General features: G+C 44.1%; 2 protein-coding genes and 2 long non-coding RNA genes across 7 annotated transcripts in view; 2 read left to right on the top strand and 2 right to left on the bottom strand.

Moving 5' to 3' along the window:
* The window catches only part of LOC127682917 (myomegalin-like), a 177305-nt gene extending 162365 nt beyond the window's left edge, over window positions 1-14940 (bottom strand). Inside the window, exon 1 of the mRNA XM_052179661.1 lies at window positions 14570-14940. Within this exon, the coding sequence (XP_052035621.1) occupies window positions 14570-14589 (20 nt within the window). The 5' untranslated portion in view covers window positions 14590-14940. The remainder of the gene's footprint in view (window positions 1-14569) is intronic.
* Window positions 14941-50567: 35627 nt separating this feature from the next.
* Window positions 50568-73446, top strand: Sec22b (SEC22 homolog B, vesicle trafficking protein). The gene is made up of 5 exons (XM_052179658.1): window positions 50568-50788; window positions 56746-56855; window positions 62518-62678; window positions 64476-64622; window positions 71448-73446. The coding sequence occupies exons 1-5, from the start codon at window positions 50714-50716 to the stop codon at window positions 71600-71602; spliced, it is 648 nt and encodes a 215-aa protein (XP_052035618.1). The 5' UTR covers window positions 50568-50713; the 3' UTR covers window positions 71603-73446.
* On the bottom strand, window positions 68390-112464 carry LOC127682916 (uncharacterized). Of its 2 annotated transcripts, none has more exons than XR_007977454.1 (3): window positions 112164-112464; window positions 104170-104265; window positions 68390-68490 (listed from the first exon to the last, which is right to left on the bottom strand). It is a non-coding gene; the product is annotated as an uncharacterized LOC127682916 (long non-coding RNA). The 2 variants fall into 2 exon arrangements; XR_007977455.1 differs by lacking the exon at window positions 68390-68490 and adding an exon at window positions 90035-90356.
* A 14873-nt stretch (window positions 112465-127337) lies between these two features.
* LOC127682913 (uncharacterized) lies at window positions 127338-143285 on the top strand. 3 transcript variants are annotated; one of them, XR_007977452.1, is made up of 4 exons: window positions 127338-127566; window positions 128038-128149; window positions 134491-134583; window positions 135019-135121. It is a non-coding gene; the product is annotated as an uncharacterized LOC127682913 (long non-coding RNA). The 3 variants fall into 3 exon arrangements; XR_007977453.1 differs by lacking the exons at window positions 134491-134583; window positions 135019-135121 and adding an exon at window positions 138755-143285; XR_007977451.1 differs by having other exon boundaries at window positions 134491-135124.
* The last annotated feature ends 894 nt before the right edge of the window (window positions 143286-144179 follow it).

Here is a 144179-nt window from a genome sequence, read left to right as displayed (position 1 = left end):
TATCTGCTACTCTCTGACACCCTGATGCTGTCAGACTGAGTGATGGCTCTTTGAGTCATTTTGGGAATGGTAGTTTCATTTATTTGAAGGAATGTCCAAAGATACTCAGTATGCTTTGCTTAAACACAGCTCTTGTGAAGATCCAATACCACAAGGCCCACTAGTCTAGTTTCTCATGATACTGGGGAGCAAAGTGGGGGCCCAGGATCCTTCCTCCATAGCAAGGAGCACCACTGTGATGGGACCCGCTGTGCTGTATTTCCTACGGAGCAGATGGACCCTCCTTTGCCAACTCCTGGTACCATCATCTAATCCCATCGATTGGATTTTTAGAGTGAAAGGAGTCACCATTCTATTATCCATCAGCTTCAACAACTAGTTTCTTAATACATGAGATAATTATGTCTTAGAACCAACCAAGAATGTGTCCAAACCCACTTGGAAAGTGTTGATGCTAGTCTAGGTTCCACTATCCTCTTCTCTTCAGCCTAACCTATCAGACTAATTACCCTAGGGTTGACTTTTCTTCTCAAGAATGGAAAACCACCCCAAATATGGCTAGCTGTCCTCAAACTCCTTCCCACAGGCCATAGGATTGGAGGCAGTCCTGAGTATCTTCCTGGACCTCTCTCCATCATTCACCACCACCAGTGCTCAGCATCTCCAACACAAAAGACGAAGACTAGCTTTTCTGTCTTTCTGGTTCATTTTTATAAACACATTTTGGAAGCAGAAAAGCAATATGTTTGAACAGTATGCACAGCAGAAACTTGGGACTTGATTGCTATTTCTTAAAGGAATTTTGTATGTATGTTGGTATATATGTTCAGGTAAGAATGGCTTGTGCACATGTATGCTTGTGTGTGTGTGTGTGTGTGTGTGCATTTGGAGGGCAGTGGAGTTCAACATCAGCACAGAGGGATGCGCTACACCACAACTAGAAACAGGGTTTTCTTTTTTTTCCAGTAAATTACACAGTCTTGATATTTACACTGTGATCAAATATCCTGCAACAAGGAAACACGGCTTAAGGGAAAGGCAAGAGGCTTAGGGAGGTTTAAAATAAATACACATGCAGGTGTCTTAGTCAGTGTTCTATTGCTGTGGAGCGGCACCATGACCACAGCAACTCTTATAGTAACAAAACAAAATAAAAAACAACATCATTTAATCGGGGCTGGCTTACAGTGTCATTGTAGCAAACATGGCAGCACGTAGGCAGACATGGTGCTGGAAAGTAGCTGAGAGGTCTACATCAAGATCCACAGGCAGCAGGAAGAGGGGGAGACTGGGCCTGGCTAGAGCCTCTGAAACCTCAAAGCCCACCCTACACACCTCCTTCAACAAAGCCACAGCTCCCAGTAGTGCCACTCCCTGATAACCTCTGGGCCTATGGAAACTATTCTTATTCAAACCGCCACAGCAAGGGGGCATTCTCTCTCATTTTATCAAAAGATTCTTTTTATTAGAAAGGAAGGAAGGAAGAAACAAAGAAAGAAACAAAGAAATAAAGATGTGGGATAGTTGTTGTTGTGATGTGGTTAGGATTTTGGGGGGATGGGGTCTGTTTGCTTTGAGATGAGATCAGTCTATATAGTTCTAGCTGTCCTGGAGCTCACTAGGTAGATTAGGTTGGCCTCAAAAAAGCAGAGATCCTCCTGCCTCTCCCTCCTGAGACCCGAGGTAAAGGCTTCTGCCACCACATTTGGCTTGGACAATGGTGTTTTAGCTTTCACTGCTCTTACTAATTCATGACTTACATTAAAGATAAACTAGTTCAGTGGTAGACGCAATGTAGGTTTTTAAGCAGACAAAGAAAGGCTTGTGGTATGAGGGGAAATTTCCTGACATTTGCTGGTTATCGGGCTCTCCACAGCATTAGGCAACTAATATACAGTCTACCCTCATTTCCATGTTGTTAAGAAAGCTTACACCTCTTTTGCAGGGGAAGAGAGATGGCCCAGTGCTTAAAAGTAGTTGTTGCTCTTCTAGAGGACCCAGGTTCAGTTCCCAGAACCCATGTAGTGTCTCATAACTATCTGTAGCTCCATTTCCAGGGGATTTGAAGCTCCCTTCTGACCCCATGGGCACGAGTCATAGAAGCAAAATGTTTATAAATGTAATATAAAATAAATAAATCTAAAAAAAAGACTGACTCCTTTGATATATCTTGCAAGATTCTGTAAGGTTCAACTGAAGGAAATTTCCTAAAGGTCAATTTTTCATATTTTTATTTATAAATACATTCAATCCTGCCAAATACAACATGGTTAGAAGGAAATAATATCTGTGGATTTGTTTTTTAACATACAATAGGTTCTGGCTCTAAAAACTTATAAATAATAGGATTTCACAAATAGTGTTAACTTGATAATAAAGACATCTACAGGTAATAAATTGTCTTTGAATTGCCTGTGCATAACTCTGAAGCAACACATTTTCTTACACTGAAATACTGCTTACTTAATGACCATGATAATTACAATGGAGAATGGTCACACCCATCACTAAGGCTGCTGCCACAGGTTAAGGGGTGTCTTGTACTTTCAGGCACTATTCAGCCACGCCCCATAAAACAGGCCTCACTCGATTCTACAGGTGAGAGAAAGGTCTGGAAAGTAAGATGTGTTCAGCAGCACGACACCGGAGCACAAACTTAAAACTGAACTGGTATGACTCCAGATCTTGAAAAAGTATCTAAAATAAGCATAGATTTATTTTATTTTCAATTATGTGCATACCTGTGTATCTGTGTGTGGGTTTGTGTATGTGAGTGTAGTTGCCCATGGAGGCCAGAAGAGGGCATTCGATTCCCTGGATCTCAATTTTAACTATTCCAAACAGGTAGTATGATCTGAACTTGGGTCCTCTGCAAGAGGACCATTCAACCTCTCCAGCCCCTCCAGACCTTTGTCCTGTCCATATACTCCATTTATAACCGTGGATGAGTGCTTCCTTTGTGCCTGCCTTCAGTGCAGGGATATGAATCCTGAGCAACTAAGAGAAAGGCAAGTTGAGCTACCTGCTGTGCTAAGGAGATGCTCCAATGGAGATGCAAAACAACTTTGTTCCTCAGGATAACAACTTCCCTATGAAAGACAGCCTACACTCATACCTGTTCTAACAAATGATATGTGACAAATAAATTAAAATCCTGAAACACAAGTGTTGAGCATGACTTATAAATGTCTTATCCTGAAAAGGGTCTCTAATCAGATTTCTCTAGAGTATTTACACCATCCCCGAGCCCCTGGATGATAACACTGGGTCTCATTCCCTACAGTCAACCAGAAGGAACTAAAAGCATGAAAGATGATGGAGACTGACATGATCAAAATGGAAAGCCGTTTGTGAGCATCATCTGAGACCACATCTCAGGCCCCTTTTGACTCACCAAGACAGACAGCAAATGTATCCTCTTGGCTTCAAATGTCGCAAATACTCCTACCCCACAATTTGGCGCAGGAATCACAAAAAGACACATTCAAATGCAAATAGGGTAGAAGTCACAGATGCAGAGGGAGGGACTATTGTAAAATAAACACACTGTGTTTTTTCTCATCTCAAGACCCATCATTATAATCTCTGCAAGTGAGGATGCTGAGTTAGCAAAGCCCCTCACAGCACACAGCTCATTACTGCAAGTGCCCCAACACGTTAAACATGGACGGACTTGCAGAAGCATCCACTTTTCCCCAGCACACGCTGCAGTTACAGCCTTCACTTTATACAGTCTCTCTATGACAGTGCCCATGACCAAATGCATCTCCAGGAGGCAGTCTCCAGAGTGTCCATCCTCAACTGCTACAGGGCACTACAAGCATCACATACAGCCAGCATGACTGCATGTCTGCACACAGCCTCCAGGATTTAGGATCTCTGTCTGTCTGTCTGTCTGTCTGTCTGCCTGTCTGTCTGTCTGTCTGTCTTTGCTTGCCTGTCTGTCTCTGTCTGTCCTTATCTGTCTCTGTCTGTGCCTCTCTGCCTCTCTGCCTGCTCCCCCTTTCTCTCCCTCCCTCTCTCTCCCTCCCTTCCTAAAGGACAGTATTTTTGCATGCTGTCACCTGTTGCAGTTCAGAGAAATGATTTAATATTGTAGAAGGTAAGGGCAGTTCAGGTGATCATTTTCCTCACTTTGCCTTATAAGGCCATCAGACATTCAGCTATCTAACAGGTTCCCTCTGCCTCCTTGTACCAGCAAGGAGACAGGTGAGACATCTGTACATCATTCAAGTGATGCATTAAAATCACCTGCTTTGGCTTCGTCCAGCTCACCAGGATGGTCTCTCTGCACACTTCCAGAACCTACCTTTTGATGTCTCCCTTGGGTCCTGCCAGTGCATTCTGTGGTCCTCAGTTTTCACGAATGGCTAATATTCCCAGGCCTGGGCTATGGCGAGGGAATTGGCTCAGTCTACTACAATACAATACGGGCTATTTTTATTCCCTTTCTATTTACTTTTGATTCATGCAATCTTTCCATGTTTAATTTCATTGTCTATCTTTAACGGTTTTTAAAGAGCTACATGATCCTTATGGAAATCTCAAAAAAGAAAAAAAAAACAGAAAAGTCATTTCTTAAATGTCACTATGCACAGACCCACATTTAAAAAGATTTTTATGTTTTTACTTTTAATTGTTCTTCGGTTTTGCTTCTGTAAAGCTATAAATGAAAAATCACAAGGAGCAGATGATCCCCAAATAATTATTACTTTTACATTTGTGTGTGTGCACGTATATATGCGTATGTGTGTGCATGTATGTGTATGTATGTGTGCATGTTCATGTGTGTGTGTGTGTGTGTACATACTATGGCACACTTGTGGAGATCAGCGCACAACCTACAGGAGTTGGCTTCCTCCTGCCACCATGAGTTCCAAAATTAGAGCCCAGGTCACAGGCTGAACGGTGCGTGCCCTCCCCCCTCCCCCCCCCCCCCCCCGCCCTCTGAGCCAATCCCCAGCCTTTGCTTTTATTCTCATACGATTAAAATAAAAGGTTGTAAGGATTGCAGTTCCAGGGGATCCAACACTCCTTTCTGGCCCCTACAAACATGCAGGCAAAACACCCACGTACCAAAAACAAAAGGTTTGGTTTGGTTTGGTTTGGTTTGGTTTGGTTTGGTTTGGTTTTAAAGAATGTTGTAAGGGATGTTCTTTCTCAGGAAGAGTCCAGGAAAGTAGAGGAAAGAGAGGGAACAAGGAGGAAGAGGAAGGGGATGTTAAAGGAAAATTATAGATTGTTCAGAAATTACAAAACATAAAGCTAGAGTCTGTTATCTCCATAGGCTTGATAAAGTACTAAGACAAAGCTTATAGAGTTCTAAGGGGAATTACAACATTCACCAAGGCTTATGGACTGTTATGGTACTAGAAGTTCTAAAATAGTACTGAGAAAATTACTTCCACAGTTCATTCTGAATACAGGCTCCACAGAGAAATTAAGGAGCAGATAGTAATGTGGGGTAATGTGGGGGAACTAAGGAGCTGAGGTAAGCAATGAGGTAAACTCAGTGTCCAGAGACAGGGAAAGGGGTCAGGGGTGGGGGTCGGGGTCGGGGTCGGGGTTGGGGGTGTCAGGAGGGTGGAGAGTCAGGGGTTGGGGTGGGGGTAATCGGTATCAGGGAATACATCATCAGGGTTGGGATTCTTTTTTAAAAACTTTTATTTTATGTACATTGGTGTTTTGCTCACATGCATGTCTGTGTGAGGATGTTGGAGCCTCTGGAACTGGAGTTACAGACAGCTGTGAGCTGCCGTGTGCGTACTGGGAATTGAACGCATGTCCTCTGGAAGAGCAGCCAGTGCTCTTAACCAATGAGCCATCCCCCCAGCCCCCAGGGTTGAGATTCTTAAGGAGAAAGAATATGGGATAAGGATGCCCACAAAGGATGTCCGTTTCCACACAGTAAGTCAAGCAAACTCAAGTTACGGAACTGTGATGAGAGGACCTTGAAGCGAGGTGTGCCTGGGGACCATGCAGAGTGTCAGCATCATTCACCGTCAGGTACCCAGCTCTAAAGAAGTGTGTGTCGTAGCACAACCTGCCCACAATTCTCAAACAACGGCATCCGACTTGAATGCACAATGGTGCCAGGCTTTGCTCTCCTGTGCCCATTTATAATAAGGCAGCACTTAAGAGATACATCAGGCTTTGGGGAACATTATCGGAGAATTCTTAATTGAGGATTTACTGATGGCCTAGGAACGGATAATGAGTCCATTGTCCAATCAAATAAGATCATGGGCAATACCAAATAAATCAAGTGGGTTCAAAGTTATATAGAACAGGCAGAACTGACTATAGAAAACACCAAGAACTTGCTTCCAAAAATACTTCCCAAAGGAGGCAATGACGAAGCTAACCGCAGAAGGATAAACAGTTACCCTAGCAAAGGCACGGCTAGGTGTGTGGGTGGGAACAACCGGCCTAGAAAGGCCCACACATAATAATTTTAGATCAGGGTGTGTAAAGTGGCAATCACTGTATGACCAGCTCCCTAGGGCTGCTGGCGGTGTTACTCCCATGAGGCCAAACCTGGAAAAGCTCATAAGGCACAGAAGACGCTTTTGAAACAAACTCAGTTTAAACGTTACATGTTGTCACTTGGCACACACAAATGCACACTTCTTTCTGTTATAAAGCATACACAGACTTAGCTCAAAAGAAGTATGTAAGAAGTATGTAAGCTCAAAAGACACATACGTCCATAAGCAAGTGTAACATTTTTTTCTTGTCCTTGCAATAGGCATCCTAATACATACTATGCATAATTTTGCTGTAACCCAAATCTACTTCTTAATTACTCATGTCCCTATGTTATATTTATTACCATCTTAGTGCACAATACTGCTAGAGATTGACAACCACAATAAAACATTTTCCCCCAAGGAGGGGTAAAGTAGGAATATGGTACTGACTTACCTAGAGATAAGCCACAGTATGTCCTGCACACCAGGGATATTCTTTCTCCCTCTCTCCCTCTCCCTCTCCCTCTCCCTCTCCCTCTCCCTCTCCCTCTCCCTCTCCCTCTCCCTCTCCCTCTCCCTCTCCCTTTTCTTTTCCCTCTCCCTCTCCCTCTCTCTCTCCCTCTCCTCTCCCTTTCCCCGCCCCTCTCTCTACCCCACCCCCATCTCACTGTCATATGAGGATTCAGGTCTTGAAAAGACACTTAAACTGTAATATATCCTTCTGATAAGTACAAACACAACTCAAGAATATTCAGCGTATTTTCAAAAACTGGAGGTGTTTAATCCTGCTGTTCTACTTCTGAACATAAATCGTTTTGGTTTTTTATAAAAAAAAAAAATGGAAGAAGATGCTTTCGGCATCCAGATATCTGCTGGGTATTTATAATAGTTGAAGGTGGAAAATTGCAAGGCTACAATGCAGCCAATTCTCACTTCCAGAGCAAAAGCAGATTTCCTGGGCTTCGGTAGACAGCCTTAGTAGAAGTGGGCCCAGTTCTCGGCATTTAGAAGAGGAAGTGATGAAGCAATGTGTTATAATCCCACACACAGCACGTTATAGCACACGATGAATACAACACAGAGAACAGCAAGCAGGAGAGCAGTGGGTGGCGAGATGGATTGACTGAAAGGAGTCACGGACTATTATAGAACTACGAAGATGCAGGTTGAGGTTATCATGCAGACATTCATTATAAATAGTCTATGAATAATAATGATTTGGCTATGAGGGCTCAGAAAAAAAAAATCACATCATTTTTGTCCTGCTGACCAGAGAACGCAGAAGACGCTGTGAGGCAGAGGGAACAGGGCCCCATGTGTCTGAATGTTTTAAAATAGGATCGGATGGAGCCACCTGGGGTCATCATGACATCTATTTTTTATTTTGGACTTTTATTCTAACTTTAAATGTCATTTGAATTTTTGCCCGAGACAACACGTGAAACGTCCGGAGCCAAGTTGAGAATCTTATTTATAAGATGGATGGATTTTCGTGTGGGTGGTGTCTTAAGACTTCCATTGAGTGATCCACACAGCCACAGTGGAGTGAGCTTCTAGGATGAGGCGGATGCTGGGATGAAATGCAGTCAAGTCCTGCTTCTAGAGCAGAAGCGACCTCCCCAGTCTTCCTCTACCAGCCTTAGTGGCTGAAAGGAGCGGGGACCAGCAGTCTACCCTGATCTAGTTTGTGGGAATAAGGCATGAAAGCAGCGACTGAGACAAAGTCCCCAAGTGCAGCCAAGTGCAGAGCATGGTTGCCAAGGCAGAGATTTTCCTTCTCAAAATACAGAAAATTAATTGCTAGCACTGATGAATATTCAACAGGAATTCACTGTCTAAAGACGTCTCAGTAATAGAATTAGGAAAGCAAGTGTTTTTTCCTACTACAAAATGCTATGTGCAAAATACCAGTCAAGCAAGGCAGAGTGGCATCGCCTAATTGCTATGCAAACTAATTTGAACAGTAGAAAATCACATAACCTCCCTGGCCTCAGCCGCCACATCTGTAAAATGGGGCAAAGTGCCATCCCTGGCTCTCCTGTCCATTTGACAGCAGGACTCTCTAGTAGCTCCCATGAATTCAACCAGGCTGAGTTAGCAAAGCGTAGAGCAAATACAAAAAGCCACCAACGGGATCTCGTAGGAACCACACACCGACGACTGATGCACAGCTCATCTGGCTTGAAGTTTCACTTTTGACTACATGGCAAAGAAGTAAAACCAAATCCTGAACCTGGACCATTCATTTTCTTGATTCATTGATTTTCTTGCCATCTCCAGATTATCATGGCCTTGGAAAGCAGATACAAGTAATGTTTACATCTTATTAAATCTAATTACAGGGTAAATGAAACAACAGAGTAACACACTTTTCTTTCCTGCCTCCAGTCTTAAAGGCTGCTCTGGAATAAGGAAGTTTCTTTCTTTCTTTCTTTGTTCAGACAACTTGTATAAAAGTCACATATGACTTGCTCCACTTACTCAGAGTCCCCATATGCCACTGCAAGAATATTTCCACCCAAAAAGGGAAGAGAATTAGTAATGACTTTTCCAGTATTCATCAGAGGGCACACTCAACAGTGTCATTCCAAGGAGGTCCACATTCCTAATCACCAGAGCATGTAAACATGCCACTTCACGCTGCAAAGCTGACCACTAAGATATGATTATAAGAAGATGTGATCTTAGATTATTTGTTTTGTCCCAAAGTGGTCACTAGGGTCCCTATAAGGAGGACATGGGGGGGGGGGGCGCGTTTGAATGACAGAAGAGATTTGGTGTTGGAAACAGCAGCCAGAGCACTGCCGTTGCTGGATCTGTGCTCTGGGCCAGGAATGCTGAAGCTCTCCAAACTCTGGAAAAAGCAAGGAACGGGCGCTCTTCAAAACTCCAGAGGGAACACGGGCCTGATGATACCCTGATGATACCCTAAGTTTAGTTTCAAACGCTGACTTTTAGACTTCTGACCTCCAGCATCCACATACTTTCTGCATCCTAAACCACCATTTAGGTAACAGGAAACTAATCCAAAGTGGCGCCGGATCAGATACCCACAATTCCTAAAGCAGAAGTACATTGCATCTCCAGTCCAGAACACTAAATGTTCAGACCAACAGCCTCTCTGCCGTTAGATTCACCACACGAGGAAACTTCACCTCACCATCAAATTCTCCACAATCTCCATGAACCAGTCCCTCAGCAGCTCTTAACTATTCAGGGTCATCCATCTGACAAGAGGGAAAACCAGCGTTTTAGATGTCCAGTATGTTCATGGGAAATTTTCTAGTGCAGAAGCAACCATGTTCTCCATTCGCGGCTCAACAGAGACCAACAGCAGTCAGGTAAGAAGAGAAGGAGAGAAGGCACACATGGGGTTGCAGAGAGGCAGGTAATGTGCTGCTATAAGGGCGTTTCCAACTGAGAACTCAGTGCCCAACATCCTGGTCCTTTGTGGGTGGATTTAACAAGGTAAAGAGCCTGCGGAAGCCGGGCTTTCGGGGCACATGCCCGTAGTCCTAGCATTTGGGAGGTGAAGGGAGGCAAAAGGCTAAGAAACTCAAGGCCAGCCTATAGGTTTCAGGAAACCACGGCAAACCACAAAACAAAAGAGTGTGGGGTTTGTGTGAAGCATCTTTTTAGGCAGGGCACTTTCCAGGACCTTCTGGTATGAAACCTGGGGTTAAAACCCCAGACTTCAGCATATCTGTAAGTTTCAAGGAAGCCAACATAAGAATGCCTTTTTAAAACCAACTCAGAAACCAAGTCACCTGTCCTGTAGTTGTGGCTCACCAGTTAAAAGCACTGACCAGGGCTCCAAAGGGGCCAAGTTAAAGCAATAAAAACCTCAGGTTTAGGAATTAGATCATCAGAGTTTCCATTTCTTCCTTAGCTGTATGGGTCACAATGGACAAGTGAGTCGTTCTCCCAAAGTTTAATTTTCTTGTCTTGAAAACTGTGCATAGCATAAGTTATGAGTGTTAGGAGAAGTCACAGATGCAGAGAATCAGCAGCCACCGAAAACTTAACAAATGTTAGCAATTATGGCCAATGTTCCTTCCCAGCATCCTTCAGGCTGTGCCTTTCCAAAGTACTCCCTCAGTAGCTGTCCTAGACTGCTTCTGTCTCTGTGATAAACACCATGACTAAAGGCAACTTGGGGAGAATGGGGCTTATTTTACTTTACAGGTTATAGCCTATCATTGACAGAAGCCAGGACAGGAACTCAAGGCAGGATCTTCCAGCAAAATACACCGGAGAAGCACTGCTTATTGGTGTGCTCCCTTGGCTTTGCTCAGTTGGCTTTCTTATGCAGGCCAGACCTATCTGCCTAGGGATGGCACTGCCCATAGTGGGCTGGGCCTTCCTACAAAAAAATTAACAATAAAAAAAAAATGTCTCCCAGATATGGTCACAGACCAGTCTGATCAGGATCATTTTTTGTTGCAGCTCCTTCTTTCCAGGTGACTTTAGGTTCCTGTCAAGCTGACAGCTAACGCTAACTAGGACAGTAGCCAATGTATATCTTTGCCTTCACTTCACTTTATTAAAATTTTAAATGGTGGTGGAGGAAATAGGACAGAGGTTATCAGGGCCAACCTGGATTATATAGTGAGATTCTGTAATAAACAGAAAAAATTATTGGTGATTCTAATATGAAACCCTCAGAGGCAGGACCAGGGTCACCCACATGCTTAGCCCAGTGTGTGGCTATTTGGGCTTCTTCTCTTCAATGGATGTTTATAAACAGCTCTGCCTCATGAGCAAGATCTGAGCCAGCCATCATGTTGGTCAACTGTGACCCTTTTAGTGGATAAAATAAATTGAGTCACAATCAGCATTGACTTTTCTAAAGAAATAGCATAGAAAACATCTGATTATAAAACCCATGGTAAGGTTAAGTATTTTTATGTGGAACTTTGTAAGTGTATTTGTAAACATTGCAAACACATTTCATATTGTGGTTTGGGCTGGTTAATAGTGGGATTATCCATTTTATCAGCCATCAGTGTATTCTAATGACTTAATGTCAGCCATTCTGATACGATGTAGTAGCCGCCTGGACCTCGGTTCTGCCGTTCCCTAATGACAAATGATGTGAAGAACTTTTCGCCATGTCCCCTTTGGATGCCTTGTTTAGAAACTTCGTTTATAACCACTTATTAAAAAAATTGGTACACCCATCACATGGGCAAGCATCGATCCCAGACACTACTAATGATACTCTGTTATGCTTGCAGACAGGAGCCTACTAGCACTGCTGTTCTCTGAGAGGCTCCACACAGCAGCTGACACAGCCAACATTGGATGGAGCTTGGGGACTCTTATGGAAGAGTTGGGGGAAGGATTGGGGGCCCGGAAGGGGATCGGAACTCCACAGGAAAATCCACAGAGTCAACTAACTGGACCCTTAGGGGCTCTCAGAGAAGGAGCCTCCAACTAAAGAGGGCTGGATCTCACCCCCCACCCCCACCCACACAAACATGTAGCACATGAAAGCCTGGTTTCCATGTGAGTCCCAAATAAGTGGGGGGGGGGGGCTATCCCTAAAGATGCTGCCTGTCTGTGGAGTCCATCCCCCTAACTTAGCTGTCTTGTCTGGCCTCAGTGGGAGAAAAAGCGCCTAGCCCTGCAGAGACTTGATGTGCCAGGATGAGGGGATAGCTACCTAGAGCGGGCATTCTCTCAGCGGAGAAAGGAAGGGGGTGTTGGGGAAGGAAGGGCTGAGATAGGGGACAGCGATTGGGGTGTCAAGTGAATACATTTAAAAAAGAAAAGAAAAGAAAAAGAAAAAAAGATTGGTAGTATTCCTAAAGTTGAACATGCATTTCCTGTTTCCTAATGATCCTATTTCTATTTGTTTACCCAGTAGAAATGCGCGCCCACATTCACAAATGGCTTGTATGAAACGTTTATAGCAACACCCTTTTACTAGCTGTAAACCTGATACTGCCCAAATCAACTGACATATTAACCCTCAATAGAATCTTAGTTAGAAGAAAGAATAAATCAACGACAGCAGTACACACGTGTGGGAGAATCCCCGAAGCATAGGAGTAAGCAAAAGAAGCGGGCTGCAAGCTCATCATGTCTAACTCCAGTTACACGAAGTTCAAAACTAGGTCAAATTAGTCTACGGCGCTAAAGTCAGGGTAATGGTGTCATAAGGAGGACCAAGTTAACAAGTCAGGGATGCTTCTTGATCTGATTACCCTTCACATTTATACTTGTGAGACCTTGACACAATCACTGTGTGTGTCTCTGTGTGTGTGCATATATTTGTATGTGTGTGAATGCACACTTTTGTGTATGTCAGAAGACAATCTCAGGGGTCATTCCTCAGATGTTGCACACACACACACACACACACACACACACACACGCACACACACTGAGACAGGGACTTTTACTGGTCTGTAACTTATACCACAGCATCTGGTTGGTTTTTGTTTGTTTGTTATGTAGGTTCTGAGGAAGGAACTTGGGTCCTCATCCTTGTCAGACAGGTACTTTATTGCCTGAGTTTTCTCCCCAGCTCCACAACTGCCATTGTTATTTAAGGTGAGAGAAATGCTGAAAGACAGCAGTGGTCCCTGATACCCTCATCTAGCCTTTGCTTGAATACAGCCAGGGGCTGTAATCTCCGCACCAGGTAGGCCAGTGCTCAGAGGGCGCTTCCTGCCAAGGAGCCACACCTTGCCTCTCTGAGACTTGCTGCGTCCGTCAGTTGTTCTGTCCTATTAGGAGATTCTAAACTCATCTAATCCCCTTACCACCAACTGCTCTTCAGATCTTTGAATAGTGCTGGCATGCCCTCCCCCTCTCCAGACTTAAGAGCCCCAGGTCCCTTGGCCAACCCTCAAAGCATGGCTTTGAGCCCCACCCTGTCTCTTGACTGCACTTTTAAAAAAAATCATGTGAAATCCCAAACAGAACCCAGTTCTCTAGGAGAAAAGACAAAAACGGAGGATTGATCCTTCATGTGGACAAAGTCCGCTTCCTCCAGCAATGTGCCCTGTGTGTGTGTGTGTGTGTGTGTGTGTGTGCAAAGTGTCCTTTCTTCAAATCCACAGTGAACTGCTCGCTCTGTTGAGCTTATCAATCAATATGAACCCCTATTTTTTGCATAATTATTGTAGAACCCCAGTTTACTTTCTGTGATGGTAGTATTCATTGCCTCGGGAGTCAGAACAGTCACTTGTCCACACTTCCGTTCCCCAAAGCTAAATTCTGAGGATGAAGAAGAACATCTATCTGGGATACAGTCTTCTCACACCCAGAGACTCCCATCCCCGGAGGGGGGGGGGGGCGAGAGAGAGGCGAGAGAGCGAGAGAGAGAGAGAGAGAGAGAGAGAGAGAGAGGAGAGAGAGAGAGAGAGAGAGAAGAGAGAGAGAGAGATCTTTGTCTCAACACAGGGTTTCTAATTCTTGCCAGTCCGTGAAGGAGCTCCCTTTTTAAAGAATATTTAGGGAATGGTGGGGTGCAGGGCAAAGGAAACAGAATTCCGCCATCACCTCCACAACCCGACCTATCCCAGACTCGCCGTGGCCTCAGCCTGGGCAGTGGAGGGTTGGTGCTCAAAGCCCCTTCCTTCCCTTTCCACAGTGAGCTCAGACCCCAGGCTCAAAGAGGTGAGCGTTATTGGACTCTGTGGGTTGCTGGCGTGTGGCTAGGGCAGGGTGAGGTTGAGGTGGAAAACGTGGCAGGGTGAAGGAACAAGACGTGCTAAAAGTATCAGAAACCAGAAACTAAAGATAGCCCCTGGGGGGAATCCACCAGAGTCTCTCTCCAGCCTCTTGGAAAAGAAGCTCACAAATCAGGAAAAGACAGGCGGACGCATGGCTACAGGAAAAACTTCCAGGCAACCCCGGGGCGGTTTTGACGTCAGGAGTAGGTGAAGAGGAGCGTCACCGAGCTGGGAACACGCTGAAGAGCAGAGCGCCTGTGGGAGGCTGGGAGAGGTGGGCTGGGAACCAGGAAGGCGACAGGACAGAAAGAGAAGAGCTCAGAGGCCTCTAGTGGTAAGGGGCGACCGGGGGAGGGAATAGAGCAGAGCGGGGACCCCAAGTCCACAGGCGGCAAGGGAGGAGCCGCTCCCTACCTGGCCCAGGTCTGCTCCATGATTCAAGCGCTCTCCTCGCTCTCGGGTTGCCGGTCACCCCGGGGTGGCCGCAGCCCGGGAAGATGCCAAGCCTTGCCCAGGAGTCTCCAGCGCAAAAAGCCCGAGTCTCTTCCTCCTCCCCAGCTCCTCTTGGCGCTGGTGCCGGGTAAAAGAACAAGGTCGCTCTCTGCTTTTAGAAGAGAACGAGCCGATCGGCCTCAGCCGCGCCCTCAGCTAACGGTGTTCTGGGCACAAGGCAGGGACTGTTCTCGGGAGGTGGCTGGACGCCGCTGCCGCCGAGCCCAGGCCGCGGGCGCACACGCTCCCAGGCTGAGACGCGACTGGCTGGCACGAGCTGATCCGCACCAGCTGAGCTGTCAACCGCGAGTGAGCAGAGGCGGGGCTCCGAGCAGCCCGGGACCCGCCCAGGTGACACGCCACGGCACACACCCTCCAGCTTCCAAGGCCTCCCTAGAAGGCCAGGAGGACTGATGCCCTGGAGGTGGCCGTCGATGATTCTTGTCAGACTCTCAGTCCCTCGCTGATCCCAATGAGGAAATGTGGATAAAAGTAACCAACAGCAGGGCAGCACCTTGGAGAGGTGGTCCTCCCCTACTCCTGCATCACCCACCCACAGGTAACCTCGGAGTCAGAGAGGGAATCTAAGAACGATGCAAACCTGAATGTAGGCTGTGCTTCCTAGGGCATCATAGAGCACAAGATGATTCTCTGAGAGATGAGACCTGTTAGTTTCACCATTAATCCACGCACAAAAACTTCCTCAGGAAGTAGCCTTATTAGCTGTCCCCATCTCAACTTAGCTTCTTTCCCTTGGAGTTCCCATGGAAACTGGGCTCTATTAGAAGCTTCAAGGAGGCAGAGAGTCCTTGAACATCTCAGAATGCTCCAAACACCTTAAGAGACCTAAGAGTAGCTCCCAGGACATGGACTCTCCAATGGTGGCTGTTCTGAGAACACACAGAAAGCCTTTCCTTCCAAAAAGGGGGCTGCCCAGACCCTGCACATATACTTATGTACAGTGTTTAAACAAGACAGACATGCTGTAATTAGAGGGCTCGACTCCCGGAGCTCCCTTTTAGTTCTGAAATAAACCTTTTTATTCAATCACATGATCACTGTTATCATTAGTTTTATTGCTGGCCTTTTAATTTTTTTTAAAGCTATATATTACAAGTGCCTATATTTGGTGGCGACAATTTAGTTAGATTTGTTTGTATGAAGACAGCATATTTGAGAAGAAGGCTGGATTAAGCCTGGGCTCTGACAAGGCCAGTGACATGGCCCAGAGCTGTGTTTTCCAAATTTCCAAAGACAGGCCAACAAGACTTCTTCAGAAGGAATCCATTCTCTCCCACAGCCTCGTGAAGACGCCTGGCTTGCGTAAGTGCTGGAACCACAAAGGGTCTGTACTGTGGCAGGAACTTGTCAACTACCTCAGTGTCTTGGATTAGTTCTGATTTTCAACGGGAAACCTGGGAGGGGAGGACAACATAACAAACACTGAGGTTTAGAGGAGTTGTTTGAAAAAGGCCTAGTCTAGAATCCCCCAAACCCAGCGCTCAGTTTCTACTAAAACCACTCTTGAGATGAAATTATGCTCCCTTCCCAACTCACGCCCTTAATGTTCATTTAAAATATTTTCAGTAAAGGATAGAACTAAGGTCCAGTTTGATACTGGGCAAGACCCACAAGCCACCTGTCTTGAAAAGAATCCACTGTTGCTTTGGGGGAGGGACAGGGAGCTCAGGTTTCCATCCCTCATACCAAAGTTGATGCTATATTTAGTTGTGTCTGAAATCAAATTATGGGCTGTTGAGTGGTGGAGAGAGATTCTGTCTACAGTCAGACATTCTTCAGAAGAGATATGAGCTAACTAGGTGACCTGTGGCCTCCCAGAAGCACGGCTGAAAAACAGACTTTTTAAAAACAATAACTCTTTTGTTCAAAAGTTTATATTTATTGAAGACCATTTAGAAACTATAGGAAACTATGTAGAAAATAAAATAATTCTTAAAAATCCAGCAATAATCAGTGTTTAAAGCTTATGAAATCTCTTCTCTGTCTTCTAAAAGCTGGATTTGTTTATTTGTTTATTTATTTTTGGTTGGTTTTTCAAGACAGGATTTCTCTGTGAAATAAAGAGCTCTACGGTCCTAAAAAAGGAACTTTTTAGTGAGAACACAGGCTCACTTATAAACAAGGGTGTATTTGTGAGGGGAGAAGTTTATTTGATGTCTAAAACATTTATATGTATGGTTAAAAACAATTTCTTAAATTTCAAAGGAAAACTACTTCTCTAAATAGTGCAAATCCATCCCAAATGCTTATGTGTCACCAGGTTCCTGTTAGTCACGGTCGGAACATGTTCATAAAGCTATGATCACAGCTTAGATCTGCACACGCCTTCTCCCGATCCCACCTGCAGTGCATTTGTTCACGCTCTCAGGCGGTGTTCACAGTTACACTTCAACCATTATGCAGTGTTTTAATATATGTGTCAATAGAACAGTAGCCTACTTAATAATATTTTGTTGCATAGTTATGACATTTTTAATATTACTGTCAAATGATATTTTTGTGAGCATTTTTCTGCCTCCTTTCTCTCTCTCTCTCTCTCTCTCTCTCTCTCTCTCTCTAATTATACTCTAGTTTGAATGTATGAATCCTTCTAAATGCATATATTGGAACCCAAACAATGGGCATAAGGAATAATGAAGCCGTGAGTATTATACTCTTCGAGAACAGGATTGGTGTTCTTATAAAAAGAGGTTGAAGGGGCTGGTGAGATGGCTCAGTGGTTAAGAGCACCAACTGCTCTTCCGAAGGTTCTGAGTTCAAATCCCAGCAACCACATGGTGGCTCACAACCATCCATAATGAGATTCGATGCCCTCTTCTGGAATGTCTGAAAACAACTACAGTGTACTTACATATGTACTTATTATAATACTTATTATAATAAATAAGTAATTATTATAATAAATAAATAAATGAATAAATAAAGGTCCTATTCATTTAAAAAATATAGGTTGAAGGAAGCACCCTAGTCTCTTGTTGCCTGTCTGCCTTTCGCACCATGTCAGGATATAGCCTTTGTTCCATAGGGGGAATTAAGGGACCGTAGTGATTGGATCCTCTCTGTTGACCTAAATTGAAATAAGGTAAAAATACATTACAAAAACTATGTTCCTGAGGGGCTGGAGTTGTCTCTGGGGCTAAGAGCACTTGTTCCTCTTGCAGAGGACCTGAGTTCGATTCCCAGCACCCACAGGGCAATTCACAACAATCAGCAACTCTAGTCCCGGGGCATCTAAACACCCTCTTTTGACCTCCAGGTGTGCATTTGCTGCACAGACATACATGAAGGCCAAACACACATACATATAAAGTAATAAAATAAGTAAATCTAAAGCGTTTTCAATAAATTTTTTAAAAATAATTTTTAATTAATTTTATAATTTAATTTAAAAAATATATATATAAGTTATTGAAGTTTGGTGACTTGATTTGCAGCATGGACTGGCCTGTTCTGATACTTTATGGCATTCCCATTTTGAGACTGAGATCATTTTATTATTATTATACATGGTCCTAATTATAAATCTGCTCCAAGTTTTCTGATTTAGAACAGGGGTAAACTGAGTCACCAGTGTTGATCCATCCAAACAGGTATGCTGTTCTTCCCTTAGTATGAAGCTTAGCTCTTAATTGGTCAGCTGAGTGAACTGACTGTAAGTCTGTCCAATCATTTCCAAGCATCCAGTGATTCCTTCTATTCAGTTTTTTATTTTCAATCCTGCCTTTTTTCCCTTTTTGTGAACAGTACATTTTGAAATGGTTGTCTGTGTGGCTTAAGTGTAATAATAAAATATATATGTCTAACATATTAGATCAGATTTTCCTCTAAACTAGTTTCTCTTATGAATACAACAACTTTATAGGTGGGCTCTCGTTATCTTTTATTTTATAAATATTAATGTGGAGTATGGGGAGATAGAGCATATTGCCTTATCACAAAGTTCATAGTTGAGCTTTGAGGCCAATTAGTTTAGTTCCATAGTGTCACACCTGCCCATCATGTGTGACACTTCCTGATTTTGACACCTAAAGTTCTCTGCACATTTAGATAGCAGGACAATATACCTAAGTACCACTGATCACTGTGCTTCATGGTATTCAGCCAACAGGTATCTTCCTGGTCCCTCACAGTGCCAAACCCATGCCCTAACCTTAAGTTGAAATAAATATCCTTTCTGGACAGAGGAAATCAACTACAGTTTCTTGTCTACTTTTCCCATTCAGAGGTAGACTACAATATTTCATTCTTTATATTAGTTTCAGGAACTTACTCGACTAGTAGAAACCTGTTAAGATATATAACCAACAAACTTAGACCAATAAGAGCCTCTAAGGAAAGAAGGCACACCAGGGTGCTAGATAAACAACACAGCAAGGCCCCTCTGTGAGAGGCTTAGTGGAGCAGAACAGCAGCCCCCATTGCAATGCTATCAGATGAACAAAACCCAAACAATCAAAACCCAAACAATCTTCTTCTTCTTCTTCTTCTTCTTCTTCTTCTTCTTCTTCTTCTTCTTCTTCTTCTTCTTCTTCTTCTTCTTCTTCTTCTTCTTTTTGGTTTTTTGAGACAGGGTTTCTCTGTGTAGTCCTGGCTGTCCTGGAACTCACTCTGTAGACCAGGCTAGCCTCGAACTCAGAAATCCTCCTGCCTCTGCCTCCCAAGTGCTGGGATTATAGGTGTGCACCACCACTCCCAGCCCAAACAATCTTCTATGTGGCTAGGATGGGGGTACACCTATCCTGCTGGACCTCCCCAGAATTGTTGACCCCCTAAACCACAACATAAGAAAACACTTTGTGTTAAGCCTATACATTAGAGGATAGTTTGCTAAACAACAATAAACAGCTGGAACTATCTATACTTGACACCTGGAAGTGAGGTGTTGTACCTGGGCAGCGACTGTAGTATAGAGATGTGGCAGGCACCATACAGATGTGGCAGGTGTCAGCAGGCCTCTGGGGAGGGGCCTGGGGGAGCCTGAGGGAGAGCCGGAAGGACACTGAAGAAGCTACTCCATGGAACTGGGGAAAAACCTATATTACTTTGGCTGACTCCTGCCTTCAAAGAGAACACCAGGGCAGAGACTGTAACAGCAGAAAGAGCACACAAACCACCACCTCTGGTAATGTAGAAAACAGAACATGTAATGTAGATGTTTAGACAAAGTCAAAAATGCTAATGGGCTTCTTCTCCAACCTCCCACTAACAGGCTTTTAAAAGCCATATTATAATAAAAATATGGATAAAAATAGCATTTTTAAAAGAGCCATTCAAGTTTTTTGTTTCTTGTCTTGGTTTTGGCGACTGGTCTGCCTTAATGGCTTCGACTTCCTATGTGTGCCGCTATGCCTGGCTTGAGCCATTCCATTTTCCAACAGAGTGTAGAAGCAGTGAGAAGAGCCAGACTTGTTAGATTTAACAAACCAAACTGTTTCTCATCTTTTCAGACAGTGAAAGCTTTACAAATAAGAAGTAGCTGTAAGAAAAAAAATCAAACCTAAGATGTAATTGTTAGAGTCATGGAAAAGGCCTCCAAAAATATTCAGGAGAGAGTTTCATATGGCCTTCTGTTTAAACAAGCAGCCCGTGGGAATCTTTAGGGTGGGCCTCTCCACTGTACAAAGTGGTTTTGGTTTTTTGAGACAGGGTTTCTCTGCGTAGCCCTGGCTGTCTCAGAACTCACTCTGTAGACCAGGCTGGCCTCAAACTCAGAAATCCTCCTGCCTCTGCCTCCCAAGAGCTGGGATTAAAGGCATGCACCACCACTGCCTGACAAGAAATTTCTAAAAACTTGATGGGTCCATTTTCCCCTCATCAGATGTAGAGACAGACCCATGAAGTAAAAAAGAACAGTTCTGAAAAAAAAGGGTGTGTGTGTGTGTGTGTGTGTGTGTGTGTCTTCTGTGCTGTGGGAATAGTTACGAGTTAATTTACCGGACTCCCTTTCCTTCCTTTAAGGAATGGTATCTGCATGGACTGGAAAGATTAAGACAGAACAAGAACGAAAGGATTCTTTCCCTGTTAACCCCCAAACAACATGGTATACCAACTATTTGCATAACTATTTGTTATAGTTTGGATCTAAAATGTCTCCCAAGGAGGCTGGAGAGGTGGCTGCTCTTACAGAACCAGGTCTGAGTCCCAGCAACCACGTGGCAGCCCACGGCGCTCTGTAACTCCGTACAGGCATATCCGCCAGACTCCGTGACCCTGGGCACTCAAGACACAGACATACACAGGTAAGACACCCATACTCGTAAAAATAAATGAACTACAACTGTAGGAAAGAAATAACGACAAGATAAGTCTGTTGTGTATTCCACAGGGAATTTCAGCCCTAACCATTCTGGTGAAGATAGTTGAATCTGTGCCTGTGAAGGCGGCAGATACAGAGGGCCCAGTCTACGCAAACTTTCACATGGTAAAAAGTCTCTTCCAGTGGCGCTCAACAGCTCAAGGCTACTATACGTTTTATCAGCCTCAGGGAGGATCTCCTGGGGAGAACTGTTGCCTGGATGGGTGTACCTGGATGGAGAGAAATGATTGGCTCCACAGGGATGGAAAGGCTGAACTTCCGGAGATGAAGAGGGGCCTGGGGCGGAGGGTGCGTGCTCCAAAGACTGCACAGCAGGTGAAGGGACAGCTGTGTCCCTGAACAGAGCTCCAGGCTAGGAGCAGTTAAGAAAATGAAAGCCAACTTTGGGGAGGGGCCTTTGAAAGGGACGTTTGTCTTAATTGAAGAAGAGGCAGTTCAGAAGTAGCTAATGCTAATGGGACTGAGTTATTCCTACAAACTAACAGGATTCAAGAAAGTTACCTACGTTTATTCAGTTCAACCAAAGCAGAGTTTGTGCTACACACTGGGTGTGTGATTGAAAGCTGGTGTGCACACATACACTCCTTACGTCATACAATACAACAGTCCTGGCTGTATGAAGAGCTAAAATACAATACACAAGGAACAGGAGAACCCTTAATCAAATTTGACTTTAAAAACTTTTATTAAAAAAAAAATTGGCCTTGTGCAGGCACCAAGGATAAGTATAATTTAAGAAACGTTATCAGAAATTGAAAACTGAAAATTCAAACTTTTATTTGAAAATTGCCAGCTTGTTTTAATTGCTCCACAATGTCTACATATATCAGAACGGTACATTTTATCCCAGAAATTGTCACAGTCATCAACTAAAAAAACATTTGTAATTTTAAAAAAAGTATGGTTAAACAAAGTTTGTTTTCACTCTTAGAAGGAAAAGTGTCCCCATCCTCTCCTGGGTGACAACAGAGGGTGCCACTCTCTGGGAAGGGCAGGGCAGCACAGCCAGTGTCACACAGCTAGGACTGGTGGCTCTATAGTCCAGGCCTGCAGCTTCTTGGTTAAGCTACTTAAAAAGTCTTTATATTTTCAAAAATAAGGTTAATGACAAAAAATAGTTGACAGGCCACTGCAAGAACAAAACAAGATCATCCACGATTAATGTTTAATTCATTGCCTGCTGTGGTTTAAAAATCTAATAAATCATGGTCATTTTTTTTTAAAAAAAATTAATGTTTGTATACCACACAGGATTCCTTGACTATAAAGAAGCAGTTCTGAATTAATTTCAGTTCTGCTACAAACGGCTCCCTAGGCCTAGGTCAGTGACCCTGAATTTCCATTTATCAGCTTCCTGCCTTATCATAAGACCCAAGTTCTGAAATTGAGAGGAAGGTTCCCTAACTTCCTTCTCCCTGTGTTTAGGAGTATGTGGTGTGTGTGTGTGTGTGTGTGTGTGTGTGTGTGTGTGTGACTGCCCTCGAGGACGCATGTATTTGTGTGTATTCAGAACCACCCCCTTCACGGGCCAGCCTTATCTGTCAGCTGTAACAAAAACCTCAAACGAGGAAATTATGAGCAAGGCTCGACAGCTGGCGGTAATTTACTCTCACAAGTCCCGCCCCAGCCTTTCAACACCACTGTTCTTATGCATCCGATGTTTGAGGGAAGGGAAACCGTGCAATAAATGGGGTATGTCAGCTTCTCAGAGGGGCTCTGGAGCAGTAAGGAAAGACCCGTGTGTTTTCCGTGCCCTTCTCCTTACACTGAGCACACATAATAAGCCTTAACAATTGTGCAGACTGATATCATGGTCAATAAATCCATCCGGGAAACAGAAACAACACTGGCATAAATTCCTAAGCAGCTTCCAAGCATTCTTGACAAGTCACCATCACTAAACCCAGTCACTTTCCAGGATGTGACAAGCTGCCCGGGACCAGCTCGTCAACCAATCCAGGATGGCTTCTGTGCGAGCTGTGTGGCATGGCAAAACCTGACTTACATCTGAGACTGGAGTTTTGAATTAGAAAAAAAATTTCTAAGAACAATATACCCATGTCTGTCCATCCATGCTCCTTACCTTTGAATGTAGCCGTCTACTACCTTATCCTCTGGGGAAAGGTAGGTAGATGACAGAAGGAAAGGAGGAAAGGAAGGAAGGGAGGGAGGGAAGGAGGGAGGGAGGGAGGGAGGGAGGGAAGGAGGGAGGGAGGGAGGAAAGACATACACACACATAACTATATGTTTTTTAAATGTATTTCCACCCATAATTGTTTCTTTTCTTTTGAGAAGAGCTGTAAAACAGCACAATAAAGTTTTACAAATCTTCAACTTGATTAGTCCTTCATTAACTGTTTTTCCACAATTTTTCCTCTCCACACATATATACAATTATCGCTGCCATCCAAGTGAATCACTGAACATATAATGTGGAATTTTCACTACTAAAGATTTTAGTATTTTCTAAGGCTCATTAAAATTATTAAATATCTGTGATCACACCCCTTTCTGTCAGGCCAGCTTTTGTCCCTGTTAAACAGAAAACTTTGCTCATCTGAAGTCCCTGAAGCCAAGTTCTTGTTCTAGTACCCCTAACTGGTACTTGGCTCACATCTGAGATCAAGAGGGCTCATCAAGAAGTCACTCCTAAGACAAAGACAAAGCCCCAACAAAGACAAATGCCCTCTGGAAGTCAGCTTCTTGGCAGTTTAAAACAGTGGGGTTCCCCCTTCTTTCAGCTGGCTTGGGTTCAAAAACATCAGCCCTAGGAAGCTCTACACAACCAAGTAAGTTCTAATGAGAGCTCACTTCCTGCATGCAATTTCCCCTGTTTTCACGTTAGCCCCAATACGATGTATTGTGTTCCGTAACAAGCCTCTGTCAAGTCTAGCCAAAAGAGGCACAAACCTCTAACACTCATTTATCCTGGATGAGTTAATTCCATTCTCATATTAGGTCCATACAGCAAAATCCAATAAGTCATATTTTAATGCAATACTTTAGAAAACAAAACAACTGTTAAAATTTTCATGCTGACTGGGAGAATGGTTCAGGTGGTACAGGGCCTGCTGTGCCTGCGTTCAAGCCCCAATGCACACTGGGAGATTCTCTCTCAAAAACAGAGTGAGGGACTTCTGAGGAATGACAAGCAAGGCTGACTCCCAGCCAGCATATCGTGTGGACTCACGATGCTGCATGCACGCACATCTGTGATGACCCCAATCCTGGGAGGAGTGCCACGCGTCCGTCCTCCTAGCCGTGGCTCTAGTTCCTGGATGCCGGCTAAACTGCATCAGTAAATGTCAAAACCCTACATCCCTCTGCTACTCTCCTGTGCCAAGATCCTCAGACCTGGTTAGCTACTGCTCAGACCTGTGTATTGTTCAACACCAGACAGCAAGTGGCCCCTTTAGGGCTCATAAGGTACAAACAACTACATGGAAGGCAGGTAGACCAGTGCCCAACAGCACTTGCTTGAAAGTCTAGCAATGTGAATTTGATCCCCAGAACCTACATAAAGATAGAGAACTGACTCTTTGTGTGCCCACTTTTCTGAGTCTCGACCCTAACCCTAACCCTAACCCTAAACCGCTAACCCTAACTCTAAACCTAACCCCTAGCCCTAACCCCCTAACTGTAACCCCTAACCCCTAAACCTAAACCTAACCCCCTAACCCCTAATCCTAACCCCTAACCCCTAACCCTAACCTTAACCTCTAACCCTAACCCTAATCCTGGTTTTGTTAAAACCGAACCATCTTACTAGGCCTCCTGAATGAACCACGCAGAGACGGAATCATTGCAAAACGCATGAGGGATTTTTATTGTAGCTAGCATGCTGGGGCTGCTCTGCACAGGAAGAGAGAACGACAGTCTTGTGTCGCGTGGGATTTTATACTCTCCTCAGGGCCTCTGCCATTACGCACAATGTGATTGGCAGAACAGTGTTACATTTAAACTAATTGGTCGTTAGATGATGAGGTAGGTGGTCAATGGTCAGTCCTTCGGAATGCATCCCCACCCTTAGGTCGGCCTCCCCTTCCCCTTTGTGGTCTGAGAAATGCAACCCAGCCTCTGACCTTTCTTTTTAAGGTTCCTGAGTTAACTCTTTCAGTTTGTTTGTTTTTGAGTCACACCAACTCAGAAAGGCGTGACGATTTCTTTTTTCCTGTCTTTTTCTTTCAGATGCTAGCCTGAGCCTAAGGCTGCTTTTGAACTCCCCACCTGGCACCGAGGGCTTCCTTCCTCCCTTTCCTGCTTCTCCTCACCTTGTGGCTGCCTGCCTGCCGCCCGGCGGCTGACCTGGGCACTGACTTACACCAGGCAGCACGATTCTTCCTTTTCGTCCTTGTTCTCCTCCTCCCTTCCAGGCAGCGGCAAGACTTCTTGTCTGTCCTAAGGTTTTCCTTTTAAACACTAACCAATCACCCTCAATCTTCTGTTTGAGTCCATTCTTAAATTCTTTTATTAAGGACCCTGAGGACGCTGAAGAGCCTGGAGCGTCCCAGGCATCGCATGGTGGCCTGCAATACCCGGGATGCCCCAAGCTTTCTGGTGATACTGCATCATAGCCCCTGACTTCCCACCCACACACTGTGGTCCCTCCCACGATGATTGTAAAAGCAACTGTGAGGCAAGGCCAGCTAGTCTGACTATTTCTCATCTCAAATCTCAACCGGAAGTTGCTATGATCACTAAGGTGCGGGGAGATGGTAGGAAGGGCGTAGAGGTGACGGGAGAGGAAAGATCAAGTTACTTCAAAGGCGGCCTTTTTGTTTTGTTATTTCTGTTTTGGAATCGTTTTGTTGTTTTCTGAGACAGCATCTTGTAGAACTCAAACTCCTGACCTTTCTGCCTCCATTTTCCCAAGTACTACGATGACAGGCGCACACGTGCGCACGTGCGTACACACACACACACACACACACACACACACCATTGAATTTCAAGCATTTGTCTGTTCAACTCAAAACCAAATCTTGTTGAACCTTGACTCTTCTGTCACAGGACTGGAATCAGCCGCGCTTCCTTTATGCTTTATGCGGGCTGTAGTGACTTCTAGCTGCTTTAGGACACTTGCAACCTGGAGCCGTTCTAGCCACTGGTAACAGCTGCTCATTAAAACTTGGTATCAGGGACTGGTGAGATGGCTCAGAGCACAAAGCACAGGCTGCTGTTCCAGAATGCTGGGAATGAGTTCAATTCCCAGCAACCACATGGTGGCTTGCAACCATCTATAGGGGGATATGATGCCCTCTTCAGGCAGGTGGATGTATGTGCAACAGAATACTCACATTAAATAAAGTTTAAAAAAAAACTTAGTATTAAACTTGACTGCTCTAACAATAAAAGCCACCCTCACGCGCCCCCTGCTGGTAGAATATATCGTGCGGCTGCAGCCTCGTGGGTGTATTTTTTTTTGGCTCTAAATGCTCCCTGTAGTTGATTTAACTATTTTCTGTTTTCTTTTTTTCTTTCTTTCTTTTTTTTGGCTATTTTATGTTTTCATATTCATCTGTTGTATTCGTTTTTGCTACCTACTACACCTCTATAGGCATTTTGCTTATTTCCTAGTGCTAGAGCTTCACGAGCCTGCTTTCTTACATCCTTAATGTCTGGTTCATAGGGTCATCATTTCTCTGGTCTTGTGCTTGATTCTGTTACCTTTGTGGAGTTGTTTGATTGGTTGATTGGTTGATTTGGGACAGGATCTTATTTTGTAGTCCTGGATGCCTTGGAATGTAGCCTTGAACTTGTGGCAATCCTCCTGCCCCACTCCTAAGTTCTAGAATTGGAGGCATGCACCACCATGTCTTTCCCTGTACCATTTCCTGTCTATCCTCTGGGTGGAGCACTGTACTCATGGTCCCAAAGCTCATTGGAGTGAGGCAGACCCCTGGCCACGTGATTCTTTTTGCTGAAGTGTGTATATATAGCTCAGAGCTCATTCGATTGATGCCAAGGTCAAGATCTTCAGCTCAGACTGATTTTCAAGGATCTCATGTGATCACTCTGACAGTGGGTCCTGTTTGTGAGGATGGGTGGAAGGGACGAGATGTGCTGAGACCAGCTGAGACAGGAAGGAAGTGAGACACACAAAAGCCCCTGAACCTTCTGGAGATGTCTGGGGCCAGAACTGAACAAGGGCAACCACAGGCTACTATGATTCTGTTTTGCTGTGAGGGTTTTTCTTGTTTGCTTATTTGGTTGAAGTTTTGTATTTGCTTTGGTTTGAGACAGGCTCTTGAACCTGACAGGGCTGGACCTTGCTAAGTAGACCTGGCCGGCTTCAAACTCACAGAGATCCTCCCGTTTCAGCCTCTTTGGTGTTGGGATTAACATTGTCTGCCTGGCCTAACTACTCTCAGGATAAATGTCTTTACGGAGATGCACACAGTACAGTGCAGTCTCCGGTTCCAGCCCTGGTTCTCCTCCCCACTGTGTTTTGAGCTAGCGTCATCCTAGCTTCACTCCAAAGAAAGGAAGGAATCCTGGTGCTCTCCTGGTTTTCAGGAGCTTAGGCAATGGGCATAGACTGGGGTAGGCAGCCTCTAAAATTGTCCTGGATGATCAAATCTGTTTGATGTCTGAGATGGATGGATGGCTTACTTCCAAAGAGCAGAGTAAAGTAAAAGTGAGGCCCCTTCAAGATCATTTTATTGTTATTATTCTGATCTGAGGCTCCCATCTCGAACATGTTGACTTTCTTTCTCTTCAATTTTTCTGTTAGGGGAGACAAGCTACCACAATGCAGGCATACACGTATGGTGAGCACAAAAACTCAGTCTGTCAGACCTGGAAGGTCTGAAGTCTGTAACCATCTCGAGAGCTTTTGTTTGCACATCCAGGTGGCAATCTGTCAATCCCTATCAAGTTCTGAGATGACTGAAGCTCCAGGCAACTGTATGACGAGCCACAAACTGAGGCTCTCCCCTGCCCTCAGCCAAGCTGCTCCGACTCCTTGTTCTTAGAGCAGTGGGTCTCACCCTTCCTAATGCTGCAATCCTATAGCACAGTTTCTCATGTTGTGCTGACCCCCAACCATTAAATTATTTTGGTTGCTACTTCATATCTGTAATTTTGCTAGATATGAATAATAACATAATTATCTGATATGCAGGCTATCTGATATGCGACCCCTGTGAAAGGGTCTTTGACTCCCAAATGTGTTGAAACCCACAGGTTGAGAGCCACTGCCTTAGAGACTATGAGACATGAAATGTTTATAGTTTTTAACTATCAAGCATTGGGCTGGTTTGCTATGTAGCAATAGCAAAGTAATATAACTAATAAGCATCACCCTTTCTGTCAGTCCAGAGGTCATGCTGTGGATGCAGAGGCTACTCCCATCCCTAAAGAAGCTGTTATTCTCTTTCAGTAAAGAAAAAGAAGTCAGAGAGGTTATTAAAGGATTCACAGTACCACCTAGATATATGGGTGTAGTCTTTACTTTTCTATTGCTACACTAAAACATCATGACCAAGGCAACTTAAAGTAGAGTTTATTTGGACATATGGTTTTGGGAAAAAGGCGTTGGAAACAGGAGGCCACAAGGCAATGCAGAGGCACAGGCAGAGGCACAGTGGCCGGAGCAGGAAGCTCGGACCTTACATTTTGAATTTCAAACAGGATACAGAGAAAGCTAAACCTTGCTTCAGCGGCATACTTCCTCCAACAAGACCACATCTCCCTGACTTCCCCAGACAGCACCACTAATTGGGAACCAAGCAGTCACATGACAGAGCTCGTGGGGAACAATCTCCTTCATGCTGCCATAGTGGTGAGGAAAAATGGGTAGAAGAGTGACTGTGGACAATCATTCTGTAGTCTGTACCTCTTACACATGCTCTCCCTGGAACAGGGTTTTAATCATTTACCAAGAACGTTTTCAGTTAGAAAACACATGAAGTTCATGAAGATTGGTTCTTGTTGAAACTCCAATAAAGCTATGTGTTTTAGTTGCAGAATATCACTGTAGGTGAATACAGCCAAAGGTGTTACAGAGTGAACACTACTGGAGACAACACTATGACTAGAGACACCGCTGTGAGGTTTGAATGCTAATACCTACCCTAGGCTCATATGTTTGATGCCTGGTCCCCAGGTGGGGGAGCTGTTGGGAAGAGATTAGGAGATGTGGCTTTGGTGGGGGAGGTGTGTCACTGGAGGTGGGTTTTGAGTTTCAAAAGAGTCCCAGTGGACTCTGCCTCCTGCTTGGGGATCAAGATGTGACCATTCAGCTGCTGCCTGAGCAATCTGATGTCATGCCTTTGGTCCAACATCATAAAGTCTAAACCCCTGGAAACGTAAGTCCTATTAAACTTCCTTTCTAAGCTGCCCTGGTCCCAGGGTCTTGTCTCGAAAAGTAACTCACATAGATGCTGAGTTAGGATGCTGTCTCTGCTTATTCCTGGGGTACCATCTCCATGCCAACATTCCTCCGCACTTTCTGCCAGCTAGTGTTGGGAAGTGGGTGTGGGTGGACGAGGACACACAGTGGGCACGCTTCTAGATGCATGCGTCTGTTATTCTGAGGAGTGGGCACCACTCACTTTATGTCTTTATGTCTTTGGACAGTGTCCCCAATTCCCCTTTTAGATTTGCACTTCACTCTTTTATTATTATTATTATTATTATTATTAACCTAAATACAGAGTAGCCTGATGCTTTTTGATATGGTCTCTCAGTCAATCATTTCTCTGTGATGACCTTCATGGGTTTTACCATATGGATTAGAAAATACGTCCTCACAAGGTCAGAGTCTGTAATGCAGTTTATTATTTCAAAGCAAGTGGGCTATTTAAATGTGTGCTGGGTCTAATTCTAGCAAAGGATTTTATGGTTGATTTTCATTGACTCAGAGTTCTGTTTAGAGTTATTTTTTAAAAGGAAATATAGCCTTCCTGGCATCACATAGGAAGAGCTTTTAATCATAGACAAATAAAAATAATTACTCTACCATGCATGACATAGATATTTAGCACCTGCTTGTTAGGCATGCAGTCTGCTACTTTACAGCTGTGTGACCTTGTCAAACTGCTTAACTTTTTAAATGCAGCTGGGGATAATAATTAATATCATTCTTGCAAAGTCATGAGGATTGAATACTTGTTTAAAAACGCATAGAGCCTGGCACATAGCATGTGCTCACAAACACTGTTTATAGCGATGGAAGAGATGGTTCCGTGGTGAAGAGGACTTGATGTGCTTCCAGGGGAACCCAGGCTCAGCTCTCGGCACCCACATCATGCCTCACAGCCTCCAGAACTCTAGCTCCAGGGCTCCTATGTCATCTTGTAACCTTCTTGGACTTGGGGTGTGTGTGTGTGTGTGTGTGTGTGTGTGTGTGTGTGTGTGTGTGTGTAAAACATCACTCATATACATAAAATAAAATAACTTTTTTTTTGAGACAGGGTTTCTCTGTGTAACCCTGGCTGGCCTGGAACTCACTCTGTAGACCAGGCTGGCCTCGAACTCAGAAATCTGCCTGCCTCTGCCTCTCAAGTGATGGGATTAAAGGTGTGCACCACCACTGCCCAACATAAAATAACTCTTTACAAACCTAAAGCATTATTGATAACATAAATTATAAATGACCTAACAATGATGGCTGACTGTGCTACTTGCCACAGATAACAACTATACAATCATTACAGGAGTCTCTTTATGTCTAACACAGATTAACTTATGAAACTGCTCTGGCAGATAAGACCCAGAGAACCAATGATGTGAGGGGATTGGAGTGTCACCTGGACACACCGTCCCTGAATGTTTCTTCCCTCCCACCATAAGCATCATCACCATTTGGTCCCTATGTGCAGCCTTCTAGGAAGGTATTCTGATATTAAAAATGGTCCTGATCATTTGTGCTGGCTAGTTTTATGTCAACTTCACACAAGCTAGCATCATCTGAAAGGAGGGAACTCTACTGAGACAATGCCTGTATAAGATTGGGTTGTAAGTAGGCCCGCAGGACGCTTTCTTAATCAGTGACTGAAGTGGAAGGGCTTGGCTCCGTTGTGGGTGGTTGCACCCTGGACTGGTGGGTTGGAGTGCTGTAAGAAAGCAGGCTGAGCAAGCCTTGAGGAGCAAGCCAGTAAGCAGCACTCCTCATGACCTCTACATCAGTTCCTGCCTTCAGGTTCCCACCCTGATTGCCATTAATGATGAACTGTGATATAGAATTGTGAGCATGTCCACCCAGCAGCTGACTCAGACAGATGCAGATACTCACAGCTAAGCAGTAGATGGCGTTTGGGGACTCTTACAGAAGAATAGGAGGAAGGATTGTGGGCCCTAAAGGGGATAGGAACTCCACAGGAAGATCCACAGAATCAATTTTAACCTGGACCCTTGGGGTTCTCAGAGACTGAACCATCAACCAAAGAGCATACATGGGCCTGGCATGGGCCTCCCCACACATATGTAACAGATGTGCAGCTTGGTCTTCATGTGGGTCCAGAATAACTGGAGTGGGGACTATCCCAAAAGCAAGATTCAGATCTAAAATAATTTCTCATGATGTTAATAGAGGACTTTAAGTAGGACATAAATAGCTCTCTTAAAGAAATACAGGAGAACACAGGTAAACAGCTAGAAGCCTGTTTACCTTAAAGAGGAAACACAAAAATCCCTTAAAGAATTACAGGAAAACACAATCAAACAGACAAAGGAAATGGTTATTCAGGATCTAAAAATGGAAATAGAAACAATAAAGAAATTGCAAAGTGAGACAACCCTGGAGCTAGAAAACATAGGAAAGAGATCAGGAGTCACAGATGCAAGCATCACCAACAGAATACAAGAGATGGAAGAGAGAATCTCAGGTGCAGAAGACACCATAGAAAACATTTACACAACAGTCAGAGAAAACACAAAAAGCAAAAAGTTCCTAACCCAAAACATCCAGGAAATCCAGAACACTATGAGAAGACCAAACCTAAGGATTATAGGTAGAGAAGAGAGCAAAGATTCCCAACTTAAAGAGCCAGTAAATATCTTCAACAAAATTATAGAAGAAAACTTCCCTAACTTAAAGAAAGAGATGCCTATAAATGTACAAGAAGCCTACAGAACTCCAAACAGATTGGACCAGAAATGAAATTCCTCCCGTCACATACTAATCAAAACACCAAATGCCTAAATAAAGAAAGAATATTAAAAGCAGTAAGAGAAAAAGGGCAAGTAACATATAAAGGCTGACCTATCAGAATTAAACCACACTTCTTGCCAGAGACTATGAAAGCTAGAAGATCCTGGGAAGATGTCATACAGACTCTAAGAGAACACAAATGCCAACCCAGGCTATTATACCCAGCAAAACTCTCAATTACCATAAACAAAGAAAATAAGATATTCTACGACAAAACCAAATTTACACATCTTCCCACAAGTCCAGCCCTACAAAGGATAATAGATGGAAAACACCAACACAAGGAGGGAAACTACACCCTAGAAAAAGCAAGAAAGCAATCTTTCAACCAACGCACACAAACATAATTCCACTTCTAACAACAAAAATAATAGGAAGTAACAATCACTTTTCCTTAATATCTCTTAATATGAAAATTAATATTACTAACATATCCTAATCGATTGAAATTCAAAAGTATGAGGAATTTGAAATGTGTTGGCTCCCACCCAGTGGTCTCTCTAAGTTGGTAATTGGAGAAATATGTCCAATATTGTACAATCCATATACACTTTCTGCTTGTTTGTACGTGACAGTGTCTTGCTGTGTACCACATAATGGTCTTGAAATCATGCTTCTCCTATCTCAGCCTCTCTATAAGTAGGATTGTTTATTTGATGTTTTTACACTATACTATGGTTTTCAGAACAGCTTACATATTTCAAAATTATTTATACAGCCAAAAGAAACGCTGACAATTAATTTGTGAGGTGGCTTGTAAGAGAACAACAAAGAGTGAGACTGAATGTTTTGCTTGATATTTATAATTATTGTATCAATTTTGAAGATGACCTTATAAGTCACTCTTTTTCCAAGATGAATGCTTTTCAAAATCATCACAGCCAATGAACCAGAATCTTACCCTCACCTAATGTCTGTGCCACCCTCCAAGCAAAATCATTGTTCATTGAAACAGTTGATGAATGACTTCATGGTTAGACCATCTTCATACACACACCATTTCTTGTATGAATGCAATGTGTTCCTTGTGGGCTGAGAATGATGACAATCATTCATATCAAATAGCTTTGACCATAGCAGGAAATCTGTATCCAAATAATGGTGCCTACAATTCAGTCCTTGGTGCAACAGAACTGTCAACTCCCAGCTTAGCTACTATGGAGGTAAAATCCCTTGGTGGTGTGAGGGACATTGAAGTACAGCCTTATCACAATGAACTCCAATGTCTAAAAATTGTTCTTATTTTGGGTTTGTACCACAGTAAGAGCCAAAATTTTAAGCTCTACTAAAAACAAAACAAACAAGCAAACAAACAAAAAGACTTTATCTCTTTATGTTCATTTAATAACAAGTCCATCATTTTTATGATTGGTATTATATATATATATATATATATATAGTGTTGAATAGAATAAAAAATAAAAATTATAACCCCCAAAATAAAATAAATTAATAATTTTCTATCAAAGATTCGGGTGGTAGTAATGTGGACTCATCAGCCTAAGAAACAGTTAGGTTGAAGGCATGATTCTGACACATTTTCTAAGTAATTCAACACTTCTGCCTCACAGAGCACAGCCAGTCAACCAGCTTTAATTTTCTTTCTCCATCTGTCTGGTTTAGCATTTGCTCCAATGTTATGTCCATAGTTTAGGACTGAGGCTCTGGAGGCATTTACATCAAGTTAAATTCTAGCCATCACTGTCACTGCTCAACAAACAGCACAAGTTAAACACGGGTAGTAGCCACTGACACTGACAAGCTGAGACTCAGGAAATTCTGACTTCCCAGCCCGCCTTTGACACAGTAACATCCATTAGACCTCCATTCTTACAGCTGCTGTGGGAAGTCTGCTACCAGCTCCTAGAACGTTTATATTTTATTTTAGCTTTGTTTTTTGTTTTTGTTTTTGTTTTCAGAAACAGTCTCTCTGTGTAACAGCGCTGGCTGTCTTAGAGCTTGCTCTGTAGACCAGGCTTGCCTCAAACTCACAGAGACCTGCCTGCCTCTGCCTCCTGGGAGCCAGGGTTAAAGGCCTGCACCACCACTGCGCAGCTTTGATTTGGCTTTTTATTAATTATTTGAAATTACAGTCATTTGCTTTTTAGTTAGTTAACATCAACAATGATGAGGTAATCAGAATTTATTTATTTATTTATTAATTATGGGATTTGGAATTTTTTGTTTGTTTGTTTTTGAGACATAATTTTGCCATATGTCCCAGGCTGCCTTTAAGCTCATTACAAATATATGAATAGCAGGCTGCAAGCCTTCAATATCAGTTGAGGCAACTGAGGGGCTGAGGCAGGAAGACCATGAATTTGAAGCTAGCCTGGGCTGAGTAAGAAGACCACACTGCAGCACCTTACTGCCGTAATTTAGCAAACCACGTTAGCCCTACAAAATGTCTGTTGTCAATGATAGTGAGAGAGATCATCCTTTATGACGAGTGTTTCTTTCCTTCCAGATAAAAAGTTCAGCTATTATATAGAGAGCAGGCAAGAAGCTTTTTTTGGTTTTGTTTTATTTTTCGAGACAGGGTTTCTCTGTGTAACCTTGGCTGTCCTGGAAATCACTCTGTAGACCAGGCTGGCCTCAAACTCAGAAATCCACCTGCCTCTGCCTCCCAAGTGCTGGGATTAAAGCTTAAAACATAATTACATTTAGGCTAAAGTTTCACTATATATGTATGTGAATGTCCCTTACATCATCCTTTAATTTCCAATAATTTATTATGCATTTCTTAATAAAGACATGATCCCTTTAGCTACTATATAACTGAATCTTTGACTACATTTTCTTGCATAAACAAGGGTAGTACAATGAATGAATAGACAGACTCCGTTTTCTAGTTCACAGATTCGGGAGATTCTGGAACGTGTGATACAAACCCAGCAACTCTTCCACTCTGAGGTCAAAACTCTTTTAATTCCAATCCCAATCCCATTCGTAGTTACCTGTGGCCTAGAAAGGTCCCAATTAGTTAAAAGCAAAGCAAAGACTTGAACCCACCTTTGCCCTTTGGTTTGAGTGATAAGTACTGGCTTCCCACGGGGGCGGGGCATAGAGGGAGGAGCTAAAAATTCTATGACGAAACCATGCTTACTTTAAAAATGGCAGCCACGCAATCTGTCTCTTCTTTTGGAAACATTAATATGACAGATTTTCATCTTGCTGTTGCTACATGAAGAACACGGGGACTAATCTGCCTGGTGTTTTCTAGGCCAGAGTGGAGGAAGGGTCTGGTTCAGATGGAGCTAAATGGCCCATAGCATCCAGCCGACAGGCCCAGGCTGGGCCCGTGCTGCAGAGGAAGAAAAGCATCACCCACCTCCCCCGCTGTCTCCTGCTAAGGCGAATAAATAAATATCCAAGAAGGAAGAGACTAAGAAAAGGCAAAGATGAGCTCTCTGCAAATCCCTCTACTGGCCGGGCTCCTGAGTCACCTTTCCTCCGGCTCAGCCCAGCAGGTGTTGCCTCCAGCCTGACCCAGATCAAGCAAAGACCCTAAGATAGAAACCTGGATTCCCACCCTTTCTCGTGTACACCAGCGCCGCACCTTCCTCCTCGACTCAGCCCTGTCCTCTCGTTCCTATTCGTTCTTGGGGGCCCCATCTCTTGCGTGCCGGCCAAACCTTCCCCAGTAATCCTCACCGGGTGACAACCTTCCGTGACAGCATAGATCTCTTCCACGACCCCAGCCCTAGCCAGCGAACAGTGCACCAGCACCCCTGTACCACAGCACGCTAGCACCCGCGCGCCGCAGCATCCCCCGCTCCAGCGGCAGAAGCTGGCCATGTCTTACCTCATCCAGGGTGCTGCCGAAGCTGCCTCCTCCTCCTCTGCCGCCACCGCCCAGCTCCCAGCCCGCTCTGGGGGTCGTCGTTCCCGGCTGGAGGGCTGCCATGGAGCTTGGCGAGGTGCGTGGTGAGCCCAGCACGGCGGCGGCGCGTGGTGGCAGATGGACCCGCTGTCCGTGCGCTTCATGGGTCCGAGGCCTGGGCACTGCGCCTCAACTATGATCTCTGCTTGGTTTCCCTTGGTTTCACCGTCTGTCCAGGCGCATCCTCCCCGAGTGGAAGCATCCAGCCCAGATGCTGCGGCTGTGGCGGAGACGCAGCCAGGTTCGGCCTCCCGGGAGGCTGGCTGCCAATTGCTCCGCCCAGGCGCTTTTGGTCCTTCTGCTACTCACGTAGCTGCCCTGCATCCACTAGCATCTCCGCTTCGCTCTCCATCTGTGACCTCAGCCTGGCAGTCTTGTCATTTCCAGACTTCTCTACTGCCTTTTCGTTCTGTGCATTCCAATGTCACCTTCCCCAGTTTCTAAGCTTAAAGAAGTCCCTGACTGGCAGGACGACCAGCGGGTAAAGTCATTTGCTGCTAAACCCTATGACCTGAGTGTTCAATCCTGGGAACCACATGATAGAATTTGACAGCCTCAAGTTGTCCTCTGACCTTTACAGGCATGCTGTGGTGCGCACACACACGCACACGCACATGCACACACACACGCGCACGCGCATGCACACACACACAGAGAAAGATAATTAATAAAAATATGTAAATAAGTAAATAAATAAATAAGTGTGGTGATTTTTTTCAAGTTCCTCCTGTTCTCACACCTCTAGATACTTTCTGGGCTGTCTCTCTCTGTCCCTAAACTGGCCATCCTTTAATAATTTAAACCATTCCTTATTGCTGACTCCTGAGAATACTAGCTTCTTGGTTAGCCTCTTCTTCATCTTCTAGAATCTTGGTTTTTTTGTTTTTTCTTTTTCTAGCTTTTTCTTTGGTTATTGGAGGTGGGGAGCACTGGGCTGAACAGCTGCTGCTATGTTCCACGTTGAGCTTTTCTGATGGTCATTTTCTAACAAACAGTATCCACCATCAGCCCAAGTGAGTGCTGTCATCTAAAAACAAACAAAACAACACACACACAAACACACACACAGTCGTGTGGTGGAGCAGACCTTTAATCCCCACCCCTGAAGGCAGAGGCAGCCTAGGTTATAAAGCAAGTTCCAGGACAGCTAGGGCTGCATGAGACCCAGTCTCAAAATGAAACAGGTTTCCAAGGCAAACTGCCTGTGATCTTGACTATTAGGGAGGCTGAGGCAGGAGGATCGGAAGTTCAAGGCTAGCCTGTCTCAATAAAAAATGAACTAGGACCAGGATATAACTCATTAGTAAGCACTTATACACTGTGTGCAAGGTCGGGGTTCTGTCCCCAGCACCTACAAATGCACAAAGGCACAGTTAGTGATGGCTAACTAATCCATCACTGATGGCCATTCTGTCAGCCTGCTTCTTACACCCCACATCTCTCCCCAAAGCACAGAGACAAGACAATCTCCAACAACACTGGAAGCTTTTCCCACACTCTCCTATACAGCACCAGGCCACTAGGCAAGTTTGTCTTTGTGGCTGCGCACTGTGGATGGAAAAGTTCTCAGGCAGTGGCCATGATGGACTCAACACAAACAAAGCCCAACTTTTCCTCACTGATCCTTCCCCCAAGGCCCCTGTGGTTCAGTGCTCCTCTTTTTGTTTTTGTTTTTTAATCTCAGCTCTATCAGTCACCCAGACTGCCACCAGAGACGCGACGTGATTGTCGCTGGGGACAGACCCCTCACACAGCCACACAGCCTCTGATTCTGCATCACCCATCTTTATCTCTAAAGCTCCTCCCAGAATGGCGGCAGCTGCCTCCAGAAAACGGAGTTATCGATCGGGTTCCTCATCGGTCTTTTGTTCCGGGGTCTTACTCTACATCTTCTAGGCCTTTCCAATCTATCTTATCTGGGCTGTTTACCTTACCAGAGGATTTGAAGTGAAATCTTCCAGTCTGCATCTCCTTTTTCTCGATGGGCACTGACTCCATCTGTGACCATTCCGCATGTTATCTCCATCCCCAAACGCCCTTCTGTCCCTGAACCTTTCTCTGGCTTTTTCATGCAGTTGGCTTTATGTGGAACCATTTGATGACTATGGTCCTATCTGCAGCCATGTTTGACCTCCTGGGTTTCTGCAACGGGTTCCTATTTCATTCTCTGAGTTATGTATTAAACAAACCTTTTACACAACACTAGCCAGCACAACCGAAAAGAAAACCACATAAGTTCGTTAACTTTAGAAAACTAACATATAAAATAAGAAACTAAGCCGGGCCGTGGTGGCGCACGCCTGTAATCCCAGCACTTGGGAGGCAGAGACAGGCAGATTTCTGAGTTCGAGGCCAGCCTGGTCTACAGATTGAGTTCCAGGACAGCCAAGGCTATACTGAGAAACCCTGTCTCGGAAAACAACAACAACAAAAAAAAAAAAAATAGAAAGAAAGAAACTAGATGTTTTCACAACTGTCATTTAAAGTGGATTCAAAACTTAGAAGAAAAATAATCCTGTCAGAGTGGGATATGGCTCCAGGAAAGAGCGCCTGCCTAATGTGCATGCGATCCTGGGTTTGACTCCTAGCGAAGGAAGACAAAACTTTGTCAGCTTAAGGAAGGTAGTCATTTGTAAATGTCAGCTTAAAAAAATTAAAAATCTCAGCATTACTAGATAAAATGAGAACATGTGGTATCAACATTTTTGTACATTTTGTCAGCTCCATTCAGAATTTAATACAGGATTCTAAGGTAAATTTGAGAAAGGGCTGATGGGATCGACAGCTACAGGTTATTCTCTCTCCAGAGCTTCGTGATGCAAGTATCCAAATGTCAACTGGATCTCTGTTGACTCTTTTTTTTTTTTTTTCACAAAATACAAGCTACCGGAAGCTTAGGAGATGGCTCCACCCATAAGGATGACAACCTAGGCTCAGATCCCTAACACCCGAGTAAACCCAGCATGGCGGGAGGCAAGGGCCGTGCTGAGCCAAGCCCTTCCGGGAGCTCTGTCTGCCGCTCCTGCAGCCAGACTCCCAGTCTTCTTGACCAAACTACGGTTGCTCTGCCGAAGACCACACCAGATACGTTGCCCACGTCTTTTTTTTTTTTTTTTTTTTTTAGAAAATTCCCCCTCAAGGAATTTAGTTCCAAGGCCAAACGTTGGCACTGACATCGGATTTCTCAGGTACCACTCCAGTATTCTGCGCAACTACCATTTCCTGGAGCCTTCGGGGCTAACCAAAACAGTGGTGAGGCGGCGGGGCTCATCTGCACACGGGCTGATGAACCATCCCCATTACACGGCTCTAGATTTATAAATAACCTATTTTGATCACGGCTCTGGATTCTGAATGCTCAGAATTCAGTTCTGCTTGGTGACAGGTTTTGCCTAATACAAAAATTTGAAAGAACAAAATTTCATAATCTAAAAAGACAATTCCATTTTTTTTCTCATATCTGAAGCAGATAAGCAGTTCAGTGAAACTGTTGACCACTCCTAAGCTAGGAAGTATTAGGACTTCTGACTTCTGCAAAGACAGGGTAAGTATATCAAATTAACCCTCTTCCCGGGAGGAAAGGATTTGGACAATATACGGGAAGTAACAATTGTACGTGAGAATTGCACACAGTGTAAGGCAGGATCTTTATTTGAAGGCATCAAAGTGCGTCCCGAACAGGCAGGGCGTGAACCTGTGGTAGCTAAGCCGCGCTGTGTGGGCGCTGTGGTGATACTGGGCGTTCTTCCCATCTTCAGTGGGTTTTCAACACTAGGTACAAGACCACAGAGTCCAGGTAAGAGACAACAGCACCCCCAGGCTGAGCAAAAGTCCAGATCTCAGGGCAGCCAAAGTGGACAGACTGCGGAACGGTCCCCGAGAGGGGGAACATTCGGGGGAAAGAGTCCGAGATTGTAGATTAAAATCCTCACAAGCTGGTGGCTTACCTCACAACCAGACTTGGCCTGCATAAGACAAGACACCGAGGAACCTACCAGAAAAGAGGCGTTCAGAGTCTAGGGAGCCAATCTCCCAGCAAAGGCGGGACTTCACGCCTTAAAATACAGAGACACCGCTCTTGCAGCTGAGGCCACAAAAGGGAAGACCACACTCGTGGGATCAGGACGCAAGCTCCTGAAAGAGAGCGGGTATGGCGGAGCTTGGAACAAGGCCCTCGGGGCTCTGCTCCGTGTTCTTTCTACCTTCCTGGGGGTGGGGGTGGGGATGTGTAACTCGTTAAAGGCAGAGAATATTAGCCAAAGCCTCTCTGTTTTTATATTAGTGTCCAAACCCAATATAAAATTGTGAGCTGTGTTAAAAGTCAAATTGAAATGATAAAACACTAAGAGAAGATTTTCATCAAATAAGTGCCAGCTAGTAGTGTTGACGGGAAGCTTAAATACCTGCGCTTACTGAGCTTACAGAACTAGACAAGAAGATGAGCAAAAATCCAAAGATGGGTCAATTTGGTTCGATATACAACTGATGAGGATGATGATGATGGTGCTGGTGCTGCTGCTGCTGATGGTGATGATGGTGATAGTGATGATGGTGATGTTTATGATGGTGATGGTGATGATGGTGCTGGTGATGATGGTGATGTTGGTGATGGTGATGATGGTGCTGGTGATGATGGTGATGCTGGTGATGGTGATGATGGTGTTGGTGATGATAGTGATGGTGATGATGGTGATGATGGTGATGTTGGTGATGATGCCAGACTCTCTAGAACTGTAAGTAACTGGAAACTGGAATCTGTTGTGGTTTGAGTGAGATGTCCCAATTGTCTCAGGCATTTGGATACTTCCAGTTCGTGGCACTGTTTGGGTAGGTTGAGGAGATGTGGCCTCACTGGATGTCACTGGGACAAGCTTTGAGAGTGTAAAGACTCTGTGGCCTTTCTAATCAGCTCTCTCTGCTTCGTGATTTCTGTTAACCGTGGGAAAGTCTCAGTTTCTGCTCCGGGTCCGTACCTTCCAGCTGCTGCTCTCCTTCTCTGCCGCAATGGCTTCCCCCAAACAAACCCTTATTTCTATAAGTTGCCTCGGCTGTGGTATTTTATCACAGCAGAAGAAGAGCAGTGACTATAGACCCCTTTGCTGTATTCCAGCAGAAGTCAGGACCAGTGGTCTGGGGGATAGCCCCATCTAAGCTGAAGGGGAGAGGCCAAGAAGGGAGTGGGGGACCAGCTCAGCACAGTTAAAAAAATCCAACATATGTGTAATTTCAGTACCTGTAAGCGAGGAGAGAAAATGGTGTAGAGGCAGTATTTGGGGACATCAAGACTGGCGACTTCTACATGTGACAAAGGAACATGGACCTCTCAGACGCTGGAATTTCAGGAAACTTCTAGCCAGACAAAAGAAGAGTGTCTATCACAAGTAGTAGAGACAGTTTCCAATCATAAGTATGTTAAAGACAGCTCTCCAGTTGAAACAGACCATTTGACCATGCAGCTGGCTTCGTACGCCAGAGAGAGTCACAGCCCGGGCGTTGTGTGTGAGTTCCTGGGCAGGGGTGGGAGGAGGCATGCTTTAGGGGAGGGGCTAGAAGTGTTGAGGGAGCATGTGGAAACTGTACGGCTAACACCACTAACCAGAGCCGTCCGTGTGATCTGCTCAGTGCCAGCAATAAGGAGGGCCTCGGCGAAGTGTGAAGTAGCAGGTTTGATTAGGATCGCAGGAAATCAACACCAAAGTCTTTTAAGCCATATAGTTAGTAAGAGTTTCAGTCACAGTATCAGATGCTAAAATGCTGAAAGACCCCACTTCCAAAAATAAGATTCTAGAAAAGATAATTTTAAAATTATTTACATGACATTTTTTTGCAGGCCATGGGTGTGTCTTAGTAGAAGAGCAGGTTATTCAGCATGAACAAGCATTAATTATAATAAAACAATATATTTATATTTATTATCATGCAGAGAGACATTATATTTTCAAAAGAAGATTTATTGAAGAAACAAAAAATGATAAGGCACATCATAGTACAGTTAGTAAAATAGGCAACAACAAGTTTGCAAGCATGAACACTTGGGCAAACTAATGCTAACTAAGCATACGCATCTGAGAGCTGTGAGCCATCACACTCAAAAACAGGGGAAGGTTGACAAGATGGCTCAGTGGTGAGGGCCTGGCTGCCAAGCCTGATGACCTAAGTTCAATCCCTGGGACCCACGTGATAAAAGGAGAGAAATGATCCCCTCAATGCTCCTCTGACCTCTGCATGTATGCCATAGCACCAATGTGTGTGCTAGTGCTTGCTCAAGCGTGTGCACACATGCACACCCATTATTATAAACAAACGTGTGAAAAGTGAGACGCACACATATGTGTACATCATGCTTTTTCTTTAAAAGGTGTTTATTTCGATAGGTTTGTTGACTCGCGTGTTAACTGTGCACCGCATGCATGCAGTGCTCAAGGCGGCCAGAAGAGGGCACTGTGTCCCAAGAATTGGAGTTACAGACTTGGCTCCCATGTCTGGGATTGAACACAGATTCTCTGGAAGAGAAGTCTTAATTACTGAGCCATCTCTCCAGCCCAGAATCTTGCGTTTTAATTACACTGTGAGGAAATACTGTGAGGAAAAAAAAACACCCTAAACATTTGATGAAATTCATCGAAAATCCTAACAAATCACTATGTATGTGGAGACTCAAAAGCTGAGCATTCAAAATTTTACTTTTTACAGATTAAAAAGAAAAGACATCCTTGTATCTTTTAAAATTAATTTTGCTTTTTACTTACTCACTTTATATCTCACTCACTGCCCCCTTCCATTCACCCCCTCCCATAATCCTTCCCTCCTTCTTTTCTCCTCTGGGAAGCCTTCCGCCCTGGCACTTCAAGTCTCGGCCAGGCGTCCTCTCCCACTGAGGCCAGAAAAGGCAGCCCAGCTAGAAGAACATATCCCACATACGGGCAACAGCTTTTGGGATCGCCCTCACTCCAGTTGTTCAGGACCCACATGAAGGCCAAGCTACACATCTGCTACAGATGAGCAGGGAGCCTAGGTCCAGCCCCTTTAAGTTCTTTGGTTGGTCATTCAGACTCTGAGAGCCCCAAGGGTCCACATTAGCTGACTCCGTTGGTCTTCCTGTAGAGTTCCTATCCCTGCTGAGACTGCAATCCTTCCTGCAATCCTTCCTGCAATCCTTCTATCTCAGCCTTCTGGGTGTGGGCTTACAGCTGTGAACAGCATGCCCAGTTCATGATCTAGTCCCGGTGTTTAAACTAACTAACTAACCAACTAACCTACTAACTAACAAAAGTCTGTATCTAGCCAGATCCTGACATCCCAAGCCTAAATTTCCAGAAAATTCTATTTGAGAAAAATATTAACATTTACAAAGTTAGAATAGACTAAGACAAAGTACTTGTGCTACAACTTTTGGGGAATTTTTTTTTTAATTTTCTCCTCCGAAAAGTGTGGTTTAAATGACTTATGATGGTTTAAATGTTAAGTGGTTTATCAGTGCTCTCAGCATCTGTCATCCTAGCACCTACTTCTGTTTTGAAACATGTTAGTGGTGGTTAGCGCTTCAACCCCACCAGTATCTTGAGGTTTTCTCAACAGTGCTTCATAGGATACATTGAACAATTTCAAGGAGCAACATGAGTGTTGTTTAAGAATCCAAGGCAGAAGCTGGGGAGATGACTCAGTGGGTGAGAGCCCTTACCATGTAAACAGGAACATCTGAGTTCAAATCCCCAGTACTCATTCGAAAGCCAGCTGGTGGTGTTTATCTGTACCCCCTGCCCTGGGATGCAGAGATGGGAGCCCCTGCTGCTTGCTGGATACCCTCAGCTTAGGCGAGCCTGGGAGCTTTGGGTCTAGATTCGGTGAAGTGATCCTGTCTCCGAGGGTGAGGTGGAGAGGCCGGAGAGGCAGCTCAGCTATCAAGAGCCCGGGCTGCTCTTTCAGAGGACGTTAGAATAAGTTCCCTGTGCCCACATAACATCTCACAACAGCTGTAACTCCAGTCCCCGGGGATCCAACACCCACTCCCAGCTTCCACAGGCACACGCGTGGTATACATGTGGGCAAAACACACACCCACATAAAAATTTAAAAAGTAAAGGTTAGGTGCAAAACAGTAGACGAAGGACACCAGACATCATCTGCTTCCACTAACACACTAGATGTGTGCAAACGTGAACAACACACACACACACACACACACACACACACCAAAGAACTTGTCTATAATCCCAATACCTAAGAGATGGGAGTTAGTGAACAGGAGTTCACCATGATACTCAGCTAGATTGTGACTTACTTTAAAGCCAGCTTATGCTAGATCTTGTTCCTAAAAAACAGAAAACAGCCGGGCAGTTGTGGCGGACGCCTTTAATCCCAGCACTTGGGAGACAGAGGCAGGTGGATTTCTGAGTTCGAGGCCAGCCTGGTCTACAGAGTGAGTTCCAGGACATCCAGGGCAACACAGAGAAACCCTGTCTCGGGAAAAAAAAAAAGGAAATAACAGAAAACAAAAAACTCTAAATTTAGAGTCCCAAACACAATTCAGAAATTCTAGACAAGATTTAAGCATTTACAGCAACAAAAGTAGATGCCAACAAAAAATACATAGCATATTCTCAAGGAGCACACAAAGAATAAACTTCTTTAAAATAATACACACACAGAATGAGGAGTCCAGTAAAGTAGGCGCTGGCGGGCTGCCGGTGAGGACGCTTGCCCAGGAGCCTCGGAACAGTAGTTCTGTTCCCAGGACCCAGAGTGAGCCGAGAGAGCTCTCGCTGTCCCCTGACTTCCACAAGCGCACTGGGATACTCGAGAGCACACACACAAACACAATGAATGACTATATATTTTAAATTCCTTCTTTTATTTTTTGAGCTTATAATGATATCATTTCACCTTCCCTTTCCTTCCTCCAAACCCTCTCACACACCCCATCTTGCTCTCTTTCAAAGTCACACCTTCTTTTGTCATTGTTGTTTTACACACACACACACATACACACACACACACACACACACACACTCCTAAATACATAAATATATCCTGTTTAATCTGTATCAGGCTACTTATACGCGTGTGTGTGTGTGTGTGTGTGTGTGTGTGTGTATGGATATGCATATATATATATGACTTTTATCATATATATATGATTTTTAAAATTTAAAAAGATAGACATTAGATCATATAAAATCCACCACCACCACCACCACCCTCTCCAAAAAACGAGTACAGTGATAAAACTTCTTCCCAGCAAAAGGGAGGCAAAGAAGGAACAGCTGGCCCAGATCTCAGCTGCTGAGATTGTCATGACAACACAGTAGGCCAAGGTTGGCAAAGAGATCAAGATGGCCTCCTGGAAGGGCTTAGGTTCTCCTGTGGGGTCTGTTGTATCTGCTCGTGGAGAATCCACTGAGATGCTTACTACTTCTGCGTAGTAAGCAGCCTCTTGTCCCATCTGGGGAAAGGCTGTTGTTTTGTTTGTTTGTTTGTTTGTTTGTTTGTTTTGTTTTCAGACAAAGGGATAAACCTGCCTCTTTGGGGGGATGAGATATTAGCAATACCTTTGGGTTAACACAGATCTAAATCCATTTCCCCTGCTTAGTTTGACATATAATGAAAGTTGTATTGATCCGTGCACACACACCTGTTACACCAGCACTCAGGAGGCTGAGGCATGATATTCTTGATGTCAAGACTAGCTTGGGCTACACAATGAGATGCCTTGTATAAATCAAGCAAGCAAGCAGTCAGTCGATTGATCAATCAATCAATCAATTCATTTTTTTTATAAAGTGGTATCAATACTTCTCAGATTAAGTCTTTTGTTTATTTTTCAATTAAAAAAGAAAGCATCATCATGCCTTAATCACCTAAAATTCAAATTCAATTTTAATATAATTTAATATATCTTATATATTATATATTATATAATGATTTGATATAATTTTAATATCCATAAGAACTGATACACGAATAGATCTTTTAACATGCTTTTAAACATGTGCATGGGTATTTTGCCTGTACGTTCATGGTGCCGCCTTTAGAGGCTGGGTCCTCTTTGCAAGAGCAGCTGATGTCCTTAACCTCTGAGCTATCTCTCTGGGAGCTGTTTCTAAAACTGGGATTTGGGTTATGGCTGCCCAAGGGCTTTGAAGAAGGCCTCCAGAGAGAAACAGTGCATAGAACTTTGTGTCTGACTGGGACCACACTCCCTGATGACCACGAGATCAAAAAGAGAGTAGGCGTCACTAAAAGACACAACCTCAAGATTTCAAAAAGAAATCGCTCAGAAGTAATTCAGTAATTTCAGCCACAGTGAACCACTAGATGAGTAAAGACAGTAGACTAAAAGAAACAGGAGATGGAAGACTGGGAGATAGGAAGGCAGGCGTCTGAGGAAGCTACTGAGTCAATAGTAGTTGAAATGGGAGCTTGGGGCTTCGGGAAGCCATTGGTCCACCGAGACTAGGAAAGCAGAGACTCAGGCCTAAGGCAAGAAGCATGGGTACGTGGGGAAATCTACCACCTAACTCTGTTATTCATTCAGACCAAGGCATGGGAAGCAATGGGGCTGGTTGGTTGGCTGGGGGTGAGTCTGTGGTCATAGGGGAGAGACAGGGCCAGCTAGAAGGTGACCCCGGTTAGCAAAGCATCACTGTCTTGCTTGTTCTCTCCTCTACATCACCCAGTGTCTGTTACTGCTTACAGTAATTGAGCAGCCAATAGTTACCTGTCACGAGTTGGCAGCATGGAAGAAATAGATGAAGAATATGTCCTTGTTTAGTATGAATTTGGGTGTATAGAGCCAGTGAGGATTTTCTTCAGCCTTTGAGACATACCAATCATTATAAACATGGAAACAGTGGTAGACTCCAGGTGATGTGCCCTAAGGGCTGACACTTTCTTTATCCTGTTTAGAGGCTAGTAGTGAAAAAGGTATGTTTTTGTTTGTTTGTTTTTAAGTTGAAGTTTAACCTTTTTTTAGGTTCTGCCAAAACCTATCCATCTTTTTCTCCGCAAGGGATGAGTGGTCTGGCCCTGCTTTCTACCTTGTTTGCCTGACAAAGCAAAGAAACCAGATAAATACCGCAGCTGTCTTCTGGACAGCAAAGGGCACCTTTGCCATGCTCCAGTGTCTGAACCACGCCATTGAACATGGCAGTTATTCTAAACATGGGCTCCCGCCTGACTTACAGCACATGCCTCGTTTCTTCCTTCGCTATTCAGCTCTGAATTTCCACTTCAGTGCCTGGGGCGATGGTGTAAGTGAGATGGTAAGGAGCTTTAGGCAGACAAGACAATTCAAAGTAGCCTGCACTTAATGACCAGTATAGATTGGTGTGACTGCAACCCCAACCCCAAGCCGAGAGACACCCCCACAAGCTCCCCACATACACCACACACCCACACACACTCCGTACATATCCAGAGTCTGGAGGCATGTCCCAAGGGTGAGCGAGCACAGGCCAAAAATAATATGATATGATATGATATGATATGATATGATATGATATGATATGATGTAACCGAGTTGACTGACATGGAAAAGGACCAATCAGTACAAAAGCTGACTTATGTAGGCCAGAATTAAATGTTCTTCTGAGGTTACGTTTAGAAGTGGAGACTGAAGAGGGAGATATTCAGCCTGGGAGCCATGTACTAATCTGTGAGAAAGTGTTCCTTTAAAAAAATCATGAAGAGGCACTAGTGTATACAACTGTCCTGTTCTCTTTGATGGCACCTGTAAATATCTGTGCAAATGTCACTGCTCTAATCAACCCTTTCACCATAGCAACTTAATATATACTAATTTAATTTGGATATGTGTATTGTTCAACTGCTTGGTATGTTCCAAGAATTTTCTAGCATGGCTAGCTATGAGTCATTCCCCTGCCTCCCCTCACTCCCACTGCCAAGGTTCTGGAATTTGACTACTGTGTGTTGTCAGGTTTTAGACGCAGGTGAAGGATAAACGTGAACTTTAACAATTTGAATATTCTCTCTCTTTTTTTCAATGTAAAATAGTCAAGGAGTGCCTTCCCTGGATCTAGCACAGAGTTGGTCATCATTGCGTGGTTGTGTGTTGCTCAAAGGGTCTAAGGTCAAGAGCTTGAAATCACTATCAGATGTGAACAGTACAATGCACATCGAGTTGGAAGCAAAAGTCACTCAGATTCCAGAGTTCCTAAGGTCTGAGTATCTGATCAGATATGATAATAGTTGTTCCCAGTTGCCCATTGAGCAACCTAAGAAGACCACACCCTCCCTTGAAATAACAATTCCAATGTCCGAGGGCACAAGAATCATGCCGTATGCTTAAAAGGAAATCAGGGGTGCAAGTATGAATGTTGTTTCAAGAAATGGTTGGCAGAGGGCTAGAGATGTAGCTCAGGGGATGAGTGTTTGCCTGGCTTGTGTAAGGCCTAGGTTGGTGTGGGGTGGGGTGGGGGTGGGGCAGGACTCGACCCAACAAAGAAGTTTTGTAACTAAAATTAACTCCAAGAAGCCTAAGCAAGAGGAGTGGACTTTATCATTAAAAAACAATGGTAAGTGGCAGGTGTTCATGGACAGACCATAATTAAACCTACTGTTTTTTCTGTGCTAACATAAAAATTAAAAAATAATTAAAAAGGCATTTAAAACAAGCGATGGCATCTGAGAAGCACTGAGGCGCTGTGCACATAGGCCCTGGGAAAGCTGAGAGCACACACTGAAACAAAGCTGAGGCTCCCGCTTCGAGCCAGTTTCTCTGAACATGCCTCCTGCTGTAGCCACAGGCTTTCCCACCCGCACCCAAGTTCCCTGAAATGACGACTCTGAGACGGAATTATCTATGAATAGTTATTCATAAATATTGCCTAGGCCAAAAGCTTTGGCTAATTTCTGTTAGCTCAGGAATCAATCAACTCATTTATTCTATTCTAAGTCCTGCCAGTGGTTAGTTATCTCCCCATCTCTTCCCTCACCTCACCTTACCCTAGAACTCTCTCTCTCTCTCTCTCTCTCTCTCTCTCTCTCTCTCTCTCTCACACACACACACACACACACACACACACACACACACATGCACAGCTGGAACTCCTATTTCCTGCCTCAGCTGCTAGGCCACCAGCAGCTTATTGGCAGGTGATGCGGCATCCACAAGAGATTCTCTCTGCATTCTGTGTTTTGCTCTCTCGGATCTCCTGACCCACGTGGCTGTAGCCTTGTTGCCAATATTTGTGTCATTATTCCCTATTACTAGAATCATGCAATCAGGATCAATGACAGTCTTTTGAGATTGTGGTAAAAGACATATTTTTGTTGAGTAGAAAAAAGAAGTTAGAGATAGAGGTATCTGTAGACTATTCTAAATGTATTATGATTCTACCAAATAAAGCATTATACGCTCCAAGGTTGATTTCCACTCCACATTGGCTTGGGTTACCATTTGCTAGGTGTGGGCTGTGCAGGCAAGGGAGGATGTGATTGTAAACCTAAGGCCAGCCTAGGGGAGGGCCTTCAACTAACAAATTTCACTGAGCCGTTTAGTTAAATGTACAGAAAAGACACTAACTATAAGCATTTAGCAAAGAATAGTTATTACTAATGTAATAAGTATATTTGTATAATTTTTCCTCTTTCTTTCTTTTCTAAGTTTACAAAACCCCTGTACCTTCTCCATGTCCTTCTCATTTAATATTTTCAAAAACCCCATTGAGACCAGAATGTTCCTATCTCATTGATGAGGACTCCAAAGAACAGAGAAATGAGTACCCTTCCTAACAGGTGATTCTCTAGAGGTTGCTTCAAAAGCAAGTGAAAACCAAGTTACTGGAAAGCCTGGTAAGAGTACCCTTTCTATACCATGACAGAGACAAGGAGGAACCTAGATTTGGAGAGGCTGATGATCTATGTGATCCCTGAGCCCTGTACTTATTCATTTATTCATATAGATAATATATATTATTGATCTCTTTTTAAAATTTTCATGTGTGGTGGTGATTTACTTCCACTTCTGTCTGTGCACCACGTGCATGAAGAGGCTGTGACGAGGGCAGAAGAAGGGATCAGATTCCCCTGGAACTGAGTTACTCATGGTTGTGAACCACCATGCTGGTGCTGAAGAACTCCCGTCCTCTGAAAGAACAGCCAGAGTTCGTGATCCCTGTGCGGTCTCTCCAGTCCCTGTGTGCAGATCTCTTACCACAAACTGTTTAAGAACTTTGTGACAGCATAAACACCCAGGCAAGAAAACCCTCAAGAAAAAAATCTCTGCCGAGACATACACAGATTATAAAATATCATACATAAAATTTTCTGTAAAAAAAAAATTAAATCTGAAAATATTTACAAGCTTTACAGTTGCTTCATACTCCATTCGTCTGAGTTCGCTCTCAGTCCCCTGTTCAGCTTGAGATCCACTCCTCTTCCACAGACACCACTTAGTGAAAACAAAAACGAAAACAAAAATCACAAATGTGGGCGGGACTTGCTCAGAGGAATGACTGCGGAACTAAAGTTCCGGTGGTTGTGGTTCTCGGTGGGACACCAATTGGAAGGACCGGTAGTGGAAAGCTCTGAAGCCGTTTCCGGCCACCTCAGCGGGAAGCGGAGACGCCAGCACCTAGCTGTTGGGGACCTCAGCCGGAGGTGTAACTGGCCACCGCGGGAGAAGAAGAAGGGGCAGTGACCGAGGCGGCCGGGTCTCCGTAGCCAGGGAAGATGGTGCTGCTGACCATGATCGCCCGCGTGGCGGACGGGCTTCCGCTGGCCGCCTCGATGCAGGAGGACGAGCAGGTAGGCTGCTGCCGGAGCCCGAGCTCGCCCTGCTCCGAGCTATGGATCCCTTCCTGGGACCAGAGAGACCCTCGGGACCTCACAGACCCGCCGTCCCCCTCTCTCGAAAGCTCTTTTACGGTTTGCTAGGGGAGATGTGAGGGGAAAAAATCTTTGTCGAAGGAGTTTGGTGTTAACTGTTCTCTTTACACAGAAGCTTATCTGTGTCTAATTTGATCGCCCTGTTTGTGATGACTTTTTAGGGACCTTCTTAAAATGTAGGACTTTTCTTTTCGGCCGCTGTTAAGGCTGCTGACTAATACATCTGGGGAAGATCAACCCCTCGTTTCTTCACCTCGTTTTCCTGTAGCACTTGATCCTTGACCGAGCTTGATGACATATTTTGATAGTGGATGAGGTAATATTACTACTTATAAAGTTGTCACGGTTCAGTAAAGTGCCTACGTTCACAGTTATGCCTGACGTTCACCTGCTCCAATGAAGTATATAATTCACAGGAGCCCAAGGGTGTGATCTGAACAAAGGAGACTGGGGGGCGGGAGTCTTAGAGAATGCTTACTTTGAAAAATATTTTTCCCATGAATGGAGAAGAGAGGGGCACAGTCTGGCCGCTTGTATTGGATTGTAATGGAGGAGAGGGGCCAAAGCAGATTTGGAGTGCTACTTAATACTAGTGGGCCCCTTCTCTCTGCTTTGAAATTTTTCTGAAAAATTCATGGATTCTCTCATAATTTTAAACTTGGTATTTATTTGATATTGGTCTGCCAAAATGGGTTTGTTTCATTGATGAGAAATTCTCCACAGAAGTGGCTTTTTTTTTTCTGATTGCAAGTCTATCATTTCTCTTTATTGATTTTGATTTTAAATAATAAGCCTTTCTGAACCTTTAATGTCTGCAGAAGCATCCATCTTAGACTCATTTTTACCATCATCACAGTAGACAAACGTTCTAGGCTGCCTCACACACAGAGCACTGAGCTGAGTCTGCTAAGGACAGGATTTCTTTGGTCCTCCTCACACCACCCATGTGTGTGCTCGTATTACCCTTCCCAGAGGCTGTTAGGCTTTCAGAGAACAGGCCACTTGCTTAAAGTCACACAGCTACCAGTAGGGTAATGCAGTGTGTCCTGGGTTTTTGTTGGTGGTGTTGCTGGTGCTGGTGGTTTGCTTTGGGGGTTGGTCTGTCCTTAGGAGGGACTGTTCCCATTTGGAGCTGGATGACACTTTGTTGGGAGAGACTGTACTTGTAGGATGTCTATCCTTGGCCTCTACTTCCAGATGGCAGTAGCACAATTCCTGTCCCACTAGACGTTTCCAAAAGTTCCTTTAGGGACAAAATCAGTCCTGATTGAGAATTGCCAGTTTCAGTAGTCAGTATTGTATTAAGCTATTGTTTTTAAAATCAGTATCAGTTTGGCTCTAGACCAGAATCTTAGCTCCTAATCATTATTCTGTTCTGTCTTGTTTAAGACTTTTCAACCATGTATTCACGTCTTACTAACGTAGAAATAACTTTAAAAAAAAAATTGGGACAATTTCCAGTTACCTAGAGCTTGCATTGAACTGATCCCTCTGCCTTAGCCTTTTGAATGCTAGAGTTATAGGTGCACACCGCCACACCAAACTCAGGCATAGCTTTTAAGACAGATTATCTTGACCAAATAGTCTTATATTAAGTACTCTAATTGTCTAAGCCAAAGTAATTCATATACTTTTAATTATTTGTACTGGTACAACTTGAGTTATTTTTAGATGTTTACTAGGTGCCAGTCCCTGTATAAGCTCTTAACTAGCTTATTACTGAAGATGACTGGTATTCAGATAAGACAGTAAGGAGAATAACATTCACATATAATACAGAATGTTTTCTACAGTGTTGACTGCTTACCTAGTAATTTAGGCTTAGGACAGGTAGAGAAACAACCTTTTCTTCACAACCCCAGACTCGCTGACTGATAATCCTGCCCCTTTCCTCCTCCTTTCTTTTCTTTCTGTTTTTTTTTTTTTTTCTTTTCTCTACAATGACATTTTCCTTTGCAGCTTCTTTTATCTACCTTTCTATCTCAAAAGTATTGTATTTGCCTTAATTCTGCACCAGGTCTGGAAGGACGGTTCAGATTTGGAAAAGGTGTTGGAGCTCCCAGGTAGAGCACAGGAGCTCCAGAACAACAAGTGGCCTACCTGCTGTGTACTTGAGCTGCCTCACACCCTTGTCCTGTCAGGGCAGTTACTGTAATTGCCTGTAGAGGAAAATGGCTGCTTCTTGGCTCTTGGTCCAACTGGCCTTTGACTGACTGAGTTCATCAAGGATTTATCAGTGATAAGACCTAGCTAAACATTCTTGGAAAATGCTAGTGATCTTTGGCAATACTGATGTAGGAAGTGGGAGATAATGGAAAGGGGACTCCGATGCACCTTCATGAGGTCATCATCCATGATGTTCATGATGGGGTAGAACTTGGTTGTCGTGCTCCTGTAATTAACCTCTCACCTGTGCCCGTTAAGTAAACCTGGCATACTCATTGGTTTGTAAAACAATTGAAACTGAAACATTCTTAGAAAGGTAAAGGGTGATATTTGGTATCACTAGTTGTCCACTAGGCCTAGGAGAGATGGGGAAAGTCCTGAAGTTCAGAGGAAATCACTGTCTTGTACCTTTTGTAGTACAGAGACAATCTTCATGCTAGTGGATAATCTTGTTTGCCTCATGGCAAATTCAGCTGTTCTCACTCTCTTTGTTATGGGATCACTAACATATGTCATAGAGTGGACCGAGGCTTGCTCTCTACATGAAGTAGAAAGCACAGACAGGGCATCTACGTATTTTTAGCTGGCTAAGTGACTGTGAGCCCTTTGTGACTTTGACATTGAAAGCAAGCTAAGTCTGTCTGTAAAGCACTGGATAAGTTGTTTTTGTTGGATCTTCATTAGTTCCCATACAGCTCCATGAGCTTTTCTTGTGAAGTACGTGAGTGACAAGACTTTGTCTAGAAGGTGAGTCTACTGTTGAAACGATTGTAATCATGGAAGTGGAGTGTCATAGTGCTTGAAGAGGGTCTATATGTGTGGTCAGATTATCTAGGCCAAATCCTAGCTCTTGCCTTTCTAGCCCCATAGTGTCCTTGGCCAAATTTGGCTTCTAAAGTAGAATAATGGTGTAATAACGCTAACCTCCTAGACTAATTTTGATGATTGTGAGTTAAATTATATTAAATGTTCAGAATAGTCCCTGACAGAAAATAAGCATTAACTTTGTTTATTTTTGAAGTGTTTTTCTAAGTTCTAGCCTACCTTTAAATTTACAAACCAAAATTGTATATAGTACTCTTTGTACAAGGATACAATGAACAGGGATGGATAAATAATTTTTATACTATAGAATTAATCCATGCTATTTAGAAAGTTTGGAGACTTATATAACCAAAAAGTCCAAGATGCTAATGATGCTTATTTTCAGTAAATCTTTACTTCAGATATTCTCATATTCTTCCCCTACCCCTTTTCTTCTCCCCCCTTCATGTGTAAAATTAATGTGTTATAATGTAAGACTAACTTTATTTTTCCATTTTACAGTGTACATGTTGAACATTGTCTCATACCATTAAATATTTTAATGGCTGCCTAATAGTCTGTTACATGAATATGCCAGAAAAATCGTTTAGCCAGGATGATTTTGTTCTTAGGAATGATTATGCCAGCTGAACTAGCAGTAGTGTCGGCTGCCATGCTATAATCTCGATGTAGATGTGTCCCAGTGCAGACATTACCCTTGTTCCTTAGCATATTCTGAAATTGTAGCATGCTTCCAACCATTATAGGTTATAATTGGTATGACTTTTAGTTTTGTTCTCTCAGGCTGTAGTAATATTTACATTATGCCTTATGAAGTTGGAAGGCTTATGCTAATCTTTATTTGATTGGCAGGGTTGTGGTTTTGATTTTGTTTGTTTGTGGATTGGGTTTTCTTCACTTTACCTTTAAGGTAAGGTTTTCATATGCTTTTAGCAATTGAAAACAATTGTTGTTTTATTGGTTTGGGAATGAAGATTGCATGTAAGTATCTTTTAGGATCCCTACATGATTCCAGTGTGAAGCCAGGTTGACAATCATATATGTTGATCTTCATTATCACGTTATAACACTTACAACATTAGTTGGGTGCATGTGCTGTTGTAGGTTCAGATCTCTTCATGCCATATAATGGCATGGTGAAGCAATCAGACTGATAAATACCATTCATATGTCGAAATAGGATATTGTACATTACTTCTTAGTGACGGAAAGCTTGTGGTAATATTTACAAATGTGTACTTACTTACTAGTCAGGATGGATGCATGTGTGCATACTGCTTAATATAATAATGCCACTATAACGTGGTTATATGGTAGTGGTTATTATAAGATACTGTTTAATGTGTGAATTGATATAATATCCACATACATATCCACATACATACATACATACATACATACATACATACATTGACACAAAAACATTTTCTCAAATGAATAGCATTATAACAGATCATTGCAATAGCAATGCTAAAAAAGATGAATAATCTGCAGTTATTTATTGAATGTACTCTGCCTGACTCTCTTGGCTTACATTACTTCATTACTTTCCTTATTTTTGAATTTCAGGTCATCATGTTTCTGCTTCTGCATCTTTGCATAGCTGCCATGTTCTAACTGCCTCCTCCTTTGTGCTGTCAGCTCAGTAGTATCTTCTCTAACAGCTTAATATTTCATGGTATGCTCCCTCCAAGTTAGACCCCAGACCCAAACTCTGGGAAAACTAATATAAGCACTTTTATTTCAGTGTTATGAGATATCTGCCAAAGGAAGGCTAGTCTATCTTTCAATACAAAATAAATAATTCTATAAGTGGAATAGCTAGGGCTTTCTGTTACATGGCAGTGTACATAAACTGGGTGGCTTATAAACAACAAAAGACACTGAGAAGTCCAAGATGACAAGGTTAGAAGATTTGGTGTCTGATTCTCATTCATAGATAGCAACTCTGTGTGAGACTTTGTGTGGTACAGGGGTCGGTCTAGCTTTCTGGGATTTCATACAGGGACATCAACCTCAACCATTAGCACTCCATTGTCATGACTGAACCTCTCCCAAAGGCTCCACTTCCTTCCATCAGCCTGGTGGTGAAATAGATCTTGGCTTACAGATCTGGCCAGTAGAGACCTTCAGACCATAGCTAACAGGGTGTCCTCCTCTCCTTCTCAGGAAGAGGGTGGATTCACAATGTGTATTTGTTTCTCATTCTTCATGTACTGCCTTTCTCCTTTGAATCTAGTAGGTTGTTAAGGCATGAGGATTATCCTCTGAAAATGATGTGACTACGGAATGCCCCTCCTTTTCTTTTTAAGTGTTTTCTGCTTTCTTTTTCATGTTCAGGAGATACATGAGTGCTGTCCTCTTTGTCGGGATCCCTCTTTATCCCAGCTTGCTGCCACACTGGAGAAGCAGCTAGATCGATGTACTAAAGGGCAGTCGCCGGTCTTGCCTGGCTGCAGTGGCAGTGTTTAGGCACGCACACACAGTTTTATTAAATGCTCTTTCACTCTTGTGGAAGATTCTGCTGATACTCCGGCATTTAAAAAGTGATGGGATCCATCAGTCTTCACTTCTCAGAACTTTCTTCAGAGTGTGTGCAGTATGGTGTTATGAAATATCTGATAGTAAAAGCACACCAAACACCTTGCGTGTAGTTGACATGCACACTTTTCCTTCTTGACAATTACATGTTGGAATGTTGGAAATACTAGGAGTTAGCTTTTCTTATTTGTTCTAAAAGTAAGATTTTTTTTCCATTATTGAAATGAATCAATATTGCTAAATGAAGGACCTTATTTACCTAATATTCTTATGATGTCATGCTCTTCTCTCTGATAGCTTTGTGTGTATGTATTAAGTTTTTCAATGAAATTATCTTTTTTCAGTCAGGCCGGGACCTTCAACAGTATCAGAGTCAGGCGAAGCAGCTCTTCCGAAAGTTGAATGAGCAGTCCCCTACCAGATGTACCTTGGAAGCAGGAGCCATGACTTTTCAGTGAGTATAGAGCTGACTTTTTTGTGTCCGTTGAAGTATGAAACACAGTTATATAATACCTTGTAAGAATATCACAGTAGGGTCTGGAAAGATGGCTCAGAGGTTAGATCACTTACTCTTCTTGTAATGGACCTCAAGGTTCAGTTCCCAGCACCTATACAACCAACCACCTCTAGCTGTAGGGTATCTGATGCCCTCTTGTAGCCTTCAAGGTTACCTCAACTCACATACATAATGCCCCTCCCACACATACTCTATTTTTAATTGTGAATTTAAAATAAATGAGCATAACCATAGTTCTTAAATCCTTAAAAAAGTAATAGTGTGTTGTTTCCTTGTATGATACTATGTGCGTGAGTGTGTGTGTGTGTGCATGTGCCGCCAGTACCAGAAGACAGCCTCGAGTGTCATCCTCAGGCTCCACCCCCTTTCTTCCTTTTGCAGCCATGTTTCTCACTGGCCTGGGACTCTAAAGTAGGCTAACTAGCTGGCCAGTGAGCCCCAGGGATCCCTGCCTGCCTCCTCCTCCAGTGCTGGGCTTATAAATGTGTGTCATCACACCTGCAACTTCTTCTTCTTTTTTTTTTTTTTTTTTTTATGTGAGAACACTGTTGCTGTCTTCAGACACACCAGAAGAGGGCATAGGATGATCCCATTACAGATGGTTGTGAGCCACCATATGATTGCTAGGAATTGAACTCAGAACCTCTGGAAGAGCAGCCAGTGCTCTAAACCACTGAGCCATCTCTCCAGCCCCACCTAGAATTTCTTAAAAACACATTCAAGGTTAAACTTGGGGCATCAAGCTTGCAAGGCATGTAGTGTACCAATTAAGTGGTCTCTCCAGCCCAGAATACTAATGGTTTCTTAAATGTAAGTATAGCTTTAAAACTACAATCTGTTCATAGAAACACTTTTTCAGACTCTATTTCTAGAACGCCAAAAATCTTAATTTTTTTTAAGTTAACATGTTTACAGTAGTATAACTTGTTAACCTGTGTCTATTCCATATCTGTTATGCAATAATAGATAACTTCATGCTTTAGGAACATCTTGAAGGCTGACACAAATAGGCTATTACTCCTGCTCAAAGGCTCACTAACAGTGACTCAGACCAGTTCACATAACAGCTGCAAGCTGTGGTTTTTCCTCTTCAAAGGATTTCTCAACAAGAATTTTAAGCAGATACATACATATTTAGCATCTTGCTTTATACATTGGGGATAGACAATAAATATTTAAAATCTGTAAGAGAATTTTAAAGCATCTAAGGCAGTGGCTATAGAAGTGTTGGGTTTCTGTTTAGTTTCCATTACTGGGGATTGAACCCAATGCTCTCATGCATGACCGACAAATACCCTAGCACTGAATGATATCCCCAGACACTCATGGTTATGGACTGCACAAAGCTAAGGGACAATGGAAGGCACAGTGCTACTTGTCTCAGGGCTGTACCAGAATACCTTCAGACTCAAATTAAGGGTGGAAGGTTTATTTTTGACTCATAGAAGAGACAGTCCATCACAGCAGGAGAGTCCTAGTGGGAAGGGCTTGAGGTAACCGGTCCTGTTGTACCTGTAGTCAGGAAGCAGACAGGGGAATACTGCCGCTCAGCTCGCCTCATCAGTCTGGGGTGTCAGTCCATGGAGCACTGACATTTAGGGTGGTCGTCCATCTCAGTTAACTCAATGCAGAAACTCCCACAAAGATGTGCCCAGGGATTCTCCTGGGCTATTCTAGGTCCTGCCAAGTCAATATTGACCATCACAGGAACTTTATTGGACTTTTAATTATCTACAGATAATTGTTGTTAAATAATAACATGCCAAGTTGAATCTTTAAAAAACAGAAAAGGTTGAAAAGGAAAGATGTTACAGGAAAACAGGATCAAGTAAGTAAGCTTCGCTGTGCCAGCAGCACAGTGATGAGGTCTGTTGGGACCAAGAGGAGCTGCTAGTTTAACAGAAGACCAAACAACCCATAAGCAGTGTGAAACAAAAGTACTTCATCTTATCAACAGCAAGTGTCTTTTAAAAAGAAAATGTTAAACACATTTTGTCAGGTAGTTACAAATTATTAAAGCATGTTTTTTAGGTACTTTATTTTAAACACCAAAAAATATAGCCATTTGCCCAAATGAGGTAGTGTGCACCTGTAGTCTAAGCTAACCTGAAGGCTAAGGCAGGAGAGCCGCTTGAGCCCAGCCTAGAGAACTTAGCCAAAAAAAAAAAAATGCTCTGTGTGTGTGTGTGTGTGTGTGTGTGTGTGTGTGTGTGTGTGTGTGTGTTTAGTTATATGATACAGTTATCTTCCATACCCACAGGTTCGCCTTTGTGGAAACCATGTCTGTAACCAAGAACCACGCATTGAGAATATTTAAAAATATAAAGTATCTGCATGAAACACATGTGGGGTTTGTGGGACTTTTTTCTTATCATTATTTCCTAAACAATATAACAGCTATTTATAAGGCATTTATATTCTATTAGGTGTTTAAGATAATTTGAAGTCTACAAAAAGATCTGCATGGGTTTTATGCAAATATTCCACCTTATATAAGGGACTTAGGCATCTTCCAGTTTTAGTAACTGTGGGTATCCTGGAGGTGATCCGCTGCAGATCCTGTGGGAGGACTGAATCTCCACAATGTATAGAGAACGAAAGACCTGGGAAGAAAGTTCCTTCTGATTTCACAGCCTGGTTTTTCCTACTAAAGTGCTGGTAAAGGCCGCTTCTTCGCCAGACCTTGTGCTGTCTGCATGAATGCCCATCCTTTGCAAGGAGCCTGTGTTGCAGGATTTCCCTGTCCAATCACAGTAGGGTAGCCAAAGGCCTGTGATTGGACAGGGAAAAGAGCAGTGGAGCAAAGAGGAGAGAGACTGGGAGCGCCTCAGGAGAGCGGAGCGCCTCAGGAGAGGGGAGCAGAATGGACGTCGAGGTGATATTATCACAAGGTTAGATTAGGTGGGATAAAGCTTTTATCATCATTTGGCTCTGAAATTACTGTATTGGCAGTGTTGGCTCACAACAAGCTAGCATTCTTCCCAACAGAAGTCAGCACAGCGCTTTAGAGCAGGGCGAGTTAAACTTTCCACTTACTGTACTTTCCTGTCCACAGGGTTCTTATATGACCGTGAGTGTGTAGGTGCATAAAATGAATGTGCAAACTAAACATTTACTGATCATAAGTTATTAAACATTTATTTTTAAATAATTCTTTGGTATACAAATAAATTTTATGTTTAACACTTAAGCAAATTTGCATGCTCATGAGAGGAATGTGTTTTACATAAAGGGTTAAGTCTGGACTGAGTATTTGATTCTATGGGATGTAGAATGTCTTCAGTACTTTTCATAGTTTATCTTCATTTGATTTTATAATCTTCATTGGTGAGGACAGGGCTTTGCATTACTGTATAGTGTAAAATGGCAGAAGTGTGGCTAAGGCCATTTTAGAAACTGGTGAAAATTCTGTTCAGATTTCAAGGAAAAATTCATTTAATGAAATTTGCAATAAAAATTTAATACAACTCAAGTCAGCAACTCAAACAGTAAATTTTAAAATCAAACATGCTAATAATAAAATGGGTAGTTCTTTGATAGTTATGTAGTAGGGAATGATGCCAGAAAAATGTCTTTGTTTTCTATTATCAAATCATCATTCTTTCTTTAAGAGCAGAAAACTTGATGTGTACCATGTGGGAACATTTCAGTGGTGACACAGAGCAGGCTCAGGTCTGAGCGCTGGTGTTTGGGGCTTGACATCCTGTGCAAGGCACATGCGTGTGTTCAGAAAGCAGGCTGCAGTAAAGCACACTGGCACCATTGGAAAGCCCTGCTGGAAGGACACCTTGGGCTCACAGTTTTGCTCATTCGAAAACAACCTAGTGTTGCTGGATTTTCAGCAGTTCCCACATTCAGCTGCACAGTGCTGGACAGGTTACAGTCCTCAGGTTAAAGAAACATAAATAAGGTACTTTGAAGAAAGCAATAAATTCCTATTTGGGTGTTTGAAGAAAGGGACTAGAATAAAAGGGAATATAAAATTTCATACACACACACACATACACACACACACAAAATTACAGAAGCTTGAACCTATGAGAACGAATGGAATTTCTCCTGGTGTATAAAAGCACCACGGTGAGAAAACAGCATAAGCCTCTGTGTGGGACCTAGTTGGCTAGAGACACCATGCCATTTGACTATATGGTAAAATGTGACTTCAACATTTCATTTGAAAGGCTGTAAGTACTATTGGCAGGATATGATTTTACTTGACCGATAGTGTGTGTCCCTGAAGCTTTAAGTAGAACAGTAAGCCCTGCTTACTTCTCTGGGAATGAGACCAACGTTATAAATGACAGTGCAGATTAATATCAAGGAGATCTTTAATCCAACGCCGAAGCAAGAGGTAGGACAGCAGTGGTAGATATTAAACGTTACTCTGTGCCTGGGAGAGTGTGTAAGGCTTTAGATTTTCCTTTGTGGGGCTCTAGGATGTCTCAGGAGTCAGGAGCAGAAGGCAGGAATGTGAGATTATATCAGACTGTCTGCTTTTAAACCACCCAAACCAAAGAACTTCTGATTTTATCTACTGTATATATAAGCCCTATTAGTATATGTGTTTTTGGAAGAACGAGTACTGTACTTAGCCAGGCAATGGTGGCACACACCTTTAATCCCAGCACTCAGGAAGCAGAGGCAAGCTGATCTCTGTGAGTTCGAGGCCAGCCTGGTTTATAAAGTGAGTTCCAGGATAGCTAGGACTACACAGAGAAACCCTGTTTTGAAAAACAAAACAAAAACAATAAAAGGTTTTAATAGGCTCTTAGTAAATTTTCTTTTTCCCAGGAATATCCCAGTCACAAAGCCCTTTCCCAGAATGCTAGAGAGCTTATTGTCCCCAAAAGGAATCCCACAAAAAATTCCTTTAGTGAATGATTTCCAATTGATTAGAATCCTTCTAGCCAGAAATAGGCAACATGACTATTTTTGAGGTGCTTTTTGATGTGTCAGTAAACATTTTCTCATTTAACTTCCTTTTTTTTCCATAAATTTTTAGTTTTTTTTTTTAATGTTATGACTGGAAGGACTTAATATCTGTTCATTAATATGTTTTTCATACAGGTTCAAAGGGTGGATGGAGTCTTCACACCTGTAGCTCTCAAAAATGACCTTTTAGGTATTAATATATATTAATTGAAAATGTATAATGAATAAACAATGCCTACCCTCTTTTGGATATTTTTTTTCTATTTAATTTTATGTTTATGAGTGTTTTGCCTGTGTGTGTGGGTGGGTGTGTGGGTGTGTGTGTGTACGTACACAGTATGTACATACTTGGTGCCCACAGAGGTCAGAAAAGGGGTTCAAATCCTCTGGAACTGGAGATACAGGTGGTATGGGCCAGGTATTGGGAATGAACTCAGGTCCTCTGCAGGAACAAGAAGTGTTCTTAAGTACTGAGCTGTCCTTGCCAATCCAGGTCTTTTGGGTATATGTTTAATAGTGGGGAGATGGTTGCTAACAATTTGTGATCTGAAATGAACATTTTGACTTAGACGGACTATTTTCTGAAGTTGATATAGTTCTAAAAGTCAGCTTCAACCTGAAGCACCATTACTTCATAAATAACCTTGTCTTGCTTCTTTCCCTCCAGCTACATTATTGAGCAGGGGGTGTGTTACTTGGTTTTGTGTGAAGCTGCCTTCCCTAAGAAGTTGGCCTTTGCCTACCTAGAAGACTTGCACTCAGAATTTGATGAACAGCATGGGAAGAAGGTGCCCACTGTGTCTAGGCCCTACTCCTTCATTGAGTTTGGTAAGATTAGAGCCTGCATTTCTCTATTCAGGGAGTAGCACTGGGGAGAAACTTTTTGATATGCTGCTTATAATATTGACATGTTTCCCCCTGGAATGTACCTGGGAAGGTTTGATTCATTCCCCTTTCCAAATTTACCTTTTTTTTTTCTTTTTGAATGGAGAAGGCTTCCTTCTTACCAGTAAATTCATCTAGTCTTGTCCTTTTCCTTGCAGAACATGTACCTTTTGTTGTCTCATTTGATTCCTTATTAGGATTATTTGTAACAAATGAACATTTGCTACATGAAGTCTACTTGATTATCTTATAACTGAGTTCTGTTTTCCAACCTATAGACTCACAGTAAGACTAATTTTATAGAAATCAGGATTTGGAAATCAGGAAAAATGATGAATTTTTATTTCAATAGAATAAGAACCTCTAATTTAAAAATATATGGTATTTGAAAACCCTCTTTACTACATTCAGAAGTAGCAAGCAAAAGAGTTTATATTTGCACAGGAATTGTGGGAAAGTTCAGTACCAGTCAGACCTGTAAAGACTGTGCTGTCAGTAGGTCAGAGGACATGGCCTGTGCACGGTAAGCAGCAGGAGCAAGAACAGGTAGAGTCAGAATACATTGCATGAAATCTTTTGTCAAAAGAGAAACATTTTTATGCCTTAGAATTTCTAAAGTTTTCAGGTGTGTCACCTTGCTTTATTATAATAGAGAAAAATTGGCCATATGCTAATTTATATGATGTATAGTTTTTGTTTAATGTTATTTTTCTGGATGATACGTTTAGTAAATCCAAGTGACTAATAAGACAAGATCACAAAGGAAATAGATGGCTCACCCAAGTCCGCTTCAGGGGAGTAAAGATGGGAATGGACTATAAAGTAATTCCAGGTATGGTACTTGGGACCATAAATAGTAGTTGGCTGAACCCTCAGGCTGAAGATGTAAAAGGGAAGGCTCAGTTTCTGAACTGAAGGAGAATATTTAGGGGAAGACCAACTTGAGAGGGGCAGAGGCTTTAGTGGGGGGTACTGCTCGTCCACAGGAGTACTCAGGAAAGTGGGAGTCGGTGTAAATACCCTGAGCGCACTACCTGCTCCCCTGCCACAGGACTTGCTTCATGGCCAGACCCTGACTAGAAATGGGAGGGCCAAGAGCCCACTGATGTGCCCCACCCAGGTCACCTTCCCCAAGTGCAGCGAATGGAGTAGGCGTTGAAAGCCAAGTCAGAGGTGTCAGCACACATAGCAGGAGATTGGGCAAAGGCTGAAAATGTTTCTAGAGGAGGTCGTTCCTGCAGTTTTGAGAAGGCACACGTGTAGGCTACAGATGCGTGGGGCTGCAGCTCTGTATTGGAATTTTTGGAAGCTTTCTATCACATTTGATTTGAAGTTGAAGCATGAGGTAAGTTTGGAAAGTAGGCTGCTGGTTGATCACTAACTCTTTGAATAATGCCAACATTATTTTAGGGGATGGGCAGAACTAAGTAATGAAGCCCAAAGGGTTCTCTGAATACAGATTGAAATCTTTCTGTCTTCAGGAAAGGTTTACTAGAATGGGTGTGGTTATCTCTAAGGATTCTGATGGTAAATGCCTTAGACTCAGAGATTCTCAAGGGACATTTTCCTGAATGATCACCTAAACATTTCACAACTGAAGAGGTCAGAGCTAACAGCAGACAGATGTGGGAATAAACACAAGACCGTGGACAGTGGCTGATTAGGAATAGACTCAAGTTGATTATCTTCACTGACTTGAGGAAGAGAAAAGTTGGTAATGGTTACCTGTCCTCACTCTAGATACCTTCATTCAGAAAACCAAGAAACTCTACATTGATAGCCGTGCTCGAAGAAATCTAGGCTCCATCAACACCGAATTGCAAGATGTGCAGAGGATCATGGTGGCCAATATTGAAGAAGTCTTACAGCGGGGAGAAGCACTCTCAGGTATCTGAAATCGATGTCAGAGATCAGTTTGTCAGAGTCTAATGGGCCTCTCAGGAAATCATTTATGAGGGATTAATTGCATGGCAAAGTTCCTGATGTGATAGGATTTGTGTCTTGCGTGGTTAGTCTGTGTACTAAACAGTGTAAGGACTCACAGCACACTGCATACAGAACAGTTGGACCAGTTATGTAAATTAAAAGGAAGACTGAGAGGCTGTTGCCAAGGATTTCGTGCTAGCTGACTCTTTGGGAGGCATCACTGCTGCTATAAATTTATTCAGGGTTATAAAATGCCATTTTCTTCAAGGCAGTCCTCTTTTGAGAAACATTTAAATCTGAGACTATAATGAAAGATCAGCTTCCTTCATTAGTCAGTTGAGTATTGTCTGGAAGGTGTGGTGCTCTCTCTGTACATGGAAAATGAGACTGTAAATACGTGTCATTCTCCCAGGTTTACAGACACTGTGTCTCAGCAAGGTCTTTTTTTTTTTTTCTCCTATTTTTTTTTTTAATGATATTCCTCTGACTCACAATGTTGTACTTTTTTTAAAAAAGGATTTATTTATTACATGTACAGCATTTTGCCTGCATGTATGCTTGCATATCAGTAGAGGGCACCAGATCTCATTATAAATGGTAGTGAGCCACTATGTGGTTGCTGGGAAGTGAACTCAGAGCCTCTGGAAAAGCAGTCAGTGCTCTTGGCCCCTCCTTGCCATTCTTTCTTTTTTTTTTTTCCTCAAGACAAGGTTTCTCTGTCTGTCCTGGAACTCACTCTGTAGACCAGGCTGCCCTCGAACTCAGAAATCTGCCTGCCTCTGCCTCCCAAGGGCTGCCACCACTGCCCTATCTCCTTGCCATTCTTAACAATGCATTGACTAGGTATCACCTGTCCTTTCAGGAACTGAAGACAATATCCTTGTCCTTGTAGCTCAGGTCACACTGGTCTCTCATCTTGGACTCTTAAAACACTTCATTATACAATCTTGAGCATGTACTGTGTAGTATGTATGCTGTGTAGTCTGTTTGTATGTATGTATGTATTTTTATGTGTACACATAAATATGGAAGCAAAGTTAGCTCCCAGTGCTGTTCCTCAGGTGCCATTCACCTTGGTGCTGTGAGGCAGTCTGTCCCTGGCCCGTGGTTTTCAATTACACTAGGCTGACAAACCCAGGAATCCACCCATTTGTCTCCCAGTACTGCAGCTATAAACATATTCCTCCCTACCCCCAGACTTTGTCATGTTAGTTCTGCGGACCTACTCAGGTCTTCAAGCTGGCGAGGCAAGCACTTTACTGTCCAAGCTCTTTCCTTGGCCCTGTCTATTATAGATCTATTTGACAGATTTTTAAAAATCTTTGCAGTGTGTGTTTTGTTGTGTAAGAGTGTGTAATTATGTGTGCACACTTGCTGTATATGGAACCTCAAGTATTGATCCTTGTCTTCTATGTAATTGGGACTCCATGAAGTTTTATATGTTTGTTTGTTTAAATTCAGATAGTGTCTCACTGTGTAGCTCTCTGACTGGCCTGGAACTCACTGTATAGATCAGCCAGGCCTCAAACTCACAGAAATCCACCTTCTTTTACCTCCCTAGTTCTGGGACTAAAGTCATGTGCCACACGCCACAGGACGGTGTCTCTTGTCTTCGTAGGCCAAGCTAGCTGGCCTGAGCTTCTGAACATTCTCATGGCTTCTCTCCTCACACCTCAGAGCTACAGCATCTGGCTTTAAGTAAATGTTGAAAATTTGAACTAAAGTTTTCATGCCTGTGTGACAGGTACTTTATCCACTGAGCCTTCTCCATAGCCTGTATCAAACACCTATAAAAATATATTTGTTACTAATGTGTCTTATGTGTAAGACATAAATCTATAACACTTACATAAATCTATATTTAACATAAATATTTAAAAATATTTTTGGCTTTTTATGTTTTTGAGATGGTCTTTTAACATTTTTTATATTAATTTATTTTATTTTATGCTTATGGGTATTTTGTCTGCATACATGTATGTATGTGTACCACATGTGTGCTTGCGTGCACGCACGCTCACAGTAATGAGAAGAGGGCCTCAGATCTCCCAGAATTGGAATCATGAATCTATCCATCATGTGCATGCTGGGAACTGAACCTCTGTCCTTTACAAGAGCAGCACATGCTTTTACCCACTGAGCTATCCCAGCCCTAAGACGGGCTTACTGCAGACCTCTGACTTGCCTGGAACTGTGTGCCTCTGCCTCCTAACTGCTGGCATTACAAGTGTGTCTTACTATGCCCATCTTATGGAAACATATATAAGGTAAATTAAGTCAGTATGTAAATGAAGTAGAGACTTTTCAATGATGGTGATTGTATTATCTAGAATGATTTTAAGTTATAGATATCTGGATAAAATTAGATCAAAATATATTTGATATGTAATGTTATTTGAACATTAGATATGGCCATGTAAACTCTTCATTTTTGTATGCTTATGTTTTTGTATTTGTATTCGTGTGTGTGTGTGTGTGTGTGTGTGTGTGTGTGTGTGTGTGTATGGGTGTATACATGAAGTTGTATGTCTGTGCTTGGGAGCCAGAGGTTGATATCTGATCTTTCTCCACTGCTTTTCACCTTATTTATTAAGTCAGGCTCTCACTGACCTGGGGCTCCCTGGGCTATGCTGGCCAGTGAGCTCCTGGGATCTGCCGGTCTCTGCTCCCCAGAGTGGCTGTACAGACATGCAGTGCTGCACCAGGCTGCTTGGGAGAGATGTAGACCTGAAGTCAGGTCCTCAGGTCTGAGTGGCAGTTTCTTGCAAACTAAGCTATCCCTCCAGCCCTAGGCTCTTTGAAGATAGATTTTTATGAGCATTGTATGTCTCCCATACTTTTGTGGTTTTCATCATAATGATTACAGGTGGATTCCATAATAAGTATTTCTTATTTCAACTTTGCTGTATATTCATTAGCAGGTAGTTGCCTTTGTTGTGCATATAGAATTCAGCCTTTATGTCAGTAGCCCTCAGTTACCACAGCTTACAACTTCATATTCTTTGAACGTCAAATTTCCAGTGTGTACATTATTATTGTAATAGACTTAAGAGTTTCTACTTGAGATAAAGTAGACTAACAAAAAAATGTGTCTTAAACCCAAAATTCATATATCTCCACTTGTCCACCAAGTGGAGCTCTTGTAGAGCTCTTGTCTGCTGCAGAGGTGGCAGGCACACTGATGGACAGGGTATGCGCTTCTGCCTGTAAGTAGGTTAGCCTGCTTAGGGAGTGAAGGAACTATCTCAGGGACCAATTAACTGTAGAGTGGGGGACTCAGCATCTTCTGGGTGCTTTCTTGTTGTAGGGGATCTCCTGTGGTGTTTCTGTATTGTTTGCATTCATTACTTTTCTCCTTGCTGTGACCAAACACAGGTCAAAGCAGCCTGTGGAGGAAGGGTTTGGTGGGCTTCAGAGTTTGAGGGGATATAGTTAGTCTTGGCAGACTCTCGGAGTGAGTGTACAGCTTTGGTTCTTTCCCTCCTCTAATCACCAGTATAATTAGAGTAGCAGACCTGAAGGACAGTAGGGACTAAAGTCTCGGAGCATACTAGAACCCACTTTCTGCACCTAGGTCTATTCTGTAAAAAGTTACAGTCCCAAAATAGTGCCACTAGCCAGGGGACCAAGAAGTCAAGCACGTGAGTGTGTGGACATTATTTCACTTCCAGACCATAACACTTTCTTAATCTTCATCTGAAATAAGCATATCAGATCAGTTTTACAGACATTACTTTAATTGACATTTCTTTGTTGGTAACATTTGTGATCAGGAACCTTTTCCAGATGTGGCTCACCAAACGTGGTGTTCAGCAGAATCCATTGGTCCCTGGAATCAAAAAACAACAAAAAGAAAGAGCTATAATAATGTATATAAAAGGAGTAGAAAAATATGGACATGAAATGGCTTCTGAAAGTTGTTTTAAGTGAGGAAAAACATCCAAATAAAGTATATTTCAGGACAGTAAAAAGATTAGCATCCTTAAACAGTGTTTTCATCTTTTGTAACATTGATCTCAACCAGGTTCTCTTTCTAAATGCTTGTTTTATAGTTCATCCACTTTGTATGTAATGGATAATCTTCTGCATTTTCAGCAAGTTCAAATTACCTTTTGTTATTGCCTAATAAGTGATGAGTTGTGTTTCTTTACTCAAAGGTGTTACCTCTACAGAACTTCGAGTTCCACAAAGATCAGAGTCATGGGTGCTTTGATTCTCATGGTCCTCTGGCGCATCCCATGAACCTGTCATGTTGTAGAATCTGCCACATGGCTCTAAGGAGAGTCTTGTCTTTATATACCATGTATTTTAGAGGCTTCTATAGAGAGAGATACTCTAAAATATTACTTACTCCAGCCTGGGAGTGGTGCTGCAGCCATACCCTGGCAGGAGGATTGCAAGTCAGGACTAACCTTAGTTCCACAACAGTACCCCGGCCTTCAGCAGTCAAGTCATGGCTTAGTCCCTATTGCTTCGTGGTTCTTCGCCCATTTATTCTCAGCAAATGTAGTTGTTCAGCAATTGTTTTCATCAGAGTTTTAGTTTAATAAGAAATGGTATTGATGGAAATTTAGAAAAGATCTTAAGACAGATAAAGATTCCTCAAGAGAAAAAAGAAAGTATACACTGGAGATGTAGATTCTGGCTTCTCAAATGAATGGGTCATGGCAAATGTTTATTGAGCACTGACTGTATGCCCTGTTATATGTACTCGGGATACATCAATACACACATTAGTTTAAAACCCCTGTTCAGCTGGACATCGTTATGTTAAACAAAATGAGCCAGACTCAGAAAGACAAATACTGAGTATTTGTTCTCATATGTGTCAAAGGCAGCAGGAGAAGATTTAAAAGTCCTGTGATGGCAAAACAGGGCACTAATGAGGGGCAAGAAGAGGAGGGTGGGCGGGAAGAAGTTGGAATACATATAGTATAATGATACATATATCTAAAGGCTATTGGAATCCATTACTTTGTGTAATGTTAAAAAATTAAAATGGGAGAAAAAGATCTCTGAGCAGTTGAGGTAGCTTCTGGTGATGGCCCCAGAGACAGCTTGAGCATAGTCCGGTGAGCTCTCCTTGAACACTTCTGTCCCTGAGTCCTAGGACCAGCTGTTAATTTAGTAACTGTTGAACTTGTGTTAAGTAATACCATATTTCTCAATCAAAACCAGTCTGTTAAGTAACTCCAAATATTCCAAAGCTGTTGCATGTAGCTTTTGCTACCCCACCTTAATCCTGGGAACAGCCCTGCTACCAGCCCCACCCAGCTTCCCTTGAATCCATGGATAGAACACACACACACACACACACACACACACACATACACAGAGTTGTTGATTTCAATTTGCCCTTTTGGCATAATTGCTGGGCACTATCTCCTGCCTGGAAAAGTGTGCCCTTCTCAATATTCTTACCTCCACATCTCTCCACCTGCCCTAAACTTTAGTTGTCCCGTTACATCTAGTCCCAGCTGAACATCCATGACTACCCACCTGTGAGAGTGGCCTATATGGCCACCCCGTTTCGAGATCTCAATGGCTGGTCAACTATTCTCCATCAGAAGCACATTGAACTATCCTCTGCTTGCCTTCAGGGACCCGGAAGTCCCGCCTAATCTGTCCTGCCTGTCTCTTCCACCCAGCAGTTGGCTCATAGCTTCTTTACTGACAGATCAAGAGCCAATTGGGAAACAGTGCTGTAGTGTCACAATTTTCTCTACAGAAAGCATTGTCTCTTTTTCTTTCCTTTGAGAGTGTTTCACTAAGCAGCAGCGACTGGCCTTAGACTCCTGGTCCTTGTGTGTCTGCCGCCATGTTCCTGGGACTATAGGAGTGTGCCATCACACACCACTTATAAAGCAATATCCAAGGAAGAACAAACCAAGATTAGGAAACAGACTTTCAAAACCTGGAAGCATTGAAAAGTTGGAGTAGAATTCCTTGGTGTCAGTCAGAATGTTTGTTTTCATAGTTAAGCTATGTGAGCGACAGCCGAGGTACAAATGTTGGGGGCAGTCTTCATGGAAATGCTAAAGGCGTAACTTACTAGGCATTTGTGGGGTTTTGGTTCTTTAAGAACCTGTCACTGTATTTTAATTACAGTTTAACTTTTGTACGTGTATTGAAATGCTACATCTGATAGCTTTGATTTTGTAACAATCTTTACTCTGAAGAATCTTGAAATTAGCAATCACCATGGAAGTATAGCTTAGTACTGAGTGTCCTATTAATTGACCGTTTTTGGTTATCCTAGTCTTCTTAGGTGTGATTTAGACCATTTAGCATGTAAATATGATGATTAAGGATAGAGATGGTTCGTAGTGCTTGCTACTCTCGAAGAGGACCCACATTTGTTTCCCAGCACCCACTTCCAGTGGCTCACAGTTGTCTATGACTCCAACACCACAAGATTCAAGGCCCTCTTTTTACTTCAGCACGTCACGTGTACATGTGCATACACATAAAAAGAAACAAAACAATTACCAGGTCATGCTAAGCATTGAGCTGTGCAAGCCTAGCATGCCCCAGGACCCTCAGAGCCACACCAAAAAAGGGGTGGGGTGAGGATAGCTGCTACTACTGACCAAATGTTTGTCATATGCTGAGACCCTCACTCTAAAGTAGTCAGTATGTCTACTTATATTTTGATAATACAATTATTATTTTATTGTTAAACTCCATGATTTGTTTATCCTCCAGTCATTTTTGTTATTTTTATACCTTAATATTTTGATAAACTACTTTAGGTCTAATTAATGTTTTCTCTTTTTTTCTTTTCAGCATTGGATTCAAAGGCTAACAATTTGTCCAGTCTATCTAAGAAATACCGCCAGGATGCGAAATACCTGAACATGCGCTCCACTTACGCCAAGCTTGCAGCAGTGGCTGTATTTTTCATCATGCTGATAGTGTATGTGCGGTTTTGGTGGCTGTGAGATGTGAGCCTAGTCACTAGTAAGGGAGAACCTAGAACCCAGCAGGTGTATGTTTTCAGGAAACTGAGCTCACAGGGCTGTGTATTAGAATCCAAGTGGAACTTCTGCCTCTAAAGACCTTGCAAGAAAAGACCTGTCCTGAAAATGAAAGATGGCGCCTCGATTAAGGAAGCTTGACCCATGCGGAAGTCTCTCTGGGGTAGAAACTTTCTCTGGGTGCTAAGCCATATGTATTAGGGAACAGTAGGTTGTCTGTTTTGTTTCTTTCCCTCCCAGTACATTTGTGAGACAGCAGAACTGGGGCATTCTCTCTCTGATGGAGCCATCAGTGAGACTTAAGGTAGCCAACCCATTCTAGCAGCATCCTGAAATTCTGTCAAAGAAGGCGGCCCTTTGGGGAGTCCTAACTTTAATCGACATTCCTGTGATGGTAACGTGTGATTGACTTTCAAGTAAGACTCAAAGTATGTGAAGGTTAATTGCTTTGATGCACAGATCCTGTGTGTTGGCCATGTAGGAAGTTAACTTTTGTTTTCCTTTTATATTTTGCTTATTGCACAGTTGCTTTGTAATTAAATCAATTATATTAATATGCCTTGAAATTATATAGTATTGCTTGACTAAAAGGATGAATTTTTTTCTGTCATTTACTCTTTGTTGTTTTTCTTTTATTTTTTTTTTTTTTATTTTGTTGAGACAGGGTCTCTCTAGCCTCAGTTGACCTGGAACTCATGTAGACCAGGCTAACCTTGAAATTACAGAGATCCACCTTCCTTTTAACTCTCTTGGGACATTATTATTTGGGACTGTTTGGTCTCTGTAGAGTTGGTGTAGCACAGGGTAGTCAGAGGCCTGCTTTATGAGAAGAAAGGCCCAGTTCAGAGCTCCAGCTCTGCCTGCCCCTCCTCTCATGCTGCTTGTGTTCTCCCAATTCTTGGTTTTCTTTAGGACATAATTTGCTTAAATTCATAGTCTCCTGTCTTATAAATATCCTATCAGGATATTCACAAATTGCAAATGTGATGTATTCAGCAATGTAGTTAGTTAAATTTATTATCTTTGCAGATCAGCTATTCAGACACAAATACTCACATCCCTTATGGAGAACATCTCTAAGAGCCAGCTCCTCATTCCAGTTTCAGCTTATGTAAATTCTGCAAGAATGTTTTAGAGACAGATGACTCATGGACAGTGTGGCTTCTGTAACCAGTGAGAGTCCATCAGACTTCTTCCCCCTTTTTGCTCAGGGATAATGGGGATATCACCTTTCACCTTCTGAGGTAGAATTTTGTAAATGGGAAGAATAGGCCTTTTGAGTATTATCACAAGGGGCTACATATAACCTATAAGTCAGTCCTACACACACTGCAAACATCTCTTTAAATTGTACTGGAAAACGAGCCAACTTCTTATTTCTTAACATCTTTGGAAAGACTTTTGGTAAGCAGTTTTATAATCTAGGGATCATCACTGCTTTCCTATTCCTGGTGGAGGACAACAGTCTTACTTCCTTATGAGAAGCCTGGTAGGGATGCTTATTGTATTCCTAATAAGTACAGAACTAGAATAAATGTTCTTCTATTATGAGCATAAATCTGCCAATTAGAATTTTGTGCATGAAATACAAAATGGCTTTTTATAGAGAATAAGTGCTTTTAAGTCTTTAAAAGGCTTACCCCATAAATAATGATATTGGCAATAAAAACTCTTGGAAGACTAAAAACCCTAAGTAGTCGCACCATAGTACTTGGTGCTTCTCTAAGGATGGAGGGTGACAGCTCACTGTTGGGAGTTGCATGCTGCAACTTAATGGTCAGGATGAAATAAATACTTGTAGAATGTTACCTTCAGTGTGAGTTCTGTTGTCGGGTTAACCTTCGCGTGCAAGCAAACACACACACACACACTTCTCTTGTCTTCTACTTCATCTCAGTGGGCACTGAGCTCAGGGGGAGGGGTAATTGGTGAACAGAGGAACAAGGAACAAGAACGTGGTAAAGGCCGGGGCGATGGACAACGGGAAGACGGGATATGGCCTCTGGAGTGTGTTCTAAGAGGCTCGCAATAGGAAAATCTGAGCAGGCAAAATAGGTCAGCAGGCAAGCCGGAGCCCAAGCTGAAAGTGTAGCAATGTATGACCTTCATGAGGACACAGTACATGACAGCTGACTTGTTTCTAGAGAAGTAGGATAAGCATTCTAGACAAAGATGATGGTGTGTGTAAGGCATGTGTAGTAAGAGCGAGAGAGGCACATTGGTTCACCTTAGCACGGGAAAACTAGACTAGGGTTGCTTCACCTGCCAAGGGGTTGCCCCTTCTACAAAAAGATAGATTAGATTAGAAGTTTGGAGATGAAATGGAGCCGGGGGACGGGGCAGGGGCAGTAAGCAGACCAGTTTCAAGAAAGGTGATCCGAGGGTCCAGGTAAGGGGCTTATTGAGGTATGCTTTCAGCACTCTGCAAGCAAAGAGACTTGCTCTGAGGGACAAGAGTTAAACATAGTCCAAAGTCACAGAGCAAAAAGATGTCAGAGCCAAGATTTGAACCAGACAGTTTGGCTTCAGGCTTTGGTTTTGGCAGTTTAACTTTTCAGGTAAGTATATGAACTGGTAGATTTCACCATGGCGTGTACATACATGAGTCACTGTAATTTGTTTTCTCTTGTTCCTCTCCCTCAGGGCCTATTTGTGTGTGCCACCAACCCATTGAATAAAATAAGGACTAAAAAATGTATTTTGAATTTAGCAAGTTTAGAAGTCATTCTAGAGAGCCGAGCACACAAGGCCGCTGCAGGTGCGGGATTGACCACGCAGGGGAGACAGCCCTGCCCTTGAGGACAGCTGACGTGGCTGCTGTGACACTGAGCTTCGTTGTCTGTTTTAGTAAACACCTCATGGTGTCACAGTTTAGAAGTATTTGACACATTGACATATACCTGCTTATTTTTATGTCTAACAGTAGTTCTTGAGCTTCATGAGAAATCTTTGTGAGACAGGTAAAAGTTGTATCTCCAGGAAATGCGTGTCACAGCCCTGTTCATTAAGTTATGGTGGCCCATGGTCTTTCAGTTTGCTTTAAATGCACAGCATATAGAACTCAAAAGTTAGGTGCCCAGAGCCCTTGAAAACCACAGTGAGTTGGAGGAGCTCTACAGTCCGAGCTCTAAGTTCAGGGTGAGAATTGTCTTCAAAAGCTACTAAGCGCACAGAAACAGTCCTGTCGAATATTCTTGTAACATATTCAGGACTACACTTTTATTTTCAGTGCTCATTACTTCAATCACATGTAAGGAGTTAAAAACTTATATATGTACGTCTTCTTCAAATGCAAGGAACAAAGTAGATGAACTAGGCCAGCAGGTTGGCTCGGTGAGCTAAAATGCTCACCACTGAGACCGCAAACCTGAGTTCAGTCCCTGGACTCACAGAGTGGTGGGAGGAGTGAGGAGGGACGCCCACATGTCTTCTGACCACACACATGCTGTGGCACATACAGTAAATATTTTTAAAATTTTACAAAGTTGGTAATTTCTGTGCACACAGGATTTAATAAAACATAGTAAAACCCCTTACAACTTAAACTCTAAATCCTAACAGAGATTTTCACTACTAAATCCAAGTGTTCGTGACCATAAAACTAACAGTTTGGATTTTGTGTACTTTACACTACTAGCTAAGCCTGAATGATGAGTCGTTTCGCATGGCTCAGCAGTATGCCAATAGTCAGGGTTGTAGAGATAGATGATGCTGTGTTGTAATTGCTCATTAGCTCACCAGACACTAACTAGCCTGTGCGATGGCTGGGTTTTCTATGACTTGGATGGAGGTCGAATAAGCAAATTGAATCTTATCTACTATCACTGACTGGTCTCTTGGTCTGGACACAACATTCCCTGGTTCTTCCTCATGGTCCGTTTTAGCCATTCCTTCTAGTCCATCTCCAGTCCCTTGTGACTCATGCCAACCTACAGAGCAGTTGTCGCCTGGGACCTCACAATCACTACACATGACTAGAATTGTGGGATTCCACAGCAGCCATGTGGATCCAAAGCAGGCAATGTCAACCAAAGACCAGAACATCCAACCAACAAAGACGAGGATGACATCTACACCAGGGAGCACGTCAGAAGTCAAAACTCCAGATGCCTAGATCCAAGTTCAAAAACACAAACTAGAGCAACTGAGACAGTATACCACTTCAGAGACCGGCAGCCCTACTGAATTAGGCCCGAGAAGAATTTAGCCAGCACAGGTAGTTTTTATTTCAAGTACTATAACAGTCCATATTTTAGCTTTGAAGACTTAGAATTCTGACTTTGATTTAGTCACATACACTGAACTCACTCTCTTTGGTAGTTTATTGACTACTGAGTCCTAGGCATTTTATACATACTATTATAATTTTATACCTTTTGTTGTTTGCTTGCCTAAAGTTGCATAGGTAGCTTGTTGAATACTTAGGTGAGAGTCCAGGGCTACAAGATTACCCCGTCCTCTCGCTGGTCCTGAGGGATGATGCAGGCATGTTTGTCCTCTGTGTTAAGTCCCTGCTGACGCGCTTGTTTGGAAAGCTACATATGCTTTAAGATTTTCGTGTGAGTTCTCTGCCATTTATCCCTCTGTCCCCGGGATGTCATCTGCCAGATTCACCCTTGGCAAGTGCTGTGTCTGCTGTTCTTGCACCTGCTCTGTTTGTATGGTCAGTCCCAGCAGTAATTCAGTATGTTCTGTATCTGGTTCACAAAGTGAAGGGCGGAGGGAGGGAGGGAGAGAGAGAGAACTGCCCAGTTCCTGTGCCCTTTGTTAATCCTCAGTCTTCCTCCTTTTCCTCAGTTCTGTTTTTATCAGTAGAATGCTGTTGATGCTTCTGTGAGAGTTTTGAAATTCACCGTTTTACGTTTACTATTTTTAGCCCTGGTTTTACTTTTGACTGATTTTTTTTTTATAATGTTTTCCCTCTTTTTAACTTAGCATTTCCATGAACAGAGATAAGCTCCTCTTTAAGGAAGCCCTTTAGAGAGAGAAAAAATGTATGCAGTACAAGAGCTCAAGACCCAAACGTCTCTGGTTTCCATAGTGAGAGCTTCAGCTAGTGCATGTATGCTGATAACTCTCAAATTCACTTATCTTCAAACTTGAAGGGTTTGGAGACTCTGCACCCCCATTTTGCTGCTTGTTGGCTGTTCTTAAGGTTCCATAAGTAACTTAAGTATATCTAAAGTTTACCACATTGGTCTTGAAGATAAACCTAACCAGCTTCCTTTACCCGCCCTATATTGTCTGATCATGAGCTGCATCTGACGCCCCTTGTTTGCCAGCCTCCAACTCAACTGTTCTCCAGACTGTTTTTCGTAACTTTCAGCTGTCTGTCTCTTCCTTTCCCAGCGGTTTGCCTTGGATTAAGCATTTGATAACGTTAGCATAGGTGTTTGCAGTGGGCTCTTGACTGCTTTTCTTACACGTCTCCCCTTACTGCCGTGATCCCAGGAGTCTTCCCAAAGGATTAGCTTATTTCCTGTAGAGTGAAAGATTACATACCCAGGTCCTACGGTGGTGTCTGTACTATTCTGGACTCCTCTCCCTGCACTGTGAGCACTTATTTTGTTTCAGCCACACCACAGGTGCTTGTAAGCAAGCGTTTCCCAGTGTTTTGGCTCACTAAATTCCTTTGCTGTAACTTCTTCTTATCCTTTGTTTTTCTGAGTTGGTTTCATGTAGCCCCCACCTCATATGAGGCCCCCACCTCTGTTCCTGAGGAAGACCTTGAACTCCTGATCCTCTTGCCTGCTCCTCCCAAGGGCTGGAGTGATGTGTGCCTTCAGGCCTAGTCTTTCCCTTTAAATCTGCTAAAGTTCTCATCTCTCTTAGAGCCAGCTCCAGTGTCACCAGAATGAAGCATTCTCACATACTCACTCTTTCCCACAGGCCTGGGGAGAACTGTTGTTTCTTCCTCTATAGTAACGTGCTCACATTTATGGCATATGGAACCCACAATTGTCGATGTGTCTGTCCTTACATGTATGCCCAGTGAGATCCCCACAGGAGAAACCACTTGTTATTCAGGCACTCAGCACTGTGACTAATTCATGGGACATACTCAACATGTATTTGCCAGATCAACACACTGAATTATAAAATTATGTGCACACTTTGGGGGAAGTAACTTTGAATGAAAGGTACTAAAATAATTGGAGCAGGGTAGAATCACATGAAAGAAATCAAAACAAAATACCAGTAACATGAATGTATAGTGTGTACTTTGGAGGAGGATTAGCAAGCTAAATTGGTTATTTGGAACAGAAACAATTGAAAGGTAAGTAGAGAAGGAATGGGTCACATTAGGAGGAAAATGACACAGGCAACCAGCTGATCTGTCAGGAGACTTCCAGGGAACCATCACAAGGATTTCATGTTGTATAGCTGCTTCAATAAGTTTTAATGCCAGCAAGTCATATAACCGTTCTTTTTATTTATCTGAAAAGGTGACTCCAGTAATAAATGCCTTGGCCAATATATCATATAATGTAAATATGTTTCCCTGATAAGAGTGGTTTAAGGCTTATCACTGACCTATGATAGTTGAATCTACATGCTGAACAGTTTTTTCCTTGATAGTTGGATAGGCACACAGTGGAGCCATTGGACTAGAATCAGATGTAGTCCTGCTGTCTTAGGGTTTTTATTCCTGCACAAAGCATCATGATCAAGAAGCAAGTTAGGGAGGAAAGGGTTTATTCAGTTTACACTTTCTCATTGCTGTTCAAAGGAAGTCAGGACTGGAACTCAAGCAAGTCAGGAAGCAGGAGCTGATGCAGAAGCCATGGAGGGATGTTTCTTACTGGCTTGCTTCCCCTGGCTTGCTCAACTTGCTTTCTTAAAGAATCCAAGACCACCAGCCCAGGGATGGCACCACCTACAAGGGGCTCTCCCCCCTTGATCACTAATTGAGAAAATGCCTTACAGCTGGATCTCATGGAGGCATTGCCTCACCTGAAGCTCCTTTCTCTGTGATAACTCCAGCTTGTGTCAAGTTGGCACACAAACCAGCCACTACACCTGCATATCTATTTTTCTGAAATGGTTTTGTAAAATGGACCTTACTGGAGTGGGATAGAGGTTTGTATGAACCTCTTTTACAACAAACATGTTGCTTCTAACAAATGCAGCAGGTGAGCTGGTAGGAAAAACCAAAAAACCAAAACCCAGAACTGTGAGTCAAAAGGCATGACTTCTAGGTCTAGTTTAACATTCCAGCAGTAGGGCTTTAGGTGAGTTATATAGTACCATGTGCCTCAGTTTCCACACAGGGGGTGGGGGGTGAGAATTACAATCTCTTCCCATTCGTGGACTCTTTGAGGATTAAAATGCAGTCCTGGCTGGTAAGCTTTACAAACTTGAAGCAATCCGTAAGTACACGGTGAATTACCTTGACTATTACAAATGCCAAGAAGAGCACAGAGACCTGTGCCTAGCACTTGCAGGTAAAAGCAAATTTTGGTATTCTAGCCCAGCCTTGGGCTGCATCATGAGACCCTGTCTTGATGTTCTGAGCACTGGTGATGTAGCCCGTTATCATCCACGAGGTTCTGACTTTGATCCTCGTACCTAATAAAAATATCTGTGTAGCCTGAGTATTCTTGCCTGTTTCCTCTGGACTCTGGACAACCTCTCTTGTGGTTCTCTTAGTCTTGATAAGGAAGGGTGTTCTGGCTGCAAATGCTCAGATGTTCTGGTTCACATCTAAAACCATGAGTGCTCCCAGCAGAGGGCAGCAAAACTCTGCCCTCAAAAGTCCGCTGCTTCCTCAATGGAAAGAAACCACTCTATGGTAGACAACAGTGACAGTTGAGAGTATAATAGGCTGATCTAGAAGACTCAGGTTTGATTCTTTCTCAGTGCACACATGGCAGATCACAACTGTAACTCAGATCCATGGGCTCCGACACCTCTTGGCCCCCAAGGGCACCAGGCATGCTTGTGGAAACACTAAAAATAAAATAAATAAAGGAGCTGGAGAGATGGCTCAGCTGTTAAGAGCACCGACTGCTCTTCAGGAGGTCCTGACTTCAAATTCAGCAACCACATGGTGGCTCACAACCATCTGCACTGAGATCGGATGACCTTTTCCGGTGTGTCTGGAAAAAGCTACAGTGTACTTACATAATAAATCTTTAAAAATAAAATAAAAATAGAACAACGAGCTGGGCAGTGGTGGCGCATGCCTGAAAGGCCAGCACTTGGGAGGCAGAGGCAGGCGGATTTCTGAGTTCGAGGCCAGCCTGCCTCACAGAGTGAGTTGCAGGAAAGTCAGGGCTATACAGGGAAACCCTGCTGGGGAAAAAAACAAACAACAACAACAAAAAATACAACAACAAAAACTGGGCATGGTGGCACACATAACTCCCAGCAGCCAGGAGGCAGAGGAAGGTGGATTTCTGAGTTCTAGGACAGCCTGGTCTACAGAGTGATTTCTAGGACAGCTAACAGAAAGAAAGATGCTGTCTTGAAAAGAGAATGTTACAAGGCTGGTCTTTAGTCAGCCTCACTGGCCAGGCTTTAAGCCCTCGTAACCCACCTGCCTGTCTCCCCAGCTTTGTGATTAGAAGCTTGTATAATCAGCTTTAACTGGGGTGTATCCTGGGCATCAGTCTCGGGTCCTCTTGACTTGAGCAGCAAGCACTTTACTGACTGTTCTAGTTTCTCACCACCACCACCCTGCACTCCCCTATTCCACTGTTTTGTATTGTTTTGTTTTGTTTCACAGTGTTGGAGCCCAGTCCAGGGTCCTGTGTATCCTGGGCAGGCACTCTAATACCACACCCTACCTGAGCTTTTTAGATGTAATTTAACACTTAGTTTTGTTTTAGTTTTATTTGGGGTTTTCTGAGACAGGGCCTCACTTTATAACATTGGCCATCCTGGACCTCCTTATGTAGGCTGGCTGTCTCTGTCTTCTGAGTGCTGGCTTTAAAGGCGTCTGCCCCATGCCTGGTTGAGTTTTTAAATTTTAAAATTTTTGCCGGGCGGTGGTGGCGCACACCTGTAATCCCAGCACTCTGGGAGGCAGAGGCAGGCAGATTTCTGAGTTTGAGGCCAGCCTGGTCTACAGCGTGAGTTCCAGGACAGCCAGGGCTATACAGAGAAACCCTGTCTCAAAAAAAAACCAAATCCAAAAATAAAATAAAATAAAATTTTTGTAGGACATTGAGATACTCAGCCTTGATTTTTCTAACCCAGGCTGCCTCCCTGAGTCCAAAGGATAACTCCCAATTAGTGTTGTCATGGTATCTCCATCATACAGAAAAATTAAAAATATTCTTGTGTTTTTAACCTTTAGTCATCTTGAACAGACATTTGAACTGTTCTCAGTAGTACAAAAGTTACTTTCACAGAAATGCTGCCATTTGCTCTTCACTGGGGCCCTATGGGCTGCTTTTTTCCTGTTTTATAGATAAATTTTCTCATCTGTTCTCAGAATAGTTGTTCTCTGTTTGAGGAAAAAAGTTCAGGGAGAAGAAGTCTTACATGTCAAGAGGACCTGAGGGATGAGTAATTTCCCTCTCATAATAGGTACCAATAGAGCTGACTTTCTGTTTTTCTGCCGGCTGTTTTGAGACAGGCTAGGAAGGCGATATACCAGGCAGCTTCTTGATTCCTTCTGCCCTTGCCTGTTCATTTCTGGGTTTGCTCTTTTGAAAAATACTGCCCTGGTTTCCACTCCACCCCCATGTCAGAAACTTCTTTCCATTTCGGATAAACCTCTTCCTGTTCTTGAGAATTTCATCACATTCTTGGCGTAATCTAACCAACAGCCCCATGCTGGCACTGGAGAGCATCCAGGTCGTTCTTGGCTGGCTGAATGTTCTCCCGGGCGTGGACTACGTCGCTCACTTCAACTCTATTCACCTCTATCTTTGGGAAAAATATACACACTCCTCAGACTTTGTTTATTCATAAATCGCCTTCACCCCCTCCCCATGCTGAGATGAGCAGAATATGCAAGTTGGGGCTAGTGTGAAAGGGAATCCTGTGAGCCTGTGAGCTGATTCTTCGCTGTTTCCAATGGCGCTTGTCTTTCATTCCTCCACTCTGTAATGGCATTGCCCCACAGTGCGCTGTCCCTAGGAATGGTGAGGACACCACCTTGCCTGGATCGTGAGGTCCAGTGACCGCATCAGCCTTTATCTTTCCTCTGGGCAGCGTTGATGCTGACGACCGCATCTGCCTTGACACTCTCGGCTTTCCTTTGATCCCCACGCACTGTTTTGCTTTGCTTCATTTTGTTGTTTTCTACCTTTGCCGCAGCTCATCCATATCCTTGGCAGGCTCCTCTTCCCGTATAAGCTCCTGCAGTGTTATTGCTGGAGATCCTGTACTGTTCCAGCCCCTTTACTTCCTGTCTTCCGAGGGAAGTCTAGCTCTCCCATAGCACTATTCGATCTATATGTCACTAGTAGCCTCCCTAGAATCCCCCATCTATATATTCAGCTTCCACCCAGACCCACTTGGGAATTCTGAAACCTTATTAGCCAATCCGCTCCCCCAAGCTATTCTTCCTGTAGTGCTAGTCACCCAAATACATGCTTTGCCAGCTTTCCTAGTAGCCTGGGATTCACCCTGGATCAGTCTCCAAATCCTATGAGCACAAAGACATCCCTTTGAGCACCCACATCTCCTGCTTTCGCTGTAGTCATCTGGTCTGTGTGTGCACTGTCTGGTTTGGGTGCTACCCTCTGTCAGCCTCTTGTCTGCTGTTTTTCTCCACTTGCTTTCTATCAGCCATCAAGATGTCATTTCCATGACTGATAAATCTACCTCTCATTTATAGTCCTTTAGCTTCAAACTGTCCTCTAGATCTTGTCTGAGGTTAGCAACTCCTAGCCCTTTAGCGGCAGAACTGTGCAGCAGCTGGACTACACCCTACTTCCTCTTCTAGATCTCCACAGCTCTTCTTCCCTGACACATCTACCACAGGGCCTCAGATGTGTCCAGACTGAATTCTAACCTCACAACGGCATTGATCTGGATCAGAACGGAGCCTGGACACTGAATTTTAAAATAATTCTATGTTAAGATAATTTAAACTGGGTATGATGATATATACCAGTAAGCCCAGGCATTGAGAGGCAGGGTGTTTGCTGGATTGCAGCTAGCATAAGCAAATCTTGACGAAAGAAAGGAAGGAAGGAAGGAAGGAAGGAAGGAAGGAAGGAAGGAAGGAAGGAGAAGAAAGAAAGAAAGAAAGAAAGAAAGAAAGAAAGAAAGAAAGAAAGAAAGAAAGAAAGAAAGAAAGAAAAAAGGAACCCCCCACTATAATCCACATGAAAATGTATTTAAACAGGTTAACTCGGGATTGATGTTAGCGCAGCTGAATGCAGCCTGGAAGGTGCTTTTAAATCACACTCAGAGGCGTCCTTGTTACTCATCATGACATTTTATCTTGGGAATTTTTCTTCTTTCCAGCCAGCTCCTGCCCCTCTGCTTACCTCCACACCCTTTCCCACACACACACTTAGCCCTACATGGATCCAGTTTGCACGCTGTGGTAGCCGCTGTGAGGCTGTGGTTTATTAGGCTCAGACTGCAACAGGAAGGCATTGAATCGAAAGCAAAGGGGAGGAAGCACAACCGATACCCACCGCGAAGCTGCTGAGTGCCCGGCCTGACCCGAGGCGCACCCTCTGGTGAGGGAGCCAGAAGCCACAGAGTTCACTAAATCATCACCCTGATCTGCTTCCCTCATACAGCCTTCCTGGGTCACCACGAGTGTCTATCTCTAGGTGCAGGCCTTAACAGGTGGAGGAAACAAAAAGCCACAGGTGGGGGAGGGGCTGGAGAAATGGCTGCATGGTTAAGATGACTGCTCTTGCATCCAGAGATCATGCACTGACTGGCATCCAGAGTGGCACACAACCATCTGTAATGTGTGTGTGTGTGTGTGTCTTTTATACACATAAAATAAAATTGTATAAAGAAGAAAAGGGACTAGAGATATAGAGACTAGGGAAAGGTTTCAGAAGCAAAAAACCGCGGACCAACTACTATTCATCCTTAACACCCTATTCTAGGTCACCTCTGAGTTCAGTCCAGCACTGAGCATGAAAATCTGGAGAAAATATTGGTTAATAGCTCTCAACCTGTGCTGATTCCGGTGTTCTTGGTATACCTTTGCTGTCTGTCTGCCTGAAACATTGTTTCTAGGGAAGCACAGGCTCTTTTTTATCAGGTTTCATGACTAGTGGGAGCTCCCCATTGAGCGTGCTCCCCTGTGTGCTCCCCTGTGTACTAGGCGAGAACACTCATCGCCAGGTCCCTACTTCAGCGGAGAGAGAAGAGAAATGAAAGGATCAAAAACATTTTGCCTCTGAGTTTGCCAAGGGCACCTATTAGTATTTCTTCCCTTTGCTATCAGAAGTGATAATCCCAAAGCCTGGATTATACAGGAGAGCGTGAGAGGTATGGAGTGTGTACTTTAAGCACAAGGAAGGCTGGGAAATCCCCAGGGCAGCACAGTGTCTTAGAAATCACCTCCCTGGACTCTACCTCAGAATCCGGGAGGTGAGAGCCGGCCTCTGCTTTGGAAGAGTCAGAACTCAAGAGAATCGGAACAACCTTCTCAGTGTGGAGGAAAGGTTGCTTTGCTTGGCTAGAAGCAGGCTCATGGGTCTTCACAGGGTGCCAGGCTCACACTTCAGAGAACAGAACAGGAAGTGCTGTTCATGCAGCTGGGAGGGGAGCTTGCTTATGCATGAGTCTTTTAAGTTCCCGCTCACCCTCTGACCTAACCAGGGCTGACTGGAGGCTCGCTGGGGAAGAGATTAGGGGTGCCCTGGGCTCTCTTCCCTTAGCTCAAAGCAGAGCATGTTCAGCTTTCAGTCTCTGGCCCCAGGTCTGCCAAGACCCAACTCAATGCTGAAACTAAAATGGAGGCATCTGGGAGACATTGCTGGAGAAATGGGCTTGCTTTTTTGGCATAGCCTCTTTACAAGTGGTAGAGTGTCTTGGTTTTAGCAACTTTGACAGCAGTGAGTTAGAAAGGCTCTAACAAATTAAAGAATGGAGTCTGTAGTCAGATAAATGTTTGAGACTCCGTTTCCCTTCCCCTTGCTTCCCAACCTCCCTTCTTCTCTCTTCTCTCTTCTCTCTTCTCTCTTCTCTCTTCTCTTTTTTCTTCTCTCTTCTCACAGCTCTCTTCTTGTCTTCCCACCTTCCCATCAGGGAGGAAGGGACTGGGGATGGGAGGCACCTTGGAGCTCAGACAACGCAAGCAAGCCTCAGTCTGGGTGTGTGCCTAGGGTTTGGCTGCATGCTGACACAGCAGAGGACATTCCTCAGGCGGTGTGTAACAATTACAAGTGCTCCAAACTGCACTAGTTGGGTGACTCTGTCACAGACTGTGATCATATGAGTCCATCATGTTCTTTAGAAAAGAAAAATTCATATGGGAGCAGAGAACTCCTGAGCTGCTCATGGAGGCGAGGGCTTGCTTGGGTGGTGAGCATGGGCAGTAAAGAATAGATTTCACTTTTTGTTTTTTAAAGATTTGGTGTGTGTGTGTGTGTGTGTGTGTGTGTGTGTGTGTGTGTATGCAGTGCATATATGAATTGCCAGCAGAGGTCAGAAGAGGGCTTTGGATCGACTGGAACTGGTATTACAGGCAACTGTAATTCATCTGCTGGGGGTGCTCGCAACAGAATGCAGGTCCTCCGGAAAAGCATCAGGTATGGGGTTGGAGAGATGGCTCAGTGGTTAAAAACACTGTCTGCTCTCCAAAGCACCCAGGTTCAATTCCTGGCGCCCACATGGCAGCTCACAACTGTCTGTAAGTTCAGTCCCAGGGGATCTGACACCCTCACACCAATGCATTTAAAATAAAAAAAAATTTTTTTTAAAGCAGCAAGTACTCTTAACTGCTGGCTCATCTTTACAACCTCCCTGCATTTTCTTTTCTTTTCCTTTCTTTTCTTTTCTTTTTAAATGGGAGAGGTTCACCTTTCCTCTCTCGACATCTTAACAAGTCACCTTTTACCTAAGGTTTAATCCTCTCATCTGGAAGGGGCAGGCAGGGTTGAGTTTCTGTTAAAATTAAAACCATATGCCCCAATGTGACTTTTACAAATGTTAAAATTACATGTGGCTTTTACACCGGTTATAGTCCTAGCTGTTGCCATCGAGTAACTGCACAGATGAGTAAGCCCTGGTCACAGCTGTTCTGTCTCTTCTACTCAGTGTCACAGGGCTGTCACAAAAGACAGGCTTTGATGGGGAGAGGCTAAGCCATGTAAGCAAGAGACTCACTGTAATGTGATGTGTGTCTGGACATGCTCTGAGCTTTTAAGGGCAAGGGTGTGTGTGTGTGTGTGTATGTGTGTGTGTGTCTGTCTGTGTGTTGTGTGTCTGTGCATGTGTCTGTGTGTGATTGTATGTCTGTGTTGGACTAGATACAATGAGGCAATGAGATATAACAATACCACTATATTCTTTAACTTGTCTTGGGTTCTTGTTTGTTGCATACATTGGGTAGGGGGCACACCCATATGGATGCATCTTGAGCCACAGGAGGATGTCTTTCAGTAGCACTCTCTTCCTTGTTATTTTAAGACAGCCTATTACTGGGCTCATCACTTTAGCTAGGCAGGCTGGCCCTGACCAGATCTTGGGATCTTTCTGTCTCCACTCCCCAAAGCTCAGGTTACAAGCGTGTTCAGACATGCTCTGGTTTTTTCGTTTGTTTTGTTTTGTTTGTTTGTTTGTTTTGGCTTTTCCAGAAAGGGTTTCTCTGTGGAGCCCTGGCTGTTCAGGTCCTGGATACTTCTCTCTCTCTCTCTCTCTCTCTCTTTCTCTGGACCAGCCTGGCTTCAAACTCGAAGATCCACCTGCCTCAGCCTCCCATGCTGGCCCTGCTTTTTATGCAGGTGCTGGAAAGTTCAAACTCAGATCCCCACGCTTATACAGGAAGTCCTGTCACTCACTGAGCCCTCCTCCCAGCCTCTTTCTCCTATATTCTTGCTTTTGTAATTGTTAATTGAAATAAACAGACATGTTGTCTTAGTTACCCTGGGGTTACTATGAAGAAACATCATGACCAGGGCAACTGCTGACAGAAGTTAGTTGGTGGATAGTTTACAATTTCAGAGGGTGAATCCCCGACCACCATGGCAGGGACTGTGGCAGCAGGAGGACAATCAGACCTGGTTCTGGAGCAGTAGCAGAGAGCTCACGTCTGATCCACAAGGTTTAGGTAGATGAGGAGAGAGCCTGGGCCTGGCATGGGCTTTTGAAACAAGATCCTCAAAGCCCAGCCCCAGTTTCATACCTAACAAGCCCACACCTCCTAATCCTTCCCAAACAGTTCCGCTAACTAGGAATCAAGCATTCAGACATAAGGGCCTGCGGGGCCATCCCCGTTCAAGCTTCCGCATGCATGTAAAATCAAACCTGTCTATAACTTGGGGCTTAAACTTGGTTTTTAAATTACTGCCATATCAAGCAAGCATGGTCCCATGGACAGACCTGACTGTGGTGTTGAAGGAATGAAGAAAGACAAACAGATGGTCCCTGGGCACACAGAGAAGCTGCATTACAGGGACTGCAGGATCTCTGATGAAGAAACTACAACACCCCCTAACCCCCCAGAAGCTCAGCATATTTATTATATTGAGTTGAACAGAGAGGTGAGGTTGTTACACAAATAAACAAGGAGGCAGGATTTATGGTACACAGTTGGATCAAGGAGACACTTAGCTAATCGAGGTAGGAATGGTCTCCACAGAGAGCAGTCTTTAGGCCGTGAACCTGGGGGTGAAAATTCCAGTGGACATTTCTTCCCTTGTTATCACTATCCACACGTGCACCAGACCTTGTCATTTCCCTCTGAACTTTCTTGGGGTGGGGGAGGCTTTGCCCTTCCTACATGGGCCTTCTAACGTCCCTGACGTGGCTAAGCCCACATCAACAGTACACATTCGTTCAGAACTTTACACACTTAGGGCTTCCTTTGTTCCCTACAGTTACCACACACACACACACACACACACACACACACATACACAAGATCCTTGGGACTGATTACATCCATGAACTTCTGCTTAGATGAAGAAGCAGTTTTGTAGACAGTCCCCTGGTGTTAATCCACATTTCATTGTGGAAAGGGTTAATCTTGTGCCTTTTGTGGCCAGTTTCTGAACTGCAGTATCATTTTTCTTTGATAAGATTTATTAGCGTGGACTGGAGAGATGGCTCAATGGTTAAGAGCACTGACTGCTCTTCCAGAGGTCCTGAGCAATTCCCAGCAACCACATGGTGGCTCGCAACCATCTGTAAAGGGATCTGATGCCCTCTTCTGGGGTGTGAAGCAGAATCTCTTTGTCCAGCTGACTGTGGGCTTGCACGCTCTTCCGGGATCCTTGCTGTGAGCTGAGCATGGTATTCTGCATACTCAGCAAGTCACCCTCACCCTTTCAACTGCTCGCTAAGAAGCCGTCTGAAGACTCCACCCCATCTCCTCTCCTCCTGCTTCTCACCTAGTCTACAGGCCCTGAGATAATTTGTGACTTCGTTTCTCGGAGCATCTCTTGGACCAGCCCTTATTATATTCACTCTCCTCCCGTACCATGTCCTCCTCCTCTCTCTGGCCCTTCTTCCCCTCAGCTTTTATCTCCAGCAACCCCTTAGGCCAATCCCATAACGTGCTCCTTCATGCATTACATGAACGAATTTCTTGAGGGCAGTGAACCACACAATCCGCTGTCTCTTTTCAACAGTGAACACGGGGCCGCTCTCTAAACACATCTTTATTGGGAGGCGATTTATAGACTAGAAAGCAACAAGTTTGAAGTCTACAGTTCCGTTTTCAGTAGGTTGTAGAACATTCCCTCTACCACTCCAAGTAACATTAGACATTCTCTTCATAGTAAAAGAGAAACCTTCATTCATCATGGTGACTCGTTTTCCCCGTGCCTTGCCCCAGCCCTATGTTCTCCTTCATCTTAGACCATCTGCGTTCCTGTTCCTGTTTCTGCTCCATTCGCCTGTTCTGACATTGCATGCAAGCAGGGCCACACCGTATGTCATCTTTAATTTCTGGTTTCTTTTACTTACTGTAATGCTTTTGAGACTCATCCACATTATAGCGTCTGTCTGAACTCAATTCCTTTTTTGTTACTAAATAACATTATACCGGACAGATGTGTCACACCTTATCTGTTCATCAGCGGTGGACAGCTAGGTTGTTTCCACTCTGTGCAGACTCTGTATAGACATGTTTGCATCGCCCTGGGGCGCACACCTAGGACTGGAATTGCTAGATGGCGGTAACTCCTTTCTCAGTGGTCTGAGGGACGGCCAAGCTTTTTCGAAGGGGATGTCTCCATTTTATTTTCCTGCTAGTGGCCATAAGGTCTATGAGTCCTTTCTCCTCAGCAGTAATGGTTTCTCTGCGTGTTTTATCTTAGTCATGGTGGTGAGCAGAGCTCTCTGTCTGGGCAAGCTTTTGCTTTATGTGACCTAATGAATTCTCACGCACCATCAGCCATTTTCTGTAATTACTTTGGAATAAAATTATAATCTTTTGCCCATTTTTATTTGTGTCTCTTTACTTTGTGGCGCTAGGGGTTAGAGCCACAGCCTGGCGCACTCTAATTAGTCATTCTGCCGCCGAGCTACATCCATCACCCACTGTCCTTTCAATTTTTTGATTATTTGGCTTCTTATTATTGGATTGTGAATATTCCAAGTACAAACCCCCGTATCTGGCATGGAATTCGCCAGGTTAGTCTCTGGTCTCAAAGTCACTTCATCTGGTCTCAAAGTCACTGGAATCTACGTCCTCTTGCTTCCTGAATGCTGGGATTAAAGGTACGCACCACATCTGGGCTCCTCTAATTTCTTTCTTGTGTCCTTCAAAGCACAAGTGTGTTCAATTTTGATGAAGTTTGATGTCACCTCTTATTTTGTCTTTTTTTTTTTTATCAGCTCCTGTTTTCCTGTTATAGTGAAGAGCATCACATGACTCAAGGCTGCTTAATACTCTAAGCTGTCTAGTTGTAGCTCAGGTATGCAGGCCTCCAATCCGATGCACTGGGAGCTTATTATTGTGTGAGATATCAAGCATTTGTCCAAATCGATTCTTTTGTGTGTGCATATCCAGTCGTTCCAGTGGCTTTTCATTTGTTTAAGAGACCATCCCCCACCCTGTTGAATTCTTTTGGGGCCTTTGTCAAAATTCAATTGAGCATAACTGTTAGGGCTTGTGTTTCTGCTGTAGCCTTGCAGTTTTCAGATTGGGAAGCTTAAGTCAACCAGCTTGCACTTCCCCCATGAATCTTAGCATCAGCACCAGTCACAGGGAGACTCTAGAACTCACCAGAAAGCCCCCCCTCCCCCCACCCCACCCCCGCTTCTGATAAGGAAAGTACCCACCTCACACCTAGCGCAAAATTGGAAAAGGAAGACTGAGGATGTGTGCTTTGGAGCTGAAGGAAAGCCAGGCCCTTTCAAAGAGCTCACACTGATGGAGGCTGGGAATAAAGGAGCCAAAAAGTTTAGTAAACCTCCCACCCCAGAGAGGAATGTTTGCTCAGAGAGGGCAGTTGGAGCTAGCACCAGGGGATATTGTGAAAGATAATTGAAATGGCAAAGTCCATTGATCTCCCCAGAAGGCGAGAAAGTCTGAGTAAGCAGGGCTCTCGGTCTGTTGATTGTCACAGAGGATTCCCTTCAGTCCAGGGAAGCAGCTGCTGCCTGCTTTCTGCAGCTGAAAGACAAGAAACAAATAATGAAGAAGAAATGTCCTCTGCCTTTTCCTGCCTCGCTCTGGGGCCACTCTAACCTCTCTCCTGCTTTGTTAAGCTTTCCTCTTTATATGTTCCCAGAAAAAGAAAAGAAAAAGAGAAAGAAAAGAAAGCCAGAGAGAGACAGAAAAGACAGGGTGAGAGAAAGTTAGAGAGGCTGGGGAAAGGAGAGGACTCTGGATCTCTGAAAATTGAGAGGCCTGGGGGGGTGAGCTCTGCACAGTGGACGAAGGCACTGGCAGTGCCTCTGATGACTTGCATTCAATCTCCAGAACTCAATAAAGGAAAAGGAGAGAAGCAGTTCTGCTGTCATCCTCTGACCACCACAGGAGCCCTGAGGCATGAGTCAATGACCCCAGTCACGATCAATCAATCAGTCTCTCTCTGTCAACGTCTCTCTCTGTCTCTGTCTGTCTCTCTCTGTCTGTCTGTCTGTCTCTCTCTCTCTCTCTCTCTCTCTCTCTCTCACACATACACACACACACACACACATACACACACACACAAAGGATCCCTAACCCTACTGTGTAACAGAACAAAATGTCATTAACATTATACAAACAACATCCTATGACTGTGTAATCCCACTTCTGGAAATTTGCCCCAGAGAGACAAAATATGCACAAAGGGGGAGTGGGGATATTAATGACAGCATTCGCTGTCATCATCTGCAAGGCGGAAATGTCCAAGTCTCTCTGTTCATGATCCCGGGCGTGTAGAGGCTGTAGCTAGCAGTCCTGGGCTCACGGAACTGTGTCTGCGTCCGCTGCCCGGGGCCCTGTCGGCGTCATCCTCACCCGATTTATTGCCATAGACTCGCAGCGAGGGTTTCTGCTTTTCCTTGTTTTCTGTTCTTAGCTCAGCACACTTCGTAATCCTCTGGAAACTTGGAATGTCTTGTGCTCCAGAGCTTCCCTGGTCCCCCTCATTCAGGCAGCTTTGCCTCAGAGCAGGCCCTACCCACCCGGCCTCCCTGACTTTAACAATCCTCTGCTCACTGCAGCCCCGCCCCCCCATGTCCACTGGCCTCCTCTCTCAGGCTCCTTGAGCTTTGTTCTAATGCCATCCACACAGAAAACTTCCTTTAGCAAAATCTCTCTTTCCCCAGCCCCAGCTCCCCTCTTCCTCCTGCTCCACGATTTAGTGGCATGTCTTACCTCACGGGACTTATTTTAAGGGGACTGTCTGCTCCCCTAGGGGACTGTGTTCTGGACAAAAGTGTTTGTGTTCACCGTCCAGGGCTATATCATCGGTATCTCAGCTGTGCCTGGCAAAACGAACTTTCTAATATATATTAAATGAGTGTAACTGTAGAATTAAAAACTAGGAAAATGAGGCCTTGCTTTTGAAAGTTGGAAAGGGTTAGCTGTTCAGTGTCGTGTGCACAGGAGCTATAGAGTAGGAGAAACATGGATTCTGGTCCTGATGCTGCGTCGTTCGAGTTGGGCCCACTTGGGCAACTGTTCCTCTCAACTCCATCATCTACGAAGGAGCCACAACAAGGCCTCCTTCCCAGAACTGTTTTAACGATGCGATGAGGAACACACGCAGCTGCCTGGCACACAGGAGGCCTGGTGTGGGCATCAGGCTTCTTCTGACTAACCATCGGGAGAAGCTTCGGAACTGGAGATCAGTGAGGGCCTCAAATACAGGGCTCGAGCGTCTCACAGTTTGTTAACCTGTGTCGTCGAGTTAAAGTCTCCCTAAGCAGAGTGCTTAGAGTGGGGCTGAGACTGCAGCGGCCTGGGGCTGGCTCACCTTTGACATGAGCTCGCTGGTAGTGATGAGCTCTCACCTCTGGCCTGTTTCCCTGGTATTAAAATGAAGAGGTTGTATTAAGTGACTTTTAGTCCATTAAGACTCACGATGCCATAATTCAAAAAGGCACAACAACCCACCTTAGCCTGGGCAAGCTGCACCCTAGCCTTCCCCAGACACACAGGCCAGATGCTTCTAATCTTAGACATGAAAGACTCCATTCTTTGGTATTTGAGGGCCAAAAGAAACTAGAGATTTTTTTTTTTTAAAGCATGCAGTAAATGTACTTTCCTTTCTTCCTGATTTCTACATAGCTGCACAGATGGTGTTCAATTTAAGTCTCGAAAGAAAAGCACATGTTACACACCGTGGAGTTCGGATTTACTATGTGAGTCTATAGCCCTGAAGGAAAGTGTTTTGTTTTATGCTAAGAAGTGGATGCCTGCGTTCTCTACAGCCCAGCAAGGCCCAGGCACCCGCACCTATGCGGCTGGGAGCCAGAGCGCGTGCGCGTGGGGGGTGGGGTGGGGGGTGGGGTGGGGGGGTGGGGGGGCAGCGGTGGGGAGGGATACGGCTAACTTCTTCCCTGCCGGCTTTCACAGTGCCTCACCGAGGCGGAGGATAAGATGCCGGCTTGATAGCCCTTAGCTGCAGTCAGCAGCTTCGCAGCCCTGGCTGTGCTGCTCGGAGTGGGGGAGGGGAGTCAGCCGCCCAGGCCTCCCTCCAGCCACTGAGCGCAAGGCTTTCAAATGCCCGGTTGGCAAGGCCCCTGACTTTACTCAGCTGAAAACTGAGGATCTCATCTGGGAAGGGTCAGTTAAAAAAAAATGACAGCATCGCCCAAAGTAAACAAAGGGAACAACCACAACAAAATCCTTCTCAGCGGCGTTTCTTTACAATTCCCAGCCCAGTCCCCTGGGGCTCAGACTGAAGTCCCCACCCACTGCCTCTGATGCCCCCATGAGGCCTTGTCTGAGCAAGCTTAGCTGAGCCGCGGACTGCAGCTTGTGAGCATGCCCTCCCTGCCCTCTCCCCTGAGTGCAGAGCAGTTGAGATTTAAGCTGCAGGCACGAAGACTAGCTCATTTATCAAGATCACTGAACACAGAACCCAAGAGATAAGCAAACGCTGCTTAGTGAGGTGGATCCAGAGGAAGGCTGAGGCCTGAACTGGTCTTTTTCTTGCTGTTTCATTCAGCTCTGAGGTCACCGTACACCGTTCCAAAGAACTATGAAATGAGGGAATTCTTCATCTTGAGGTCCGCTGTCCAGTTTTTCTTTTTTGTTGAGACAGTCTCTCCTGGAACTCGCTCTGTAGGCCAGTCTGTCCTGGAACTCACAGAAACCTGCCTGCCTCTGCTTCCCAGATATTGAGATTAAAGGTGTGCACTCCCTTGCCCTGACACTTTATCTCTTTTGAAAGTTTTATTTCTTTTAGTATTCCTTTTATGTGTGTTTTGCCTGTATATATGTCTACGTACCACATGTGAGCATTATATCCAGGGAGGCCAGAAGACAATATCTTATTCCCTGACACTGAAATCACAGGTGATTTGGATGCTGGGAACTGAACCACGGTCCTCTGCAAGAGCAGCCAGTGCTCTTAACCTCTGAGCCACATCTCCAGCCCCCTCTGTCCTCCTCTTGATTCTAAGCAAATCTTACTCTGCTGATCTTGAAACCTGCCTAGAAAACAAACTTTGAATTTAGACTCTAGCAAAAAAGTCTAAGGCTTCCTCCCCATTGCGCGCCTTGTTCACTAGATGTGTTCGGTGACTCTAAGCTTCTTTCGAGCACTCCGGGGTCAGCTGCTGAGTGAAGGAGAAATGGGTGGGTGTTAGAGTCCAGAAAACCCTGGAATCCTGGCACTACACTAGCAGTGTAGATTAACACACACAGATGATCTACTCTAAGACTTAGTTTTCTGCAAAATGAATGAAATCATAGTATCTGTTTTAGTTAGGGTTACTATGGCCGTGATGACACACTGACTAAAGCTACTTGGGGAGGAAAGGGTTAATTCATCTTACTCTTCCTCATCACTGTTCATCACTGAAGGAAGTCAGGACAGGGAATCAAGCAGGGCAGGAACCTGGTCGCAGGAGCTGATGCAGAGGCCCTGGGGGAGGGGGGAGTGCTGGTTACCAGTTTGCTTCTTTTGACTTGCTAAGCCCAGAACCCCTAGCCCCGGGACGGCCCCACCCACAGTGGGCTGGGCTGGGCTCTCCCCCAAGGAGCACTAATTAAGAAAATGCCTTACAGGCTTGCCTATGCGGGAAACAAGTTTTTCATCTGAGCTTCCTCCTCTCTGATGACTCTAGCTGTGTCAAGTTGTCCTAAAACCAGCCAGTGCAGTATCTTCATTATAAGATCATGATAGTGAGGAAGGTGCCCCTAGTGTGTAAGTAGGGAAAAATCAGCTGGAAAATCCTGTGCTTTGGATTTCAGGATACTGCATTTTAGCAAATTAAATCTCACTGTACACCGCATATAAGAATCTTATGCTGACCTACAACACTGTAGTAACTTCTGGACTTGGAAAAAGAAGTTTGTTGGTTTCTACTGACAGGTAATATAAGTGAGCATCTATCACATGGGTGAAGCACACCAAACAGAGAGATTCTGCTGCAAAATCCCACGCTTGTGTTCAACCTGAGGCCGAGACTACTGCGATCCACACCAGCCTTCCGACAGGAAGAGGTTACGTAAATTACCTATGAGAAATATAAATGAACTCTGTGTTTAGACTTGGATACATCCTTAGGGTATCTTGAAATATTCTGAAATCTGAAAACAAAATTAAAACATTACTGGTCCCAAGCATTTTGCACGCTCAACCTGTAATAAAAATTCTCTAACCTGACAGCCATTTGCTATCTGGGAGCTTATGTACACACATAGAAAATATCATATGGGAAAAATGGCTTTAGATTATGAATCCTATTCAAACAGTGGTTTGAGCAGAAGTACAGAAGTACAGTTCTGGACAGAGGATATGAGGATTGTAAAAGAATTACCTCCTGAGGTGAAAAGCTTACTTTGTCTTAAAAGAGATACAGATTACTAATCATGATTTTTAAAATCATTATTTCTTAGGATGGAAGCATTGCTGATTTCTCAGAGGAAAACTGTATTTTTGTGGCAACTGCTACAAACCAGTCTTGCAAAGGCCTCTCACTGTCTTGCTGTGTCAAACACCTCCCACTGGATAGGAGAATTTCTGTACTTCAAGCACACGAGTTACTAAGAAGAGGAACATGATATACCGCTGATATCATGGGTTTTTTCTTAGACTCACTAGAGCAGCGAAACAGTTAACTGCCGCCAGATAACTCGATGATGACATCGATCCTGATTTGGGTTTTATTCTCTTTGTAACTAATAACGGAAGTAGTGTCCTGTTACTTTTTGTTCATACAGATTCAAAGTGAAAATTAAAAATTCAAATGTATGAAGTCATGCTTCATAAATGATAAAGGTCTAAATTTAGAAAACATTTTATAGTCCTGATTGTAGAAGCTGGATAAAATAGCAGAAGGACAGAGCTGAGGGTCTTTCAATGGCAAACCAAATATCACACCCTTAAATGCGGCTTTCTTAGACTTTGGGGGTGGGGTGGGGTGGAGTGGGGTTGGAGGCTTCCAATGCTGGGTTTCTCTGTGTAGTCCTGGCTGTCCTGGAACTTGATCTATAGACCAGGCTGGTCTTGAACTCAGAGATCTGCCTGCCTCTGCCTCCCCAGTGCTGGATTAAAGGTGTGGGCCAAAGCTTTTCTAAATGCAGTAGCTCTATTCACCGCATTATTTGATGACTTAGTAACATGTTCTACACTTCTGGTAATTGAATTTGAAGTTACAGTATTTGTCAAATAGTCTCGATAAAAATGAAACTAAATATTGAAATAAATTTTATATTTTTATTAGCAAATATCATCTTGTGAGAGAGTCTATATGATACAGTTAGCCCAGAAACATTAGAAATTATTAATAGTCCTGGGACAATTATTGTCCTCTCCCAGATGAGAAAATTAGGCTCAGAAGTTTAAAGATGATGGTCATGTGAGGACTAGGGAGAATTAGAACTCTTCAGGCTCCTAATTCCATGTCAAGGGCATTGGCTGCCTTGTCACTGCATGTGGACACACAGGGTGGGTGGCTCTGGGCCACTGTCAGATAAGAGTGTGTCCTTTGTTAAGCACACACACACACACACACACACACACACACACACACACACACACGCAGAGGGCAGGAAATGGATGCCTCAGGGGTGAGGTCGCTTTTCATATGCAGCTTGATTTCTTTCTTTCTTTCTCTCTTTCTTTCTCTCTTTCTTTCTTTCTTTCTTTCTTTCTTTCTTTCTTTCTTTCTTTCTTTCTTTCTTTCTTTCTTTCTTTCTTTCTTTCTTTCTTTCTTTCTTTCTTTCTTTCTTTCTTTCTGTAAACCAGTAACAAAGGCTAATCAGATACCAGTCAAGGGCATTAAGGCTGCCACAGACCAAAGGATGCTGCCTGGTCCCAGGGGTGGGGCGACTATTTCCTACTTCCTTGGTGCTCAGGAAAGCATTGCTTCCCTTGATAGTAGAGCCTTCTTCACTCTCTGGACCTGCACTTTTGGGGTATCATCTGATTCCCCAAGGGACAGTGAGCTCCAAAGTAGGTCACCCCAAATGATGAGCTGAGGCACTGGGAGGGAAGGTGTGAAGGCTTGCTCCAATTTACTTTAAAAATGTAAAGTAGAGATTCAGCTTTATCAACACTAAAATAGCACGGCAGGGGGTCTATAGACATCGTTAGTAAGTGTGAGGTGGCTGGGACAAGCACTCAGTCTTTGGGTTTTGTTTGTTAACAGGGTTTGGAACTAACTCTTGGAAAGAAAGCTCCCACAGGCAGGACATGTCTTGTTCTAACTGTATCCCCCACCCCAGCCCCGAATCCTTTGGTAGCATTAAATAATCGGGCCCCTGGTGAAAGGGGTTTAACCTTGTGAGAACCCAATTGACTGGTTTTCCTCCTTTGTGCCATCCGCCTGGCATAAAGCTATGTGTTCTTCAGCATTGTGCTAAAACCTGACCAGATGATAAAGCTGTTGGCAAAGTATGAAGTGGACGCTGCCATGGAGAGGAAGATGGAGACACGTAAGCAGTAGTTGATGTAGGTGAGCAGGTGTGCACTAGGCAGAGGCACAGCAAAAGGAAAGCATCGAAGGACTCCAGGATATGACATGCTGGGCAAAAAGCTGTGCGGCCTGAGGCATCGGGGCTGCTGTGAGCTGAGGTGGTACCTTCAAAGGGCATACCCTCCAGCTCCTCCTCAGAGCTGCGGAAAGCAACAGCAATGAGTCAGGTTTGGAGAGAAAGAATGCTCAGCTCTGTTACTGTCCTGGTCGGGTGATCTTGGGCAAGTCCCCAATGATCCCCACCTTTCACCCCAGGAAAACAGTTCCCCTCCTGCACAGTAAGTGGAACTAGGTGGTTGTGGCAGATTCTACATGTTCTAAAGCAGCCCTGAGTATTAGTGAAGCAGCTGATGAAAGCATTGACCTTTTGGGTTTATAACGAGGTTGGAGGAGCTAAAAAGAACATATATCATCCATGGTTCATGACTGTCTCTCCTTAGACGCTGGCTGTCCATGCGATGCCTCTGGACCATCCAGCAGTTAGAGGGGGCACGAAGCCACTTCAATGTCTGTTAGGTCCATAATATATGTCAAGGACAACTAAGTAATAAAATAGTATACAGATATTGTACATACATCTGCAAACAAAAATGTGTATACACACACATGTATGCATAGAAAAGACCTGAAAAGAACCCATTATATTTTAAAGAAACCCTTTAGATGTATGTATTTTATGTATACGAGCATTTTGCCTGTATGTATGACTATGCACTACTTGCATACGTGGTGCCTGAGGTGGCCAGAAGGTTGTGAGCTTCCATGTGGGTGTTGGAAATCAAACCTGGGCTTTTACAAGAGCAACACATGCTTTTAATTATGGTGTCCTCTCTCCAGCCTCTCTAAATTCTATCGTGTTGTTTGTTTGCTTTTAATAAATTATTCTAGGAACTAAAGATACGTGTTTTTAAACTATGCATTAAAATGTTGTACAAACATGTCAGAATATCTGCAAGAAGAGACTCCAGAGTCTTCAGGAGGCAGCTCTACCAGAAAAAAACCTCTGAGCTCTGTACTGGAGCCTCTGCTGAAGGCGGCCACGGCCCAGAGACTCCGTACAGATCAGGCTCGACGGGGACACCTGCTCACATCATCTGAAAGTTTCACTGAATTACCCTGGGTAACGGGTTTCCCCAGCACTTAATGAGTTTGGCTTTTGAACTAAATGGTCTGTGGGGACCTTTCTACTGTAAAGTCCAATGGTTCTGACTAACACTCCGTGCAAAGGACCTACATACAAAAGCAGACATGTCGTATGGAGGCAAGGCAGTATTTTCATACTCGCCCCAAAGAAAGTGAAAGTTGATGTAACGCCTCCGTCTCCTCCTCCTTCCCCTCTGCTCTCTTCCCCTCTCCTTCCACTCTTTATTTAAACTCGCAACTTTCCACTTCAGAAGCTGAAAACTCAGATCCGCGTTTCCTAGCCTCCCTTGCAGCTATGAACAGGTGTAAGGATCGGCCTTGGATTCTGGCTCAGGAACTGGGACCCAGGGCTACACTGGTAGTGGCTCAAGCATCAGAGCCCAGCAGCCAGCACTGCCCACACCCAGAAGTGCTGGCCCCACCTTGCAGGCCTTGGTATCTTCGGGGCTCTTGTACCTGTATGGCTTTTAACCCTAAGCCTGCCATCCTTCTGCACTTCTCATATCCTCTAATCAAACCTCTCTTGGCTTCAATTACCCAGAGTCATTTTGGTTTCTCTCAGCAGTCCCTCTCTTCCCGACTGACATACTAATTATTTTTTTTAAAAGAGCATGGACTTATTCCCCTCCCTCACACATACTCCCAGACAGTGTTTCTCAGGGTAATTGCCCTGGCTGTCCTGGAATGCACTCTGTAGCCCTGGCTGTCCTGGAACTCATAGAGATCTGCTTGTCTCTGCCTTCAGAATACTGAGGCTAAAGGCATATACCACCATACCAGGCTCAAACGTGTACTTTTTTAACAGTAGAAAATAGATAAGGAAAAGATATGCATTCCATTCCCTTTCTTGACCCCTCATCCTCCTAGATCCTTTATTTAGAATGCATACACCATGACTAGTGCTTACGTCCTTCACACAGACTGTATTTATGTGTATATTCATTGTACCTGCTATAGATTATATAAGGATACTTTCAAGTGCGTATTTAGTATAATTTAAACATATTCTCCACAGACCCCCTTCTCCCCTTTCTCTCCCTTTCAATTTCTATTTCCATGTCATATTTACATATGCGACGTTACAGAGCTACATAAAATCTGGGAACCATGTATGAGAGAAAACATACTTGGTTTTTCGAGGCTGATTCAATTCACTTAATGTGATTATTTCCAATCACATTCATTTTCTGGCAAGAGGCATAACTTTGTCCTTCATGGCCAAAAAAAAATATTCTCTGTATATGTTTATCAAATTTCTTTATCTTTATTTCTTCCTCTGTTTTTGGAACCAAGGCTGACTCTGAAACTTAGCTATTGTGACTAGCACTGTGCAAACATTTCTATAGAATGTGTAAAGACACTGGCGTCTTCTGGGTATATATCCATGAGTGCTACAGCTAGTACATAATCTAGACCTGTTTTTAGTTTCCTGACAAACTTCCATTGCTAGTTGGACCAGTTCACATTCCCACCAGCGATATACAAGACGTCCCCTTTGTCCATATCCCCACGACCTCTGTTGTTACCTTGTTTTACTGACTGTCATTGGGACTGGGATGAGATAGACTAATGTCGCGCAGTCCTCTGATGGCTAGTGATGCTGCGGCTTTACAAATGTTTACTGGCCAGCTGTATTTGATCCTTTGAGAGCTGTCTGTCCCTTGTATTAGCCCATTTGTTGACAGAATTTTATGATTTCTTATTTCTCTGTGTTTTCTAGAAATTAACCCATTGTCAGGCATATACCTAGAAAGTTCCCCCCCACCCCACCCCCGCCCCATTCTGCAGACTGACTCTTGACCTGATTAATCCTTTCCTTGGTTATGTGGACATTTTAAGTCAGAAGTTTCCTTTTAACAATTACTGGAATTATTTCCTGAGCCACTAGAGGTCCAGTCAGAAAATTTCTGCCTATTTATTCCATATTCTGGAATATTTTTGCACCTTTTTCCTCTAAGGTTTTCAGAATTTTGGATCTTATTTTAGGGCATTTTATTCATTTGGACTTGATTGTTGTACAGGGCTATGGGGATCTAGTTTGACTCTTCTACATGTGGATACCCAGGTTTCCCAGAGCCATATTGGTTAAGTTTATGCCAAGTAACTGTTTTGTTTCTGTTTGTTTGTTTTAGACAATTTTGAGTGGGGTTGTTTCCCTGAGCTAGCTTTCTTTCTTTCTTTCTTTCTTTCTTTCTTTCTTTCTTTCTTTCTTTCTTTTTTAAATTTATTTATTTATTATATGTAAGTACACTGTAGCTATCTTCAGACTAGAAGAGAGCATCCGATATCATTACAGATGGCTGTGAGCCACCATGTGGTTGATGGGAATTGAACTCAGGACCTCAGGAAGAGCAGTCAGTGCTCTTAACCTCTGAGCCATCTCTCCAGTCCTTTCTTTCTTTCTTTCTTTCTTTCTTTCTTTCTTTCTTTCTTTCTTTCTTTCTTTCTTTCTTTCTTTCTTTCTTTCTTTCTTTCCTTTCTCTCTCTCTCTCTCTCTCTCTCTCTCTCTCTCTCTCTCTCTCTCTCTCTCTCTCTCTCTCTCTCTCAAAATGTCTGTCATTGATTGTACTGGCTAGTTTTGTGTGTCAACTTGACACAGGCTGGAGTTATCACAGAGAAAGGAGCTTCAGTTGGGGAAGTGCCTCCATGAGATCCAGCTGTGGGGTATTTTCTCAATTAGTGATCAAGTGGGGAGGGCCCCTTGTGGGTGGTGCCATCCCTGGGCTGGTATTCTTGGGTTCTATAAGAGAGCAGGCTGAGCAAGGCAGGGGAAGCAAGCCAGTAAGAAACATCCCTCCATGGCCTCTGCATCAGATCCTGCTTCCTGACCTGCTTGAGTTCCAGTCCTGACTTCCTTTAGTGATGAACAGCAATGCAGAAGTGTAAGCAGAATAAACCCTTTCCTCCCCACCTTGTCATGATGTTTGTTCAGGAATAGAAACCCTGTCTAAGACATTGATATATAGGAAGCCTGTATTTCCTTCTTTCCTTCCTTTCTTCCTCGTTCACTTGCTTGCTTGCTTTCCTAAGACAGGCTCTCTCTAAGAATTTCTTGGCTGACCTTGAACTCACAGAGATCCCCTGCTTCCCAATTATGGGATTTAAAATGTCTGCCACGAACCAGGTGGAGCTGCTGATTTTTGTATGTTAATTTTTTTATTCTGCTACTTAGATAAACATGTTCATTGTTTTTGGTTTTGATTTGTTTGGTTTTTGGGGTGGGGAGGGGAGAGTCTTTAGGCGGTCTCTGATGTTTAGAATTGTATCTACTAAAGGGGTCTTTTGACTGCTTCCTTTTTTATTTGTTTCTCTTCTGTTTTCTCTTCTTGTCTTAGTGCTCTAGCCAAGACTTTAAGCACTATATTGAGTAAGAGTTGAAAAATTCAGGGACTGGGGAGATGGCTCAGCTGCTAAAAGCATCTGTTGTTCTCTCAAAGAAAGTTTTTGTTCTCAGCACCACATGGTAACTCACACCTGCCTGTAACTCCAAAGGAACACAACACCTTCTTTAATCTTCCTGGGGCAACTGTATTTATGTGCAGATCACACACAGACACAGACACAGACACAGACACAGACACAGACAGTTTCAAAACTTTAAAAAAGTAAATCTTGCCGGGCAGTGGTGGCACATGCCTTTAATCCCAGCACTTTATAGGCAGAGGCAGGCAGATTTCTGAGTTTGAAGCCAGCCTAGTCTACAGAGTGAGTTCCAGGACAGCCAGGCCTACACACACAGAGAAACACTGTCTCAAAAAACCAAAAAACAACAACAAAACAAAAACAAAAACAAAAACAAAAGAGTAGAGAAAGCATATCTTGTTTTATTCCTGATTTTAGTAAAATACTCTTTGAGTTTTTCTACCATGATATTGGCTATACATTTACCTATTAATTATACATGGCTAGAGTGTTGTCATGTGTTGTTGAAATAGGCTCCTATGCCCCTAGCATCTTCAGGACTTTTATCATAAAAGGACATTGGATTTTGTCAAAAGCCTTTTGGAGTATTAAGATGATAATGTGATGTCTGTCCTTGGGTCCATTTATGTTACATATTGCATTTATTGATCATACATGTCTATATTGCTAAGAAAAGCAATACAAGTCACCATGCATGCACAAAGCATCATTCCATACACAGTTTTCCATAAGTTGTCTTCTAAAATTAGCATGTATTAATTGTGCAATCCAACGGGTGCCCTGTGACGTTTTCAGATATGATGTAAGCATTTGGATCAGTCCGTGCTTTTCTTTTAAACTTAACAATACACACTAGAAATAATTACACAAGTATAAAGTTGCTTTGTTCTTTTCAATGGCGATTCATTTCTTTCAATGAATGTAGTATAATTTATTGAACAAATCGACTTACTATGAATGGTTAAGTTGCTTACTCTTTAGGGACTACAAGAAAATGCTTCAAGGGTCTCCTTGGAAGCAGGCCCTAGTGTCCAGTGCAAGCAAATTCATAGGATACATTTCTGATAGAGAACTTGTTTTAGTCAAAGAGTATATATACCCTCTTAATTTTGACAGTACCAAACTGCACTGCAGTGTTTGAGCCCACTAAAAATGTTTTAGAGGCTGGGTATATAGTGGCTCATGCTTTTATTCCCCGCACTCAGGAGGCAGAGTCAGGCAGATCTCTGTGAGTTCAAAGTCAGCCTGCTCTACATAACCAGTGCTGGGACAGCCAGAGCTACATGAAGTTCTGTCTCAAAAACAAATGAAAAAGCAAACAAAGCATTTTAAACTTCTCTTATCATCATAGCCTCACCTCGTCTGCTATATCACCAGATTTTTGTAATTTGAAGTTCTGATTTTTTAACTTATATTCGAAGCTGAACATTTTCCGATATTTAATGGCATATATTTCTCACCTACGCTTATGACTTTTATCACTAATTTTCTATTGGATTTTAACATGTTTTAAGTTACTTTATAAGAAAGCCATATTTCACTCCATTTTATTTCAAGCCAATATTTTTCCTAACTTATTTTTTTTGTCGTCTAGCTTTGTTTGTCTTACTCAATTTCTCTTCTTTGCGTTGCCAAAAATTCTTTTAATACATTTTGGCCCATTGCTCTCTATTAGCTTAAGAGGGTTTTTAGTTGAGAAACCTCTTGTTTCTAATATTGAAGTTGCAGTTACAAAACACCAGCACTTGATACTTCTGGTTAAGGGCAGTGGAATCAGCAAGGACGCTATGTTCCACTTCCTCCCAGACCTCAACCAAAACCTAATAGTTTGGTTAAGCATGGCACTCTGAAGGTACTAAAACCAAGAAAAAGAAAGAAAAGAAAAGAAGAGAAGAGAAGAGACAAGAAGAGAAGAGAAGAGAAGGAAAGGAAAGAAAGTCGCACACCAAAAAGAAAAAAAAAACAGTCCTCCTTCTGTCCTGTCCATATTTAAGCACTGTGATTAGTTTCTCCAGCATGTTTCCAGGATCTTTTCATGCACATTTAAGCAAATAAGTAAATAGGTACCGGTGCATTATAGGAAAAGACTACAAAGACAAACTCCATGTAAAGGAAAACAGCACAATGAGTTTGTTTGTTTGTTTATTATGTGTATGTTGGCTTTGTTTCATTTGGATTGGTTTGTTTGTGTTGTCTTAGTTACTGTTCTATTGCTGTGAAGAAACACCACAAGCAAGGTATCTCTTAAAAAAGAAAGCATTTGACTGGGGACTTACAATTTCAGAGAGTTAGTGAGTGATCATCATGGTGGGAAACAACAGGCATGGTGCTTGAGCAGTAGCTGAGAGCTTTATATCTTGATCTGCAGGCATCTGGCAGAAAGAGAAGAGACTGGGCTTGATGTGAGCTTTTGAAATCTCAAAGACCACCCCCAGTGACACACCTCCTCCAACAAAGCCACACCTCCTCCAACAAAGCCACACCTCCTCCAACAAAGCCACACCTCCTCCAACAAAGCCACACCTCCTCCAACAAAGCCACGCCTCCTAATCCTTCCCAAACAGTTCCACTAACTGCAACCGAGCACTCAAACGTATTAGCTGGTAGGAGCCATTCTCATTCCAACCACCATACCCAGACTGGCCTTGTAGCTCTCCTGCCTCTGTCTTTGGAGAGCCAGGATTACAGGTGTTCATTACCACTTCAGTACAAGATCATTTTTCTAAAAAGATATATTTATTTTATATATGTGAATACACTGTCACTATCTTCAGACACACCAGAAGAGGACATCAGAACCCATCATAGATGGTTGTGAGCTGCCATGTTGTTGCTAGGAATTGAACTCAGGGCTTCTGAAAGAGCAGACAGTGCTCTGAACCGCTGAGCCATCTCTCCAACCCAGCAGGATTATTTTTAAAGCTAGATAAAGATGCATGGCAGTAACTGGATCAAGAGACCTGAGAAAGTCAAATTCTAGATCTGTGTCTGAGGATATTACAGTAGCATACTTTACCTTTCATTACCCCCAGATGCTAGACATTTTATGGACTAGGTACTGGGGAATATGGATGAGGTTATAGCCAAAGCAAGTTACTACAGGACGCAATGAGACTCCAGAACTGCCTCCTCTAGCTGTTGCCTGGTGGTGGACTACACAAAAATTACTCTGAGGTGCATCTTAGTTACTTTCCCATTGCAACTTATAAAAGAAAGCCTTTGATTTGGGACTTATGGTTTCAGAGGGTGTACCCATTATCATCATGGCTGTGAGCATGGCAGCAGTAGGTGCCCATTATGCCAGAGCAGTAACTGAGACCTCATATCTTGAAATACAACCATGAGACACTGGGGGTGGTGTGAGAGAAGCCTCAAAGTACGCTCCTAATGAAACACTTCTGCAATAAGGCCACACACCCCTAATCCTTACCAAACAGTTCCACCAACTGGGAATCAGGTATTCAAATAGATGAGTCTATGGGGGACATTCTCATTCGAGCCACCACAGCTGCCAAATGGAGACCTTGCCTTCTGCCTTCTTCCTTACAACCCTGTTGCAGCACTAAAAACACTATGTCCATCCAGCAGTTAGCAAAGCTTTCCTGGGGGCTCTTAGAGAAAGTAATACCCTAAAGATAAATTGGAAACAGTGGCATGTTTATCAAAGAAAACCAAGTTATTAATATCCTTAGAAAGATATATACATATACACAAAGTAAGAATACAACGTTTATTGTTAGGTTTCTTCTAATGAACTTTTTACAGAACAAAAACAAAAACAAAAACCCCCAAGATTTTAGAAATGAAAACATACCAGCAGAAACAAAGGACTCATATCTGCAAAGTACACAAGGCAAAGGGATTAGAGACAGATAATAGGGCAAGCGTGATTCATTTTGGAGAGGACTTCAGTGAGTATCTGTCAGAAGTGAAGTCAAACCAGGAAGTCTCTGTATCTGACAAGGGCAGGGACTATGGTTTGAGTTGTGGTTTTACTGGAAACCCTAGTGAGGACTATACAGAAAGGATACCTTGGGTCTTGGAGGATGAATCAGTGGGTAAAGTGCCTGTTGTATAAGAAGGAGCATCTGAGCTCAGATCACCAGTGCTGTGGTGGCAGAGCCTCCTCCAGCCCCAGTACTGGAGGGCAGAGAGGAGGCAGACAGATCTGGGGCTTGCTGGCCAGCATGTCTAGTTCTAACAAGGAGCTCCAGGTTCAGTGAGAGTTCTTGTCTCTGAAAGGGAAGGTGGAGAGCAGTAGAGAAAGATGTCTGGCCTCCACAAATGTGTGCAGGGCTAAGTACATTGCCACCACTACCTGCACATACACACACACATACACACACATGCACACACAGAGACACACAATCTGCTCCAAAGTTATCACCTTCAGGGCTGAGAAAGGTATTTATTTGATCATTGTTTGGTCACTAGATAAGGGCTGCTCTGGGGAAGAGGACATTAATTTTGCAATGCTTCTGAATGAATCTTCAGTGACTAGGAAAACAATGGAGTAAATTCAGAAAGAGGAGGAGATGCAAAGACATCAGAGTACTCGGCACAGAGAGAAGGAAATCCCCAGGATGCAGTAAAGAGATATCCCAGTTTGATAGCTAGCCAGCAGTCCTGGTGATCAATGAGTATGGTTGGGAGTGGATTGGAAGGCTCTAGATGAAGAGCAGCTCTTTCTAATGTACTGAATGCTAAATTGTTTAAACGGCTAGGGGAGAGTATGGGTTGTTAATACATATGAACAAGAGGCATATGAAAAATGAGACAATTAATTCCAGAGAGAGCAAAACATTATTGAGGAGAGGAGATGTAATCAGAGTCTATTCATAGCATAGGTGCCAACAGTGCTTACTTGTTTTCTTCTTCCTCCTCCTCCTCCTCTTCTTCTTCTTCTTCTTCTTCTTCTTCTTCTTCTTCTTCTTCTTCTTCTTCTTCTTCTTCTTCTTCTTCTTCTTCTTCTTCTTCTTCTTCTTCTTCTCCTTCTCCTCCTCCTCCTCCTCCTCCTTCTTCTCCTCCTCCTCCCCCCCCTCCTCCTTTTCTTCTTCTTCTCCTCCTCCTCCTCTTCCTCCTCCTCCTCCTCCTCCTCCTCCTCCTCCTCCTCCTCTTCTTCTTCTTCTTCTTCTTCTTCTTCTTCTTCTTCTTCTTCTTCTTCTTCTTCTTCTTCTTCTTCTTCTCTTCTTTTCCTTCTCTTCCTTTTCTTCCTCCTCCTCTTTCTCTTCATCCTCCTCCTCCTCCTTCTTATTTCCCCATGAATACTGAGTATTCGGCTAAAATAATGCAGGTGTATAAGGCCAGGAAACACATGTGTCATGGTTATGAGTAGGGGTGAAAGTTAAATCCCCACCTCCTGCAGTGAAAGTCAACAGAGAAGAAGACCAAGAAGTAGCTAATTCAAGTTATGCTAATTACAACAGGCAGAGTTAGCTAGAGAAGTCCCTGAAAGAGCACTCCTCTGGGAGTTGAGAAACTTGGAGGGGGTAAATTTTTTTGGTGGGGGGTGGGTAATATAGAACAACTGTTTTGTTTTCCAAACTGCACATATTAATCTTTGATATAAATGACCAAGCTATCTGTCTCTTCTTCATGAAAGAAGGAGAAGGTGGGATGGAAACTCTGTTCCCAGCTAGGAAGGAAGGACGGTGGGTGGATAAATGAAGCTCTCCTGTTCCATTGGTCCTATGGCCTCGCAAGCTGGTGTCTTTCTGTCTTCTGTTGGGGCAGAAGAAAATGTAAGAGCAACTGGGAAATTTGGGCTTTAAGATCTTTAAAGACCTGTTAATGCAAAACTGACCATGGACTCAGGGCTTGCAGATTCAGTTTATAGTCATCAATTTATATCACGTGGACATATCTTGTACAATCGTGGAACTAATGCATTTATGGCTGAATTTGCTTCACTTAGGTACTTGGTCCTTTTGAGACAATAGCAGCTGCCACTTTCTTTTTTACATTTGCTTCTTTATTTGCATGTGTGGTGAAGGAACATGCAGAGGTCAGAGGAGAGCTCCCATGAGGCACACCTCTCCCTCTTCCATATAGATTTCCATGAACCACTGGCTGGCAGGCTTGGTAGCAAGCACCTTTGCCTGCTGGCCCAGGGTCTACCTACCACCTTCTACTTGTGGTAAGACACCCCGGGAGTGAAGCCTCTGGAGGGCAGATTAATTCTACTTTCTCTTCCTTACCCTTCTAGGCATCAGACTCTTCCTACCTTAGAACAATGATGCTCACAATTTCCAATTAAAGATAAAACTCAAGAAGCAATCTTAGTAGTGCCCCCTCTTTTTCTTCTGTTTCCCAGCACAGTGGTCCCAGCTTCCTTCTCTTTCTTCCCTCACTGAATTCGGCTTCTGAGAGTCCTGTGTGTGGCTTTCCCCCTGGCTGCTGCCCTGAGCCAGCTGCTGTGTCAGAACTATCAAGGGACCACTTGACCCACTGGCTGATGCCTATGACACCAGCCCTGGGGAGGCTGACCAGATTGTGAGTTCTCAGCCAGCCTGGAGATAAAGAGAAAGGAGTGGGGTAGCCATCTTGCCAAATGGCTGGAATCTCCTCAGTCCCCATTTTTGTGAACTTCCCTCAGCCTCCCCCCACTCATCTCTCTCCTTCGCCCATGCCTGGCACCCATCTTCGACGTCACTCTTCTGCGTTTCCTTCCTGTCTTATTTTGGTTAGGCTGCCTCTTTCTCTCTCCCTCTTTAAAGAACAGGCGTCCACGGTGTCCCTGGCCCCTGCCCCGCCGGCTGGCATTCCCAGCATCATGCAATGTTCCCCTTGCTCACTACTCTCTAGTGACAGTGATGTTTCAGTTCCTGCACTGTGCTAAACACTACACTGCCTTAGGACCTGTTCCCTTTACCTGGATCACCTCCCCTGCCACGCCCACTCCGCCCCCACGAGAGCACCCCCCCCATCTGGCTGCCCACCCAGCTCCACCTTCAGGTCTCAGCTTCCAGTCACTTCCTCAGAGTGACTCTCACTAAACACTTTATTTTCCTCCCCGTTCCCTACTATTCCATTCATTCTCTCCTTTTTATTTTAAGGCCCCCCCCCCCTTATTTACGTGAGTTAAAACGATAAAACTTATCGTTACGTGAATATCTACCTTTCCCTTCAAAGAATGCATTCCATGAGGGCAGGACCCCGATAGCGTATTTAGCATCATATAGACAGCATCTAACAGCCCTTGAAACAGTACACAAAAAGATATTTCTTGAATCGTCAAAGTGCAAAGTACCTTTCTCATGCCAGGCACTTGATGTAGATCACCCACTGCCTTACACACAGTTTCTGCATGAGGAAACAGAATCTCACAGAGACTAAGAAACGGGCCAAGATCTCACAGAAAATGAGTATGAGTGTCTACACATCTCCAGCTAGCCAAAGGCAGCCAGAAAGACTATGTATGAAGTAAGTAATTCCAACTCTATGGCCCTCTGCAGTCACCCAGACCGTGGAGATTGTGAAGGATCACTGGTGGCTGACAGACCCATCCGTCATTGACTCCGGAATGCCCCTCACAGCCCCATGTTTTGGGTTTGAGCCCAGTTTGGAACCCTATTTTGTAATTTGTGGAATCTTGAGGAGAGGGGTCCTGGTGCCAGAAGCAGGTCACCAGGGACAGCCCTTTAAAGGTTATCCCTGGGAAGATGATTAGTCTGTAAAGTGTCTGCTACGAAAACATGAGAGCCAGAGTTCGGGTCCCCAGAACCCACATTAAAAAGAAGAGTTTAGATCCTCAGCATCCACTAGATAAAAGCATGCCCAGTGGCGGAGGGGAGACAGCAGGTCCCTAACGCTCTGGCCAGGCAGTCTAACCAGAATGAATGCGCTTCAGATAGAGAGAGAGGGAGAGAGAGGGAGAGAGAGAAGGGGAAGAGAGAGAGAGAGAGAGAGAGAGAGAGAGAGAGAGAGAGAGAGAGAGAGAGAGAGGTGAAAAAGTAAGGCCAAGAGTGATCAGGAAAGACACCCAATGTCCTACACACACACAGGCATGCACACCTGCATGCACATGTGTATACACGTGAATATTCACATCACACATACACACAACATACACATACACACATGCGCATGTTTGCACACACATGCACGCGCACACTCACACACCTTGAGCCCCATCACTCCTCTCTGCTTCCTGGTCCACTTGTCTTAAGGATCCTCTACCTCTCACTCCAAATCCCCAAGCAGAACTGGTTCCACTCCTTGGCCTTTCTGCCTCTCATAGATGATAATCCTCTGAAATTATAAGGCACAGTAAACATTTCTTCCAGAAACTTGTTTTGTTCCAGCTGTTTTGGTCACTGCAAAAGTAGTTAATACAGCCGGTCCCAGAAAACCAGGCTGAGGGGGAGAAACAGGAAGAGCAGGGATGATTTAGGGGAGTGAACCCACTCTAGGATCCTAATGCTGGTTAGACATCGGTCCAGACCACGGCTGTACAGCGCGGAAAGCTCGCCTCAAGGCACACTCTGGGCTTGGGATGATGGCAGGCGTCAGTGGGGCTTTGTTCCGCCCGGACCAGACACTCCTCTGCTTGGGTGGGGAGAGGGGATGGGTCCTAGGGTGAATCTTTATGCTTTCTGGTCAACTTTTCTGTGAACTTAAAACTCCTCTGAAAAATGAGATCTTTATTTTTTTTTTCTTGAAAAAGGCTCAGATCTGGGATTTAAAGGTGTATTTGCTTCTTTTCCTTTCTCTCCTGTTCTCTTCTCTTCTCTTCCTCTTCTTTCTCTCTCTTTATTTTTTAGATAGTACCTCCCTTATATAGCCCAGGCTAGCCTGGAACTCACTATGTAGACTAGGCTAGCCTCAAATCCACAAATCCCATCTGCCTCTGCCTCTTCCAGATTAAAGTGTGTGTCACCACGTTCACATATGACCTTTCCTATTATTGCATCATACGCTTCTCAGTTGATACGTTCAATACACTCGGCTTCCAAAGTGTGAGTGGCCACACGTATCTCTTTTTGATTTCCATGGTTTCTCTTTAGCTCCTTCCAGCATTCACTCCGTAAGCATTCCAAACTTAATAATGGAATTCGGCTGAGGAGCTGGGGTCATGGTGAAGATGAGCTAGCCCACAACTTCCCCTGTTTCAGGTTTCTAAAGCGCCTTATCGTGTGAGGGGGGAGAGAGAGAGAGACAGAGACAGAGACAGAGACAGAGACAGAGACAGTGTGTGTGTGTGTATTGTCAAGTTGCTCTCTCTCTCTCTCTCCCCAAGCCTGTGGGCTCTGCACACTTCCCATCACACAGGCCTTCTCTCTCTTCCTCTCACATGCATATTTTAGTTTGTTTCCTCAACCTAAGTGCACACATCTTAGAACAGGTTCCTCATAGACTTGTAGGCAAAAAGCAGAAAGATGCAATTGCGCACAGAGCTGCATTCCCTTCCCCCCACAGCCTAATCCACACCGGACAAGTCCACACTCCTAGTGCCTCTAGTGCTACTGCCACCCCAGGAGCTATGGCTGCTGCAGTTGAGGCGAGGTGAGGTGTAGTGAGGGAGAGCACCCCCCCCCCCCCCCCCCCCCCCCCCCCGTCTGATGTTACCGCTGTCTCACAATGAGTCTGCAGCCCTGTGAGCAGGGAGTGCACCGTGAGGACAGAGACAGAGAGCAAGGCCACATAACAGAAGCCAGGAAACCCAGAGACCCCCCAAAGAGAGCTGCAGCAGCTTGGTCTCAGAGTCTCATCTGTTGTCTCCCCTGCTTAGCTGCGATGCCTCGCTGAGGAGGCTGGACTGAACCAAGCAAAGGATCTGATCCAAAATGGACAAAGAAAAGGAACCTCACATTACCTTACAGAGCAGGGCAAAACGGATGGCAAAGGATTCAAATGGAGCTAAAGCTACAACTCAGGACTTGCCCAGCGTGCGCAAGGTGGCCTGCTCCCACCCCAACAGAAAAATAACCAACCTCCCAAACTATCTCAAACGAAAGCAAAAGAAGAGATTAATAATGATTTTTTAAATTCGGTCATTCATTCGTTATTGAAACTTGGTCTCTCAGGCTAGCTCAAGCTAGCCTGGAACACATTATACAACCCTCGCTGGCCTTAAGTTTGAACTGACCATCACGCCCTATTAGGTTCTCGAGTGATGGGATACAGGCCGGAGCTGCCCTTCCTGGTTTCGCAGTCAGCCTCTTGGGAAGGTGGGTAATATGCAGATTTACCGTGTTCTTTCCTTGGCACGTTTGGTTCATCCCATCCTATTACACCGGTGTGAGCGGATGATTGCACAAACAATCCTCACCTGTCCCTGAAGAACAGCTGCAAAGATGAAAGCGCCCGGAGTCCAGCAGGTCAGCTGGTTTCCCTGCGGGAGGCAGAGCGACTCCCAAGAAGCACTGCCGGATGCGGTAGCGTGCATCCTCTGTCCCTCTTTCCGTGCGCGGGCGCGGTTGCCGTCCAGTGTTGGCTGTGTTGAGCTCCACATGAGGACACAGCCCAGGAGGAGGGCTGGTGTGGCATGCTAGCTTTGGAAAGTCAACAAAGGAAAGCCAGAAACTCCCGTTGCCAGTTTAACTGGAGGACGGTCAGCTGGATAAGGACAGTGTAAGGACATCTGGGAAATGGGGTTGGGGCGGGGCAGCTGAGAGGGGAAGAGGGCGAAGATAAAGTAGGAAACCTAGCCAGGAATGCAAACAGTCCCTTCCAGCAGGAAGAAGGCTCTGCTTCCGCATTTCACCCTGGAAAAGCTCCGGGAAGTGCAGTAAGCACCGGAATTTACTATCCTTTTCCACAGCCCAAGGGAAGTTGTTCTTTCCCAAGGGTGGGGGGTTGGGTCTATGGTGAACCACTCTTCTCTGAGGTCTGTTTAGGCAGACATTACCAGGCCCTGTAGCCTGGCCTCTAATCCATCTCATCCAGGAAATCGTCTGGAACCTCCTGCTTATTGATGGGTTGTTTTGCACCCTCCCTCCCCCCACGTACCCCTGTGTCTACTTTAGCTCCATTCTAAGAAAAAGTTGGGTCCCCACAGGACTCATTCACAGCCCATCGCTTTATAGAAGTCCCCAGTGTCCTTCTCCCATTCAATCCCCTTCCTTCCTCAATATATGGTGGGCGCTTGGGTATATCACTAATCAGCCTAATAGCAAAGCCAGGTCTCTTACAGAGAGAGACGCCTTATTCTGGCATCTGGTTCCTGAGGCTCAAGTCTGAGAGTCCACCTGGTGAAGTGAGAGCCCCAAGTTCATACAGGTCATCACGCGGGAAGAAACAAGGGTACATGCATGTGTGCATGTGTGCGTGTACGTGTGTGCGTATGCATGTGTGTGTGTGTGTGTGTGTGTGTGTGTGAGAGAGAGAGAGAGAGAGAGAGAGTCTGGCTACTTTCCCTCTTTTTATATTAAAATATTTTTAAAAGTTTATTTATTTATTTATTTATTTGGTTTGGTTTTTTGAGACAGGGTTTCTCTGTGTAGCCCTGGCTGTCCTAGGACTCACTCTGTAGACCAGGCTGGCCTCTCACTCAGACATCCGCCTGCCTCTGGCTCCCAAGTACTGGGATTAAAGGTGTGCGCCACCATATGTGGGGGAGTGTGCATGAGTGCAGACAGCACAGAGGCCAGGGGCAGCAGGCAGCCGTGAGCCAGGGACCCTAACGGTGTCCTCTGCATGAGCGGTAATGCAGATGTTTTACCTAGCCATCTCTCCGGCTCTTTCTCTCCCTTCCATAAGGCCACCAAGAGCCAGCACTGGGGGCACCGTCTGTCTAGTGTCAGTCCTTCCCAAAAGCCCCACCTCTAAACTCCACAGTGGGATTCAGTTTCTTCTGCTTTAATACATCACAATGGAGGTTTAATTTCAACCCGTGGAGGCTTGGGAGACACTGGAGCCAAATCCAAGCCACAGCAACAGGAAGCATTTATAACATTAAGTAAGCCAAAGGACAGGACACAAAGCCTGCGTGTAGATCGTCCTTCTCATTGTGTAAGAGTAAATAAATGAACAAAACTGTACAAACCTGCGAGGAAAATGAGATCAGAGGAAACAAAATAATGAGCTGGTAAGGTGGAAGAATTGCGGGGTTTGGAGGGGATTTTTGTTGGTTTGTTTTTTTAAGATTTATTTGTTTTATGTACATGAGTACACTATCACTCTCTTTAGACACACCAGAAGAGGGCATCAGATCCCATTACAGATGGCTGTGAGCCCACATGTGATTGCTGGGAATTGAACTCAGGACCTCTGGAAGAGCAGTTGGTGCTCTTAACCACTGAGCCACCTCTCCAGTCCACCCCCCACCTTTTTTTTTTGAATTCTTCATGTTCTTAATTTTTTTTATTTAAATACATTTGATGGGTTTTTTTTTGTTTGTTTGTTTGTTTGATTTGATTCTGTTTTGTTTAGAGAACATCTCACTAAGTTGGCTTCAAACTCATTCTCCTCCTGCCTGAGTCTCATGAGTTTACGGGTGTGAGATCACAAGGGTATACTATTCTACCTAGATATCGCTTAAAAAATTAATAAAATAAAATATACTTTTGCAATTAAGGAAGAGACTTGTTACAATGAGGTCAGGACAAAATTAGTAATAATATTTGCTGAAAGGAATGGAACGGAGAAGTCTGGGGAAGCCTGTTGTTGGTAAGGCTATGTAGAATTAAACTTGTGAATCATTCGGCTTGTATGTGAGCTGATGGCGAGATCTGATCCACAAACCCTTAGGGAAGGCAGAAAACCACTCCTCACCCTTGCCATCCACAAAAGGGAGGGAGGAAGACTTCAGACACGGAGGCAGTCATGAGCTGGGGCACTAGTCTGAGGAAGCCTGCAGAGTGGTACTAAGTTTGGGGGTTTCCAGCGTTCTTCAAGGATGGCGCACTGCAACATTGTTACCATTTTTTTAGAGGTCCGGTCAGGAGGTGGACACACTGTTCACCTCTCAGTGAATTAGCTGTGCTCCACGCAGCCTTTGGACATCTTTCTGCTGTAGCAGCAATCGGATCAAAGCACGTGTCAGAAAGAGAAGTGAAAAACACCAGATGTGAGCGAAACCACAGGGGAGTTTTCAGCCAGGCGGTGTGCACCGGATGACCCCGTTTGGAATGTGGCCCAGGACCAGGATAGACAGGCCAGCAAAGGATGAGACTGGACGCACAGCCGTTATAGATCCCGATTGGAGCCAAATGTGGTTAACTTGGTCTATGACCTTGCTCAAGCCATTGACCTACCTCTACATGACTTTCACCATCTGGGCAACACATGGGCTGCTCCTTTCCTCTCAGGGAAAACTCAGGGCAACTATGCTAGTCACAAGAAGTAAAAAGGAGGCAGGACCTGGTGACCTGGTGGGTGGTGACGTATTATACCCAGGCACATGAATACCCCAATGTAGACGTTGTGCAGATATGGATTTTATGAGAAAAGTGTGTATGAAAATACAGGATTAAAGACCATGCCACATCAGTTCAAAAGTAAACAATCTTAATATTGACAATCGAAGGGTGCAACAGGATTTTTTTATTTTTTTATCCTTTCTTTGCCTAAGGCTCTTCAGAAACCCTGGGGTCAGACTAAAGCCCTGGTCTGGCACCTACTTAGGGAAGTAAATGTTAGTGCAGACTGGAGCTTACTCCAAACTCTCACTCTTTGCCACTTAGATGCTGTGTGACTTTGCCAGGAGTTGTGAATGTCAGGTTCCTAATCTATTAGACGAGGCAATGCTAAGATCTATCTCATGGGCTTGTGAATACTAAAGTAAGCAGTCAAAAGAGGTGAGGAGAGTGCTGAATATGTGCTTGTTATTATTATCCAATAAGAATAAAAATCTGCTTTAAAAACCTTTAAAAAAAAAAAAAACCCATCCCAGGGAGTTGAACTTTGGGCCTCACATTTCCTCACTGAGCACCATCATCCTGACCTACATCTGAGCCCCCTTTTGGCTTTTTTATTTGACACGGCCTCACTAGTTTGTTTTGGCTCTCTCTGAATTATTGCTGTCCTAAAAATTGCCATCCTCCTGCCTCAGCCTTTTGAGTAGCTAGGATTACTGGCCTTCACCATCTGGTTTGTTAATCTCTGTACTTTTACATTTTGTTTCAACTTTGTCCTGCACAGGTTTCCCACTTACTTGCTTCATTGAAGAATTCTTTCCCAGCTCAGATGAGATAGGATGTGTTCTGGGTGGTGTGGTCTTTTTGCGTCTTGTTACACCATGCCTGGCTGATATCCCTGGGAGGCCTGCTCTTTTCTGAGGGGAAATGGAGAAGCAATGGATCTGGGGGGAGAGGGTAGGTGGGGACACTGGGAGGAAGGAGAGAGGGGAGGGTTCTGCTCTTGGGATGAGAGAAGAAGAAGGACAAAAGAATATTTCCTATCTTACTCATCTGTGCAGAACACTGGTCCCTCTAGACTCTAGACTAAGCCTTAGTCACTCAGCGTCAAAGCCATTTCATTCGTCTATTCCTGCCTCAGCTCCTCTGAGTCAGGTGGATGCCACAGCAGACGTCTCTGAAGCATCCATGAGTCTCTGCTCTTTCACTCATGGGCCTCTGATGTATCAGGATGCCCTGTCACCACTAAGGCTTAAAACGTCTAATTTTTTTTTTCTCTCTTTAACAGGATAACTCACAGCCAAGGCCTCACAGAGACCCATGAAGAACCCTTATCCAGAGACGAACTACTGCCTCCTCCCAACCCTTCAAAGTGCTTGAAGGCTCTGGTGCCAAGTCCAGGAGCCAACATGCTGGAGTTCATCTTAGGTTTCCTACCAAGGAAATGACTCTACATAAGAATGTGGGACAGGGAAAACCAAAGCAGGCCCATAAGAAATGCAATATTTAAGATTCAGGCCTGTTGGGGGATGATGGACAGACCTGAGTTTCGGAATGTTGGGAGTCATGTTTCCTAAAGATTCAACAGGAAATTGATTCCAAATAGCAGAAAGAGGTGCAGGGAATCACGGAGTTGGCCTGGTTTAGCTGTCTTGAGAGGCTGGGTCATGGATTTTTCAGGTTAGGGTCTGTGGCTCCTGGGACACTGTGTGCCTTTCAATTCCTGAGAAACTGAGGCACTCCCTCAGGCAGTAAAACATTCAGTCTGATTGAATTCTCTGCATTCCAAAGAAGTCGGTGAAGCATATAAGAAGGCTGGACAATTAGTCTTAGACATTAATCTTGTGTGCCCTGTATAGCTTGCAAACGTCATTGTATTCTGGCAGTTATAATTCTATTCTTTCTGGTAACTGTCATTATGTTCTGTGTCTGATAAGGGTATAAAAAGTCTGATTGTTTGCCATAAACTTGTCTCAGCCTTAGGTTTTCAGAGACCCCCCTTCAACCTGAGTCTGGTTTTCATTCCCACTGATCATTTCAGGAGACCCTGGTTTGGTAAATAAGCACTTTCCAAGAGTACTCTTTAAATATATACTTATTTATTTTTAATTGTGTGCACATGTATATATATGTATATGCATGTGTGATTGAAGGCATGCTCAGAGTTCAGAAGAGCACATCAGATCCTCCTGTTGCTAGAGTGATAGGCAGTTGTGACCTTCCTGATGTGGGTGCTAGGAACTTAGAATCTTGGGACTTCTGCAAGATCAGTACACACTCTTGATCAATGAACCGTCATTCCAGCCCCACAAGACACTCTTGACTTCCACTCTTGCCACATTTGATTGTGTGAATCAGGGAAAGAAAGGCAACACTCCATTGCCAAGTCAGCAGCTTATAAACCTGGGACCTCTGCTGCTCCTTCTGTGCTCTGATCCTGTGTGGGTTAGAATCTATAAAATAAGTCTATCTTAGTCACTGCTCTATTGCTGTGAAGGGCACCATGACCAAGGCAACTCATAAATGAAACCACTTAATTCAAGGCTTGCTTACAGTTTCAGAGGCTTAGTCCATTATCATCATCATGGGAGTATACAGCAGTAGCTGAGAGCTACATCCTGATCTGTAGGTAGAGAGAGGGAGAGGGAGAGAGAGAGAGAGAGAGAGGGGGGGGGGGGACTGGCATGAGCTTCTGAAACCTCACTGCCTAGCCCTAGTGACACATTCCCCCAACAAGACCACAGGGACTCCTAATCCTTCTAAACTTCTCAAAGAAAGTCACTCCCTGATGACTAAGCCTTCAAATCTGTGAGTCTATGACAGCCATTTTTATTCAAAGTGCCACAATATCCTTGTGAGCTACCCTTGGCCTGTAATTAACACTGTTAAATAAATGAAAGTTGATTGTATATTAAATTTCTAGGCAAGGATACAAAAGATTATCTCAGAATTTTTTTCTTTTAAGTTGGAAAAACTTTTCAGATGGAAGTATTTTATTTTAATCAATGGTAAGAAGATCCTTCTTTATATAATCAAGGTCTACAATTGATACAATTAATTGTGAGGGGAATCTTCTAGGTGCTTCGGGCTTCAGCCTACAGCCAGAACCCAAGTTCATGGCAGAGGGAATGGATTGAGTAGTTCACACTTCAAATCTGGACTTAGATGGTTCTTCATTCAGATTCCATCTCAAGTTCCTCTTTAATGCTGTTGAGGTCTGGGCAAGCACAGCAGGCCTGACCATCCATCTTCCCATCTGTACAACACAGATGTGCATTGCTATCTAGCAGGGTTCTTGGTATTAAACAAAGAGATATGATGAAGGCACTTAGCAGGAGAGGTACTCCATAAACCTGACAGTCCTCTTTTCACTCAGAGATAAGGGCAGAGCCTGGAAGCCTGGGGACCTGTGGCCAGCCACTGTCTCCCAGATCAAAGGCCTGCTTCCCTGACTCCTAGTTTATCCGTGTCTCCACCCCTTCCAGAATGAGAGCGCTAGAGAAGACAGTTGAACCCCTGTATATTTGTGGTTCCCTAATGCTGGAGGGGATGAAACAAGACGGAGGCCTAAGATGCACAGATGCCTCCTGGGCATGCACAAGGTTTGCCCAACTTCCCCGGAGTTTACACAGCCTGAGCACACACCTACCGTGGTACGGAAATGGCAGAGTGGTGCCAATATGGGATTATGATTGTATCACATCAACCCACAAAGTAAATAATCCTCCTGTCCACAAACGAAGTGGGTGTGACAAAGCATGCCCCCCCCCCCATCTGGGTCTCCTAGGGTCATCCCACATCTACTTTTCCAGAAGGTTCCATATTAATCTTTTCATTGGAATTCTGAACTTACAGACGTGAAAATTTGGCAGAGAAATGCAGAGAAATTAAAGAGGACCTACAAAAGAAATCTGTTGAGGCCTGAATGTTACTCCAGGATGAGACTGGCTCTCTGTGGGAATAAATGTCTAGGCCAGACTGGCTCCCCAGCACTGCCAGGAACGAGCCAGGGCCCTGAAGAATTGTCTGCTCCAAATATCTGCTTTGTCACCTATGAAGTAGCATCTACTAGCAACTTAGCACACACTGAGTGCAAGGCACCCCTAAAGTTTTCTTTTATCTTTGAGGGACCTGCAGGGGACATGCAGTAGCCCTCGTGTTTACAGATGAAGAGGTGGAGATGGAGAGACCCTGTGACTCCCTCAGCTTCAATCAACTGCTGAAAGATAGTTCTGCATCCAGATTATAGCTAACCCCTAGGCTATTCTACCTAAGGTGTGAGGGGAAAGCGGGTTGCTGACGCTCAGAGTACTTGGAAGATTTTAGGCAGATGTTGGCTGCCGTCCTTTAGAGGGACTGTCCTCCCGCAGAACGCTTGTGTTTAACTCCTGCTCGCCTCACTGCCTCTCTTAGTCATTGCCTCCCTCTGATCTATGAGCATCAAACCACGGTTGTCTTTCATCTCCTCTGTGTTTGCTGTCTGTGCTCCAACACATGCCACTTCTTGCCAACAGGGATGTGAATGAAAGAAGCCACACTCACTCGTGCATGTATGCACACACACACACACACATCCACACACATCCCTCCACGTGTACATGCATATTCATGTTAGTGTGGTATACCAACATGTATTTTTAGAAATTGACAATTTAAGAGTATATCATTATTGTATCATGTATAAGTAACACCCGGAATTAGAGTTTGGAATGAAAAAAAAAAAAGCTGTTAAAATGGCAGAAACGGAAGATGCATCTACTAGGGAGAAGAACTGGAGCCTGGGGAGAAGGAGTTCTCAACCTTCCTAGTGCTGCAACCCTTTAATACAGCTGACCCCAACCATAAAATTATTTCCGTTGCTATGCAATAATAACTGTAACTATCTACTTTTATGAATTATAATGTAAATATCTGTGTTTTCCAATTGTCTTAGGTGACCCTGTGGAAGGGAGGTTTGATCCGCTAAGGGTCACGACCCACCAGTTGAGAGCCACTACTTTAGAACCTTCTGAGTTCAGCTTCCATCTTGACTGCTGTTATAAGCCTAAGCAGACCCTTGTCCCGAGTGAGCAGTGAGCCAGACGTCGGTGTTTCCTCATCTGCTGACTCTAAACCCTCACTCCAGACACTGGTGGTCCTCAGACCGTTATCTCTGTGACCTCGGGTCGCATCTGTGGACTCTTCCCTCTTATGTTTGGGAATGGCTGGTCATTCGCTCAGTTTGTGGATGATAAGATCTTTCATTCTCACTTTTTGTTCATTCATTCAGGCAATGAGCAAATGATTTTGAGATTCCTTTAATCATGCATTCTCCATACCACTGGGACACTGAACAATGAGTGATTTAGTTAAGTAATACTTGCTGAAAATTCTGATAATATTGTTTGAGTATCTCCTCTACCTTAATAGTTATAAAACACATCCATGGTGAGTGTCATACTAAGACTTTCCAAGAAACCTTTGATGAGAATAAGAGGGCACGTCTCTCACAAGACGTGTGAGAATCAGTTGTAATAAACAATAGAGAGCACTTACGGGCCTTTGAGTAAATGTTCATCGTGCGTTGTTGTTATTATTATTAGCATATTATTATTATTAATCACGTTACCCCTCGAGCCACAGATCAGAAAGTCAAGTCCCTTGATGATGATCTCAGAGGAGGGTGGAAGTGAGGTGAGCATCTCAGTTTTCAGACTTCAGACCCATTTTAGGAAATTGTCCCTTGAGATTGAAATCACAGAAGGAAAAAGGAAGTACCCCAAAGGAAGGATTTCTGTGACAGGTTTTATGGTGGGTGAGTAGGGCAGAAGTCTCCAGCCACAGCAGAGCTCAAGGGAGAGGGCAGGGCCGGGGCCTGGACCACAAGCTGCTGTACTGCTCTCACTCGCTTCCTCAAATGCGCTGCTGCACCTCAGCCCCTTCACAGAGTGCATCTCCCCCTGCTTTACCTTTCATTTGCACTGTTTTCTACCTGTTGCTCTCAAATCCACCACCCCATCTTCATGCAGGACGGGTCCCTGGGCCTGAGCTACACCAGAGTACTTGTTTAAGCTCTAACATCTCCCCAGCCAGACCACAGAACTCCACTCACAGAAATCATCCACTCTATCGTGTGTGCTGACTGGTGCATCCACTGCACCTTTAAGGCATGCAGGCAGTGTATTTGTCAAATGCAGAGCAGGCTATGGCTGACATTAAAAATGGAGAGGAAAATGTTTAAGGAAGCCTGACACATAGATCTAACACATCATCTACCAGGGTGGTGGTGGGGGGGGCGGGGAGGACACACTGCCATTTTGCTAGAGAATCCTCTAAGTAGTGCGGTTGGTTGGAGAAATCAGGCATGAAGGAGATGCAGAGGCAGTGGCAGATGCTCAAGCGCACGGAGAAGCCCTGTGCAGTCCACACAGCGGTGATCGGGACGATCAGCGTGCGTCCCGACAGCCCTGAGCTGTGCGAGACCTCCGGTAGCTGAACCTGTAGCCAGTCTCCAGCCTCCTTTTGTTCACTGTGCCTGCTGTCCTCATCTAGGAAGAGATGTGGGGTCCCTGCTATTCACAGGGACCGGGCAACATGACAGCAGAGGGAACACAACCTTGAAGAGCCCGAGTAGGGAAGCAAGGGTCCCACCAGGATGATCCGTTCTGCCTCCACCCCCTTCGACAGCATGCCAATGGCTGGCCTTTTGTCAGGAAGTGTCCACCTTTAAAGGAGTTAGAATCGTTTTGGACTCTGAACTCTCCTCCCAATTCCCCCACTCCCCATCGTCACCCTCCCTTACTCCCCATCCTACTCCCAGCCCCCTTACCGGCCCCCACCCGAACCAGGGAACCAGGCTCTCTTCCCTCTGCAGAGCTACACAGCATGCCTGGACCACATGCTCGGTGCTTCCTCCTCGATGGGGCAGTACTGAGGGAGGACAAGATGCCCTTGCTGGAGCCGCGATGTTTACGTTCCCACTCCCTCACCCTGGGAAGCCCCGAGTTCCCACACTCACTGAGGCAGGAAGGTCACCACGGACACCTCATCTGTCTGGGCTGCTGACTACAGATAAGCAGCAGCTGCCGTCTTCAAGTTAGGGTCCCCTCCCAGATTGTCCACCCTGACCCCAGGCAGCACGCCCACCCTTATGGTCCGGAGCCTCCGTTGTGCCCCCCAGCTTCAGCTGACCATGGTCATGGGATGGCCAAGTGGGGACTCCATACGCACTCACTTTTGTAGGAGAAACAAGACAGGAATGGAGGGGTCTTGCCATGCCTTCTAACAGCTGCAGGGAGTCCCCACCTTCCTCACCCAGTTCTGTACCTCTCCGTTCCTCCCCTGCATACATTTTCTCACAAAGACTGTGACCACACTCTGTGAGGATCAGCAGGGTGTGTGTGTGTGTGTGTGCCCATTCTGCAGATGAGTAAACAGCGGCAGGATGTTTGAGAGACTTGCCCAGATTTGCACAGCCGGTCAGAGGTAAAGGTCGTGTTTTTGCCTCCTGTTCACTAGAGCTTTCCACTACCCCTCGGGAGCACACAAGCGGGGTGGATTCAGGCCTCCATTTCTATCTCTGAAAGAGCTCTTCTCCTAGCCTTGAGCTTGTCTTCCTGCCATACCTGGGGCACAGTGGGAAACGCTTCAGGCTTTGGGATTTGACTTTCAAATGACTGAAGAGTTACTCGATTTGGGACTCTTTCTCAAACTACTTGCTTCCATATACATGAAGCAAGAAGTTGCCTAACTCGCTCCTTTGTCACAGTGTGGTGTAGTGGGTAAGGATGCTGAGACAGATCTGCTGTGCTCGCCTACTCTTGGGTAGTTGAAAGCACCTTGCACGCATTGAACGTGACTCACTGAACCATCACAACTCTGTGTTATTTCACATATGCTATCCTCGTCCAGAAAACAACAGCAGAAAAGGAAAGAAAATCATATCAAGTTACACAGCAAACAGATGTCAGTCAAGAGCCCAACTCACACTGCTGATCCCAGAGTCTAGGGTTCGCCTCTGTGCTATATTGACTCTGACAATTATATTTACACTTCACACTAAGTGGAGAATTGGAACAGACTTGGTTTGAGTCACAAGCAAAGTAACAAATCAGAGGCCTCCTCAAAACGACCCCCAGCTTCTTCTGCTGTTGCTGTGATTTTCTAGCATTACACCGATTCTTTTAGAAGTCACTCTGAAAACTTATGTACACACTAAACCCACGGCAGAAATCTCACCTTCTCGGCTCCTTTCGGAAACCTGTATTTCCAAAACAGTTAAGCTTTACTTTGCAAAATAGAGCTCTGTCCGGTAGAACATTCTTGGTGCCTCCTGCGTGTCTGAAGCTCCAATGATGCTCAGCAGAAGGTCAAGGTTACTTCCTTTGTAGGAGAACACTGTGGCCCACGGATTTCACATGACACCATTCATTAGCTTGAAGACCCCATCAATAATCCTCCAGGAGTTGAATCACTTTTACATAGGATGTGATGTAATAATGACCCCACATCCTACCAACAAACATATTTATCTTCTGTTTATGATTTGCACATCATAGACTGGTTGCTGTCCTGTCTGGGCCGTGGGACTATTACAGCCAGTGAGCTGGAGATGATGGGATAGCATCGTAGCTCTCAGAGGTTCCTGTCAAATTAAGATGTATCCCATATGCTATGTTCTACTGGCCAATGCAAGTCAGTGGCCACAGTAGCTATCAATTTCTTTTTTTGGGCCACACAAGCTGAGGCAGCCAAAATTCTATACAGAACCTGCCATAGGAGTATGCCTTTGCCACAAACTGCTTCAGAGCCAGAGATTTGGCCTTGGGTTATTACACATTTAGACGACTCTCAACAAGATGTGGGGCAAAAATATGAAATGGAAGAGACAAAGAGGAGAACATTTCAGAATCTAATGATTAGATAAGAGGCAATGTCACAGCACAGACAGAAGTTAAGGATCGAACCTCAGGTTCCCCTGGTGGCTGATGATCGTTAATGCCCACAACTAAGTTTATGAATAGAAGCGGAACAGAGCTTTATGTGGAGAAAGGATCTGCCTATTTTTTTAAGGGTTTGACTCAAACCCTTTGAACTCTGCCTTGACTTTGCCCTGTTTGAGCAAGTCTTTGCTTCTCAGTCTCCAGGGCCTGGGTCTGGTCTCTACCGTGTGTGCCTGCCTTTGAGAATCCCTGGGGAAGGAGACAAGAGGTAACTAACTGTCTGGAGAAGTAAGTCTCCAGAAAGATTACTGAGCTGGATCAAAAAACCTGAGACATGAAAACATTTAAACAGTAACAACAGCTGCTTGGGTTGTGTTATTGATTATTTACTGTGTTGGGTACTGTGAAAATTCTTATGTTTATTTTTATTTTTCATTTAATTCTCACAGTGGCCCTATATGTCAGTTGATATCACACACCTTTAATCTTAGCACTTGGAGGCAGAGGCAGGGGAAATTCCTTTGAGTGAGCTCTAGGCCAACATAGTAAGAATCTATCCCCTAACAAACACATGACATGAAATAAAAATAAATATAAAAGAAAATGGAACCGGTTTTCTGCCAGGATGTCATCAAACCTTTCTTGCAGTCTGAGTATGAAATGTCCTCTGAATTAGTCATCAACTATGGAGGCCGTGCAGCCTTTGGGCAATGGGGCTAACGGAAGGAAGGTGGTCACTGGGGGTTGTACGTGAAGGAGTTATTGGGATTCTGGGCCCTCTTTCTCTCTTCTTGGGGTCTTGGCTACCATGGGTGAACAGCTTTCTTTTGCCAGGAGCTCCTGCGGAGAGGAACTCTCACCACAGGCCTAACAGCAGCCCCTCCAGGTGACTGAAAAGCTGAAGTCAAGAGACAAAATATCCCTTTTCCTCCTTTAGTTAATTTGCCTCAGATACTTTGTTTCAGTGACGGAAAGCAAATAGCCCTGAGGGCGCTAGCTGGCGAACTTTAGCCCCCTAGCCTGGAAGTTCAGCCAGTGTTCTGCAAGTCGGAGATAGTCAGCTGTCAGCTGCGTAGCCAGCAACAGGAATTCCCAAGTATATTGACTCCCTATCCAGGAAGCTGGAGCACAGAAAGCACCAGGCTCACCCTGGACATTTCACTTGAGTATTTCTCAATTGTCCTCTCCAGATGACAGAGGCCTGCATTTACATGCGGTCCAGCCCAGAGCCATTGCTTCAGGAGAGGCAACGAGCAGCAGTGAAAACCAGTCCTCACTCCTGCCAGGAAGGCCTGCAGCCTCAGCTCAGACACCTACTTGTGTACCAACACCCAACAGTTGCCTTCTGTGCCACCCAAGAGGGCACACACTGCTTTTCCTTCCTTACAGAAGGGCTTTTCTAAGTGACCGTGGCTTTCGCTAACCATATTCTCACTTTTTAAGCAGTGTTACTGCACTGCTGCCGGCAGACAGTGCCTGGGAAAGCATGCGCCAAGCAGAAAGAAGCTTCCTGAGAACTTCCGATTCTGGATGGCTTTGGCCCTCAGAGAGAAGATCTGGGTATAGGATGCCTTGTAATTCTTGCCAAAATGTAATGACCACGGTGCTGTTTTATCATCTGTTCACAACTGAGAGACGTGCCAAAGGCCAAATAAGTCAATAACAAAGCCAAGTTGTAAAGTGGGCTTCCCACCTCCTGTCTGCAGTGGGTTTCTCATTCCTTTGTTTTTTGAGACAGTGTAGTCATACTTTGTGGCTGTCCTGAAACACTCTATGTAGTCTTGGTTGGTCTCAAATTCACAGCGACCTTCCTGCTTTGGCCTCGTGAATGCAGAAATTAGGTATAAGTCATGGGGTGCCCAGTGAGGAGATCTTTTAACTCTGTCCTTTGAATCAGAGACTGTTGGGGATTGGTATGGTGCTGCTGTGTATTCAGATGATAAATACTAGCTAATCCAAGATCTGGTTACTCCACCACCAAGAGCAGATCCTCCTACAAACCAAGTGATGCTATATAAACCTAGCTCCCCAATTTTAAGCTATTGATGAAATAAAACTGGCTACAGTCAATTATTGGGAGCATAGGGTAGGTAAAGTTTCAGTTACAGGTTGGGGGATGGAGGGTGGGGGTGGGGGGATGAAGGGTGGGAGTTGGAGGGTAGGGGATGGGGATGGAGGATGGGGTTGGGGGGATGGAGGGATGGGGTAGGGGATGGGAGGTGAGGGTGAGGGAGATGGAAGGTAGGGGATGGTCACAGTTAGGGACCATGAGGAAGAAAGGAGAGTGAAGGAGGAGAGAAAAGGAAGTATCTGTTAGCCGTGGTGCACCAGGAGCGCATGCCCGTGAAACACTCCCCTAGGACAGACTGTTGGAGCAAAAGTAATCCAGACAATATTCAAACAGCAAGTATCTGGGAAGTAGCTGGGAAGTAGACAGTCTATTGTTAGAAATATAGATTAGGGGCAATCTCCCAGTAATTGTACAAGAGCTGATTAAATAAATCCCCAGACCCCGGTTTTTATATGTATCCATCCCTTCTTCTATAAGCATTTGTTTTTGTCCATCCCTTCACTGATGGATCCCAGATCCATCCTGGAACTGTGTCTAGTTCTTGGTCGGGTGCTTAGCACATAGGAACTCAGCATAGTTGGGTGTGGCCTCATGAAGGGCACAGGGTTTACTAAGACAAGCGCATCCAGGTGACAGGGAAGGACTGACAAGACCTTCAGGCTAGAGGTCCCCACTGCTCAACCTCTCTGTGCAGGTCTCTCCCTTCCATTCCTCTACCTCACAATTGCTGCCTCTTCATGAACCCCATTCTCACCGTACTGTTCTGGTAGGGGATGGTCACAGGTAGGGACCATGAGGAAGAAAGGAGAGTGAAGGAGGAGAGAACAGGAAGTCTGTGCTTTCTCACAGACTTGATTTGCCACCCTCCTCTGAGGGTCCACTCAACTCTATGTCTCCTCTCAGCTTCATTCTGTAGACAAATAAATGCCTCTTTATCTCTTGCCTTCTGATCAGTGTCCCCGAAGGATGGAATCCGTGATGAAGCCCATCTTTTCTACTCTGTTTTGGAGAGGCAGCCCTCAGGTGATGGGACATTCCCTGGTCCAATCAGGGGCCATTCCTGGGCAAAGAACAACCTAGCTCCGCCACACAGAACAGGGGGCTGTGGGTGGGGCAGTTTCACCTCAAAGAGGAAGTTGGGTGTGGCGGGCAGTTTGTTGACAGAATATCCAGTATAGGAGTGCTCCTGGGAGCCATCTCTCATCTCTGGCAGAGATAACTGCGGGTTTACATCTGTGGCCAGACATTCCCAGAAAAAGCACGGCCTGACACACCATTGGCTTTGTGAGTTTGGATTTCCCATCATCCATTCCTTGCTGTCTTCTTTCTGGGCCTACTGTGATTCTTCAGCCTGCACCTGTTTGGAGTCTTTCTTCTCTTTTGGTGAGTTGGCTGCTAGCTGGACCCCCCACTCTTGGGGAAAAGAGAGTGGTTGGACCCAACCTTAGTTCTGGATCATTCTTTCACCTTGGAAGCCAATGGTCTTCCAAGACACACTCTTGCAGAGTCTGCTCCAGGTTGTCATCTACCTCAGAGTGCCCTCCCTCCCAGGCCCTCTGCTCTTCAGAAGGAATGACATTAGTGACTTCAGAGAGAACAATTCTAGAGAAATGGTTGGGGCTATAAGCAGGCAGAGGCCACATGTGGAAGGGGCTTCAGTAAGAGAAAGATTACTAAAGCAGCTGTAGTCAAGACTTGTGTTGTTTTGTTAAACAACTGTGTGTCTAATTATATAGTACATGATTTTATGCAGTTTCAAAGAAAAAATATGAATAACCAATTTATTTAATTTTTTAAGATTTATTTTATTTTTTACTTATTTGTACTTGTGTGTGTTTATTCATATGAATGAAGGTTCCTATGGAAACCAGAAGAGGACACCAGATTCCCGGGAACTGGATTTACAGGCAGACGTGCACCATCTGATCTGGGTGCTGGGAACCAAACTTCGGTCCTCTGAAAAATAGTAAGTGATCTTAAGCACCTCTAAAGATGTATTTTTATTTTATTTATTTTTTTTATAATTTATTTTTATTTTACACGCACTGGTGTTTTGACTGCATGTATGTCTGTGTGAGGGTGTCAGAAACCCTGGAACTGGAATTGCAGACAGATATGAACTGCCATGTGGTTGCTGGGAATTGAACCTGGGTCCTCTGGAAGAATAGCCGGGGCACTTAACTGCTGAGCCATCTCTCCAGCCCTTATGTTTATTTTTAAATGTATGTATATGTGCATGTGTTTGTGCGAGTATATGTCACTTATGTGTGGGCGCATACCAGGGCCAGAAGAGGACATTAGACTCTTCAGTGCAGGCATTACAGATGGCTGTGAGCCAACTCATATGGTGCTGGGAATGGAACTTTGGTCCTTGGAAAGAGCAGGCAGTACTCTTAACCACTGAGAAAATCTGCTGCCCATAAATGATATTTATTTATTAACAGCAAATGTAAAGTATCTCATTAAGGTACTAGCTAAATGGTTATGATAGTTTCTAATTTTTGAACACCAAACAGATCTATGTTAAGAGCTTTATACAATTTCTACTTACACAGTACAAAGTTCTAGCCAAGCAGACTCTGGACAAAGAGGTCTGTCACGCAGAGGTCAGTATCCCTTTTCCTTGGGCATCAGTGGGTATCCATTGCTTTACAAGGGACTGAGAATTCTGCTAGGGGAAATCCTAGATCTTTGCTCCACTAGCGTTTTCCTAGGAGTAGACAGATAGAAATGTGTGAGGTTTCCAAGACAGACAGATGGTTGGCAGATAGATGGAGTCTCACAGAGGACACAGCAAGTGGACGAAAGAGTCTTAATAACAAGGCTAATGTTTGACATTCGAAGGCCATGCCTATGGCCAGTTCATGTCAGGACTAAGCCATGACCCAATGTGTGTCTTCTCAGAGAAAAACAAAACCACGCCTTGTGTAATATCAACTGTTTTCTGGGGCCAGCCACCCAAAGAGTACCTGAACATGCTGTGAGGAGGAGAGCTTTCCATTTCCTGCTTTGAAAGAGGATGCTGTCAGGCCTTCTACGGGCTGCCATGGTCCTTGGTACCCTGGAGAACCAATAACACAGATCAGCTACGATGGCAGGAGAAGCTTTCTTCAAGGCCTTTGCCTTCTTACAAGGCATTAGCAATTATTTCTCTTAATTGTATAATTAAGTATAACACTTCATGTGAGCATTGATGCTGAAAACACAGACTGTCTTACTTCCTGTTTTTGAAAAGCATCGTTGACTGGGGTAGCCACAAGGGCTCCCTGCTCAGGCCCTGCTCGGGGTCTCTAACTCATATTGGAGCTGTTGTCAGGAGCCAAGCTCACTGATCGAGAGGATGATAGCTCTGGCTTTAGAACGCCTGTCTGGTCTGGCCACATGACACACAGGTAGGGACACACACACACACACACACACAAAGGGACCTCACTGTTGGCCATACCCTAGTACCTCCTACTTTAGCTTTCCACAGCACTCTGCCTTTTTGTGTTCTTCAATCCTTTTGATTCCTTGGGGGGTTTTTTTTTACTAGTTTTCTTTTATTTTTATTAATTAATTAATTAATTTACGTGTGTGTTTGTGGATGAGTGTGCCAAGGAACATATGGGGCAGTCAGAGAAAAAGAAATCAGCTTTTCATTCTCTCATATGGGGCCTGGGGACGGAACTCAGGCAGTCAATCTTGGCAGCAGGGACTTTTACTACTGAGCCTTCTATCTTACTGGGCAGTTGTCTTAGTCAGGGTTCCTAATGCTGTGATGAAACACCATGACCAAAGAGACTTGGGGAGGAAAGGATTTGCTTGGCTCTGTTTCCACATCACAGTTCAGCATCAAAGAAAGTTAGGACAGGAACTTAAGCAGGGCAGGAACCTGGAAACAGGAGCTGATATACAGCTATGGAGGTGAGCTGCGTACTGGCTGCTACTCATGGCTTGCTCAGCCTGCTCTCTTAGAGAATCAAGACCACCAGACCAGGGATGGCACCGCCTATGATGGGCTGCCCCCCACCCCCAGCAGTTGCTAATTAAGGAAATGCCCTACAGGCTTGCCTGAAGCCCAGTCTTGTGAAGGCATTTTCTCAATTAAGGCTCCCTCCTCTCTGCTGACTGTAGCTTGTGTCAAGTTGACATAAAACCAGCCAGGACACAGTTGTTGTTCTTTTTCTTATCTTATAATATAAATACCATGGAAGGACTGTCCTGGTTTGTTTATCTTTGTGTGCCTTGAATCAGTAGCGGGCACAGAGTGTTCAATGTACCTTGAGTTAATCTGCTCCATGGGTTTCTCAGAAATATTTGAGGGCGGGGAATAAAAACTATCAGAATCTTTAATTATAGACTAGGGAAACCTAGGACTTTTCCTTATGTTGTAACAACCCTACAATGGAAATACTCTGATATGCTTAATTTTTTTTTTATACTAGGAAGCTGAGGGATTAGAATAAAGAAGCAACTTGCCTCTGGCTGCATAGATATTAAGTTGACCACAGCTAGTAAGGCCTGTGTAAGAAACTGTAGAATGTCTGCCTCCTATAGCTGAGGCAGGAGCTGGGGAAAGTCTTAACAGGTGAGGCTGAAATGGGCGGGGAGGGACGGAGGAGCAAGGGAAGCACAGGGGGCACAGGTGGCAATGCTGGCATTCGGGATGCTGAGACAGGGCGAGCATGAACTTGAGGCCAGCCTGGCCAACAAAAGCAGAGCTCTTTTTCTGGTGCCATTTTGAGACAAAGCTGAACACCTCCTTCTCACAGCCCTGGCGGATGATGGACTCAAGCTTTAGACTTTCTCTGAAGAGCACTTGGACAGAGAAGCAGGTACTTGTGCTCTGGGTGAGGACCAGAAGGATTACGTGGTGTGATCAGTCATGGGAGCAACAGCCAGGTCTGCCCCACAGCAGAGTGCACCTGCTGCTGAGTGTGGACATTCTTTTTTTTTTTTTTTAAGATTTATTTTTTTATTATATGTGAGCACACTGCAGCTGTCTTCAGGCACACCAGAAGAGGGCATCAGATCTTATTACGGATGGTTGTGAGCCACCATGTGGTTGCTGGGATTGGAACTCAGGACCTTCAGAAGAGCAGTCAATGTTCTTAACTGCTGAGTCATCTCTCCGGCCCTGAGTACAGACATTCTTGTTATCAGCCAGGGAGAAGAGGTGAGTGCAAGGCTGTTTGGGGAAGCATTGTGGATGCCAACCTGAGTGCCATCAACCCAGCTATTGTACAAAACAGAGAGAAGGGTGAAGTGGAAGCTCCTAGTTCTTTGGAAAGTCAGTTATGTCAAATGATGTTTCTCAGGGGCACACAGGTGAAAGACTGCTTAGATGCAGCAAACACATGAAAGGATGCATGATAAAGGAGTGTAACTATGACCCCGCAGACAGTGGGAGCCGAGCGCCGAGCATTGGCTTGCTTTGTTTTGCCTTGCTTTTCTTCACTAATGACACACATGTATTGGTTCACATTACGGGTAATGCTGTTGAGCTCAACTTGCAGTAATGATGACACTATTGAGAGAAACCCGAAGAACTGCTCCTAAGGTTCCCGTGGCAGCTTGGCACTTCCCCAGCCTCACCTCAGGCTGGTTGGCGAGCCTGATGTTCTTTTAGGATTGAACTACAGCTCCTGGTTCGTGCCTGGTGTCTGCCTGCCTGGAGGACTGGTCTATAGCTGCTGAGTCATAGTTGGTGCTTGCTATGGGACTGAACTGCTGCCAAAGAGGATCATGCTGGCCCCCCAAAAACTATTGCTGAACAGGTCCACTTCCCCCATATCCTAATAAGTTTTCTCTTCCACTACTTCTGCTGCGTGGTTGGGTAGAAGAGAAGTTGAACCCTTTTTAAAAGTAGGTTGCGCAGGGCAGTGGTATGCCCTTTAATCCCAGCACTTTGGAGGCAGAAGCAGGTGGATTTCTGAGTTCGAGGCCAGCCTAGTCTACAAAGTGGGTTCCAGGAAAGACAGAGCTACATAGAGAAACCCTGTCTAAAAAAAAAAAAAAGTAGGTTGCAAAAAAAAAAAAAAATGCCTACAGAAGGGTATTGCTGGATTGACAGCTATTACTGTGCCCCAGGGATTGGGAACCAAGAGAGCCAGCAGAATCTGAAAGTTTTCAGTATCTCTGAAGAAGATGATGTCCACCAATGTGTTGTCAGAAAGCCCTAAACAAAGAAGGTCAGAAGCCCAGAGCCAAAGCACCCAGTGCTTGGCGCCCTGTCACACCCCTGTCCTGAAACACAAGCACTGACACAGTGCTCTGAAGAAACAACACAGCAAAGCCGACAAGCAAACAAGCGAACAAACAAGGAAGAGACTGCAAAATATGGCGAACGCTTAGCCAAGAGAATAAAGGAAGTCAGAGGAAAATGTCAGGGACAGATTGTGGGGAGCCGTGAGCTGCCCTCATGGGGAGCTTCTACTTCTGAGGACAAGGGAGGCAGAAAAGAAAGAAAAGAGAAGAAAAGGAAAGGGGAAAGGGGAGGGAAGAAAGCCTTTTAAGAGTAACAGATAAATGATCAGAACTCGAGAGAAAAAAAAGAAGGGTGGTAGGTAGAAGAGACAAACATAGAAAGATAAGAAATATGGCGGGGTTGGGGGGCAGTGATGGGGAAACTGTGCAGTGGGTAAAGTACTTGCCCTGTAAGCATGAGGAACTGAGTTCACATTCCTTGGCACTGTCCCTCCTGCAGCAGCAAATAAAGAAACCCTGTCACCACCCCCACCCCCCCACATAAGTTGGACAGTAAGGACCAATACTGGGTGAGGTCCTGTGAATTCTACACATACATGCTGTCAAGCATGCACCCTCACTCACACACACTCACACACATATGCACATTGTGCACATGTATACATATGCACACATCATGTAAACACACACAGAAGAAAAGTAAAAAGCCATAAACACCAATTAAAAATTAAAAGAGACAGTGCTAAAAATATTAAATATACTAATAGAAGAGGTCTGTATGATCAAATGCGAAAAGACAGTGCCCTCTAAGGGAGGAAATTAAGTGAACTTATGGCTAGCTTGTTGCAAACCAGGGAAGAAACAGAAAAGTCCTTGCCACTTTTGGCAAACCTGTAACAAATTTATGCTAACATTGAACTCCTACTGGGATTTTTAGCATAAAGCATGATAGCAAAATACCTTGTGGCACAAAGGGGCCAGAGAGATGTTGGGATACAGAGAGGGTTCTGAGAGCGTCATTGAAGCAACAAGTGAGGGAGCCCAGCAAAGCCTTAGGAAGGGGAGCTCGGCAGCAGGCCCCAACAGAATGGGCGTGGTTCTGGCACTATAGGGGATTCTGAAAACAGGCCTAGTCTGAGGAAAAGGAATTATTGGGCCCTGCAAGAAGCTCTGGCTCTCCTTGTGTCCATCAGCTACCGTGGCAGACTGTACTGCAGCCTTCACAGGGTGAAGGGCAGTGGACAGATCAGAGGACCACCTAGGAGGGCCATCCAGATGTGGCAAGGGAAGGGAAGATGCTGAGCAGCTGCATGCGGTGAGCCTCCGGAAGCTGAATTCATCCCCAGTCATACTGGCTTGAGGGAACGGGTGGCAATGTAACTGTCTACCATTCTATCAGTATTTACCAAATGCTCTGCATATCCCAGGCAGTGTGCCAGGGACTGAGCTGGGTGCTGGCACTGGAAATAACAAACTATTTCCTGATCCCCGCCCCCAAGAAAAGAATTAGAGATGTGGTTTTCATTGGCCCAGGCCTGACCAATACAGTGCCTACAAGAGGCAGGCCTCTACTTAGGCAGTAGTGTTAGATTGGGGGTGGAAAGGCTTAGACAACCTTAACATTACTCATGGAATATGTGTTTCTTTTCTGTGTGGGTGTCGGTGTGTGCATGTGTGTATGAGTGTGTGCCTCTCCGGAGGCCAGAAATTGATACCAGGAGTCTTTTCTGATTGCTCTCCACTGTTTTCTTTAAGATAGAGTGTCTCACTGAATCAGAAGTTTGTTGATTTAGCTAGACTGGCTGGTTTGTATGCCCCAGAGATTTTCCTGCCTCTGCCTCTCCAGGGCTGGATTCTAGGTAGGCATCACAACTCAAAGTATTTTTACTTGGGCGCTGGGCATCGTATGAAGTCCTCATATTTACACCGAGCCATCTCCCCAACTTGTTGGGTTTATTTTCTAGTCTCAATTTAGAATCACTTATATTTAACAAATTATCTATTTTATAAATATTTCCTACAAATATAACTATGGCACAGGGTGATGTGGAAACTTGATTTTCATCTCTCAGAGTAATAGTGTATCCAAATGAACTTGACTTAAGAAGCACATTTCAGGTCATGGAGGAGAAACAGCCGCAGGAGAAGGAAGAACATGACCCACTTTCACGTTCTCATCACCTGGTTGCAGTGAGGAAGCCGTCTTGCAGGGTGAGAACTCTGCACCGTTGCCAGGGGAGGGATCAGGCAGGCCGCTGAGTCTGCAGGGAGGATTCCATCCCTAACCCTCTAAGAAGCAGCGCTCAGCAGCTATCTAACCCAGAAGTGTGTTTCCTTTCTGGGTCAGGGTGCATGCCCCACTGACCCAGCACGAGAAGGGATGTAAGGTCGGTCACTCCTGTCCTCTCTGGCCAAAAGATTCCTCTCCATTACTGAAAGTGAATCCAGGAAGCAGAGCTGATGTAATCAATAGTCCTGGGCCCTTGACTTGCTGAATGGAATAGAGATGAATCTCCTAAGGAACATTGCCATTTGGAAACTTTTTCTTAGTAACAACTTGGGTAGTTAAGAGTCAGTGGCAGGCAGCTCCCCTCATTGCCTTTTAGGGAACTCCAGTTATTCTAATTGAAACATATGTTACACCAGGACAAAGAATGGGAGAATGGATAAGTTCTGGAGGAAGAAGAAAAAAATCACCTTTCTTTCTTTTTTTTAAATTTTTTTATTTTTTTATTCTATTCACAATATATATACATATATTATACCAATTATGGACATGTTATTAAATGAACATAAAAAGATAAAGTCTTTTTGTTTGTTTGTTCATTTTGTTTTTAGTAGAACTTAAAATCTTAGTTCTTACTGTGCTACAAACCCAAAATAAGAACAATTTTTAGATATTGGAGTTCATTGCAATAAGGCTGTACTTCAATGTTCTTCACACCACCAACGGATTTTATCTCCATAGTAGCTAAGCTAAGAGTTGACAGTTCTGCCGTGACAAGGAATGAATTATTTGGATACAGATTTTCTGCTATGGTCAAAGATATTTGACTTGAGAACTTGATTGTCATCATTCTCAGCCCACAGGGAACAGGTTACATTCATACAAGAAATGGTGTGTGTATTAAGATAGTCTGTCCAGGGAGACATTCATCAACTGTTTCAGTGAGCAATTGTTCTGCTTGTAGGGTGGCACAGAAATTAAAGTGAGGGTAAGATTCTGGTTCATTGGCTGTGATGATTTTGAAAAGCATTCATCTCAGAAAAAGAGCAACTTACAAGGTCATCTTCTTCAAAATTGATACAATAATTATAAATATCAAGCAAAAGATTCAGTCTCACTCTTTGTTCTCTTACAAGCCACTTCCCAAATTAATTGTCAGCGTTTCTTTTGGCTGAATAAATAATTTTGAAATATGTAAGCTGTTCTGAAAACTATAGTATAGTGTAAAAACCTCAAATAAACAATCCTACTTATAGAGAGGCTGAGATAGGAGAAGCATGATTTCAAGACCACTATGTGGTACACAGCAAGACACTGTCACATACAAACAAGCAGAGAGTGTATATGGATTGTACAATATTGGACTTATCTCTCCAATGACCAAATTAGAGAGACCACTGGTTGATAGCTACAGAATCCCAAATAGTCTGGACCAAAAAAGGAATTCTTCCTATCACATAATAATCGAAACACCAAATGCACTAAACAAATAGAGTATTAAAAGCAGTAAGTGAAAAAGATCAAGTAACATAAAGGTAGACCTATCAGAATTATATCACACTTCTCACCAGAGACTCTATGAAAGATAGAAGTTCCTGGGCAGATGTCATACAGACCCTAAGTGAACAGAAATGCCAATCCAGGCTACTATACCCAGCAAAACTCTTAATTACCATAGACGGAGAAAACAAGATATTCCTTGACAAAACCAAGTTTACACAATATCTTTCTACAAATCCAGCCCTACAAAGGATAATAGATGGAAAACGCCAACACAAGGAGGGAAATTACACCTTAGAAAAAGCAAGAAAGTAATCTTTCAACAAACCCACACAAACATAATTCCACTTCTAACAACAAAAATAACAGGAAGTAACAATCACTTTTCCTTAATATCTCTTGATACAAAAATTAATATTACCAACATATCCTAATGGATTGAAATTTTAAAATTCACCTTTAAACAAAAACAAATTTGCCTATATGATAAAAAATACTATTTCTAGTTGGGAAAAATGTCAATTTCTGCTTTAATGTAAACCACGTGGGTTCCAGGAGACAGATTTTAGGGCTCACTTGAAAGCTTTCCAGGTCTGTCCCCTCCATTTTGTGGAAGTCCTATTCCCAGTAAGAATGTAGAGAATCTCAAGGCTACAAAGACTCTCAGGGCAGCGCCACTGTGAGCCAGCCTTACACTTAGTAGCTGCTCCTGTATGCCAGACATGCTGTAATCCCTTTTCATGCATTAATCCGTTCCCTGTTCAACCAAGTCCACGAAACAGGTGTTGCCACTGTTTCCATTTTACAGGGAGAGGAAACTGGGGCCACAGGTTGTGTAAGAACTTATAGGTAAGGAACGACAGTCCGGATTCACACCCAGGCGGTCAGGCTTGTAGACACACGCTGCAGGCTTCCTCCCTGGCGTCGTGAGCTTGGTCTGCATTCTCAGAGCAAATGGTTTACTAAAACAGCACTTAGATGTGTTTACGTGTTTGGCACCCCTCTGTTGGATGATTATGTATTGCCACTGGAACTTGTTAGGTTTGTTTCTACAACTGACAAGTTTAGTTTAAAAAATGATTCGTCTTTTTCTGCTCCGTTTCTCCGCAAGCTGCAGTTGTTTGTATTGTAGCCTTTTAAGAACACAGTGAGGTGAAGCTGTGCTTATGAAGATGTGTGGCTCCTCATTCAAAACCTTCGGCTTTTCTTTAATTAACGATATTAATGATTATATTTATTTGTGTCTACATCTGTGTGTGTGTGCACGTGTGCGTGCACACATGTGTGTACAAGCACATAGGTACCAGCAGTACCCAGATGAGGACATCCGATCCCCTGGAACTGGGGTTACAAGTGGTTGTGAGCTGCCTGACATGAGTACTGGTGTTAAAACTTGGGTCCCCTCCAATAGCTGAAAGTGCTCTGACTGCTAAGCCACGCCTCCAGTCTGAAGAACTTGTCTTTAGCGAGTTTGAGCTGCATGGTGCAAAGGCAATGCAGAGCCAGTGTGGCCAAGAGTAGTCTACACTGAGGTGTGGGCGTCAGGACCTTCCTAAACAGCAATCATGTATCTTTCCTTTACTGTTATTTTTAAAAACTTTTTTAAAATCAACACACAATTCCATTTATCCTCCAAGGACTGATAGAACACTCAGTACCACTAGGGGAAAATCAGACAAAAGAAGCAGATGGGAGAACAGTGAGAGTCTAAAGTGAGAAGAGAAACTTGTTTCATTGTTATTATATTTTGTTACCATGCCTGGCTTGTATGATGCTGGGGACTGCACCCGGGTCCATGCACATAGGCTCGCACTGTGACAACAGAGATCTAATAGTTTTTGCCTACAGCATGAATACTTTGTTATAATCTTGAGCCTTGGATGACAAGAAAACAGGCACCAAGCATTAGCCTGTAGGTAGAAGATTTTTCCTGAGAATATTATTTTGATTTTTCTTATCACTGAGAAGCCAGAATGATATTGAGATAGCTATGCTTGGGTGAGTTTTGGGATGAACTACAGTAGTTTTGTAACATACCATTTAGAGCTGTATCAGTGTCCTCGTTAGGAATCTCTTCACTCTTAGTTATTATCTTTTAAAATATATTTCATCACATTTATTTATTTTTGTTAGCGTGTGTACAGAGGTCAGAGGCAAACTCGTTGGGAGTTAGTTTTCTTCCTTTACCCGGTGGGTTCCCAGAATAGAACTCAGGTAGTCAGGCTTGGCAGCAAGGGCCTCTCCCCACTGAGCCACACTCCCTCATCAGTAACCTTATACCTCCCTGTTTCTTTCTTTTCTATTATTTTGTTTCAGTTTTGCTTTGAGAGTCATTAGTAAGCCAGGCCTCAAATTCACTTTGTAGCCAAGGATAACCTTGAAGTCCCCCCCTTTTTTCAGCCTCCACCTCCCAAGAGCTATGAACAGGCATGTGCCTGCCAGGCCTAGCCCCACATTTCTTGAATATGCAGCTTAGTGAGTGACCTCTAGGTGCTCTGAGTGGGATTAGAGGTAACAACAGGGACCTGCACTTTTACTCAAGTCCGGGATGCTGAAGTTGGTGAAGGGAGCTGACTCTGTGGGAAGGACCCCCATGTCACTCTTGGTTTCTTAGGTGATACTCTAGAGCCAAACCCTCTATTCCTTACTCTCTAGATTGAAAAGTTTCTGAAAAGTCAAAGCCCAACCAGCTGCTGCATGGCAAGCCGACCGACCAGTCCCACTGGAGCCTGAGAGAGGCCAGCAAGCCAAGAGGGAGAGGTGTGGAGCAGAGGAGGTGGAGAGTGTGAGTGTGTGTGTGTCCGTGTGTGTCCGTCTGTGTCCGTTTCTTTTTCTGCCTCCAAAGAAATAAACAGATCTCCCTCCCTCCCTTCCTCTTGATTTAAGGGAAGTTCACCCTGGTGACAGCATCTCCACATTGCTGTGGCTGGTTTACAAGCCAACCTAGAGAATTATACCCTGGCACAAAATTAGCAGCTTTGTTTTTCAGTAAAAAGAAACCCAGGGGCATAATTTATTATGAAAATATGGTACAAGTGAGACGTCTCTTCATGGGTTTTTTGAGTAAATATAGATCTTGGGTTAAGGAATTAGACAATTAGACACAAGAGCTCAGTAACAGAGAGTGAATAGTATTCCTTAAGAAAAAGCTAACAAGTCATGGCATTCTAAAAGTTGAAAAGAAATGTCTCTAATAAGTTAAACGTAAATAACTTTATCCCAACATCGATGGAGATCAATTATGACAGAGAAGTATACTAAGAAAATTTATCATTTTAATTAAGAAAACCAAACTGTGGAAAAGCAGATGATCAGTGCTGTATGTAGTGTGTGTGGTGGCCTATGCCTATCATCTAGTATTCTGTAAGATGAGATATGCTAAGTTCCAGGCTAGCCTGCTTACATAGTAGAGTCCTATTCCCAAACAAATAAATTATTCTGTCAGTGGAAAAGAATTTTAAGGTATCTTTTACTTTTGCTAAGTGTGATGGTTCACACCTTTAATTCCAGTGCTTAGTAAGCAGAAGCAGGTGGAACTCTGTAAGTGTGAGGCCAGCCTAGTCTACATAGAGAGTTCTAGGACAGCCAGGGCTACATAATGAGACTCTGTCAAAAAAACAATTGTTTTTCTTACTTTTGCCTGTGTGTGTGTGTGTGTGATCACATACATGTGGCTATGCAAACCAAAAGAGTGCCAGTTACATTGGTGCTGGTGTCCTGGACAGCTTTGAGCTGCTCAACATGGGTGTCAGGAATTAAGCTCTGGTCCTCTACAAGAGCAGCAACGGATCTTAAACACTGAGCCCCCTCTCCAGTCCCTCGTCTATGTTTTAAGAGAAGGCCTCACATAGGGTAAAGTATCCTTGAACTCACTACATAGTCGAGGATGGCCTTAAATTTTGGATTCTCCTGCCTGCAGTCTGAGTAGTGTGATCACAGGTGTGTGCACTCATCTCATCCTTGCTTTGTGTGGTGCTGGGGCTCAAAGCCAGGGCTGGGCAAGTACTCAGCCAAGTGAGCCCCCCTCCACAAAAGGTGTTTCTCGAGGGGAGGAGTCCCATTAATATAAAAACCAAATAGCTCGGATGTTAAAAGAAATATTTGCCTCTTTTGGGCCACAGTAAAAGGTCTGATGTGGAATTTTATATTCTGGTGGTCAGGCTAGTAACATGCCTATGATTCAGAAATATCAGAGCATATTCTACTAAATCAATTGCAGGCAAAAAAAAAAAAAAAAATCTATGTCTGGCTCATGGAGAGCCTGACAGAGCTTTATGTACTCTGGAGAGCTGGTAAAGACAGAACTAAGAAGCCGGGCAGTGGTGGCGCACGCCTGCAATCCCAGCACTCTGGGAGGCAGAGGCAGGTGGATTTCTGAGTTTGAGGCCAGCCTGGTCTACAGAGTGAGTTCCAGGACAGCCAGGGCTACACAGAGAAACCCTGTCTTGAAAAAAAAAAAAAAAGAAGAAGAAGAAGAAGACTGAACTAAGTTCAGGGAACACCACCACAGGGTTCTCTCAAGCCCCCGGTGTTCTCAAAATGTATTGGCCTTACTCCTTACAGACATTTGGTAACAATCATCAAAGTTCTATTTGTTTCCTTTCAAGAGAAAGAAAGCTCAGAGGGCACAGCTCTTTATCTGACAGCAGGCAGAGATTAGCCAGGGTAATGACCACGGAAGAGACCACCAGAATTATGCAGTGCTCCTCAACCTTCCTAATGCAGTGAGCCTTTAACACAGTTCCTCGTGTTGTGGTGACCCCCAACCATAAAATTATTTTTGCTGCTACTTCCTAACTGTAATGTTGCTACTGTTATAAATCATAATGTAAATATTGGTGTTTTCCCATGGTTTTAAGCGACCCCTGTGCAAGGATCGTTCAACCCCCGAAGGGCTGAGACCCAAAACTTGAGAACCACTGTCTGATGCAATGTTTTCTTTTTAATCTGTGCTTCATGGTACACTAATTTCTTGACACCTCTCTTAACGGTTATTTGTATTGCCAAATATTGGCTGAAAAAAAAAATTAGGGAACCTCCCTTGTACAATCACAGAATGTTAGAGCAAAAGAGAACTGAAAGATGACTTTGTGTGGGCTACTTTCTTAAAGATGAAGACACAGATGCGCAGGAGATTCCCTGATCCCTCGTGGAGAGGGGGCCCAGCAAACCTGGAGCAAGGCTCCCCACACAGACCCATGCTCAGCACCAGTAGCACAAAGCCTGCCTCTCACTGGCCAGCCAGTGAGCGTGTGAGAAGCTGACGAGCTAGAAATGAAAGTCACACAGCGCGTGACACCACACCGGGGAGCTGCAAATCCAGAAGATGTTTACACCACGCCTCAAGCTGCCTTTGCTCTCTGTGCAGCGTTGGGAAAATGATTCCTCTAAAAACACCGTTCACTCTGTATCAGTGCCGGCTTAAAACTCAAAAATGGGTCCATGAAGCCTATAAAGCGAAACGTCCTCTCCAGCGTCTGTGCAGCGTCTGTGCTGGTGCCCAAGCCCCAGGCACAAGTGGCTTTTTCCTGGCTTAGCATGCAGCTGTCCTGCCGGGCCTTTGTTCACACCGTCCTCGGCCTGTCATGGCCTCTTCTGTCACCCACTAGGAAGGTGGTGTCCTTTGTAACAGTAGCCTTGCATCTCTCTGCTTCCTCTTGAAAGCTGAGTTGACCTTCTTCCCTTGTTTTACTCTCCAGTGTATTCTGTCCAGGCTTCTAGAGCCAGAAACTGCAGCACTTTTTGTAACACTGTTTTTAAATACGTAAGTGTATCTAGTATTTATACGGCCATCTTTCTCTACTATCCAAAGGGAAGACCTTTGACGCCAAGGTCATTTTTTGGTGCCCCTAGACTCTTAGTGTCTGGATCACAGAACCGCTGTTGAATGAATCACCCACAGACATCATTCAAAGGTTGCGCAGATGCTCTAGATAATGTAGTGATCTGTGCTTGGAGTGCAGGAGTCCTCCCAGAAGTATAAGCATGAACTTTAAGGTGGTGAACACCAGTAGTTCCTTGGGTAGAAGAGGGCAGGGGTTGATTGCAAGAAAGGAGTATGGCAAAGGTTCAGGGTGCTGAGAAATGATGGCATGTTGGGTGATTTTTTACTGGGTTATTTTTACTGAGCCTAGCCAAGTCCTATGTGGGAAAAAAAGTCTTATAGTCTTTATTAAGAAAGAGGAGATGTTTTGAAGGTCAGTAGCACAGTCTCTGAATGCTAACAGAGCCTGTGAGGCAATGGGCAATGGGGTACCTGGGTTCTGGAGTCTGGAAGACAAGCAGCTGAATCCAGGTAAGACATTACTGTGGTAAGGACCAGAATGCTAAGGCTGGTCCAGGGGAGAAGGGATGAAGACAGGAAGAGAGGCAGTGGAGATGGGGAGAAAGAAGAACTACCGAAACAGCCCAGTGCCGACGGGACCGTGATGGCAACCAGCTGAAGATGAGGCGTGGTGGGAAACAAGGGGTCAAGAGTGACTCCAAGAGCTTATCATGAGTGTTTATGTAAATTGTGTTGTCCTGATATGGAATGCACGAGGAACATTCCATGTGGGGCTGTGGAAGCCACAGAAAAGGGTTTGTTCACAGAGGACAGCTGGATACTGGTGATGAGGGCTGAACTAACGTCCCAGAAGAGCTATAATATAAGGCTGTGATGGTACTCATTGGGGCCTGGAGGGAGTCCAGCACAGGGCAGTCCTGGAGTTAGCCAGAGAAGCAGAGACAATGGCTCCTTCTCTTTCTTCACCCAGCCAGCACACAGCCTGAGGTTGATTTGAAACTGTGATTTATGCTCAGTAGCTTCATCTAATTAGGGCCGGCAAAACTGAGATGGCCAGACTGACTCTTTTGAAAGACCTTGATAAAGAATTCAGCATCTTAAAAAAAAGAAAGAACCGAGAGTCTCACATTAATCTTAATATTCCTTTGTGTGAGTTGAGAGGAGGATAAGGAAGTAGCTGATGAATACAGGAAGTATTCATTCTTTGAAAACAGATGATCTGTCAAACAACCTTCTGCCTACAATAGCCCAAGGTCTATTTACAGGAGTGGTATCAACTATCAGGGTCAATATAGAATTTAGTGGGCTAGCAAAACCAAAACCAAACCCCAAACACCAACTAGCATATAATTAGGCACACACACACACACACACACACACAGAGGCATATAGAAGTATATGCCTATATATCTTTAATTCCCTTTAAACCATCCCAATGAAAGAATAAATAATTAAGTGTGAGGACCCAAAATGTGATCTGTGAAAGTTGCTTAAATTGAGAGTAAGCATTAAGAAACTTTAGAGTAGGGCTGGTGAGATGGCTCAGTGGGTAAGAGCACTGACTGTTCTTTTGAAGGTCCTGAGTTCAAATTCCAGAAACCACATGGTGGCTCACAACCATTCATAATGAGATCTGACACCCTCTTCTGGTGCGTCTGAAGACAGCGACAGTGTACTTATATATAATAAATAAATCTTTAAAAAAAAGAAGAAGCAGGTGAGGTGCTCTTCCAAAGGTCATGAGTTCAAATCCCAGCACCCACATGGTGTCTCACAACCATCCCTAAAGAGATCTGATGCCCTCTTCTGATGTCTAAAAACAGCTACAGTGTATTTACATAAATAAATAAATCTTAAAAAAAAAAGAAAAGAAACTTTAGAGTATAAACCAAGATATTGTATCAGACCAGCACCAGGGTTTATGTCACTGGACTGGGTGTGGGCCAGTTTGAGTGTTGTGAAATTCACATATGAGTCACTTGTGGTATGACTCGTGAACAAGTCCTGTGAAGGACACTTAATGAGCTTGAAAACATTTTAGAAAATATATATATTATAAATTTAAACCCCACAGGTGGTTTAAGCAATATGGCTTCAGTTCTTACTTGTAACCTGAGAGTTCTTATTGCTGATCTGGGATGAGGAAGTTGACAGGGGGCCCGAGGACACACCCAAAGCTGTACACATAAAGTGAAAAGAAACTGGATGTCATTACAGGAGCTGCGCACTCAAGATGGACCGGCTCCAAGCTGCCCTGGATACTCTAGATTCAATTTCAAGCTAGTTTATTTCTGA

This window comes from Apodemus sylvaticus, chromosome 4 (assembly GCF_947179515.1).
Source record: "Apodemus sylvaticus chromosome 4, mApoSyl1.1, whole genome shotgun sequence".
Classification (NCBI taxonomy): domain Eukaryota; kingdom Metazoa; phylum Chordata; class Mammalia; order Rodentia; family Muridae; genus Apodemus; species Apodemus sylvaticus.
Note: the sequence above shows the minus strand (reverse complement) of the source record. Positions and strands in the feature narration are given on the sequence as shown.

Bases quoted from the DNA above. Each gene is read 5' to 3' on its own strand.
- Sec22b (XM_052179658.1), top strand. From the start codon at position 50,714: ATGGTGCTGCTGACCATGATCGCCCGCGTGGCGGACGGGCTTCCGCTG. The intron at 50,789-56,745 runs GTAGGCTGCTGC...ATCTTTTTTCAG, and splicing joins CGATGCAGGAGGACGAGCAG to TCAGGCCGGGACCTTCAACA. The intron at 56,856-62,517 runs GTGAGTATAGAG...CTTTCCCTCCAG, and splicing joins GCAGGAGCCATGACTTTTCA to CTACATTATTGAGCAGGGGG.